At 38.2% G+C, this 125,263-nt stretch overlaps 1 protein-coding gene across 1 annotated transcript; it reads right to left on the bottom strand.

Moving 5' to 3' along the window:
- Positions 1-7,954: 7,954 nt before the first annotated feature.
- Positions 7,955-109,760, bottom strand: usp24.L (ubiquitin specific peptidase 24 L homeolog). Its single transcript, XM_018258288.2, has 67 exons — positions 109,305-109,760; positions 99,740-99,905; positions 95,776-95,843; positions 94,824-94,967; positions 94,395-94,517; positions 91,937-91,972; positions 91,775-91,840; positions 91,337-91,402; positions 89,161-89,235; positions 88,704-88,862; positions 87,070-87,184; positions 83,891-83,994; positions 83,326-83,433; positions 82,314-82,409; positions 79,994-80,155; positions 78,826-78,933; positions 76,868-77,017; positions 75,420-75,551; positions 73,348-73,459; positions 72,141-72,217; positions 71,869-72,009; positions 71,577-71,630; positions 71,322-71,437; positions 69,932-69,998; positions 68,903-69,013; positions 66,454-66,552; positions 66,212-66,382; positions 66,037-66,122; positions 64,935-65,028; positions 59,917-60,075; positions 59,250-59,347; positions 58,975-59,070; positions 57,155-57,383; positions 56,846-57,005; positions 56,227-56,382; positions 51,619-51,689; positions 48,976-49,136; positions 48,488-48,549; positions 46,586-46,777; positions 45,875-45,992; positions 45,645-45,789; positions 43,728-43,847; positions 43,335-43,460; positions 43,143-43,241; positions 41,770-41,852; positions 40,540-40,681; positions 39,168-39,287; positions 38,678-38,895; positions 36,736-36,860; positions 35,633-35,774; positions 34,609-34,756; positions 33,988-34,083; positions 33,262-33,365; positions 32,347-32,460; positions 29,545-29,641; positions 29,348-29,464; positions 28,559-28,651; positions 27,785-27,887; positions 26,364-26,479; positions 25,759-25,872; positions 22,087-22,152; positions 21,821-21,884; positions 20,509-20,587; positions 19,151-19,226; positions 16,423-16,509; positions 15,868-15,978; positions 7,955-8,535 (listed from the first exon to the last, which is right to left on the bottom strand). Exons 1-67 carry the CDS (start codon positions 109,560-109,562, stop codon positions 8,473-8,475), a joined length of 7,734 nt encoding a protein of 2,577 aa, XP_018113777.1. The 5' UTR covers positions 109,563-109,760; the 3' UTR covers positions 7,955-8,472.
- Between the last annotated feature and the right edge of the window lie 15,503 nt (positions 109,761-125,263).

The raw sequence follows: 125,263 nt of genomic DNA, 5'->3' as shown, positions 1-125,263 counted from the left end.
TCAGAACGCTAGTGAGTAAGAGCCCTAAAACCCATGTTCCTGTATGAGGGGGCTGCCATATTTGTGCAGTTTGAGTCCGTTAGCATTAGAAACTTTAACTGACAGGCTGAGATGGGACAGTCAGGTTTAGGAACTTCAAGTAACAATTACTTACAAAAGCAGAACTATCAGTAAAAAATAACTTTTAATGTAGATTAATATTTTGAAATATTTTAGCGTCACTATCGCTTTAATGAGCTGCTGCTTTATAGCCGATTGTGTACAACTGGGCAACATTTCTAGCAGATGTTTTTACTTATTTCTTCTGCACCTTTTTGTTCCAGTTGGTATTCCTTTTCTGCCCCCACCAATTCAAAATGCAGGTTATGCACTGTTGGAAATATTAATGTTAATACACTTAATCTCATTGTGTTTGGGGTATCCTTCAATGGGTTGTTTCCCTACCAAATACATTTTATAATAAAGCCGAGATTTGTTCAGCAGGATCTTGTTGCTAGAGTCCTAATTACCCAAACAAATATTTAACCCACCAGCAAGTGGTTTGAGTGAGACGGGAATAAGAGTAGAAATGGAAAGACTTAAAAAAAAAAAAAAAAAAAAAAAAAAAAAAAAATTGTAGCCTTGGCTGTTGGGGTCAGTGTCCCCTTTTAGAGTTGGAAAGAGTCAGAAGATGGCAAACAACTAATGAATTAAAGTGCATTCATATACTTTTTTTTTTTACACACTCCTACCACTATAAGAAAAAAAAATAAAAAATCTTTAGTATGTAAGTCCATGTTCCTGACTGAAAAGGGGGAATTCCCCCAATCCGTACGTTGTGAATGCATCACTTTTACTTGGACAAATACTAGATATGACTGGAGAACCAATTACTTGTTCAGTGATTCATTTATTCAAAGTTGCAACTTTGAATAAGTGAATCACTGAACAAGCAATTGGTTCTCCAGAGTCATATCTAGTATTTGTGAATGTTTGAAGGTCTGGCGGTGCCTTACTCTAAAGGTGAACCATATACTACTAAAATAATGAAAGGATCACATCATCCAAGAATAACACTTTTACTTGGAAGTGGTCAGAGCACAACTGCACCTCCCTCCTCAATGCTCCCATTCTAACAAGTTGTGTGACTATTTGCTTTAGTAGCCACTGAGTGCTTGCCTAAAGTACTGTCTTGCATTAACAGGGCATTCATTTGAGGAATAAAACCTAATGTTGGTAAGGCCTCACCCTGAGGGTTTAGTGCAGTTTTGGGCTCTGGTCCTTAAATGGGACCTATTAAAATTTTAATATAAGCATCATGCTGAAATAAAAAAAAAATTCTAAATACCAACAATTCTGTACCTTTTCTGACTATCTTATCTTCACCATTTCTCTGTCAGCATCGGTTTCTCTTCATTCTGTCTTCTTGCAGACGTTTGGTGTCAGCCATTGACAGATCCAATATACCTTGGGGGGGGGGGGGTTCCTTTTCTAGATGTATTAGAACATACTCATCTTCATTCCAGTACAAACAAAACAACTGGCACAAATTGTGCATGTAGAGAGACAGGATTTCTGTTGATTCCAATAGTGAGCTCTAATGCATCTTCTAGGCAAAATGAGCCCTCTATAAAATATATTGCATTCAACTGTCATTTAAAATCAGACTCCCAACTCCTGCACAAAGAGAGACAGATGCTGAGAGGGGGGAGTGAAGAGTAACTTTATTTCAGAAACTGTACACCATTTAATTGATATTTAAAATGTCTTATTTTAGTATGAAGCTTATATGAAAGTCTTTTTTTTTTACGATAGTTCACCTTTAAAGGAGAATTCAACCTGTGGGGAAAAAAATCAGTACCCCCTGCCTCCAGGGAAAATGCCTCATACTCCATACTTACCCCTCGGCGCAGATTGTTCAAGAGAAATTCCACACATCCATCATTCCAGTTCCTTGGTAAGATGGCCGAGAGATCGTCCATTTCCGTGTAATTCTGCCCATGCGCAGTTGTCGCAAACCAGCAAACTGCTCCAACTGTGCATGTGCAGAAATAACGATTTCCCAGTCCGCTTACAGAGGACGCGGAAGATGGATGCGTGGAACTTCACTGGAAGAATCTGCGGCGAGGGGTGAGTATGGGGCATTTATCAAAGGGGGCTCTACCTGTGGTGGAGGGGTACGGGTTTTTTCCCCCCACATGTTGCATTCTCCTTTAAAAAGGATATTAATGAGCTGGAGAGAGTGCAGAAATATGCAACTAAAGAGATGGCCAATTTAAACTATGAGGGTAGACTTTCAAGATATGGGGTTATTTTGTATTGAGAAAAAGCACTTGAGTTGAAATAAATCCTACTTCTGCCACAACAGTAATAAAATCAAAATCCTTCTGCAACAATAGAATTAAGACTTTGTACTTCTCAATGTACTAAGCTTTAGTGTGGTGTGATTGGACAGTTTGCAGCAGGTTCAAAGCTAAATCTCCTGCAAATTGTCCAGTTCTGCTGCACAACCAGTGGCATGTCGTCAGCGGATGGATCATGATAATCTGTTCGTAGAGGTGCTCTGGTTCTTCTGTGTTGCAGTATTGAAGATAACTAGTGCATCAGAGTGGATGCAACTGTTATAATGTATTCCACTCTGCAGTTTCTCAATTGTTATAGGAGTATTGAAGATAAGAAATGGGGGATACAAATGTTTTTTGAGAGAGCTCTGTGGCTCCAGCACCTATGACATGGTGGATGCAAAGGGCACAAGGACAGGAAAGTCAACTTATTTTCTTCTGCATGCTCTTCCTTATCAGATGAAATTGGATGGCAGTTGTGTCTAAAAGTCATGTGCATTAACAGAAATATTCACATATTTAAATCCAGAATGGATATTGTGCTGATATGCTACTCTTATATGGATGTCTAACCTATCAATTGTTATTCCCACAGTCATTAATCACTGGTTTTGTTACAGCTTTTTGAGTCTTTCCTTTGGTTTGTTCAGTAATGTTAGCGCTGCAAATTCAGTACTATTGTGAAACGGACTATAAATTTGGGTTATACAAAATCTAGGGGTTGTGGAAGCACTCTTAAGGCTTAATCAAGGTATGTTTAAGTATAATGGAAGTACTGCTTACAATGCACTTCCCTGGGCCCGTCTCATAAGCAATTCAGTATAAATGCAAGTGCATGTATTTACAAAACAGGGGTTTTTAGTTACAAAATTATGAAAATTATTCCTGTGGTTTTTAATAGCACCCCATACCCACCCCCTCATACTAATGGTGGTCCTATGCTTTTAAATATGGGCGTTGGTTTGGGCAATCTTTCTCTCTTAAAAGCCCTTATGGGCGGGGGAGGATTTAGCCTTCAGACTGAAACCAATGTTCAACACACAGTGAATACAGGTAATGCTATTATGCAGAGAACCAAGTCTTTTTATACTATGACCTGAGATAAATAAATTAGGGACCGCCTTATGGGGTTTACCTTGACGTGGTTTGGTGGCTTTTCAACTTTATGATCATAATTTTGTAACTAAAAACCCCTGTTTTGTAAACACATGCACTTGCATTTATACTGAATTGCTTATGAGACAGGGGCCCAGGGAAGTGCATTGTAAGTAGTACTTCCCTTATACTTAAACATACCTTGATTTAGCCTTAAGAGTGCTTCCACAACCCCTAGATTTTGTATATAAATTTGGGTTACCAAATATGTAGGCTTGTGCCTTATTTGGCCATGTGCACACTGCAGCTGCGACCCAACTTTCCACCATGGTTGAGAGACTCCTGATCAAATATCCAGTTGTAGGAGAGTGTCTGGGTCCAAACATAGGCCAACAGCTTGGCCAAGGTTGTAGATTATTGACAGGCAATATATCACTGGCATTACATTTGGCCCAAGTAGTCAAAAGGGCCACACATTTCATATTCGTTTAACATAATACATTTTAATAAAGATTAACATTCATTCAGCAAACAATTATTGAAAGATGCATCCAAAGGTGGAATGTGTACAAATATTTCAGAGCACACCATAAAATATATACAGGCAGCAGACAAATGCTTCCAACAAATGGGCACAAGGGGGTGCTGCAGCCCCTCAGATACCTGTTGAAGGCCCCCCCCAAAGAAAGCATAAAACAAAATGCACACAAAAACTTTATTTTTACAAGACTATACTAATTTATATACACATTTCAAAGGCACATTGTTGCTACCTTTCCCTTTAAATCACAGTTGTTACAAAGAAAGAGAAAAAATATTTTATTGTGCCTCCAGCTTCAAACCTGTTACAACTGCAGACATATCAAATGAGAAAAAGCCTGAGTGCCAGACTTTAAAGTGGCACAATTATTTACTTTGAAGTAAATCTTTACTTCAGTGATCATTTGGGAACTTCATGTTCTCCAGACTAAAATGGCCGGCATCATGGTCCTCCATGAGCCCAACTGGGAAACTGCTGCAAGGAAAGTTGTATGTAACAGTTTCTATGGGCAATGAAAGACCAATAGATAAATAAAACAACAGATCCTCCACTACCAGATTGGCTGCCAATATCATGTAGCATAAGTGAGTCTATAAAAATTTAAAAGAAAAATAAATCAGTGCATCAATTTGTTGATCAAAATACAAGGCTGAACAGAAATACATGAAAATAAAATATATATATTATACACAACGTTTGGCAGAAAATGTAAAATAAACCATATTTTCACAACAATATTGTACATAATCAATTTCTTAATAAAATGTTCCTTAGATTATTAAAACAAATCATATCTGCATATTTTTAGAATGAAAAACAATAAATTTTGAGCAGCTGCAAATCATGGCTCAGTGTTGTCTGTCAATCATTTCATTCCATAATCCTTTAACCCACCCACAGCGGGACACCGAGAATAACAACATCCTAAATATGTCTTATTTGAAATGTTCCATCATTTTGAAAAACAGAATATCTGTACATTATTATCTGTATTGAAGAAACCCACAGTGTGGCTATTTCTCCAATGAGTTTGTCAAGGCTACAGTACTGAGAGGGGCATAGTCTGTCTGTACTGGAACGACCATTCACTCAAAACCAAAGCTAAATAACTAAGATGTATTCTGCAACCTCTCTAATGATTTCCAATCCCTTGAAGAGTCATGCATTAACAGAATGAAAGGCTCAAGTGAACCCTACTGTAGATAAAACGAATGTTCTTTATATAGAACGATGTCTAGCTTACACGTGAGGTCAGTTGGTATATGCTATTATTAGTGGTGCAAACCAATCTTTACCAACTGCCAACTTTCTGGGCTTCACTACGGGAAGCCTCCAATTATGCAGAAACAAGTAAAAAAAAGGTCCATTTATACACAGATTTGTTCAACCAAATGTTTAAACTTCTAGCAATGTTGAAGGGTCAGGCCAGCCAGTGTAATCACATATACAAACAAAGTCTTCCAGGAGAACCTCAAAGATACAAGTATTGTGAATTTCTGCACCATAATGCTTTCACAAAACTGCAACTGTAAAGGTCCAGTTGGTTGACGGAGACCCAAAAACAAGCATTTCAGTGGTAGCATTTCCCACATTACGGTAGAATTACACGGGTGATTTCAGTCCAATCTGCCGCGCTGCGCAAACACGCAGGCGTCAAGTCGGATGTGAAGGAAATAAGGTAAGCAACAGGAACGTCGGATAGTGCACCAGACGCTGCACCTGCATCAGACAGTTGTGTTGCGTTGGATGAGCGATGCGACTTCATCCGACATTTCCATCTCTTACCTTATTTCTGTCACAAAAATGTAGTTTTATCCAAACGATCTCCACCTGTGTAGCTCACCTTCCTACTCAGGCCACACCAGCCAGGCCAAATTTGTACTCATGCAACAGTTGTAGGATAGGAAGGAGCATCACAATCCGCAGACTTGGCTGCAAAATTCCTTTATTATCACATCTTTCTGTCACAATTCTACCCTTATAGCTTCGAACAAACAGGTTTGAACAGTGAACCTTCTCGGCAAAATGGGGTTTTTCGAAGACGGCACAATAAATCCCACCTTTGAAGAGAAGATCTGCAGTTCTGTTTGTTCGAAGCTATAACATGAGCATTAATTCCATATTTTGTGTCGGTAACATTTTTTGAACACAGACGACCAGCAGAATTCTAAAGGAAAAAACAGGATAAAATTTTATTCTAATTTCAGTGGCACAACAAGAACATGGAGTTACTGTCTGCCTCTACTTTGGAGTGGGTTTCATTGTTTAGGGCAGTGACACGCGCTGCTATTTCGGGAGATTAGTCGCCTATCGACTAATTGCTTCTTCTTCAGGCAACTAATCTCCCCGCCGGCTAGAATGTTAATCGATGGCGGGATGGCACTCGGATCACTTCGGCTTTCCGAAGTCGCCCGAAGTTTTCTTGTGAGTCAACTTTGGAAAACGAACAATTCAGAGTGCCATCCTGTCGGCGATTTACAGCTTCGGAAAATGAAGAGTTCCGAGTGCCATCCTGTCAGCGATTTACATTTTAGCAGGCGGGAAGGCAGTTCGGGGAGATTAGTCGCCAGAAGAACAAGTGATTTGTTGCTGGGTGACTAATCTTCCGAATCTGCCCTTACAAATTATCTCTCATGCCCCCATAAGGAACAATGTAACCTATATTTCTAGCAAGCTACAAAAGACATGGTACTAATCATGCTGGTTTATGGTTCCAGCACTACCGCTATTTCCACCATTATTTTTGACAATAAAAACATAGCAGTTACAGTGTCCCGCATTGAATTTTGTCCTTGTGTCAGTGCTAAGAACAATACTTTTATACAGGAGTGGCTTTAATTTTAGACGCCAGTCACATGTAGACATTTTTGCTCTCTCACCAGGAGGTTTTGGCAAGCAACAATGTGGATCACAGATCCCTATAAAAAGAGCAGGTCCAATACAACTCATTTTGTTTACAAGATGCTGGCAAGTAAAGGAAAGTGACTAAGGCTGTACAGTGCAAGAGCAACAAAGAGCTGGTGTTTTTTTTTTTAGTCAAAACTTTTTTTGGGTTAAAAAAAAACTCGAAAAATTTGAGTTTTAATTTTTAAACAAATTTTTCGAGATTTATTATACCTCAAAGCTGGAAATAGCTTGAATCCAAAAATACACCATCTAAAACCTGTAGAAGTCATGTAGAAGTCAATGGCAGACGTCCCTTGAACCATATAAAGATGTTTGTAGCCTTCATGATGTTCAAGGTTTTTTTGGTGGGTTTCGCTGGAAAACGATTTGAGTTTTTATTCACTGAAAACTCGATCAATTGGATTCAAGTTTTTCACGCCGACTACACCTATTAAATTTTTTCTTAAATCAGTTGTGAGTTCATTCGAGGTCTAAAAAAGCTCACAAAGCTCTAAAATTCGAGCTTTGATCAATAAACCCCTTTGTTTTCATAACATTGGACTGTGGTGACGCATGCACATATTTAAACCAACATGTGTAAGAACTGGATCACTTGAGAATTGTTTATGAACTGTAACCCCTTTCCCACAAGGTTTGTTGAAGTTCTCCAGAATGTGTTGAGCCAACTGAACCCTACATTAAGCCTCATCAACTTTAAGATGCCTACTTACAAGGAACAAAGGGAAGGTCTCCAGATGCCTCACAAAAATACTGAGCAGGGTGAGCATTACCTACTACAAATTCTTCACACAAACTACTGATAAAATAAATTGGCATTGTTCAACTCCATAAAAAAGTGCAGTAGAGCAAAAAGAGTACCAAAAAAATGTTTTTAGGCCATGAAATAAACCTTTATGTAAAATAATCATCCTTTTTCAACACATCCACTTGCAATTTAACTGGATGCCTGTTCTTGGACCTGCTGGACAAGTTCATGTCTTAGCCCTCGTTTCTTAATAAAAGAAAAACCCCAACATTCTCAAGCACTATACAAAATCTGGGAAACATTAAATACAAAGGGTTCTTTTTTTTTTTTTTTATAAACATTTTATAATAATTTTTTACAAGGCAATTATGTAAGTCTCTTGAACATATCTTTACATCATTTTGAAGATTCCTAAGTAATATCCAAAGATTAAAAAGTGGCCCTAAGAACCTAAATGCAGTTAAGATCTGCCTTTTCTTTTTCTTTTTGTATAAAATCAAAAGAAATCTTGTTGCAGCATTACAGAAAAAGCATAAATTTTACATTCACTCATTTAATTTTCACATACTTTAAAAAAAACAAAAAACAAAGTTGAACCACTTGCTAGGTTTGCTCTCCAATAAAATCTTGAAAAAATAAACTGTGTGCATGGTTTTACTGTCAAACCATGCCAAAATGACAAAGTGTCCTCTTTGCAGTGAGTTCTAAAAAAATGACCTTGGCTGCAAATGGAATCATTTATTGTGCAAGAAACAGTCTATAAATAGTTGCCTGGGACTCTCATGAAACCAAATTTATACAGAGTTCCCAAAGTGCGATCATTTCACAGCACACGTTTTTAATTCTGCACCCCAAGACTATATTTAAGGATCAACATCATCAAAGTCACTTTTAGTCTCTCCGATTATCATGGGCGAATCCGGACCCTGGGTAAAGAGGAGATGAGTAATATTAATGGACTTCATTAACCAGTATGCAACACTTTAATTAAAAGTATGGGATATATTGTCTGGAAACCCATTATCTGGAATGTTCTGAAATGCAGAAAGGCCATTTCCCCCCCCCCACAGAGTCCTACTTAAACAAAAATGGTTTTATTTAAGGTGAAATTCACAATAAGAATTTTTAGGATGATGTAGACAGTAATATTCTGAGACAATGTGCAATTTTATTATTTTTTTTTTTAATTATTTAGCTTTTGCTCAGAAGCTCTTCAGTCTAGCATTTCGGCAGCTATCTGGTTGTTAGAGTACAATTTACTCTAGGAACCAGAAAGTCATTTGAATAAGAAACTTTAAAAAGAAAAAGGGTAGTGGGTTGTGAAACTTTTATAGAAAAATAAGTAACAATAAGTTTGTTACTTGCAATTATTTATGAACTACTGTTGCCGACAAATCTCCCAAAAATGCATCTCCATTGGAAATAACTGAAATCGCCGGTGATAAAAATCAAAATATCGCCCGGTTTCCTCCAAAGGCAACTTTGGGCAACTTCCCCATATGTTGGTTTTACCGCCAGTGATTTCAGTTATTTCCAATTTAGAGGCATTTTCGGGAGATTTGTCGGCCAGCTGTTCATAAATAATCTCGGCCAACAAATTTCCCCATCGCCCACTGCCCTTACAGAGCAAATAACTGCCGGGTCGGTGATCCCATTTAAAAGCTGGCAGAAGAAGGCAAGAAAATCGAACACTATAAAAGATACAACATCAAGACCAACTAGGAAGTTGCCAAGAAGAAGACATTCCAAAACATAATGAATATGGACTCAAATATGACTATAACTGAAGGTAAGCAAAAAAAGGGGATTTTGTGTTACTCACCGTTAAATCCTTTTCTCTTCAGCAGTCTGTGGGACACAGGGACCATGGGGTTTAGCTTCTACCTTCAGGAGGCAGGACACTAGAACAAAAACTGACTCCGCCCCCTTAAGCTATACCCCCCACTCACCGCAGGGGAGCTCAGTTTTGAATTAACCAAGAAGAAATAGAACTCCATAACTATATACAAACAACCACTTGATGGCGAATAACAGTCTGAGGAATCGCTTCCTGGGCGGGATGCCCTGTGTCCCACAGACTGCTGAAGAGAAAAGGATTTAACGGTGAGTAACACAAAATCCCCTTTTCTCTTGCAGATATCTGTGGGACACAGGGACCATGGGGACATACCAAAGCTGTCCCAACTAATAGGGAGGGAGGAAGCGAGGCCGAAGTCTTTAAACTACCGCGGCCTGTAATACCTTCCTCCCGAAGCGTGCATCCGATGCCGCAAAGACCTCAAATTTATAGAATTTTGTAAATGAATGGATAGAGGACCATGTTGCGGCTCTGCAAACTTGTTCGGCTAAGGCGTGATTCCTGAAGGCCCATGAAGTGCTGACACCTCTCGTTGAATGGGCTCTGATGAGTGTTGGAGGAGTTTTTCCTCTGGCCACGTAGGCGCGTCTAATAGTTTCTCTTATCCATCGGGATATGGACGTTTTAGATGCCGGAAAACCTTTGCGTATTCCTGAATGAATGATGAACAATGAAGATGATTTCCGAAATTCCTTGGTTCTGTCTAAATAAAACTTAATGGCTCTTACAGGATCTAAGGCATGCAAGGCAATCTCCTTAGCTGATTTAGGATGAGGACAGAACGATGGTACTGTGATGTCTTGGTTGATATGAAAATCCGATATGACCTTGGGTACAAATGAAGGAATGGTGCGTAGAACCGCTCGATCCTGATGAAATGTCAAGAAGGGTGGTTGACATGATAGAGCACTCAGTTCGGATACTCTGCGCGCTGACGAAATAGCTAATAAAAAAGCCACTTTCCAGGAAAGCCACGCCATAGGAATGGAAGCCAAGGGTTCAAACGGAGGACCCTGCAATGCCGACAGCACCAAATTCAGGTCCCACGGAGGAAGAGGATCTCTATATGGAGGAACTATATGAGTTGCTCCTTGTAAGAATGTTCGAATATCCGCATTAATTGCCAGCTTCCTTTGAAACAGAACCGAAAGTGCTGATACTTGGGATCTTAATGATGCCGGAGACAGTCCCTTATTCAACCCAACTTGAAGGAATTCTAAAATGCCAGGAATTGAACAGTCCTCAAAAGGTATTCCTTTTTGAACACACCAATCTTTGAAACAACGCCACACTTTGTAATAAGTCTTCGACGAGACTGGTTTCCTTGCTGCTATCATGGTCTTTATTACCTCTGAAGAAAACCCCTTTCGTTTCAGCACTAGGGTCTCAATAGCCATGCCGTCAAATTGAGCATCTTCGAGTTGGGATGTACTATGGGGCCTTGAGATAGTAGATCTGGTAGATTCGGTAGTGGCCATGGATCCTCTCTGGACAGATTTATCAGATCGGAAAACCATGCTCGTCGAGGCCAGTGTGGTGCTATTAGAATCACAGTGTGATTTTCTCTTTGAATTCTTCGAATTAACCTGGGTAGCAGAGGAAGAGGGGGAAATGCGTAGCCTAGTTGGAACTCCCATGGAGCCGTCATGGAATCCACTGCGAGTGCTAGAGGATCCCGGCAACGAGACATGAATTGTTGTACCTTCCTGTTTGCTCTTGACGCCATAAGATCTATGTCCGGAATTCCCCATCTTTCTGTGATCAAGGTGAACACTTCTTGCTTTAGAGACCACTCTCCTGGGTCCAGTGTCTGTCGACTCAGATAATCGGCTTCCCAATTTTCGAGGCCCGGAATGTATATTGCGGATAGAGTTGCATTGTGTTTTTTCCGCCCAAGACAGAATTTGGCTTACTTCCTGGAGTGCTTGTCGACTGCGAGTACCTCCTTGGTGATTCAAGTAAGCCACCGTTGTCGCGTTGTCCGATTGAACTCGGATGGCTATTCCCTTCATTATCTGTTGCCAATAACTGAGAGCCCTTCTCACCGCTCTTAGTTCTAGAATGTTTATTGGCAGTTGAGTTTCTGCTGATGACCAAATCCCCTGAGCTGTGAGTGTGCCGAACACTGCCCCCAGCCCCTTAGACTGGCGTCCGTAGTGAGGATCCGCCATTGGGGATCTGCAAGGTTCCTCCCTTTGGACAGGTTGTTGCAGTTCAGCCACCATGCCAATGACACCTTGGTCTTGGGAAGTAGAACTATTCTCTGAGACAGATTTGTTCTGTTCCACTGTGTTAGAATGTTCCATTGTAATTCCCTGAGATGGAACTGCGCAAAGGGAACCGCTTCTATTGTGGCCACCATGGATCCCAGTACTCTCATGGCAAACCGAGCGGTAGTGTTCGGAGTCTTGGCGAGACGTCGTACCAACGTTAAAATATTCTCTATCTTGTCCTGTGGCAGATAAACTTTCTGATTCTTTGTGTCGAAAATCATACCTAAAAACTTTAGTTTTTGGCTGGGAACTAATTTTGATTTTGTGGTATTGATTATCCAACCCAAGCTTGTCAGTGATTGTATCACTTGGGCCAGATTGTTCTGTGCTTCTTGGTGAGATGGCGCCTTCAGAAGAATGTCGTCCAGATAGGGCGTAATGGATATCCCTTGTACTCTGAGAGATGCCGCCGCTGCTGCCATCACCTTGGTAAAGATCCGTGGAGCCGAGGTTAGGCCGAATGGTAGTGCTACGAATTGAAAATGTAGTCCTAGGTAAGCAAACCTCAAGTATTTCTGATGGACTTGGAAAATCGGGATATGAAGATACGCGTCCCGGATATCTAGTGCGGCCATGAACTCGTTCGGTCTCATACTGGCAATAACTGAACGTAGGGATTCCATCTTGAAATGAGCTGGTCGAATGAATGTATTGAGCTTTTTTAGGTCTAATACTGGTCTGAAGGAGCCATCCTTTTTTGGCACAATGAAGAGGTTTGAGTAGAACCCTCGAAATTTTTCCTTTGGGGGAACAGGTACAATGACTTTTTCCTGTACTAGATTGAGTACTACTGCGAAAAAGGCTTGTCTCTTTTGTGGCTCTGTTGGCACTCTTGACATGAAAAATCGAGATGGAGGGGTGGAAGAAAACTCCAGCTGATACCCTCGGGATACAATTTTTTGAACCCAAGAATCCTGAGTGGTTCTTCGCCAAACCTCTTGAAAGTGAAGCAACCTGGCCCCGACTGTAGGTTGCAGACTGAGATCGATTTGGTAGTCATGCTGAAGATGACTTGTCTGACGGCTTTGACTGGTTTCGTCTGTTCTGCCAGTTGCTCTTGAACTTATTCTGGAATCTGTTTTTGTTTCCTGAGGACTGAGACTGGAAGTCCCTGGAAGTTGAAGTCTTGGTGTAGCGTGGGGAACGAAAAAATCGTCCTTTCCGAAAAGTGGACCGAGGTTTATTTTGGGGAAGGAGCGTGCTCTTGCCCCCTGTGGCTTGACTAATAATTTTATCCAAATCCGACCCAAACAGAAGTTTTCCTTTAAATGGTAGAGTGGTAAGAGATTTCTTTGATGATAGATCTGCTGACCAGAGTTTCAACCATAAGGATCTGCGTGCCGCCACCGATAATGCTGAAGTACGCGCTACTACTTGGGCTGCATCAAGAGATGCCTCACAAATATAATCGGATGCATCCTTAATTTGTGAAGTAATGTCAAGAAGTTCTTGTCTAGGTCTTCCTGAAGCAATATCATCCATCAAGGATGAAATCCAAGTCTGAAGAGCTCGGCTTACCCATGCCGTTGCAAAAATGGGCCTTAAGGATTCTCCTGATGAGGAAAAAATGGCACGCAACAGTCCTTCCAACTTTTTGTCCATAGAGTCCTTGAAGGACGATGCGTCTGGAACCGGCAGAGCTGTATTCTTAGACAGCCGAGAAACCGGAGCATCTATAGATGGAGGAGAACCCCATTTGTCAGTATTTTCTTTTGGAAACGGATAAAGTCTTTGAAAACGACGATTAGCCTGAAATCTCTTCTCCGGTTGTTCCCACTCGGACTGAACAATGTTGTCTAGTTGAGGGTGAGAAGGAAATATTGGTACCGATTTTTTCTGACGTTTAAACATTAACTGAGAAGAATCTGATGAAAGCTCAGATTCCTTGAGATCCAAGCACTTGATTACTGACAAAATTAACTTGTCTATAGATTCTGAGGATCTAGTCGGCTCCTCATTATCCTCTTGGTCATCTGATATTTCACCTTCACTTTGTGAAAAATCATCCTCTGTAGGAGAATTGGCTATAGATTCTTCCTCACTGAGTTCCAGAGATGTTGAAGGAACTGCACGTTTGTGGGCACGGGTCTTAGGTTCCACTGTACCCTGATCTAGTCTGTCTAGAAGTTTATCTAAGCATGCCGCCAATTTAGGAATGCCTGAAGATAACTGGGTTGCCCATGCAGGCGGGGCTACTTCAGCGACTATGTGAGTTTGAGCAGTGGCGGTCGGTACATGCGGAGGAGAATTATCCTCCCTATTGTCTGTCACAGCAGTTTCCTGCAGTTCTTGAGCCCTCAGTGACCCCTCAGCCGAAGAAGGCGGAACGCAGTTACTGCATAAGGTCTCTTTATGACCAGCTGGTAGGCGTTTGCGGCACTTGGAGCATGCTAAATATCTAACTTTAGAAACAGCATGACTGGTCCTAGCAAACGGTCCTTCAGACTTTTTATCCGCCATGGTGGAAATTTTTTTTTTTTTTTTTAAATTTTTATATATTTTTTAAATCTTTTTTAAAAACCACAACACTCTAAGGTAGCTCTGAAGAAGCTTTTACCCTTGTGCCTGCCCCCCTCGGCACCCTCTCCCAGCCCCTGGCCCCTGTGTCTGACCGTGAAAAAGTACTGTCTTGCTGAGTCAACGTAGCACCGGCTAGAAACACTGGGACAGGTCCTGCACACGCACGCTAGGAATGCTGTTCCTAGCCGCCGACAACCTTTTCTCCCTGAGGCGTTGAATTTTGGCTGGCCGCAAGCAGCCACACGCTGCTCGAATCACTTGCGCACTTAAAATGGCGCTGCCGGAAGTGATGCGTCATCGCCAACCGAGAACCGCCTATGCGTTCCGCAGTGGAACGCAGGCTCACTGAAATAACCTCCAGGTGCGCCCTTCCCCACGCGCCTAACAGAACACGCTGGTGCCGCAGTCGGAAGACACAATAGGACCCGGGGTGGGATTGAGGGGGCACAAAAACCACCATTACTCGCCAAAATAGTTGCTCCAGCGTAAAAACGCCAATACTCACAGACCCTGGACATCCATCATCTCACAGGATGCCCGCATTCAGCCTTCTGCTCTGGACAGCTGCGGCTCATGTTACATGACACCATTGAGTGCTGTGTGGCTCGCTCCATAAGAGACTTAGTCGCCCCAGTGCAGATATCCCACGAAGGGGGAAGCCTAAAAGGAGATTCCCTTAAGCAGAGAACTCCAGGACAACCCCTGGTGCCAAACACAAAGTCTGGCCGCAGAATAATCCTGACTGGATTAACATCCTGACTCCTTGAGGACACTAGAAAAACTGAGCTCCCCTGCGGTGAGTGGGGGGTATAGCTTAAGGGGGCGGAGTCAGTTTTTGTTCTAGTGTCCTGCCTCCTGAAGGTAGAAGCTAAACCCCATGGTCCCTGTGTCCCACAGATATCTGCAAGAGAAATAATGTTGATTTGTATATTTAGTATAGGGAAGCCATTTGTCCCATTTGTACAAGTTGCAGGTATATGGTGTCAATGGGGGGGGGGGAGGTTTGTTCATGCAGAATCAGGGAAAAGGATAAAAAGCAGACACATTAAATGCACCGCAACCCGTGTGAATTACATCACATGCCTACTCGATGTGTTGTTTGTTACATAGACAAAACAGATCTGATGTTACTCACTCTACTATTCATAAAGCACCCAGGGACAAATATTGCAAATCACAGTTTAGCCATGACTCATTCCCTTCCTATCTTCTGAAACGTGGATACTGTTATGGATCCACAGCCAGTAAGAGGATAGTTACAAATGACTTCTCCAAACAGAGGTTTTCGGTACACTAAATGAACATTGTGCTACGATCTGTTTCTTAATGTATAATTCTTATTTATATTTAAGATTATTATTTTAAGTAGGAAGATTATGCTACAAATCTATTATGAGCTATGGTTTAGGAAATACTTCTGCCAGGGAGGGTGGTGTTCATAGTTATGAAAATATACAGATAATTACAGTTGGATTGTTGTTTCCAGCTGTTTGAAGTGCTTTTCACAGATAACTAGTTGTTTATAGGGTTCAGCATTATTAAAACATCAGTATAAAACACATTTCCCCAGATTTCTTAAGACACGCCATTCTGTGCTGCATCCTTACCTGCTGCATGCTCCTATCTCCATTTTCATTGGCCGGGCTGCTTTCTGACCCATTGCTGCTTCCTGACTGATCTTTCTCATTCAACAAGGCTGTGGCATATGCCAAGGTATCCTAAAGCAGAAGATATATACAAGACAATGCAAGCAGCTTTAAATGTAAACTCCATGCAAAAGATAAGAAAGAAAAAAGAAAGAAACAGACCGAAGGCTTCTTAAATAGATTTTTAACAGAATTTATTTGGGACAATCGCCAATGCAAAAATATAGATTTAGTGCATCCGTAATAATTAATAACAAGAGAAATGTGCCTGACAACTAGCCCTGAAGCTACAAACGTGAGAAAACAGTGTTCAGATTTGTACTACTGGAGCAAACTGCAAAGCCAGACTGCAGATCTTTCACATCAGTCTTTATGTAAAGAAAGCCATTAGATTACATGCATTATTAGTGCTATAAATCAGCCCACATAAAATGGAATGTGTCCGTTTTGTGAAAGAGCCTTCATTTTAGTAATATATCAGATGATAGAAAGCAAAAATGTATTTGTATATTTTACCTGTGCAGAAACTGTACGCTGGAAGGTTTTAGCAGTGGATGTCTCATTGGAGATGTTACTTTGTGGCGCCCAGCAATGCTCTGACATCTGTATGAAAAATAAAGACAATAAGGAAAATGCAGAGCAATGAAAGCAGCTGGGTTATAAATGCTTTCAACTTGAACAGACATTTGGAAGCAACAGTAACACAGCATCGGTCATCATAGCTCTTACACTAACTTAATGCTAATGTATTCATAAAGTAATAATTCATTTGGCAAGTATTTAATATATGAATAGTCCAAAACAGAGTACCATAAAATACACCACATTTTTCAACTGGAACCAGTTATGCACTCAATGTCAATTACTAGTTATTATTTTATAAAGAAATCTGAGACTATTAAAGTGGATCATGGCTGCCGACCCCAAGCAATTCTCGGGCCCTGGAAACATGTCTCAGAATCTTATATTGAAATGCTCACATCTACATACATGCACATATCAAGCATCTGAACAAATTTCCCAAATGGCCTGTTATTCACAGCACAATCCCAACTCATGCTTCCAAAAATAGAAAAGGGGTATTTAGTGGTTATTATGCTGGACAAGGGGTGTTGCCAAACAATAAAAAGATTTTTCTATATGGAACATATTTAACAAATACCATTTTTTCAGTGTGCTGTTTTGTCCAGAGAGCTATTCATATACATTTATACATATGTGGCCTGGAAGGATGTGGTGTACCTGTGTGTACATGATCATGGTCAAAGGCTGACAGCAGACTAGGATATAAAAAAAAGAACACTGGGATTCATAATACTGATAGTAAGAGGAGACTAATATTTTATGTATGACCAGGTCGAACCTCCTAACTATGGACTTAAGTATGGTTGATATTAGTTTTCTAGGACTGGAGGCGTGCAGGATCTGTTGGAGCAGAGAGAGAGACAACCCTGGTCTAAGAATGGACAACTGAATACTGAATGCATTTCGAGAGCTGAAGATATGTAGGGAAAGGGGGCCGATACATTCTGTACATCTCTTGCATAAGTATTTTATAAATCCTGGAGTTAGGATAATTGTGGTGGCAAAGAAGGAACTATAAAGTCTTGTGATATAGTCTATGGTTGCTATAGGCTGAGGATTGTGGATGAGAGTAGGTCTTTCATTTGTTGGTGTAGAATGTTACTTAGTCTCTAAACAGAATACAGGATCAAGGCCTGAAAACGCATGTTACGGTTATATGGGGTGTTGTGAAGAAGATATAAGAATTGGATTAAATCTATCATTTTGCATATATTAAAGTGACTGCAGAAGGCAATGGGCAATTATGTCCAATGATCTAAATTCTTTGGTCATACCTTAAATGACTGGTTTTAGATTAAAGGGATACTGTCATGGGATTTTTTTTTTCCAAAATGAATCAGTTAATAGTGCTGCTACAGCAGAATTCTGCACTGAAATCCATTTCTCAAAAGAGCAAACAGATTTTTTTATATTCAATTTTGAAATCTGACATGGGGCTAGACATATTGTCAATTTCCCAGCTTCCCCAAGTCATGTGACTTGTGCTCTGATAAACTTCAATCACTCTTTACTGCTGTACTGCAAGTTGGAGTGATATCACCCCCCTCCCTTTCCCCCAGCAGCCAAACAAAAGAACAATGGGAAGGTAACCAGATAGTAGCTCCCTAAACACAAGATAACAGCTGCCTGGTAGATCTATAAACAGCACTCAATAGTAAAAACCCATGTCCCACTGAGACACATCCAGTTACATTGTGAAGGAAAAACAGCAGCCTGCCAGAAAGCATTTCTCTCCTAAAGTGCAGGCACAAGTCACATGACCTGGGGCAGCTGGGAAATTGACAAAATATCTAGCCCCATGTCAGATTTCAAAATTGAATATAAAAAAATCTGTTTGCTCTTTTGAGAAATGGATTTCAGTGCAGAATTCTGCTGGAGTAGCACTATTAACTGATATGTTTTGAAAAAAACATGTTTTCCGATGACAGGATCCCTTTAAGTGTTAAAAGTATTGGTCTAAACCAGAAAAAATATCTGAACGAGTTAGTCCACTGTAATGGGTACTGGGGAGATGGCTTTGGGAGTAGAAATTTGTCAGTGAAGTACAGGGCAGATTTATGCCAGCTGAACAGGGTTTCTAGAAAATAATCTAGAGGGAGAAAGGGAGATCTTCTCTATTGTGGTATTGTATGTCAGACCCCTCATGTGGTGATTTTCTATTATCAGTACAGGCAGAGTATCAACTGTATATCTGGCTGAGTGAGTGTATTGATGTAGGCACGCTGAAGAGTCCTAAACTCTTCCCTAATTATTTTCTTTCCTTTACTAGACAGAAAGGCTTCCCCTCCATTCTGGTCTGACATAGTGCATATATCACTAGCCAATGATTTAGACTATATAATGTTTTTAGAGCCCTTCCCCTGTTGTTAGATTGCAATGGTTACTGTGTATCTGTTCTGATTTGTATGTTTATCTGTACATGTAAATTGCTATGTCATGAGAGACAATGACACTAAATAATAATGTAATCATCTGTCTAGAGTTGTTATCTTTGGTTTCTCGACTTGTTTTGTGAAGACTGCTAGTAAAGTGTGAACACAATATAATGGCACATCAAATGCTGTATGGAAAACATTTTGGCAGATAATTATCTACAGTATTAAAAAGAAAGTATTACCTTTCTATCTCTAAGTATCTATATATATATCCAAAGCATTACCTTTTTCTGTAACCACTGTACAGCCCAGCTCCAATGGTGAGAATTGTCTTTGAAATACTCTTTAGCAGCAGGACACCTTCCCAGAACAAAGACATAAAACATAAGTCACTACACAATAGAGACCTAATCAATATAATTTTGCATACTCTGAAAACAAGTGCTCTATTACTAGCACATTGCAGTGCACTAGCACACTGTAGTGACCAAAATGCCCCTGCCATTTGATATTTATTTGGAACAGAGTGCTCAGTGCAAACAACACCAGTACCTTAAAGAAGACTCGATCCTGAAAAAATATACTGAGGTAAACTTAATCACAGTAATACTTTCATCACATTTGCAATCAACAGGCTTTCAGCTGAAGGCCCTTTCCCACGCACCACATTTAAATGTAAAAAAAGCATTCAAAAAGATCCTGGGGTGCAAAATATGGGTTATGACTTGCAATTGGTAGAACCTATGTTGACTGGAAGCCTACAGGAGGCTCTGTTTGGCAGTACACTTGGTTTTAAGGCAACTAAAGCTTGCCTTCAAGCTAGGAATTAAAAAATTATCACCTGCTTTAAAGCCACTGGGAGCAACACCCAAAGGGTGGTGAGCAACATGTTGTTCCAGAGCCACCAGTCAGGGATCACTGGTCTTGAGTGTCAGAAATCATGCCTGCCTATGCAATTCCTTTGTCTGATATGAGCCAAGAGGTCCAATGCAAGCAACTTTTGCTAGTCAGCCAATCCCCTGCTTGTTTGACATGAGTCCCACCTTTCTGTCCCTGCCCCTGACCCCTGCTCACCACCCCCCCGACACCATAGTTACATAGTTAAATTGGGTTGAAAAAAGACAAAGTCCATCAAGTTCAACCCCTCCAAATGAAAACCCAGCACCAGTTTTCAGCAAGAGCAGAAGGAGTCGATGATCATTCAAAATATATGTTATTTAAACGAATCCACCACCCCCTGTAGCACCTTAGGCATGTGCCTATTCTGCCTACCCATGTCCAAAATATTAGCAGTGTAAAGTTAGTTTTTGACTGCTAATAGCAGGCTTTGAGTTCAACAGGTCTTTTTGAAGGACCAGAGTGTCAGTGATCGTACCTGTCTATGCACTTCCTGTATTCAGGTAAAATTAGTCTAAAACTACAAACATCTCAGAAAGTATGAACATTTTTAAATTGCAAGTGCTCAGAGAAGTGCTCCAAATAAATTCTCTGTTTAAATTCCCTTTCAATATATAGCACATTTCCCATTAAAATGAAGGCACGAGTACTGCTTCAAATGATGTCCATGTGCCATGCCGAATGTGAAATAAAGCACTGGAATTATAATGAGTCATTAAGTAAAACAGTAATTTTGCACACTTACTTTTGAGCCAGGGTAACAAGAAATTTCACGCATTGATAGCATCGGCTACTGTCCACATGGTTGCTGTGATGCATCAGTGCTGTAAAAAGCATACATTATTGTAAGCTTGCCCATTAGGCATAACTTTTTAATTATTTATCAAAGGTAATATTATCAAATCAAATGGAACAACTGGATTACAGGAATATTACCCTTAAGGTTTTTAAAATGCTGCATACAAGGTGAAATGTTTTGATGTTCAATTGCTTTGGCCAGAGGCAGACCAAGAGTTACTGGCCCCCATGGTTTACTTCTTGCCCTTCCTTCCGCTCTCAGTTCAGTCCATGTAAAAAGTGGGTATTTATTTCTTAACATGAAGAATAGTAAGTACCATTCATTGGTTTTCTTTTTGTTTTGGCAAATCTTGGTAAGAGAAAGGCTGACAAAGCTCTGATAAACACTTCCCACAGTGTCCCCTTTGCCATGCCAAAAACCCAAGAATAATGTAAACAGTGTATGGCCACAACTGCATTTAATAAGAAGTAGAGTACCCAAGATGAAGCACAAGGTATTGTACAGAGAAACTATTTGATTAAAATGGAGTCTATGGGAGATGGCTTTCCCGTAATTAAAGGATAACAGTCTCCTGCATACTGGATCCCATACCTTTATTGGGGTTAGATCTGGGTATCCAACCAACTCATGAACAACAAATTTAAATTTTGGCTGCATACTGGACCTAACCTGATACGTTTGATATTCTATGACACAGACACTTTGGTTTAAGTTAACTTTTATTTTTTAATTTACCAAATATGCACATGAGGGCTGCCCCAGCATATATATGCTTTTTATGGTGAATATGACCCTGCACATGTATTGCTCTTTTCTACTGTACATCCCCATTTGATATATATTACTACTGACATCCCTTCGGCAGAGGGAGGCCACTATATGGGGCAGGACTTTGTGAGTGGTCTGGCTTTTGGATTGTGGGTGGAGTTGGGCATAATTGAGGAGTGGCTGGTGGAGTAGGGAAGGAATTTGGCTTAACTGGACTGGCAGCTCAGGGGTGTGGCTTTGCATGTGAAAGGCCCCATGAAACCTTATTGCTACTAATCCCTTTGAGTCAGTGCTCTCAAAACACAAATATATTAAATCTTAATTTATTTTTTTTAAATTACATTTCTAATAACTATTGTTGTAAATGGGATTACTTAAAGGGGGTTGCTAATTCATTGGTGAAAGTATCCATTGAATAATAGCAGATACAGTACAATTCACGTTTATTTTAAAACCCAATGCTACAGTTACGTGAAATACATTTACTTACCCAACAACCCATCAGACTCAAAGGTAAATTGCAATCTCTGTAACTGCAAGGGATCTTCAATAATCTTTGAAAAAGCAAAAAACCATGCGTAAATAGATTGCCATCAAGATATTGTGGACACAATAAATGATACTATAGAAGTACTAGTCCCACTGAGAATACATAAACGAATATAAATGCAGTGTGGCTGTAAATACAACTGTTAAAGCACTGCATATCTTGACAGCGCTATATAAATAAATGATGATGATGATGATGGTACTTACCAGTATCTCATATAGAAGAGTAAAGACGTTTTTTAATTCATGTGGAGGAGCAGTTTCAAGCTGGTTCTGTAATTAAACAAGTGAAATAGCTAAATAATAATAAACGTACTGTAAAATCAGTCCAGGTGAACATTCTTCAGACCTTCAGCATAAGGTGTGTAAACAAATAGACCTCATGGGGTAGGCATGTTCAGGACCACATGACCAGGACAACAAATGAAATAAAGACTTCAGAAACATGCTTACAGTGAGCCTTTTAGTGTTTCAGTCTACTAGGGACTTAAAGGGATACTGTCATGGGAATGTATCAGTTAATAGTGCTGCTCCAGCAGAATTCTGCACAGAAATCCATTTCTCAAAAGAGCAAACAGATTTTTTTATATTCAATTTTGAAATCCGACATGGGGCTAGATATATTGTCAATTTCCCAGCTGCCCCAGATCATGTGACTTGTGCTCTGATAAACTTCAATCACTCTTTACTGCTGTACTGCAAGTTGGAGTGATATCACCCCCTCCCTTCCCCCCCCCAGCAGCCAAACAACAGAACAATGGGAAGGTAACAGCTCCCTAACACAAGATAACAGCTGCCTGGTAGATCTAAGAACAACACTCAATAGTAAAAACCCATGTCCCACTGAGACACATTCAGTTACATTGAAAAAGAAAAACAGCAACCTGCCAGAAAGCATTTCTCTCCTAAAGTGCAGGCACAAGTCACATGACCAGGGGCAGCTGGGAAATTGACAAAATGTCTAGCACCATGTCAGATTTCAAAATTGAATATAAAAACATCTGTTTGCTCTTTTGAGAAATGGATTTCAGTGCAGAATTCTGCTGGAGCAGCGCTTTTAACGGATTCATTTTGAAAAAAATTTTTTTCCCATGACAGTATCCCTTTAATCATAACCTGTGTTCCTGCAAGTGCCTTCTATTATCCAGATTCCCGGTTAACATACTAAAAAAGTCAGACTTTTTAAGTTACTTTATTTATTTTGTGTTATGACCTGTAACATTAATCATCTTTGTCAAAATGTAATCATCTTGTCTAAATTTAATTAAGGTTAAATGTTTAGCCAAAATTCTAAACAACTTCTTATGGTAATTAAAAGCATTGAATTCACACACGGGTCCCCAAGCTTTTCAAATGTAAAAGGAGTTGGGGAGCAACATAAGCATAAAAAAGTTCCCTGCGGTGCCAAATAAGGGTTGTGATTAGCTATAACAGTAGCCTACAGGAGACTCTGTTTAGCAGTGCACCTGGTTTTTATACAACCAAAATTTGCCTCCAAGGCTGGAATTCAAAAATAACCACCTGTTTTGAGGCAACATCCAAGGAGTTGGTGAGCAACATGTTGGTCGCGAGCCACAGGTTGGGGATAATTGCTCTACACTTATAGACAGGAAGTACTGGGTTTAAGTCCCATTTTTTGCATTGGGGAAAATAAATTGTGCAGCAATAAACAGCAAAAATGTATTTCTCATTAACTCATGTCAAGGGAAAACTGAAAATATAAACTAGAGTCTTGAAGTGCTCCCAGTCATTCAAAAAAGTGTCAAAGAAAAATTCTTTGTATGTTTACCAATGTGTCTAACACACCTTGTGTAAAGTGCTGCACTGAATCCTTACTCTCCGATGCAAATGGTAAGAAAGAATTTAGAAAATTATTTTATGCACTAGAACGACTTGTTTCAGAGAATTAGAAATATATTATTAAATAAGAAAACACCTAATACAATTGCTGACCACCGGGACATAATAAATTGGCATCAGCATTTATTAGGTTACACCTGGAAAAGGTGGCAACAAGGATTTTGCCTAGAAAATACTGGGCCTAATTAAAGTTTTATCTACATATGCTGATGAGGTGCTTGTTTACGGACCAGCCTTAACTGCTTGGTTCAAACCAGAAATACATCACTTGGGTACATCCAAGTACCCAAATCATATATGCATCTCTTGTGCTCGTGATTGCACATCAGTCAGTTTAGTTAACCTGCAAACATGCAACGGAAACCAGGTGTTCAAAGGAGTAAAACTGATGTCAACAAAAACAGCTATTGCAATGTTTGTAATTTAAGAGAAGGGAAATTCAGCATATAGTTATTCAGCATATAGGGATTCTGTCACGGGAAGAAAATGTTAAAAATGTTAATAGTGTTGCTCAAGCAGAATTCTGCACTGAAATCAGTTTTTCAAAAGAGCAACCAGGTTAATTTATATTTAATATTGAAATTGGACATGGCGCTAAATATTTTTAGTTTCCCAGCTGCCCCCAGTCATATGACATGTGCTCAGATAAACTTTAGACACTCTTAACTGCTGCAAGTTGGAGTGATATCACCTCCCCTAAAAGCAGCCCATCAGCAGTACAATAAGAATGCAACAAGTTCCCTGACACAAAATAACTGCACCTTCGTAGATATAAGAATAGCACTCAAAAGTAAAAATCCAAGTGCCACTCATTCAGTTTTATTGAGTTGGAGAAACAACTGTAATCTGATAGCAGTTCTACCATGAAGTGCTAGCTCTTTCTGAAAGCACAGGATCAGTCAAAATGCCCGGAGTTGTATTGTTGTAATATTGGGGTGGGGGGGGGGGGGTGGGGGTGTGTGTGTGTGTGTGTGTGTGTGTGTGTAGACAATATTTGCAGTGTAAACAGTGTAATATATATATATATATATATATATATATATATATATATATATATATATATATATATATATATATATATATATATATATATATATATATATATATATATATATATATATATATATAGTGAATAAAGTACCCCCTACCGAGGAGTTTCATGACCATATAAAAACACGAGGCCGAAGGCCGAGTGTTTTTATACAGGTCATGGAACGCCGAGGTAACTTCTAATATCCTCATATTTTACAACTGGGGGTACTTTATTTATTATATATATTTATATATATATTATATATATTTATAATTATAAAAGTTTTATTGAGTTGGAGAAACAACTGTAATCTGATAGCAGTTCTACCATGAAGTGCTAGCTCTTTCTGAAAGCACAGGATCAGTCAAAATGCCCGGAGTTGTATTGTTGTAATATTGGGGGGGGGGGGGGGGGGGGGTGTGTGTGTGTGTGTGTGTGTGTGTGTGTGTGTGTGTAGACAATATTTGCAGTGTAAACAGTGTAATATTATATATATATATATATATATATATATATATATATATATATATAGTGAATAAAGTACCCCTACCGAGGAGTTTCATGACCATATAAAAACACGAGGCCGAAGGCCGAGTGTTTTTATACAGGTCATGGAACGCCGAGGTAACTTCTAATATCCTCATATTTTACAACTGGGGGTACTTTATTTATTATAATACACAAATTTTAGTGAGTCATGTGACAGAAATGACATCAGAACTCACTGTTTATAACTGATGACATCACTACTCACCGTTTATAAGGATATAATTTACAGGATATTCATGTCTTTTGTGTATTATATATATATATATATATATATATATATATATATATATATATATATATATATATATATATATATATATATATATATATATATATATATATATATACCAACAAAAAAGATGAAAGCACTCACAGCATAAAGTTTATGAGACAAGCTCTTTATTGAAGCATAATGGACATATATATTATATTTTTACCTTAATAAAATGAAGCACAGTGAGAGAGAAGCGCTCGTTGCAGAAACAGCAGTAAACCACCATATCAATGAGCACAGTGAGGGAACCAGGAAGCTCTCGCAGGGCAAACATGACCTATGGAACAGGCACAGAATTAAGCAAATGTCTTTAGATTTGTGTGAAAATTATTCTAGAACATGTAAAGACTGCTAACAATAAAAGATAGGAGGATGGAAATGCTATAATCAAGGTTAAAGTTGTAAGTCATATATAAACAAATGACACAACTCGGTAGACATACTTAATGTATGCATAAAATCCTAGCATAAACACTAGGCAATTTTAAAAATTAGGGCTATGGCGGACCAGGAGATTAAATCTGCTCTGTCAATATTTAGCAATCTTTTCATTTTAAAGTAAAAAGATTGATGGCATTATAATTGTTTGGTGTAAAGTAGTTGTGTTAAAAGGAGAATTCATATGTACATTAACCGGTTGTATACTTCAAGTTGTAAAATTTATAATGCTGGCTGACAACAGTAATATAGATTGTACATTTCTTAAGTCCGCTTTGGTATATGCCATGTCACATGTTGCACATGTGTCAAAACGGTTCATGAACTTACCTCAAGCAAATAAGGCTTCCCTTCTGGCATAAACATCAAGGCCTCCACTTCTGCATGGAGTGGCAGAGGAGATCCAAATGTATTTACAGGAGCATGCAGTTTGAAGACACCAGGAGCTTATATAAGGATAAAGAAAACATACAACATTTAATCAAACTTGTCTTCAGGATGAGTGTTTTACTTTTTCCAATCAATTCTAATCATATCCTAACCACTTAGCTAATAATTATTATTATATTTAGGTCAGGAAATGACATCATACTTTTTTGAAAATCAATTTTCCATTTTAAACAGCAGAGATTTGTAGAGCGTAATAATTCACTGGAGTATAAAGGTGTTCACTGCTATACACTGAACTTTCAAACACGGTCACTATGTTTTGAGACTTACACACAAAGCCAGGTGTGTAATATTGTTGCTCGTTTTTCTTATTATATTTTAGAGAAGTAACTAATGGCACATAAACACATCACGTTTTGTTTCATTATAACTTTCCAATTATCTTCCTAAGTGGTAAAAATGTGATGACTGTATAACTTTAAACTGACAACTTATATTACGTATATCTTTATGAACGGTTTTGTTTTTGTGGTTGAAGCAATGTGAACATTATACGTCATTCCATGTCTGGGACCCAAATGGTGCTAAGTAAATTAAATTGTTGCACAACTCTCTAAAATCTGTGCAAAAGTGACTGGATGTTGATCCTTAGCATGCATCTCAGATTCAAAAGCAACATATGCCCCCCCCTCAAGTCACTGATTGGTTACTGCTTGGTCATCAGGGTAACCAGCCAGTGGAAACCAAGATAGCTGAAAAGCAGGAAGTAGTGTTCTGTTCAACATCCAGTCACTCCAGCCTTTATACATTAAATTTGTGCCTAACTGACTATATTAGAAACATTTTTTTATTTTGCACAGCCTATCTATTTACCCAGTTTATATTTTGATACTGAACAATTCCTTTAAAAACTGATGACTGCTTTACATGCACTGATGTGATTGTTGGCAAGATGGCTCGGACTTGAAATAAAGGGAGTAAGATTGTTTTAGGCCCACATAAAAAAAAAAGGTCTGGTCAGGTAGTTTGAAACTACCACAACTATTTCATTCATCTGGCTAAACATATATCACACAATCATACAATGTGAACATGTGAAAAAAACAACAAAAAGAGATGGTAAATGAATACACCAGGCAAAGCATTAGAAGAAAGAAACCAGTAATTTTACTGTAGCCTCTACAAATTGATAAAACTATGCTTTGGTCAGCTAAACATTTTAGATGGAAAATATTAGGGTAACTGGCTGTTTAAAATGTTGTCAGACATAAAGCGTAACAAACATACAAATGGGAACAGGTAGGATTGAATATTGTTCAGCTCAACAATATTATACAATATAGATAAACAAAGCATCTTACCAACTGTTCTATGGGAAGAAACATCTGAATATAGAACAAGTAAAGCGATGGTGCTGTGCAGGTATCCAAATTCTCGAGCTTGGGGAGAGCTCCACCGACGGTTCTAAGAAGAGCCAACATAGTAAAATACTTGTGCCAGGACAAACTCTGCAGACATATAGCTTCTATATTTCCATTTCATATCATAGCGACCAATTTAAAATCAAATTTAAGCAGCAGAAATAAGAGCTAACTCTACTAATAAGTAAGAAAATCATAAAATAATGACAATATAGAATAATACTTCCCTAGTATTCAAATGATAAACAAGCAATGTTTTTTATAACAGAAGTTCATTTCAGAAATAAACTAGACAGGATTGCTTCCCAATAACTACAGTGTAAGCATGATGATGAACCCATGGCAAATGTGGGCTGATAACACACTGGCACATATGTAGAGCATGGTATAATGGTACATGCAAAGTGGCCAATCATCCAGCAATGATTATGTGGTATTGTTCTTATGGTATAGACTCCCAGGCCAGGCTGGCGGGAAGGCAGTTTGGGGTGATTAGTCGCCCAAGAAGAGGCGATTAGTCACCGGGCGACTAAATCTTCCCGAATCTCCACGTGTGTCTCTACCCTTAAAATATAAAGAAGCAATTGTATAAATGGAATTTACTAATAAATAAAGATCTCTGACCAGGAAACAGTATATTTCTGAACAATTAGGACAAGTAAATGTAAAGTTTGTTTTCTTAAGCATAAAGCCTAATATTTCAGCCTTACTTACCTGGTTATTTTGCTTATTTGGACCAAGTAAGAAGTTAATAAAATGCTTCAGAGCAGAGTACTTTAACAGCAGGTCAACTGCACGTGAACCCTGCTAAATAGAAGAATAATAACAAAAATGAGCCAAAGTAACAATTCATTGCAATTAGAATTTTAATGGAATAGCAAAGACAAAAAAGATATGCCTCTTTTAATGTCACAGAGAACTCTGGTTCATGTCACAGTAGCCAAATTATTTTGGTAGTAGGTGATTCATTTGTTTAGAAACCATGTGCACAGAGAGGAATGCCCACCATCCAAGAAAGTGTCTGGTTATAACCAGTTTAAATCTATAAAGCCGCCATTAGATGTCCTCAGTGAGCTTAGACATTTACAATGCAAGATACAGGACCAGAACCTCTGTGAACACTGGATGAAATTACTTTGATCTCCCTCACTGTGACATTTGGCCTTAATGCTGAATAAATACTTAAACCCTCCCACTCAGGTGCAATGAGAAGAGGTACTAAAGTCCCAACTAAATGATATTTGCTATTTTCCCCACAAAAATAGGCTTTTGCATATCACTTTGCTTTTGTTTGCTTTATTCTGAAAGATACCTGTAAACTTTCAGATGGCAGCTGTGTAACATATAATAAATAGCTAGAAGTTTTTTCCATTATAGAGCTGGGCAAAAATACTTTTACGTCTAACAAAATAATATACTTATTGCATTTGTGATGTAGCTGCTATCAGCTGAGCACACTTAAGTGATTGAGGTTTATACATAGGTTAGCCACATAATAGTTACCTTCTGCACAAAGTTGCTGAAGAGATAAAAATACTGAGCACAATTTTTACAGCTTTCTGGAACATCTTTATCCAAAAGGCTAAGAAGCATCTCAAGCAGCAAATGAACACCTTTCACCTAAAAAGACAGGGAAAACTCCAGGTGATAATCTCATCCCTTGGATTACACTGAAAAGTGAACTAGTAAACAATGCTTACCTTATCACTATGAAACAATGCTCCATCTAAAGTTTTTTCTAAGACTGTGGCCACAGCAGCTCTCACTTCTCTTATGCAGCTCTCAAGCAGGAAAATTCTTTGATAATGAATAAAAGCAATATTCAGGGAAAATTATGTATTTTACAAGAGCATAACTATTTAAGCTTAAGAAAAATGCATTTAAGGGTCCTTCTGTACAAGCTGGGCATGATTTGATACACAAAAGGTTTCTTCGTCTAGCACATGTAGGGGCTAATTTATTGTGCTGTGTAAAATGACAACTCCCCCCCTAAAAATATGGTGTAAAAAACTGTGTGAAATAAATGGTGTTTATCAAGGTGTGTTTTATTTAATGCCATGTGAATGCCAGATTTGTTGCTGTTGTGTTACGAAGTTTCAGACCCCTGTAAGTTAGTTCCAGTGGAAGTTGTTCTAAGAAAAAATGCGTAAGAAATAAGACTTTTTTATAAAGCAAAGCCTGGCGACGTTTGGTGAATTTTTTACACATCTTAATAAATCGGTCCTGTAGTGTCCTCATTCTACACCAAGTTTTCCAAGCACGTGTCAGTAAAGTAAAATATATGTTTTACTGTACCAGCTATGTGCCAAACACCAGAGAGACATGGAAAATAAACTGCTGTGGGAGGGAATGAAACAAATGCAAATTGTAGAAATATACAGTACAGCACAAACAAAATGAATTTTTGTGTTACTGTAATACCATTTTCTCTTCATTCATCCAGGAGACCCAGAAAGAGTGGGGTTCAGCTACCACTTCTTCAAGGCAGGATGCTAGAAGCAAATAAACCTCCCCACTATAATCCGTTATATTGCTCAGTTTTTTTATAACAACTAGTAAAACAGAGGATAACATAATGAAAATTGTAATACACCAGAGTAACCGATTACACATAAAACAGACTGCTCCAACGAAGCAGGAAAGAAATACTATGGAGACAGCTTCAAGCGAGTGCTGTGTCCTCCAAGTGATTGAAGGGAAAAGGCTGTAATGATGAGTAACACAAAATTTTCACACATCATCTTAAGGGATAGAAACTTCAGGGAGATACCAAAGCCTCCAAAATCGAAGTGGGAGGGGAAAAGTAATTCTGATGAGAATTGGACAGAGAAGGTAAGCATATGGGGTAGCTAGGGCACACTATAGAATAGAGATGGGGTAGGCAACTCGCGGCTCTGGAGCCTCATGCGGCTCTTCATTCTGATTGCTGCGGCTCGGTCTTTTGGCTTTGCCTGTTACGTCTTCTATACAGCCCTCAAACCTGTTCAGTGGCTTCTTGAGTGTGCGACCGTGGTAAGCTAACGGTTAGCTTACTTGGGTCGCAACCCCTCATGAAGCCGCCAGTAGGCGCGAGGGCTGTATAGACATTCCAGGAGTGACAGGCAAGACCGTGCCGCAGTAAGACTTACCACAGTCTTGGAATAATATGGCCCGCTCGCACACCCTGGCCTTCAAAGGCACCCTCCCAAGCAATCATTTACAAGAATACTCTGGCACTCACGGCAGGTTCAATCAGGGTGATCCCCTTCGTGTTTATTTGCAGAAATGCAACGTTTTGGGGCTATACCCCTTTGTCAAGCATTGCTTGACAAAGGGGTATAGCCTGAAACGTTGTATTTCTACAAATAAACACGCAAGGGGATCACCCTGCTTGAACCTTACCGCAGTCACACACTCAAGACAAGAGAAGGAAGATCAGCATGGAGCTTCAGAAGTAGAAGTCACATTAAACAGATGAGAACACTAGCATTTAATAGGGCTATTTCAAAGTAGGCCTACACATACACACTGCACTTCAGTTTGTTGTATTCTGTTGTTGTTACATTTAACATTTAAAAAAGGTTAAACTTTCAAAAGTTTATAAGCTGCTATGTTTTGCGGCTCCAGACTATTTTTCATTAGTGGAAGATGGGGCAAAATGGCTCTTTTGATAGTAAAGGTTGCTGACCCCTGAAATAGAGGCTAAGTGGAAAATAAAATTAAAAGCAGAATGAAGTGGTTTGCAGGGGAAGCATGTGAATCTTCACTGTGGAGGAAGCTAGGTGGTCAAGCTCGTTAGGGAGTTCCCACATGGGAACAGCTTGATGCAGAGAACTACTCAAGGCAGAAGGCAGGCCTCTAAGCCCACCCCTGGTGTAAGGGCCAGTACCTGGCTGTAGAAATGTATACAAGTTAAAGGTCTACCTAAGGCAGGGGTGTCCAAACGTTTGGCTCGTCGGGCCACATTGGAAAAAGACAAAATTGTCTGGGGCCACACATGAAATACACAAACACGTTTGATTTCTAAAAGTAAAGCAAATACACAGAAAAGAACTACAATGCCAGTTGGATAACCAGATGGAGCTACACACTGGAATATGGGACACCTGGATATTAAATAGACGTATTATTATATTATTATTACTAACTTGGCAATGGGCAGAGTCCCCCCTCCTCCTATTTCCTTGGGAACTAAGCATTTCAAGGTGGGCCGCATTCAAATGCATCCTGGGCCGCATGTGGCCCTCGGGCCGCAGTTTGGACACCCCTGACCTAAGGCCTAATGCATATCTCTGATATTAGAAAAAAACAAAAAACAAAAAAAAACGGAGCTGAATGAGCAATACAAGAGCTGTAGGGCTACAGGGATTAGTCAGTATGTTTATTTATAGTACTCATATTCCTGTAGAAACTATACATTCCTATAGGGACTTATGCAAAAACAGGGAAATAAAACAGTTCTACAGAACATCACATATTGCAGCTTATATTTAAAAAAAATATTATTTTTGCATTAAACTTACTTTACGAGTTCTTTGCCTTCCGAGCAAACAAAATATTCCACAAGCCACTGACATGCTTCACAGCTTTTGGAAACCAAGGCATCAATGGTAGCTATCCATTCCTCAGTATCAACCCTTGAAAAAATGTATTTATTACAAGCAAATACTTTAAGGGCAGTCATAATAATATAGGGAAAATTAATAATGACTGGCATTTTCTATTCATGCCAGTGACAGGTATTTATAATGTCCTTCTTAAGACATTTAGCCTCTTTTGCACAATAGAATCAGGACATTGAGTAGTTGCATGAAAGTCTGCCACATTCATATCTGTAACACCAAATGGGTCTTGTCTACATTATGTAATTAGGTCTCATTTCAGAAAAGTAGCCTAAGTAGTCAGACTGAAATTAATTTATACTGTGACTGGAAATTGGCAGCATACCCAATTTTGGTTAGAACACATTGAGTAGATAATAGGGATGCACCGAATCCACTATTTGGGATTCAGCCGAACCCTTCGTGAAAGATTTTGCCTTAAAGGGGTGGTTCAACCTAATTATAAGCAACTTTTCAAAAGATCTTCATTATTTACTAACCCCATCTAAAAAAACAAATGATCTGTAAAACTACAAATTTATTGTTATTGCTCCTTCTGTTACTCATTTTTCTGTTCAGGTCCTCCCCTGTTCATATTCCAGTCTCTTATTTTAATGAATGCATGGCTGCAAGGATAATTTAGACCATAGTAAAGTGGAGAGCTGCTGAATAAAAATCTAAATAACTAAAAAACCACAAATAATAAAAAAATTAAATCAATTCATCAAAAAATGAATATCACTCTCCACATCATATTAATAGTTAATTTAAATGTGAACAACCCCTTTAGCATCAACACCACCAAGATATTAACAGATGCAGATTTTTAATTCTCACCTGAGTTTTCGTTTTGTTCGCAGGTAGGTGTGGAAAAGGAACTGAATTGCAAGCTGGGTACTAACTTTCGCCATGGGCTGATACAGTGGATGCTTTAGTTTAGTCTGGGAAGAAAAAAAACAAAACTTCAGTATACAAAGTATGTAAGTCTATATGCTGTTGACAAGTCTTCTCTTACAGACTGAACCTTTGATGCCTCAGTATTTTTCAAAAGTGTGGTTATTCATAATTATCAATTTAAAGAGACAAGTATAAACCTAGGTGCAACAAAGACTTTAGCTGGCCATACAAGTATAGGTTGTTTAATGAATGGATTTTTGCTAGCTCAGTCCACTCAAGAGAAGAGCCAAATTGAACTAGTTTGATCATTTCTCATAAGGCATAAAGCATTACCTGGGGGGGGGGGTCATGTTGTCCTGACATACTGTATTAGGCCTAAAATGCCTATAAGTGTGTCTAAGTATATATTAAATAATGTACCTACAGCTAAAGCATGGAGACTATGTTGTCTGCAAACAAAGAAAATTTGCATAGATCACATTTAGAGAACTGACTTCAAAGACATAATAAAATATATTTCATGATAACTCACAGATAACAAGGACACAGGTTTACTTTTCAAATCAAAGCACTGCAAAACTTGAATATATTCTAAAATATGATAAATTAAAAAGTGCAAAGTACAGACTTTTTAAACAACTTATTAAACAGAATACAAAAACTTACAGCATTTACTGATGCCAAAGAAAGAACGAAACTGAAGTAATCACTGTTGTAAACATCTCTGTTCTTCATAAACTTGAGGTTCTCATCTCTGACCGTCTAAAACAAAAACGTTTATATGTAATAATTTCCGTAATTGTTGTAGCTACACCATCATGTGATTTGGGGAAAATTCTCTCTGAGAATTTTCTTATTGCCTCAAATCTACATATTTTTCTTTATACCACAAAACAAATGTAACTAAACTGTACAAATATACATAAGACAGTAGTAGTATCACAGTAGTATATAAAAAAGAGGCTCTGAAAGAGAAATAGACGCCTGCTCCCGAGTGGGGCAGATTGAAAAGGTGCTTCCTGGCAGGAGCAGTAAAGCAAAGTCAGCGAAGAAATTCTTCAATACTGTCCCAGCATCTGGTACCTGCTTTAAAGAATTCTAATTCCTGTGCCCCCCCCCCACACACACACACAATTTCTGGTAAAACTGATGTCATACAGTCATACAGTACACTAATTTATAACCTAACACTGCATACACATTGGTGTAGAAAAAATTCTTGTGGGCTACCAAGATGTAGAGATTCCAGATTATATTTTGATCAATAGCTTTATCTGTGATTTTTACCTGGTATATCCTAAGTGGTATCTTCTCTAAAAACAGGCCCTTTTTCTCCCCTTTCCTCACCAATTTAGTTAAGATGGAAAGACGGTCATTTGGCCTGTGTGGACGAGGTGAGGATTGGGGTGAGATATCTGGAGAGGATGGTGCAGATCTAAAGCAAGAACATAATTTATGTCAGTTCATGAAAATGAAATAAATAGTATCAATCATTAATCTTAGTTTTTCGACAGTCAAAAAGAAGGAAATTGTGGGTTTGTGAAAAGAAACGAATACAGCACTATGAATGACAGTAAAGTCAAGACAACATTCAGGTTGATGAAGGACTATAATATGCATAAATACCACAAAATATGTACTTTTTTAAAAACTGTGCTGCTAAACTAAAGTTGGCCCAGAAAGATCTGGTATTTTTTTTTTCATCAGGTTAAACCCACTCTACTTCCTCTTCTTGATGTCAATCAGATCCACTTTGGATGGATCTGTGATTTGGCACATCTGTGCATGCATACACACAGAGAACTATGTCATTTTCTATGTCTTGAATATTGCCACCAGCTCTGGAAACAGGCATGTTAGACAGGAATCAGTTTTTCAATTAACAATTGCAGAGCTCCTACATAATATAAGATCATTTAAGGGAGAGGAAATGGTTCATTTCCCAGTGATTATAATCACTTACCTTATACCACCACATGTCTGGGGCACCAACTATTGAGAGCTGCCATATTCTCTTGTCCATGGGATTGCTTTTGCCTGTTTGCCTGCCCTAGGCAGTGCCCATGCACAGTAAAGTAAAACCAGTATTTGTATACTAAATTGCAGAATTTTTCTCTACTGAGAATGCACACAGCCTAGAGCACTTGCAAGGGATCCATGGAACAAGTGAGAAGATGGTGGCAGCCCATGATCTGATGTTATGAATTATAAATACTGTATGGATCCACCAAACATCAGAGCAATAGGATAGAAAGATTCACTTTTTAACATGCATCGAGACAACACACAGTACATGGAAGTAAATACACACAGCGAGAGATCTTCTGCTTCTTGTCTCACAACACTGACTCGGCTTTTCTTTGGTAACACAGGAGAGTTCTGGTCAGATACTCTTTGATAGAACAGCATGTAGGCATTCCAATATCGGCGACGAACATCAGGATAAGGATTGGCTACAGTAAATTAAAAAAAGTAGATAAAATAACAAAGGTACTGATTCACCAATATTTAAAAAAAACATATTAGGCTTTTTCAAAACTTTTGCAACATCTCAGAAAACAGGGCATCTTTATTCTGGGATGACATGATTTTATATATATATACTGTTTATCATGAAATTAACACAGACTAGGTGGGACTTAGTTTAGCTGAACACAGAACAACTGGCAGTAAACAAACTACAATAAAGGTACTATGCTGATATTGTTTACTTTTTTTCTTGTAACTGTAATTGGTTGATCTAGAGACTAACTATCTACCCTGCATGAGCATACTTGTATTCCAATTTCATATCCTATGTAATTCTTTTTTTATTAAAAAATAAAAACAAGCTTGAGTAAAAAAAAATAAAACAAAATAGTGATAAACAAGCCTTCTGCAGGGGAACATCTGAAAAGGTGCAAGACAGAAATGTTATGTTAATTTATAGGAATATTTTTTTTACTGGTTCTAGTGGCCCACAGAGTAGAAAAACTATGTTTTCTATGCAGGTGGAGAAAAGTTGAGCTCCCATCATCTCATTCTTACAATGCAGTCACAAGATTTATTGTCAGCTTCTGTGCCAACACATGGAGCTGCTTTTGGCATAAAAAACCAAAAGTAAGCAGTGTTGTCATGCCTTTTAGTGCACTTGAAAGAAGGACTGGATGGTAATGCATCAGATTATGTCCACCTGCATAGAAAAGCGGATCATCAGCCCTGTGTGCAACTAGTCTAGGTACTGATAAAGAGAGTCATATGCCATTTGTAGGTTAAAACATACACAAATAACCCTATGCACAAAAAGACTACTAAAAGACTGCAACTTATAAGAATTATTTCATTTGATATTTCTATAAATGCATATTACATATTTATTAGTGGTATTAAAACTCATTAAAGAAAGAAGTTAGTTTGGGAAAATAAAAAACTTACACTGGTCATAAACCTTGGGTCTGTATTCTCCACCAAAACACTCATATTCTATGGTCTCATCATTAAGATCAAATTCTTCCACAACGGTGTCATTAAACTTGTACCATTTTCCTTTACCTGAACCCCTAAAAAAAAAGATCAGCATCGATAACTATTACAGCAGTATCAAAAATATTACATTACACAAATGATGGTTATACAGGCAGTCCCTGGGTTACATACAAGATAGGGCCTGTAGGTTTGTTCTTAAAGGAAAACTATAGCCCCTAAATGAATATTTAAGCAACAGATAGTTTACATCATATTAAGTGGCATATTAAAGAATCTGACCAAAATGGTCTATATATTTAAGTAAAAATTGGCCTTTTACATCTCTTGCCTTGAACCACCATTTCGTGATGGTCTCTGTGCTGCCTCAGACCAGATCACCTGACCAGAAATACTACAACTCTAACAGGAAGAAGTGTAGAAGCAAAATACAGTATTGTGTCTGTTAATTGGCTCATGTGACCTAACATGTATGGTTTGTTGGTATGTTTGTGTGCACAGTGTATCGTTTGATCCCAGGGTCGGCCCTTATTTTTTAAAATGACAATTTTCTATTTATGATTACCCAATGGCACATACTACTAGAAAAGTATATTATTATGAAAATGGTTTATGTACACGAAGCAGGATTTTACATATGAGCTGTATTATGCAATATCTTTTTATAGAGACCTACATTGTTTGGGGGTATAGTTTTCCTTTAAGTTGAATTTGTATGCAAGTTGAAACATACATTTACTTTTTATTTTTACCTTTCTGTGCTCCGCAGTAGACAACACATGCCAGAGGGGATTTGGGCAGGTGATTTATTAAAGCTTAATGCTAATAAAAGTCAAGCAAACCACAGTATGTTACTGTAACAGCCCCCATCTCTAAGTGTGAGTTGTATATAAGTCGGGTGTATATAACTCAAGGCCTGTCTGTATAATACACAAGTAATGTTTATTTCCTTTTAACTTTCTGTTATTTATTAACGTATAAACAGGAAGTTCTGAATCCATGACACAATATTTACAGAAAAACTGTAGAAAAACCATCCTCCAATTTCGCCTGCATACATAAGGGCAAATTTATATTAAAATGAGATTCAAGTTTTTCTATTCCTTCCTATGGGATTTTTAGAAGTGTATTTATCAAATGGTGAACTCTCACTCATTAATATCAATTGCCGGTCAGATGAATATTGGAAACCCTAAACTTTTAGTGAACCAGCACAAACGTCAGATATTCCTTTCTTCTAGCTGTGTTTGGTCAGCTTTGCACCTTTAAAGGAGAAACAAACAAATAAAAAAAAACCCTACCCTCCCTACCCTATATAGACCCCCCTCCCTCCTACCCCCAAGCCTAGCTACTAGCCTTTCTAGTCTTTACATACCCCTCTGTGCAGATTCTGTCCAGCGGAGTTTACGTGCAACATCTTCAGCCACTTCGGTAATCTTCAGAATGAGACTGGCGCTTCTGCAATTTTCGTGAGCTTTTGGTGCATGTGCAGTTGTCGCGAAACTTGCTCCAACTGCACATGCGCTACTACGCCGGACTCATTCTGAAGAGTACCGAAGAGGAGAAGATGGCTGCCATAAACTCAGCTGGACAGAATCTTCATGGAGGGGTTAGTAAAGAGTTAGGGGCATTTGACCAGGGTAACAGCTAGGCTGGGGGGGAGGAAGGAGGGGGGGTCTATGTAGGGTAGGGTTTTTTAACTTTAGGGTTTAGTTCTCCTTTAAGACTAAGTAGCTGTTGCAGAAATTGTCATATAAAATTGGACACAAAGTCGTCACATCAAGTTATTTCCTGTCTCTGGACAGGAATAGGCATAGGAATATAAGGACGCCTGCTGCACCTCTTTCTTCTACACTTAGCTACAATATCAAATGCTCTTTGTTACTGCACCAACCTTCTGTCTTTAATAAATGAATAATAATGTCCTGCGTGTGCCTGACCACTGTGCACTATGACTCCAACTAGTTCATAGTTTTCTGTTGGAGCCACTTTCTTCCGTGGAGATCCTCCTCCTGGATCAACATGTCTCCCATTTTCACCAACTTCACAGGAAGAATCTTGTCGGGCCATTCCAGCTACAGTGTATGGTTCCATGTTCAGCATCCATGGAAACTAGAATGTGGATAAATTAATTTTTAACACCTTCCACACATGAATTTGTCAGATGAACACAAAATAATTTATTTCTCCATGAAAATCTACAGAAATCTAGGGTTGGGTTTTATATTTTTTACCACAAATAAATATAATGTATGTCAGAACAGAAGGCAACCCTTTCAAATGATACCCAGTGCACATATTTGCAGACACATATACAGACTTATCTAAACACTCTCACATATAAACTACATTTTGTTACATTTTTACAACATTGGGCTGCACACCTTAATCTGCTCATCATACTTAATGGAACGCCCACTTTCCCAATCAAATCCAAATCTCATTAGATGTATGACTAAGACACTTGGCAGAGCCTTGATGCAAGTCCTCTTAACTGTGGTTCTCTGTGGGAAAAAAACAACAAAATGTATTAACAAAAATTATTCATTTATAGGCATCCCATGAGACAAAGGGTAAAATAGTTCAATTGATCAAGGAGCTTGAAATATTTTTACATGGTCTCATATTTGCAAGGCAGCCCTGTAAACCACTTTAATCAATGGTCTCGGCTAGTATGCGGCATGCAATATGCAAAACACTAATCTGAGAAATTAAAGGGGATGTAAAGGCAAAATAAATAAAATCCCATTTTTACTTTATTTAATGAAATAGAAACCTATATCCAATATACTTTAATTAAAAAATGTCTACTGTTTTCATAAGAAACCTGACTGTATGCAGTGAAGTTCTCCCTTCATTTCTTTTCTGACGCAGATAGGAAACTTCAGACGGTCACTAACGGCTCTGCAGGGGAAGGATCATGCTTTCAAATGGCAGGGGGGAGGAACTTCCCAGAACTGGAACAGCTTTGCTTGTTTCACTGTAGAACAGTTGGTGACCATGTAGAGCTGGGTTCCCCAACCTTTTCTACCCGTGAGCCACATTCAATTGTAAACAGAGTTGGGGAGCAACACAAGCATGCAAAAAGTTCCTGGGGTTCATAAGGGCTGCAATTGAAATTTGGTAGCCCCTATCTAGACTGGCAGCCTACAGGAGGCTCTGTTTGGCAGTACACCTTGTTTTTTTGCAACCAAAACTTTCCTCCAAGCCTGGAATTCAAAAATAAGCTCCTGCTTTGAGGCCACTGGGAGCAACATCCAAGGGGTTGGTGAGCAACCCCTTGGATGTAGAGATTCCTATCTCCAGCAATCAGAGCAAGTAAATAAAGGGGGATTTCACCCAAACAATCAGGTTTCTTATAAAAAACTGTCCACATTTTTAAATTGAAATATATTGGGGACAGGTTTCTTTTTTAGTTAATAAAGTAAAAATGGGATTTTATTTGCATTTACATGTTTCCAACTCCAGCTGAAGGGACAAAGATCTTGGAGCCAGATTTAAACATATTACTGGGATTCTATTTGGAGGATTTTTTTGCTGCAGCCAGTGATTCTGGAGAGTTGGATAAAGTTTTTATTAAAAAACACAAAAACTATAAAATCCACATTAGATTACATGACAACACAGGACCCATTGCAGTCTGCACATTCTGTTTACTAAACAGTCTTGCTGTATTGGCTTCAGGCAGATATTGTTTTGTGCTGTTTTGAAAATATATGACGATCCCTAAGCTTAGCCTCCCAACTGAATTCTTACCTTGTCTTTGCATTTCTCACAGTAATATGCATTGCTTCCTTCAAGAATTTCTCCCCTCACAAACTGATCCAATGAGATCTCTAAGCTTTGACAGGATGTGACTCCTAAATTTAAAGCCATAAATGCTTCTTCCCTCTCATATCTGCAAAGCAAAGTTCTCTACATTAGATTAGGAGCATATTGCCAGTGGAACAGATATAAAGACTTAAGAACACAACCAAAATAATTAAATGGGCAAAAAGGTCCAATGGGTCCTACTGAGATTTAAGGCTCATTGAAAAAGTGCAACCAAGAAAGCGCCCTAATATTCAATATTAAACAGTGCAAAACTTTAGAATAATATATTAGCATCTGTGTCCCTTTTGAGGATCACTGTGTCTAAAGTTAAAATCATCATTAAAGGAAAACTATACCCCCAAAATGAACACTTAAGCAACAGATAGTTTATATCATATTAAGTGGTATATTAAAGAATCTTACCAAACTGGTCTATATATTTAAGTAAATCTTGCCCTTTTACATCTCTTGCCTTGAGCCACCATTTTGATATGGTCTGTGTGCTGCCTCAGAGATCAGCTGACCAGAAATACTACAACTCTAAGGGCAAGGCCACACGAGGAGTTTCGGGGAGATATTGTCGCCTGGCGACTAATCGCCTCTTCTTTTGACTATCTCCCCGAACTGCCTCAGCATTTTTCCCCATAGGCTACAATGAAAAGTCGCCTGCGCTAATGCACAGATGGCGATGCGTTTTATTAGCCGTCCGAAGTTGCCTCAGTGAGTTGCCTCGGGGAGATAAGTCACTCAAAAGACAAGGCGATTAGTCGCCAGGCGACAAAATCTCCCCGAATCTCCTCGTGTGAACCTAACTATAACAGGAAGAAGTGTTAAAGCAAAAGACAGAGCTCTGTCTGTTAATTGGCTCATGTGACCTAACAAATATGGTTTGTTGGTATGTTTGTGTGCACAGTGAATCGTATGATCCGTGGGGGTGGCCTTTATTTTTTAAAATGCCAATTTTCTATTTATGATTACCCAATGGCACATACTACTAGAAAAGTTTATTATGAAAATGGTTTATTTACACGAAGCAGGGTTTTACATATGAGCTGTTTTATGCAATATCTTTTTTTAGAAACCTACATTGTTTGATGGGTATAGTTTTCCTTTAAGATCAAATTCTTCCACAACCATGGCATTAAACTTGTAAACTAACACTTAAACACTAACCTGTGGGGACAATCTTTACATATTTTCTGGTCAGAATAGATGCCTTGGAAAGTGTTCTTAAATATTTGCTCTCGACCCATTTTCTGTTGGTAAAATAAAACACATTAATAGGCAGACATAAAAACTTTGGTCTCAGGCTATGCTTAGCCAATCAGCTGACTGGTACTTTACATGAAGAACTGATAAGAGTGCTGCAATTTCAGTATCTCTGTCTTAAAGTACCTGAAAAGTACATGAAAAGGCAAATTCACTTAACAGGGCTGCCTAAATGTTAGAGCAGCCCCTGGCCTTCCGTTTGAATCCAATCGCTACCAAGTTTTTTCCCTGGGCTGATGTGCCTTCACTGTACAGTAGATTCACAAGCCCAAGCCACTGTGAATACAATAATATAGAGGCATGCATAATTTTTTCCTGGGCCAGTTCTTTTGAAATGAACACTGCACTGAACATTAATTGGGGGGTTTCCCAGCTGCCCCAGTTTTCAGTCACTCTTTACTGCTGTACTGCAAGTTGGAGTGATATCAACCATCCCCCTCCAGCAGCCTAACAACAGAACAATGGGAAGGTAACCAGATAGCAGCTCCCTAACACAAGATAACAGCTGCCTCGTAGATCTAAGGGTAAGGGTACCCTGGGCGATTCGGGGAGAGTTAGTCGCCTGGCGACTAATCGCCTGGACTTTGCGGCGACCAATCTCCCAGAACGCCTTCCCTCACTCTCTGCCTTCGGTTGACTTCGGAAAACAAATCGCCACGTGTGATTAGTGCCGGCGATTTTTCATTTTAGCTAGGCGCAGAGTGAGGGAAGGCGTTCAGGGAGATTGCTCGCCACAAAGTCGAGGCGATTAGTCGCCAGGCTACTAAATCTCCCCGAATCGCCCAGTGTGCCCTTACCCTAAGAGCAGCAATCAATAGTTAATCCAGGTCCCATTGTTACACATTCAGTTACATTGAGTAGGAGAAACAACAGCCTGCAAGAAAGCAGTTCCATCCTAAAGTGCTGGCTCTTTCTGAAAGCACATGACCAGGCAAAATGACCTGAGATGGCTGCCTACACACCAATGTTACAACTAAAACAACACTTGCTGGTTCAGTAATGAAATTTTATATTGTAGAGTGAATTATTTGCAGTGTAAACAGTGTAATTTAGAAATAAAAACAACATCATAAAAATCATGACAGAATCCCTTTAAGCAAACTGATTAAATGTTAAATGCACAGGAGAAGACTAGGGAAAAGTGTATGAATTTTTATCTATAAGATTCAATACGGATGAATTTAATCCTGGACTGTGCTTGGGATTCAGGTATACATACTGTGGTGGATATTGTATTAGGCCAAATCCTAAAATTGTGGCAAGCCACTTTGTGTTACCTTAAGATATTCATCCATCTGATCAATAAGGCTGGTGAAAAATTCATAGGCATCTTGCTGCTCTCGTACATACAATTCCTTATTCCACATCTTGAAGATCTAATTATAAAACAAAATCAAACCAGTAAGTTGACCTAACTTCAGACACCAGACATTAAAAACTGCTTTTATCTGATCAAAAAAGTAATTAACCTTCCAGAAGTTCTCTGGTATATAGTACTGTAGTTTACTTTCCATCAAATGACCAAACAATGATTGGACTTGATAAAATACACTCTCATCTGGATTATCGGTGTCACCTTCCATGGAAAGCAAAGCCTGAAATACAGAAAAAAAAAATCATTCAGATGTCTAGTATATATATTTTAAGATCTATACATGTGTCTCTTTTAGCAGCAATATCGGGATGAAATAAACTCACAAAAAACAGCCTTCAGTTAATTTTACTCTATAAAATTTATAGCAAACAGGCATTGTACTAGTGATAAATGTAAGTATTCTCTCAATATCTGAACATATAAATTACTTAATAAAATGTAATGTCACAGATTTTCCTTGGGAAATATTTAAAAAGGATTACCAGACCTCAGGAAGACCAGGTTGCATATACAACTGCTGGAACACTGCATTCATGTAACAGGTTGCACCTCCATTTTTCAGGCCAACAAAACCTGAATTAGATCTGCTGTCAACAGGTGGGAGATACTGCAAAGGAACATCAATGGTTAGCATATAATTCTAATTGCAAATTTTTAAGTATGAAAAGCACTAAAGGACACTATTAACAAATATACTGGAAAAACACCCTAACTGCATTATGCAGTGAAAACAAAGAATTACCATTTTAGGACAAAGATATTTTTAAAATAATGTAAAACATACTCAAACGTATATAACCATATTAAAAGAGTCTTACTTTTGTTTAAGTAAGATATGTAACTAATGATATTTTAAAAAACAAGACTGCAGGGAAAGTTAACATTTATAGAGTAGGCTGATTAACATTTACAAATAGCTGGTTGTTCAGAATATCGCAGGACTACATGGGTCATTAATTTACCCTGTGTCCCTATCTGATGTAGCTAGTTCTATTAAAGAGGACCTGTTACCTTAAGAAATAATTCCAAGTCACCTTAAGAAATAATTCCAAGTCCTATTTTATCATGTTAGTAAAATAACACAAGCAAAATATATATATATATATATATATATATATATATATATATATATATATATATAATTTAAATATTGTTTCCATCAGCCTGAGAATTCATAATTATAGCAAGCAGGCAGCTGCCATTTTGTGGCCACTTATTAATGCAAGCCTTGCATTATCTCAGAATCTTATGTCTGTGCTAGAATGAGGGACCTGATGGCAAACCCCATGCACAGGCTTCATAATAAGATGGTAATTAGATGGTAATGAGGGAGGGGGAATGCAGAGAGTGCAATGACATCTAGGAAGTGCTGAAAGGAAAGTCATTTCCTATCCCGCCTCTATTCCTAAGGCATAGAGAAGGGGCAGGCAGTATATAATTGACAGCCGAGATTTTTAAATGAGTTTACAGGTATGGCTGTGTTAATAAAAAAAAAGAATTTGGATTTCATGTTTAATTTAAAAAGGACTTTAATTATACAGGTTTTTATGTCTGGGTGACAGGTCCCCTTTAAGGAGCCAGCTACTTAAAGGTGTGGTACACCTTTAAGTTAACTTTTAATATGTTATAGAATAGATAATTCTAAATAACCTTTCAATTGGTCTTCATTATATATATATATTTTTTTAATTATTTGCCTTCCTCTTCTGACTCTTTTCAGCTTTTGAATGGGGGATCACTGGCCCCATCTAAAAAACAAATGCTCTGTAAGGCTACAAATGTATTGTTATTGCTACTTTGTATTACTCATCTTTCTATTCAGACCCTTTCCTATTCATATTCCATTCTGCTAAAATCAATGCACGGTTGCTAAGAGTAAACCCTGGCAACCATATTGCTGAAATTGCGAACTGGAGAGCTGCTGACTATAAAGCTAAATAACTCAAAAACCACAAATAATAGAACATGAAAATTAATTGCAAATTGACTCAGAATATCACTCTCTGCATCATACTAAAAGTTAACTCAAAGGTGAACAGCACCTTTAATTCAGCACAAGAAAAGCACTTGACTTTCTGCACCTGCTTGTTGCCAAGTGAATACTTGGATGGCAAAATATGTGCTAGGTATTACATGTGCTAGGTATTACAGAAAGCTATGACAGGCCACACAGCTACGTATTTTGGTGCAGTCTACCACCGATCACGGTGATGTCGAATATCGACCAATTGACAATGTCAGCTCAATGTTCCCCATAGAAATGCAGAATGTGTCACTAAGTACTTACTCTCTATAAAGCATACAGGACAAGGGGATCATTAAAAATAACAGTTAATTCTAAGCTATGAGCATACATTATATTAAAATAATAAAAAGTCTCTTTATAAGTTTTGACAATGCTTACATCAAACTCCTTGGTAAGTGCTGGGTCAGGCTGATGATGCATGGAAAGGAGCTCTTTTGTAATTAGCTGGAGGTTAGCAAGAGAACTCTCAGCCAGCATTACAAGGACCTCATAAGCAGCAAGTCGACTGCTCATTGTACTGCACCTTTAAAGAGAAACTAAATTAGTCAACTGATCAAACTGAGCAGCAGTGTAAATATATAAGTAGTTTAGTATCTTTGGGGTCCTACTTTGGGTGAAAGTCTTGCTGACTTATTGCAGCACTGCCTGCTGGAGAATGGCTATTCAGAATTATTCTTGAAGCTCGAAAGAGGAAATCATCCAAGAGTTGCTTAATAAGTGAAGGACCTGAAGGAATGAAAATGTACAATTTTTTTGATGACTATACTGCAGTAAAGTTGTATGCAGTCACATTTCAGCTCTACAATAATTGTAGACAAATATAGTTTGAGTTGTCTTTTTTTTTTATTTTTCTTAATGTATATAGTAATGCAGTGTTACTAAATGGAGGACATGAAATTACAGAAAATAGGCCAAACCTGAATACCTATTTAAGGTGGGCTTTTGATTGAATGCTTATTTGCTGTTCTTGAGGTACACAGAAGGTGAAAATGAAGGACATTTAAGACGTGATTTGGAGTGAAAACGTATTTGCTTTACTATATTTTCTTAGAATTACAGTAGAATAATGATTTTACATTTGTCAGGGAACTGTTGAAATGGTGTAAATTCTGGGAAACTGTAGAATGTATGGGGAAAAAAAAATTCTTGTATAGGACCACAAATTGCCTGTATAGGACCACATACAGTATAACCAGGGAATTTTTGGGAAAGGAAAATCCAGGGTTCTACTGTATAGCAGAGTGACTGATAATTATCTTGAGCAAATGTTAGATCACAAAACATGAGCTTAAATAGTCTGAAAACCACTGCCTTATTACCAAGCATTTCCTTTTCGGCGCCGCACAGCGAGAGGAGAGTCTTGATAAGCCTAAGGTGCCCTGCTAGCCAAACATTGTCAGCTTCACTTGTTTCACATTCTGCTGTACGATTAGGTTCAAAATTATCCAGCCATGTGATTTCATCCTCCAGCATTGTTGCAGGACTGATATTAAGCTGTTCCATTTCTAAACCTGTTCACCAAGGAAAATAAAACCCCATCAGGACAGTTTACAGCAGTCAAATAATTAAACCTATTCAAATCAGGTACATTTCCATTCTCTGTCAGCGGTGGTGAAGAGTTTAAAAAGTAAACAAAAACAGGACACATATAAAAACATAAATATGCTCATGTCATTTTAATAGGCATTGCGGTAAAAGATATTTCAAAGACTTTATGCAACAGATCTTTGCCTTTTTCAGGGTTACTAAATGAATCAATATAATAATAATAACAACGTGTTTCCAGTTCACCCATCTCATCTTGAAAGACAAAAAGCATACGTTTCTGGTTAGAAAAGGTATTATACAAACAAGATCTATGCACGGGGGGGTATAAGAGTCGAGTGTCTGGCATCCGAATGGTGAAAGCTATAGCCTCTCACACTCCAGTGTATGTGGGATAAAGCATAGGAGCCATGAGATGCAGATACTGTACTGTTAAGTCACAACTTGAGAAGTACAAAGGGATATGGCACACAAACTACACTACCCTACAAAATGTGACTAGGTGACCAAGGCAACAAGACATCACACTTATTATTATGCTAAATTTGTTGTTTTATTCCTGTTCAGACCCACCTCTATTCAACCTTAAAGGGGTTGTTCACCTTCAAACACTTTTCTCACTTCAGTTGGTTTAAGATAGTTCACCAGAAATAAAGGATTTCCCAATCACTTTCTATTTGTGACCATTTTTCTAATACACGTTTGGGATCCGTATCCTGGAAAACCGTTATCCAGAAAGCTCTGAATTAAGGAATGGGTCTCCCATAGACTCCATTTTATACAAATAATCCAAATCTTTAAAAATTATATTTTTTTTCTCTGTAATGATAAAACAGTACCTTGTACTTGATCCAAACTAAGATATAACTAATCCTTATTGGAATCAAAACCAACCTATTGGGTTTATTTAATGTTTACATGATTTTCTAATAGACTTAACGGTAATTGAAATTGCTGGCGGTATGCCCAACTATATGCTAATTCGCCCAAAGTTGCCTTGCAGGCGATAAATCTTTCTGTGTGCCACTGCCATAGGGGCCTATTTATCATGCTGTGTAAAAAGTGGAGTGAAGTATTACCGGTGATGTTGCTTATACCAACCAATCAGCAATTAGATTTCAACATTAGAAAGCAAAAGCAAAGATCTTATTGGTTGCAATGAGCAACATCACCGCTAATGCTTTACTCCATTCTTTACACAGCATGTTAAATAGACACCTTAATTTCTTATCTTTGGTCCTGTTAAGCAGAATCAGTTTCATTAAATGCAGCTGTTACAATTGATACAATAGTTGCTAATATTCCACCTGGATTACTGAGCTGCCAGACAAACGCCAGAGACGGGAAGATTAAACTTTAAAAGGTGGATAGCAATTCAAAAAAAGTCTGTATTTCTGGTGCACAATCTGAAAACAATTGAAAAAATGTTTGGAAGGTGAACAACACCTTTATTTATTACATTTTAACTCATGTCTGTCTGCTAGGATATCTCTATACAGTATATGAGTTTATGTTTGGGGAATCAAAAAATGTTTCACAATAATTACAGAAATATGCATTAAACTATAATAACCAGCATGATGTCTCGGGCAAAACTATGATGTTCTAGAGGGAAGAAAATAAAAAAAACATTTCTACCATTATACAGATTTTTTTTAAAAGAGTGCAGTTCTTACAGGTTAAGTCATCTAGGAGTTGGCATCTCAAATCAAAATATTCTGTACACTGTGCTAACAATCTGGAAAAAAAAGGAAAAATATGTTTTATTTACAACAATATGTCAGAAGCAAAGCAAAAGCACAATAATAAAATCATTTATAAATGAACTATGTTTAACTAAGAGTTTAATATCAGGTTCTAACCCCAATTGTAATACATGTTGACTATAAAAGCATAAAAATGCAGTCACATCTTCAAGCAGGAAAAAAGCAGCCATTCATTCAGTTATTTGCTAAACTCTAACTCTAAAGCCTTAACTCTAGCCAGACTTTTGCCTTGAATATTTTGAACTAATCTACTCAAAGATACTGCCCATTGGGTTCTATGATTACTGGATGGGCACATTTGTAAAATCTTTTGATTAGACTTTAAGCATTTAAAAATGGACAAATACAACAATAATAAACTGGTACAGAGATGTGCTACCCACTATATTTATCATTACCTCTGGTTAATGCCTCTCATTATGCTTGTTGGAGACCAGAGAGGTAGCTGTGCAGATAGGATGACACTAAGCAGAAAAAGGTTTGGCTTTTGTACTTCAGGGTAAGAAGATGTGTCTGTCTGACTAAGAGTATACAGCTGGTCACAGGCAACACGACGAATCTGTAAGTAGGAGAAACAATCATAAAAACATGTTTGGTCCTGTTACCCTTAGACACCTGAACATAGACCAAACTTGCTAGACTGTATAAGATATTCCTTAAGCACAGTTGGGGTCATTTATAAAAACTAGGCAAATCTCTCTAATGCTTTATTTACCAGTAGGTCTTTCCAGCTGACGCAAGATCGCCCATTCCGATTGGAAGAAAGGAGGTTCTGCCTAAATATTTGGAAGGGGTTTTTTTTTACAGTGAAAGCTGTGGATGCAGAATTCTCTCCCTCAATCAGTCGTACAGGCTGATACATTAGATAGCTTTAAGAAGGGGTTGGATAGCTTTTTAGCAAGTGAAGGAATACAGGGTTATGGAAGGCAGCTCATAGTACAAGTTGATCCAGGGACTAGTCCGATTGCCATTTTGGAGTCAGGAAGGAATTTTTTCCCCCTCTGAGACAAATTGGAGAGGCTTCAAATGTTTTTTTGCCTTCCTCTGGATCAACTAGCATTTAGGCAGGTTAAAATAGTTGAAAGGTTGAACTTGATGGAAGTGTGTCTTTTTTCAACATAACTTGCTATATTACTATGTATACAAGTTGTTTTTGGTTTTCCAATTGTTTTTGGTTTTCCAATTGTTTTCAGTTTATTTAGTTTTACTTTGATTTTGGTTTAGAATTACCAAAGGATGTGATTTATAGTTCTGAGCTTTGGCAGTGCTAAAATTCCTAGTATTTTGTGTACTTTTGTACTTGTGTAATATAAATAAGGTGCTGTGGAGCCATGGGGGCAGCCATTCAAGCTGCTGGAAAAAAGGAAAAAAAGACACATAGCACATAACACATAAGTCCTGTCCAATATAATAGTGTGTTAAGTAACCTGTGCCTTTTCTCCTTTTTTTCCAGCTCCAATCGCTGCCCCCATGACTACATAGCAGCTTATTTATATAAACTACAATAGTCTTTCTAAAGCAACACAGTTTTTACCAGTGCAGAGCAACACTGCATTTTATTTTAATTACTTTGATACACTAAGTTTTTGGTGTTCCTGTTCCTTTAAGAACAGGAATCATTAAAGGAAAACTATACCCCCAAAACAATGTAGGTCTCTATAAAAAGATATTGCATAAAACAGCTCATATGTAAAATCCTGCTTCATGTAAATAAACCATTTTCATAATAATATACTTTTCTAGTAGTATGTGCCATTGGGTAATCATAAATAGAAAATTGCCATTTTAAAAAATAAGGGCCGACCCCTGGGATTGTAGGATTCACTGTACTCAGAAACATACCAACAAACCATACATGTTAGGTCACATGAGCCAATTAACAGACAGAGTTCTATCTTTTGCTTCATCACTTCTTCCTGTTACAGTTAAAGTTGTAGTATTTCTGGTCAGGTGATCTCTGAGACAGCACAGAGACCATCACGAAATGGTGGCTCAAGGCAAGAGATGTAAAAGGGCAATATTTACTTAAATTTATATTCCAGTTTGGTAAGATTCTTTAATATGCCACTTAATATGATATGAACTATCTGTTGCTTAAAGGAAAACTATACCCCCCAAACCATGTAGGTCTCTATAAAAAGATATTGCATAAAAGAGCTCATATGTAAAACCCTGCTTCATGTAAATAAACCATTTTCATAATAATATACTTTTCTATTAGTATGTGCCATTGGGTAATCATAAATAGAAAATTGCCATTTTAAAAAATAAGGTCCGCCCCTGGGATCATAGGATTCACTGTACTCTCAAACATACCAACAAACCATACATGTTAGGTCACATGAGCCAATTAACAGACAGAGTTGTGTCTTTTGCTTCCACACTTCTTCCTGTTACAGTTAGAGTTGAAGTATTTCTGGTCAGGTGATCTCTGAGGCAGCACACAGACCATCACGAAATGGTGGCTCAAGGCAACAGATGTAAAAGGGCAATATTTACTTAAATATATATTCCAGTTTGGTAAGATTCTTTAATATGCCACTTAATATGATATGAACTATCTGTTGCTTAAGTGTTCATTTTGGGGGTATAGTTTTCCTTTAAGTGTTCGTTTTGGGAGTATAGTTTTCCTTTAAGAAAACAAAATGTCTATTGGAAAAGTAGAGCAAGAATGCAACACATAGCATTACATGAAGGGGATCTAATTTAAACACACACAAAAAAAAATTGATGCAAACTTACACAGAGTGTTATTTATTTGCACTTTTGCAATTGCAATTTACAAGCATCTTCTAATTTTTAACTGTTTTTAAGCTGTTGGCAGTTAGGAAGTTTAATACTGCAAGGAAAGCTTCAGGTCAACAGCTTTCTATGAAGACCAAAAAAGTATTGATCTATGTACTTCTTGGATTCAGTTAACACTAGGATTGCTGATTCTCAGTTGAGCCAAACCTGGTATTAGAAAATATACAATGAATTCAGATTGCAAACAGCAAATTTACCTCAATACATTTGTGGTTTGAGCCTCCCCAGCTGCTTACCTCAGCACTTGGAGATCCAAGAAGGATATCAATGGTGAAATCAGCAACAGAAGGCAAGTTGTAAAACGATGCTGCAGAAAGAGGTCATGTAAAAATTTGCCAAATATTCAAATATGTCTCTTTTGCAAATAAATTAACTTGTAATGGTAGCATTCCTGAAGATGGTCTATATATGCACTAAAACTAATTGAGAAACAACTGGGCTTGGACTTTACATGCCTCTGGCTATAACTGAAAATAGATTAAATGAGAAGGAATGTTTACAATGAAAAAAAGGTATTGGTAAAACACATTACAAAGTTAAAGTGCAATACAAAATGCATTAATATATGTATTGAAAAGAATATTTGGGATGTACGCAGTATCTAGTAGAAGTAAGTCAAGGACAACTGGACATTTAAAGGGTTACTTACTAAAATCTGAATTTATTTCATATTTTATTTAAAAAAAACAAAAAAAAAAAAACAAACTGCCATGCCCGATTTTAGCTTATTTATTAATAAAAAAAAAACTTGATGTAAGTAGGATTTTCGGGCTAAACCCAGCGCAGATCACGAAAACTTCTAATTTAGATATGTGCTTCTCCCATTGACTTATACAGGACCTCGACAGGTCTGAGATGGCGGGTTTTCAGATTTGGGCTTTTTGCAGCATTGGGGTCTAATAAATTTTGAAACATTTTATTTATTTTTTTTCCTCTAAAAATTCGAGTTTTCTAGTGAAATTTTTTTGAGACTTAAACATTTGGATTTTAATAAATAACCCCCTTATAGATTTTCTTGAAAAATGAATTGTCCAGTTGCCTTTGACTTAATACTACTAGATACTTTATATCATGACCTGGATAAATGAGAATCTTCATAGACATTTGGGATGTACCATCTTCATTGCAAACATTACTGGCAAACTGGCAAACCAGTTAGGACTCAAAATAATATCTCTTTACTGTTGTTGGTTCTCTATAATCATTTTAATACAATAAAAACAGGATGGACTCACCGTTAAATCCATTTCTCTGTAGTTGATAGGGGGACACAGGGAATGACTGGGTTAAGCTCCACCCTCGGGAGGCAGGACACTTGTAATAAATCTTTAAGGGGCGTGCCAGTGGGTCTGGCTTAAAGGACCAGTAACATCAAAAAAAAATTAAAAAAAAATTGTTAGTATACATCAAAAATAAAACCACCAAGGCAAATAAAACTTTAAAATTGCAAAGTCTTTATTAAGAAATAACTTACCAAAACTCCACTTCCGCTCCTCTTCAGAAAAGGCGACATGGCGAGCATCGATCTTGCGGCACTGGATTGCTCCTCCCTGGCTATGGACAGCTTGTGAAGCAAGGGACAGAATGGCATTGAGAGGAGGCGAGTGACGGCGGATCAGGCGTTTGGTGTTTCTTGTGCACCACAGCAGCAGCTTCCACTCATTCCGGGGTGCCATCGTAGCAGCTGCCTGGCTGGGGGCACTTGCGTGTCTTCCTGCCCTGTGGATTGTAAATCCCCCTCCCTCTCTGTTCCCTTTCATACTTTCATTTTCAGCTCACGATGAACTAGCAGCTGCCTGGCGGGGGGCACTTGCATGTCTTCCTGCACTGTGGATTGTAAATTCCCCATCCTCTCTTTTACTTGCCGCCGCAGAGTCGCTGGTAGGAAGGCGCAGCCGGCGCTGTTAGATTTCTACTGCCGCATCCCATTCTTCTGAAAACCGCAAAGTCAAGTAGAAATCAGCCGGCACCAGATATCGCCATTATTCTAAACCTGTTTTTGAAGCAGCGCTGGTGCGCACTGATCCGGGCGGCACAAACCTAACAGTGCCGGCTGATTTCTACTTGACTTTGCAGTTTGCAGAAGAATGGGATGCGGCAGTAGAAATCTAACAGCGCCGGCTGCGCCTTTCTACCAGCGACTCTGCGGCGGCAAGGAATAGAGAGGGAGGGGAATTTACAATCCACAGGGCAGGAAGACACGCAAGTGCCCCCCGCCAGGCAGCTGCTAGTTCATCGTGAGCTGAAAATGAAAGTATGAAAGGGAACAGAGAGGGAGGGGGATTTACAATCCACAGGGCAGGAAGACACGCAAGTGCCCCCAGCCAGGCAGCTGCTACGATGGCACCCCAGAATGAGTGGAAGCTGCTGCTGTGGTGCACAAGAAACACCAAACGCCCGATCCGCCGTCACTCGCCTCCTCTCAATGCCATTCTGTCCCTTGCTTCACAAGCTGTCCATAGCCAGGGAGGAGCAATCCAGTGCCGCAAGATGGATGGTCGCCGTGTCGCCTTTTCTGAAGAGGAGCGGAAGTGGAGTTTTGGTAAGTTATTTCTTAATAAAGACTTTGCAATTTTAAAGTTTTATTTGCCTTGGTGGTTTTTTTTTGATGTATACTAACAAATTTTTTTTTGATGTTACTGGTCCTTTAACCCCACACTGCACCAACCTATTCAGTGTGTACCAAAGAAACTGCTGAACAGATAATAGTATAACTTAACTTGCAGAACATGTAAAACCAGGGAAATATTCCCTCATGGACCAACGTGGTCAACATCTCGCAGTAGGGACAGGAAGCCCTGTGCCCCCCTATCAACTAAAGAGAAATGGATTTAACAGGCGAGTTTCAAAAATCCAGTTTTCTCTGTCGGCTCAGGGGGACACAGGGAACGACTGGGGACTTAACAAAGCAGCCCCAAAAACAGCAGGGTGGGAGCGAGTGATCTGTTTGACATGTAATTGCACTAATGAGTGCAACACCTTACAACCAAATGAGGCCTCTGCTAAGGAAAATGTGTCAAGACTATAAAATTTTTTGAAGGTATGCACAGACGACCAGGTAGCTGCTCTGCAGATCTGATCCAAGGAAGCGAGTTGTGCCACCCCCAGGAAGCTCCAACTGATCTTGTGGAATGTGCTCGTACACCGTCTGGTGTTGATCTTCCCTTAGCATTGTATGCTTAGCAGATCGAAGTCTTCGAGGCTGCCATGCCTCGGCGAGTCCCGGTCGGCAGCACAAATGTTTGGGAAAGCCTAAAGGACTTGGATTTCTCCAGGCAGGTACCAACGAAGAGCTTGGACCACATCCAGATTGTGAAGTTGTCATTCCTTATTGTTCTTAGGTTCCGGACACAAAGATAGCACCACAATTTCCTGGTTCATGTGAAAAGAACACAGGACCTTTGGTAGGACCTTTGGTGTCCTTGTGGAAGACTAAGAATGATGGATCGTATGAGAGCACATTGAACTCCGAAACCCATCTGGCCAATGAAGTTGCCAACAGAAACACTACCTTCCAGGTGAGCCACTTATCGGAAATAGTCCCCAGAGGCTCAAATGGAGAATCCAGTAAAGCCTTTAGTACCAGGTTGAGGTCCCATCCTGGAACCGGCGGGCGAAATGGTGCGGCGACGTGAGCCACTGCCTGTAGAAAAGTATGGATCGAATCATCCAGGGCGAGGCGTAACTGGAAGAGCGCGGACAATGCTGAGACCTGTACCTTCAAGGAGCTCAACTTAAGGCCGAGCTGAAGGCCGAGCTGGAAGAAGGATAAAACTCTGGGAGTGTTGCACTCCAGAAAAGGTGTGCCTCTCGGCACCAGTTTCAGTAGCTGCGCCAGACCCTGTGATAGGACTTAGAAGAAGTGGGTTTGCGCGCCCTCAACATTGTGGCAATGAAGTCTTATGCTATTCCTCATCGTCTCCAAATGGCTGTTTCAACAGCCATCCTGTCAAAGCGAAAAGTCCCAGGTTGTGATGAAGTATGGGACCCTGAAGCAGAAGGTCGCTCCTGGGAGGAAGACGAGCTGGTTGTGTTAACATTTCTTGACGATCCGAGAAGTAGGTCCTCCGGGGCCTGTAGGGAGCTATAACAATCACTGTGATGTGTGATTACCTGATTTACTTCAGAACTCGAGGCAACATGGGGAGAGGAGGTAAGACGTAAGTTAGGTCGAACTGCCAACACAATGGCATCCACCCCCACTGCCATCGGACAGGGGCACTGGTATGATCGCTCCATTTTGTAGATGCAATCCCGGAAGGCCTGAGCCCTGGTAGGACTGGGGGGGCGGACTGTGACGCAAAAGGGGGCTACCCAGGAAGAAGCCAGCACAGGTGTTGATCCAGCGTTGAGCTGCCAGTAATTCTTCCACGTGAGTGGATGTCCATCCTGCTTGGAAGCAGGACACCTGAAAACTGAATAGGTTGGTGCAGTGTGGGGTTAACACAGTGGCACAGACACAGTGGCACACCCCTTAAAGATTTATTACAAGTGTCCTGCCTCCTGAGGGTGGAGCTTAACCCAGTCGTTCTGTGTCCGCCTGAGACGACAGAGAAATTTCCTTGTGCAATAGACAATAGTAATTAAAATGACATAGGCAATTAATCTTAATATACAGACTCTTTTTTTTTTCTAGAAAACAATGAAGTCAAGTTAAACTACAAAATTATATTATATGTACACATAGGCCTTGCAAAGTATTCTGAGCCTATGACAACTCTCTTATTTTACTTAATATAAAATCCTAATGAAAAAAACAGTCAAATCAATGTAAATAAAAAATAGCTTAAAAATAGATAAAAAAAAACAAATATTTCTGACATTAAAAATAAATCAGAGCTTACCCAACTGCTGACTGCGCAGCTGCAGGCATGTAACCAGAAGAGACAATGCTTCACCAGAAATTATAGCATCTTTGGTTGATACAGACTGTTGCCTTACACAGATCCAGGCATGCAGCGATGTGGATTCTCCTTCACTTCCTGAACTACAGTTGCTTCCTGAAATTTTAGGTTTTAAAAATAAGAGCTTTTTACAACCATGCAGTGTGCTTTTGCATTGTTTGGACCACTCTGACAATTGGCCCTTTAAAGCAAACTCAATCTCGACCTCTGCAAGAAACAGGGAACTGAACATGACATTTGTATCTGGTAATGTTGTAAGACAAACAACAACAAAGTATATGTATGTAAACAGCACTTATACACCAAAGACAGACCTAAATGGGATGTGGTAAGATCCGTCTTTAGTATATCGTGGCTGTCTCTAAACGGAGAAAATTGTGATACTTAAGACTTCAGGATGGTCTAGCCCTGTACTAAGTGGCTATGCTCATGAACTTCATAGTTTTCAACTCAGAGATGAAAAAGAATAGAAAAAAGGCGAATGAATGAATGAAATATTTTGATCATGATCTACAAGCTTCAGTCATTGCTGTGATTAAAAGAAAAGAAAAAAAATTACCTGAGCTACTTAATCTGCTGCGCAGCCCAGCAGGAAACAATGTGTTACTTTCTTTTATAGGTTGGTTACTGCCAACAAGATCCAGTCTTCCAGCAGCCGCTGCCCAAGAAAGCCTCATAAAGCATGCCACTGTGCACGTGAAATCATTTACTTCCATTGTCTATTTAAAAAGAAGAAAAAAAACACAGATGCCAATTGAATGCAAACATTTTTGAAGTTACAAATTGAACAAAAATATTGTATCAAGGGGAGTTTTTTTTTTTCCATATAAAATAAATACAACATTTTCACTGCCAAAACATTTCTAACCTGAATAGCAACACGAGCTGCAGGAATAATTTCTTCTACTCTGATGGATGACCGGTCAGAAACAGAAAGCTGGCGATAGGATGATTTCTCAGGTGTCCCACAAAGAGACATTTGACGGCTAGACTGAAGACTTGCATTGCGGAAAGGTCTGGAAGAAAGGCTCTCAATGCCATCTTTATTCAGATCCTCGTCTAAAGTTGTCGGCATAGTTTGGCCAACCAATAAAAATCTGTGCAGTGTTAAAAACAGAAAGCATATCAATAAAGTGCACTTTTTCTAACACTTGGTTGAGCAACAATATGTTAAAGGGATCCTGTCATCGGAAAACATGTTTTTTTCAAAACGCATCTGTTAATAGTGCTACTCCAGCAGAATTCTGCACTGAAATCAATTTCTCAAAAGAGCAAACAGATTTTGTTATATTCAATTTTGAAATCTGACATGGGGCTAGACATTTTGTCAATTTCCCAGTTGCCCCTGGTCATGTGACTTGTGCCTGCACTTTATAAGAGAAATGCTTTCTGGCAGGCTGCTGTTTTTCCTTCTCAATGTAACTGAATGTGTCTCAGTGAGACATGGGTTTTTACTATTGAGTGTTGTTCTTAGATCTACCAGCTGTTATCTTGTATTAGGGAGCTATCTGGTTACCTTCCCACCTTCGCATTGTTCTTTTGTTTGGCTGCTGGGGGGAAAAGGGAGGGGGGTGATATCACTCCAACTTGCAGTACAGCAGTAAAGAGTGATTGAAGTTTATCAGAGCACAAGTCACATGACTTGGGGCAGTTGGGAAATTGACTAGCCCCATGTCAGATTTCAAAATTGAATATAAAAAAATCTGTTTGCTCTTTTGAGAAATGGATTTCAGTGCAGAATTCTGCTGGAGCAGCACTATTTACTGATTCATTTTGAAAAAAAATGTTTTTTCCCATGACAGTATCCCTTTAAATTTATATTCAGAGTTGTAGCTAAAGGTATACTGTGACAAAGCTGAAACGTTTCATTTGCATCTAAACACACAGTGTGAAGTCGAGTACAAGTATGGGATCTGTTATCCAGCTACAAATTACAAAAAGGCTATCTCCTATAGATTTCATTTTATCCAAATAATCTAAATTTTAAAAAATGATTTCCTTTATCTCAGTAATAATAAAACAGTAGCTTGAACCTGATCCCAACTAAGATATAATTAATCCTTACTGGAGGCAAACACCAGCCAATTGGGTTTATTTAATGTTTACATGATTTTCTAGTAGACTTAAGGTATGAAGATCCAAATTACGTAAAGATCCATTATCCAGAGAACCCCAGGTCCCGAGCATTCTGGATAACAGGTCCCATACCTGCAGTAGTAGACTGAGCTACTGCACAGAGCACTCTCAAAGTTTTGGACAATCTTAATGCTAATGCCTAGGCTGTAGTCTGTGCACCAGGAGAGACAATGTAAGAGTAAGAAAAAAAGAGAAAGGCCCAGAGGGGCGATGCCCACCTCCACAAATAAAAACTGGCGGAGTTGGTCTTTGCTTCGGGGAAAAGGTTGCTAGTCTTTTAACCCACCTTCCAGAGGGAAGGTTTAACCTAAATATGATTTATGAATAGTGATGAAACGGGCTGTTCTACAAAACTAAAACCATATTAATATAACATTGTACCAGAAATCAATGCTCCACCTTCATGTGCCATATTAGAATAAGCAGTGTAATAAAGTAAACATGAGTGCAAATACCTTGAGATATAGTTCCTATATGTTTTAAGTTTTACTTTACTCATACAACAACTTTGATTTATTAAAACATCATGCTGGCTTTCTCACAGATACACACCTTGCAAGCTGAAGACAGATGGAGTAGACTCCTTGTCTAGTTTCATAATCCACTTCTGAAGGAATAGAGTCCCTCTGCATGACATTAACCACCAAACTAAAATAAACAGAACAACAATGTGACATTTTCTCCTTTGTCTTCCTTAAGATAAGTCACTTATAACACACACAGAAAGACAGCATATTTAAAGCCATCTATAAATGATAAAATATAATCATTTAAAGGAAGATATGTTAATGAGCACACAACTTAAAGCTGGTGAAAACACATTTTACCTAAGCCCACCAGCTTTTAGAAAGTTTTCACAGAATGACTTGGCACAATTTCTAGCCATTTCATCATCAGCAGTTGGCATCAGTTTGGAACTCAAGACCTGAGCAAGAAAGAGGCATCAGCAATTAGTATGACAGTTTGTGAAAAGATGCATAGGGTTTTATGGTTAGGTAAATGAAACGGACATAACTGTAGAGGAACTTTACAGATCAAAAACAATATACATATTAAAAAAAAAAAAAGAGAGAGAGTTCTGGCAAAAGAACAACAGAAAAAAATGCTGCCTATTTTTTAAAATTGAATATTTTCCCCTAAAAAGCTCTGGTAGGTTTTTTTTTTTAATAAGGTCAGACAGACTACTGCTGCATCATTCCCTGCTTTTGCGATCATGTTTTTAGCAATGATCATGGTCCCTAATAATAATCTTTCACCCAGCTCCACAGAATGGCCTGCCTACCAACAGACTAGAAGGCATTTTAAATGCAGCCTACAGCAATAACAACTGCATTACACACACAATAGCAGCAGGCTGGTGGCACCTCCATGCAGCCACCAAGCCCTGAGTCTTCAGCATGAAGCAGAAGCATCATAAGTAGGTCTCAGCACTGAAAATCGAAATTTAAGTGAAGTACTTAGTGTTTATTATAGTACAGTGGGCTATACATTTACCTCCAAATTATAAAGCACCCTAAAGGTAGACATCCCTGGAGCTGATGACCTGAACAAGCTCTCCAGGATAGAGCTGGCACTTGGCTGGTGGTGTTGCTTTGAAGACAAAGATGGAGATTTTGAAGACTGTGAAGTTTGGGTTTCTGAAAGTAGGGTATTCTGAGTGAAACAAATAAAACCACTGATTATAACAAGCAGCAAAACAGTTTAAAATATGTCTATTTTTATAAAGTCAAACATTTTTATTACTATGCAACTGAAAGAAATAAACGCTTAAGCAAATCGAATGAAGGGACAAATCTATGGAATTTTTGTTCAGAGTGACCATACACAACACTGCTAATCAGGATGCACAAACTTCAGGATTCAGTCAATTCCTAGCAATTTTTGCAGTGCTTGACTGAATCTGTAATGTTCAGCCACAGCCAAGCAGAGCCAACTCTTAGTCATGTCACATTAAAGCTTTGAACAATCCAACTGATATCAAAATAGCATATGCAAATATGGTTTAGTTTAGTTTTGCCAAATGTTTCCTAAAGTGTTACTGACACTAAAAATTATCTTTTCAAAATATTCATCTACATTAAAAGTTACCTATAGGTCATGTTGATCGTTTTTCACTGATTGTTCTGCTTTTGTAAGTAATTGTTACTTGAAGTTCCTTAATCTGTTTTGCCAACCTGACGGTGTCCCTTCTCAACCAGTCAGTAAGAGATTCTAATGCTAACAGAGTCCTGATGCACAAATATGGCAGCCCCTTCATAGAGGAACATGGGGGTAAGAAAGGTAATGTAAAAGCATCTGGCAAATACTTTTATGGGAAAACTAGCAGGACGCTCCACTGTCCTGCTAGCCGGCTTCTTTCTAAAACTGGAAGTTACTGGGGCAGCTGCTGTTCAGCTGGTGACTTTTTATTATTGCTTGTCTTCTTCTCTGTTGAGCTTAGTAGCTGCTCACTGCCCCCCTCCCCTTTTCCAGCCACCTTGTTTCCCACAGGGGCTAATACAGAGCAGAGCAGGCTCGGCTGCAGCACATATCGACTCACCCAAAGATACTGGGGCAGCTGCCGTTCAGCCTCTCTGCTTTTGCCCGCTATGTGATATGTTTGTGGGGAGAGGGAGAGCAGAGATGCTGAACAGCATCTGCCCCAGTAACTTCCGGTGAGTCAATATGTGGTGCTGCAGCCGAGCACACTCTGCTCTGTGTGAGACTGTGTGGGGAACAAGGTGGCTGGGGAAGGAGGGGGAGTAAACAGCTACCAAGCTCAACAGAGAAGGAGCCAAGCAAATAAAAAGTCACCGGCTGAACAGCAGCTGCCCCAGTTACTTCTGGTTTTAGAAAGAAGACGGCTAGCAGGACATTGGAGTGCGCACGAAAGTGCAGGTCACCACTTCGCCTTTTTACAACAAACCGGAAGTGATATTTTGTTGCACTATTTATGTATTAAATATTAAAGAGAGTTAACTTTGTCCAGGATACAAGTATTATTGGAGTGGGGAGGAATGGATATTTTACTTAATTTTTTAGTGTTACTTGTCCTTTAAAAGGAGTTTGTGATACCATTAAATCCTATTCTCTTTATAAGTCTGTGGGATACAGGGACCGTGGGGGTATAGCCTCCACCACTAGGAGGCAGAGGAAGCAACAGACTCCACACTATTCTGCTATACCCCCTGACACCAACAAAGGACTTCTGTTTGATTAACAAAGAAATAAGAGTAAATTCACTCCAACTAAACTATATTGGCCAACCATTAAAGAGGAATTCAGAGAAGGTTGCTTCTGGGAGGGAAGCACTATGTCCCACAGAATAATGAAAAGAAAAGGATTTAACAGTGAGTATCACAAAACCCCTTTTCTCTTGCATATATCTGTGTACACAGTCATTGTGGGGACATGCCAACACTGTCGAATGAATTAGGGAGGGTGAAAGCAAGGTGAAAATATTAAGATACAGCAGCCTGCAGTACCTTCCTGCCAAAGTATTCTGTAAAGACTTCAAATTTGTAGAATCTGGTAAAGGAATGTAATGAAGACCATGTAACAACTCTGCATACCATTTCAGCTAAGGATTTGTTCCAGAAAACCCAGGAAGTGCTGAAGCCCTGATACATAGAGGAGTCTTCCTTCGGACCACATAAGCCTTGGAAACAGCCTCCCTTATCCATGGAGATAGTGGTCTTAGAAGCCAGAAGATGACAGACATCTTTTTAGGGAGATTGCAGACAGGGACAAAAGGAAAGACCAGAGATGCCCTGATTAATGTGGAAGTCAGAGACAACCTTAGGCACAAAGGAAGGAAGTGCTCAGAGCAGTATTCAATCAGGGTGGAAGACCAGAAAAGGCAATTGACAAGAGATGGCAGTCAATTCTGATACTCTGCATGCTGACGCAATGGCAAGTAGGATGACCCTTGTACTACTGTGAGGACCAAGTTAAGGACCCATTGTGAGAGAGGTTCCTTGTAGGGGGAACAATTCAAGCTGCTCCTTGGATGAAGGTCTGAATGTCGGGAAGGACCGCTAGCTTACACTGGAAAAGGATTGACGTGCTAATACGGAGCAAGTCTTCGGAGTAATGCCAGACGTAACAGTAGGTTTTCAAAGAATATGGATTCCTAGCTGCAGTCATGGTGCAGATAACTGTGAACAAAATACATTTCTGTGTGAGCACTAGGGACTCAAGAGCCATGCCATTATTGGGATGAACTACTGACTCAGGCCTTGAATCAAAAGGTTCTGTAGGAGAGGGAGGAATGCAGTCATCGGCTTGGAAAACTTTACACTGCACAGCCAGTGAGGAGCTATGAGAATCACTGTACATCTTTCCCTCTTGATTCGAATGACCCTGGGTTGCATGTGCAAGGGAGGAAACGTAACAGAGCTGGTAGCCCCACAGGGCTGTCAGGGTATCCACTGCAAGAGCAGGATGCCAGCAGTGTGCCATGAACTGAGGAACTTGGAGATTTGTCCTTGATGCCATGAGATAGTTTTCTGGGTTTTGCCCAGCATTTTGCGAAGTAGTGACTATTCTCCCAAGTATACCGCTGACAGCTAGGTGACGCGTTTTGACACCTATGCCAAGATGTGGCTTCTAGAAAGGCTTGATGGCTATGATTGGCAAATTATCCTGTCCAGTTCTGAACAAAAGAAAGGTTTTGCTTAAAGGGAATTAATATAAGAGATTTATTTGGATCACAGATTGTCTAACGGAAATCTGGGGGCTGCTAAAGTTAGTGCAAAAGAGCGGTTGACAACTTTAGGTGCGTCTAGAGAAATCTCAAGAGACATTTTTGAACATGGTGGAATCTCTTTTCCAGGGATTACACAAGGGGACGGAGAGGAAGGCAGTTCCTGAACCATGGGAAGGTGCCTCAGTAATTGCAGTAGTCACAAAGCAAGTGCACAGGGTGTCCTTGTTTAGGTGTTTGTGGTATATGGCACATTCAAGGTATTTCACTTTGTAACCTTTGCCTGGAAAAGGTCTTATTGGAGTTCCCCTTTGTTGTGGTGCCAATATGTAGAAAAGAGTTTGGGTTTTTTTTTTGTGTTAAAAATTAAAAGAGTTGAAGAGAGTGCTGCTCCCTGCACCTGCCTTCAGCACTGAAGTACAAACCAGGTAGAGGTTGCAGGTGATACATTCCTAAAGCAGTATATACAGGAGGATCCTGTGGCATACACTGGATAACGTTGGCTCCAAATGTTGAGAAGGCCTTGTGTGCTGTGTAGCCTAGGATCTAGGGGTCTTTGTAGATAACAAGTTGTCTAATTCTGGGCAGTGTCATTCTTTGTCTACTAAAGCAAATAAAGTTCTGTCTTGCATTAAAAGGGCATTAACTCAAGGGATGAAAACATAATTATGCCTCTTTATAGGTCCCTGGTAAAGGCCTCATCTGGAGTATGTAGTGCAGTTTTGGCCTCCAGTGCTTAAGAGGGATATAAATGAGCTGGAGAGAGTGCAGAGACGTGCAGCTAAATTGGTTAGAGGGATGGAAGACTTAAATTATGAGGGTAGACTTTCAAGGTTGGGGTTGTTTTCTCTGGAAAAAAGGCGCTTGCGAGGGGACATGATTACACTTTACAAGTACATTAGAGGACATTATAGACTAATAGCAGGGGACCTTTTTACCCATAAAGTGAATCACCGTACCAGAGGCCACCCCTTTAGACTAGAAGAAAAGAACTTTCATTTGAAGCAACCTAGGGGGTTCTTCACAGTCAGGACAGTGAGGTTGTGGAATGCACTGCCAGGTGATGTTGTGATGGCTGATTCAGTTAATGCCTTTAAGAATGGCTTGGATGTTTTTTTGGACAGACATAATATCAAAGGCTATTGTGATACTAAGCTCTATAGTTAGTATAGGTATGGGGATATAGAATTTAATATAAAAAAAAGTAGAGAGGGGTGTGTGTATGGATGCTGGGTTTTCATTTGGAGGGGTTGAACTTGATGGACTTTGTCTTTTTTCAACCCAATCTAATTATGTAACTAACTAACTATGTAACTATTGTTCCTAGGAAGACTTACTAGCCGCAGTACAACAGTCCTGCAGAAGGGGAAGCCTAAAAAGGAGACTCTCCAGAGCGAACTCCATGACAACCCCTGGTGTCAAAAACTGTGAAGTCTGGCTGCAGCATAATCCAATAGACATCCTGTCCCTTAAAAAACAAATTCCTCCAGTGTTCTGGGTGTATAGCAGGATAGGGAGGAGTCAGTTTGTTCTTTAGCTAGTGGCCTGCCTCCTAGTGGTGGATGCTGAACCCCCCCCCCCCCACGGTCTCTGTATCCTACATATATCTGGAAAAGAATAATTCTGTATCTTTCCAAATCCAAAATTAATGGATTTGGTGTAAACAAATTACCTTTACTAGGTGTAAGTAACACATACATGTTGCAGATTGCTGGAATACTAAAAAAACCACAAGACAGTTGTGCATGTGTGGGAATACATATATGCAACTTTCTTTCAGGTACAGACTACATTCTACAATTTAGCAACTGATATAGAGTGAACCAACCTTTCTGCCAAGGGAGTCTAGCTGGTCAAGAGCTTCCTGAACAGCAGGGTCTGTTGGAATCAGTAAAAGAAGCTTTCTGACTCTCACAGTTATCCTAAAAAAAAAAAAATGTACTTTCTGAAATTATGAATCATAAAATGGAACCAACAGCAAAGCCTCGGTATATATGTATGAATATAGTGAATACAGGACCTCTGGTGGCCAAAAGAGGTAATTGCCAAATAAAATATATATATATATATATATATATATATATATATATATATATATATATATATATATATATATATATATATATATATATAAATTCATGCATCATTAAAAGTTAAAATCAATTGACATTTATTTAAGTTCCTACATGAATAAGTTTTAAATGTATTTAAATAAATGTCAATTGATCTTAACTTTTAATGGTGCATGAGTATACATATTTTATGTGAAATTATGTCTAACATAGATGAAAGTTCAATACAAATTACAATTTAAATTTGTTTCAGTAAATCTCAGATCCTAGGGGAAGAAAGAAAGATCTCCATAAGTCACATTTTAACTGTCTGCAGAGACCACAGTGAAGTAAAAAGGGTTGTTCACCTTCCAACACTTTTTCAGTTCAGTTGTTTTTAAGTAGTTCACCAGGGATAAAGCGTTTTCCAATTACTTTCTATTTTTGACCATTTTTCCAATACTGAAGTTTAAAATTGTATTGTATTTATAATTTGTAATTTATATAGCACAGACAAAATTATGCAGCACTTTACAAAAAACTTACATCATTCACTTTAACCCCTGTCCCATTGGAGCTTACAATGTAAGGACCATATCACATTTACACAGTCCTTCTATTTTAACAGGTGTATAATGCAATGGAAAATATTTGTATTTTTAATTCATGAAGTTAAATACCTTTTTATTTTACTCTACTATCAAGGTCACTTCCACTAGAACATTTAGTTAATAATGAATTGCTATGTCTAAAACCGGTATAGCTGTACCACAAAGGAGGGAGGAACAGGGAACAGATAAAATCATTCCTGTCCCTGCCAAAGGGATTTTTCATTTGCACTGCTAAAAATAATTATGATTAATCTGATACACCTCTTACCTTGGTTCCTCTATGTTGGCAAGCTGGTAGAGCATATCAAATACATTGCAAACAAGTGCCATCACTACTCCTGGTAGGGATTTTTCCTGAGTAAAAAAGAAAACATGTAATATAGAATGCCAAACTAATGCACTCAAAAAACAACAGAAGTCTACTGTCTTTTAGGATTACATACCTGGTCCATAGCATAAGATGAGCTAAAGACGCCACTACTAGTGCCTGAACTGCAAGAAGCATCTGTAGAACTTCCAGAGGGAGTTCCACCTCCTAATGTCTTCACAGTGAGTGCTTGTTCATCGGAAAAACCCAACTGATGTAGTAGCTTCTGGTCTTTATTTACAGTTAACTGAAAAAAATGTCATTGTGATATTTTGTTGCACAAGTAGGACATTGTAAACAAAATGATTGTCTACTTACCAAGCTCTCATTTGCAAATATCTGTACATTTTCAAAAGGGCAGTTGAGATGTCTTGCAATCTTCCACCGTACACTCCCTATGGTTTCATTGCTGTGAGCCTATGACAACATTTTTTTTCAAGTATTAAGCTTAAACATTTTTGCACAGACTCTAGCATCAGAAAAGTCCTAAAAACTGATTCAGTCACTCTGTTATCAAGTTTTGGCACAAACATTCTGAGAGGTATGATGACGTACTGATAGGAAATGTCATTTAGTGTTATTTTATGTTATTTCACGGAACAAGTTTTACATTTTACCCTCTGCACCTTATTAAAGGATAAGAAACCTTTACAATAAGTTAATGTAAAATTAATGCAAGTACTATTTTAAGCTCTTTTGCAATGTACATTCATGGTTTGTTTATTTATTTTTAATTCCAAGATATTAAAGGATACGTGTACTGTTTAACATGAATGAAAATAAGGAAATGAGTGCGGCTCACCAAAAGTCCTTATAGGTTTGATTCCACGGGTTATCCTGTGTTCGATATCCCAAATCAATGTATCAAAAATGTGAATTGTTGTGGAACAAATCCAGGGCAGCAAACTCGACTGCAATATTCTTTATTTGGAAGCAGAGTTACACATGGGAGGTGCTAAAACAGTACCAAAACCAACTAGAGGTGGGAATCATAATACTTTGTTACTACAGAGAGAGGCTAGATGGATAAAGCGTTTAGACAGTACCTACCCAAAAGGATTAAATGAACAATATAATTTAGCACCTACCCAAAAGGATTAAATGAACAATATAATTTAGCATGTTTCCTCTAAAGGATATTTGGAAATAATATTCTGTTTTTTGTCTTCAGGATTTATAACTAGTCAGCTAGTTGCAAGGTCATGGATCTCCTGCTGAATCTTGTATGGGTCCATTCTATCAGGAGAATAATTTTAGCTTTTGTTACTATGCTGTTTGTAACAGCTTTGTAATATATTTGCCCGAATAGATACAAGGTTTTGTAGCTAAAAATTTGTGAGTTTAAAATAGTGTCAGAACAATATTGCAAAACAAATATAAACGTCAAATTGACACAACATAGTTACAAAATGCAAGTGATTGGATAGGCCTAATGGCAATTTCCTTATTTTCCCTTACAGGTTAGTCCGGTCCAAGCAGTTACCTGGATTTTAAATATATATTTTTATGGAATTTATTGGGATAATAACATGTACCCACTATAATAATTGTAATTTTAATGCGATATAACACATATCACTATAAGAATTGGAATTTTTTATGTAATGATTATTGAGAAGGCTATGTTAGTATTGGTTATATGATGCATTTTATTAATGTATTTAAGATAAATGTATTTATTCACGTTGCGCTTTAGCATATATGCACTCTACTGGATTGGTTAATTACACATGATGCACTGGATGAGTCACATGAGGTTTTAAATGTTTGGTTTTTTTTTTAATGTTCCTTTACTCTTGACAAAGGGCATAGCCCGAAACATGTTGTGTAACTCTGCTTCCCAATAAAGAATATTGCAGCCGAAAAAAAAAAAAAGTGTAACTCTGCTTCCCAATAAAGAATATTGCAGTCAAGTTTGCTGCACAACAATTCACATTTTTGATAACATTAATAAATTAAGACTAGCACTTTCATTTGTTTTACATTCACTTATTTTAAAGGTATACTCATCCTTTAACTGCCTTTTAATCACAGGGATATTGCCAACCCATGATTTAAGAAAACAAGGCTCCGTTTCTATCCAATGCATTCTGTTAAGCACATTAGCACAGAACTGAAATCCAACTCAGGTCATTTACTTGAACAGACCATCTGGGTGCAGACAAATGTTTATTTACATAATTTGAGTGTTATATACATTTAATGTAACATTTTTCATTTAGTTTTTTCCATGTATAAATAAAAATATGAAATAAACAGTAAGACATACATCACAGCCAACTTAGAATAAAACATAGGAGCAGTAAAGCATGTAAATTCTAGGTTATGCACGGAGAGAGAGAGAGAGAGAGAGAGAGAGAGAGAGAGAGAGAGAGGGAGAGAGAGAGGGAGAGAGAGAGTTTGATATCTATGTGCTGACTGATGCATTTTAATATTTATGATAAATGTTATACTTAATTTCTTGGCCAGTCTCTTTTCATGAAACCCAATTACTTTATTCTCTCCCCACTCACCCCAAAATATATTTTTTTACTATATTACAGCATTACAGTGCACTTTTGTGTCAAAGTACACAGTACCACTATCAGTCCAGTATCTGAACATGTACAGTACTATTTGCCATTATGAAATGATAATGAATTGTCCGTACGTTTGCTCATCCTCATGTAAATCTGAACATCCTACCAGTTTACCCAATGTGTGACCAACTATAGAGTGTAGGTGCAGGCAATGTTTATAGATATTTATAACAGGCATAGTATCTTACCTCTAAGGAGAAAGTATCTTTGGTAGACTCATAAGTAAGATTCAGCGTTAAAAGATGTCCATGAAAAGAGGCACCGTGAGGTAGTATCGTTCGAGGCACCGAGTAAAGATCCTTTACATAAAACAAGAGAGCTTTAAGTTGCCTAATCTTAAAGAAAAACACATGTCAAGTCACATGACTGGGGGGCACTAGGGAAACTGACAATATCCAGCCCCATGTCATATTACAAAATTAAATATTAAAAAATCTGTTTGCTCTTTTGAAAAAAGGATTTCAGTGCAAAAGTCTGCAGGAGCACCACTATTAACTGATACATTTTGAAAATACATTTCCCATGACAGTATCCCTTTAAGGCATCAACACTTTTTGGCCCAAAAATGCACCTAGCCTAGCAGTATCTGCTGCTCACAAATGGGAAATAGAGAGTTGAGGCCAAACTCTATACTTTGGTCATGCTGTGCTGGGGGCACATTAAACACTACTCTAGCCTATTGAAAGATCACACTGGCTTCAGTCCAGCATGACTGACACAATTAAATAGGACCCTTAAGCAGTGTTGGAGCATAAGCTGAGGTAGCTTTTTTCCTTCCAGCAATATGGACAGGTTCCTTAGAAAGTGTATGGCTTTAATTAACAGATGTTCTAGTCCTACTGAAAAAAGATTCAAAGCATAACTATAAAGTAATAGATGTGGTGATACATGTTTAGAAAACTATCATGAAAACAATATTTACAAATGTTGTAAAAGGTAATTGTCATTGATTTCCAAATATAATCACTGAATTACAATTCTGAACCATATTAAAAGGAGAAGGAAAGGCAGAATCACTGGATGGTGCCAAGATGTTAGGTACCATACAATGATTTATAGGAGCCTGGATTAGAAGGTAAGAAACTAGAAACAATGGGACAACAAATTGGCAACAACACCATTTTTTTTTAAAAATTTCCCCACAATCTGTAGGGAAAAACATTTTTAGATATACAGTAGTTTCTATTTAAAGGTGATGTTAAGAAATAAAAGTTTACCTCTATTGTTATCACATAGCGTTCTGCAAGCAACAGAAGTCTTTCAATTATCACTAATTTTGTAGACCTAGAGAAAAAGCAAAAGCGAATATATTGAAAACAAGGTTTATAAAGTATATAGGGAATAATGTTACCCCTATTGTAAATATAAGCATATTCGATTTTGCTAAATAGTTGAAAAATCATTTGAGATAGCTTTGGCTTCTGGTTAAAAAACAAAACATCATTGACATTATTTTACTGAAAGTAACAAAACATTATTGACATTATTTTACTGAAAGTAACAAAACATTATTGACATTATTTTACTGAAAGTAACAGAAACCCTACTAGGAAGCAAACAGCACTTATGCCAAATGGAAAAAGCTACAGAACATCCAATTAACACAACAATGAATTCACTTTTCAGCTTAATGGCTTTTGAGGGAGAAACTGCTCTCTTAAATATTTATTTTAATGGAGAAAGAAAAGTAACATTGCAAGAATAACTAATAATTGTATTTTATATTTAACTATTAAAATACACAGCTCTTTAATAACATTAGCAAGCAATGTTTGTTATGCATGTTCAGCTACTCCATATTTTCCTCACAAGTGCTACTTTTCCAGTAATATTCTTTACTACTTTATCAATAACTTTATTGACTTTTACAGATCATACTAATTCAGTATCAAGCTCGCATTTCTGTAGGTTACTAAAGGTTCAAGGTATTTTAGATAAGGTACTTGGATGTTTAGGGATCAAAATGTGACACACTAGGGTTCTTTTATTAACACTGGACAACTTTGCACATGGGCAGTAACTCATAGCAACACATCGGTGACTAGCTTTTTTCCAGACAGCTGCAGGTTGAACAATAAAAGCAAACAGGTGCAAATTTGCCCAGTGTTTATAAATGAGCCCCAGTGAGTATACCATATAGTGGATTCAAATCTGGTACCTTTGGGCATAGGGGCACTGCAACCATATAAGATAGTGACCTTATGTCCGCACCCCCAAAAGCACCTAGAAACCACCATAGGTATTAACTCTGCTATGTGGGGACAATGTACCACTAAACAAGACTGTATAATTAGTTTCTGCTAGGAAACATTTCTAGATCTCTTAACATAACATATATGTAAAGCAAAAAATATTTATGGTACATAAGGCACTGAAATAGCCGGATATAAAGACCTAAGAAATCTCTACTATGTCAGGCCTCAACTATTGCTAGTATTTCTTTACTAATGGCTTTAAAACATGGAGTAATGCGCTTCTGTTTAAGAATGGAAAACCCAGTGTTATTTTAAGCAGCATGTACCACAAAAAGGCTAATTACGTTATTTATGAGCTACATGCTTAAAAAAGATTTAATGGAAAACAGACAACCAACAAGAATGTCTTTACCTGTAAGGGGACTGGACTGACGTTGCTACAGAAGGCATGGCAGTTGCGGTTAGCATCTTTGTTGCTCTTGTGACTGCGTGTGTCAGTGTAGGTCCACCAAGAGCAGAACTGGCTGCCTGCAAAACGACAGACTGAATGAGCTTCAAGTTGACCTTCACAGAACACATCTTTATACTGGAGAAGTCTATGAATTTAATTTTAAGTATGCAAATTGTTTATTATTTCAAATAGCCAATACAGTGATATTTTACACACCTCTAACCTTGTGTAGCAATCAGCAATGAACTTCTTGTGCAATGGAACTGAATCCTGCATAAGCAAAGAAAATATATAGTAGAACATAAAAGTAGTTCATTTAAAATAAGACATGAAAATAATATTTAAATAACGAAAATAAAATCAAAGGCTAAAATGCCTAAAAATAAAGTTTTTTTTTTTTTTTTTAAAGCAACTTGCTGTTTGACATAGCAAGAAGCTATGTAGTTTACCTTTATCAACAAAATTCGAAACATTCAAAATACCCAATTAGAATACAGAGGTCACTTACTTTCTTCAGTCTAGGATTGAGATTAATGTAACTATAATTTATTATCAGTTGAATAGCTTCATTTGCTATTTCTTCATCTGGAGATTCAACAGCAATCTTCCAAATAAAATCCATACCAATTAATTCCAGTTTTTCCACAAGCTATAAAGAAAATAAATATATACAACAATTTAACACTACACTATATCAAGTCTTAAAAGAAGAAAAGAAACATTTAAAAAAAATTAAATGTAACACATCAGCAAATATCATCTTAAAAGCACCTCACTTACCAACTGTGTACCTTGTCGTTTTAAGCGATGGTCACAAAGATTAACATTTTCAAAAAAGGTCTTAAACAAATTGAATCCTGAAAATAAATAAGAGAGAGCAAGAGACTCAAATGAGTTAAGCTAACAGAAGTCTCCTCCCCTCGAGAGTGCTACCTCTGTATGTATATAAAGGCTGTTTGGAAACAAAGTAAAAAGCAGAACCTCTTTAGAGGCGCATCCCCGTAACATGTAGATTTACACTATACTATGCAATGAGAGAAATTGCCCATTATAAAGAACTAATGGTTTTATTTATAAAGGTGTGTTTTTTTTTTTAAAGTTGTGTAAATTAAGAATAACTCCATATTTATAAAACTCCATGGTGTACCCTATAGACGTCGGTTCAAGATAACACCCCAGTTTACGATTTTTTTTTTTACGGCTACACATTCAGATTAAAATACACAGCTCTATAAATAAACAGGATTTTACATGGTTTATTGAGGTATTACTATGGCAATGCTTGATTTATTTCAATGGCATTTTTGTTTTACATAAATTTATTAATATACCATACAGCAATGTTTAAGGCACACACAAACACACCTTTTAATTTATGTAACATTGATTATGGCCAATTTTTATAAAAGATATATAAAAAGTGGCCCACAAATATAACTTCCAGGCACTTATTTTCACACATTGTTCAACATGCTGTTCACCATGTAAAATATAAAGCTATTGAATAGCTTCTCCTAGCAACAAATTATGCATGAAACTTACATAACTTTCACCAATTTTTTCAGGGTTTTTGTGCTGCAAAATTAACAATGAAAGTACATAAATACGCCCACATTGTCTTAGTAATATGCAGAACATCCATCCAAGCATTTAAAATTCATAGGATCCACATTTTAGAGATCGTAACTTTTGCTGTTTTGTGTCCTGTGTAGCTTTTTCCATTTTAAATACTAACATATTTTAAAATATCATCATATTGACACAAATGGGGCAATCATGTTGCCACCTCCAGGAAGTCTTAGCGTAGAGAAGTCAATTGTAACTTCTGTTAAATCTATCAGCTATGCCTTAATGCATTACTAATAAAAGAAACATATCTTGAGAGGCTCAGAGTTGGTCAACAAACCTTCATTTGAACACCCCTGTTTCTTGGTATACCCCATGAGCCCAAAACATCGTCTTTTCAAAATAAAGCGACTATTCCTACCATTCATTGTTATTTCATATGATTCCAGTTTCAAAATTTTCTCTTTAAAAAGTTGTTGCTGGACATCACTCTCCAGGTCATGTTGTCCCTTTGTAAACCATTCAAAACACATCTGCAAAAAAAAACAAACAAAAAAAAAAACATACATCTGATTATGTGGGTCCAGTTATCCACTTCATGAGTAGTAGTAGTAGGAGGCAATCCAAGCTAAAATTACAATCTTTCCAGGAAAGATTGTTTGTTTCAATACACATGTGTAGAGCTGAATTGTCAGATGTACAGGTAGAAAGGAAGATTTTAGTACTTACCATTAAATCCTTTTCTCTCATCCTACATTGGGGGACACAGGCACCATGGGGATGAAGCTTGGAGAGCAGACACTAAGATGTTAAAAGTGACTCCTCCTCCTGCTCTGGGCTTCATCCCCTGTCTCCACCTACTTTGTTCAGTTTCTTCCCGAAGGAGTAAGCTCTCCCAGATCACCCAAAACAGAGGAGTCTCCCCATCCCTTAACCAAAAACCATACGAAAACTGTAACTTACTTGGACACCCAAGAAAGGCCCAACCACTCGTAACTATGTATACCTTGACAGGAAGGGAAGGCCTGTGTCCCCCAATGTAGGATGAGAGAAAAGTATTTAATGGTAAGTACTGAAGCTCTGGCTTCTCCATTAGGATCTGTCCCTCTTCATCGGAGAAGGTGGTCAGGTTCGCTATAGCTCCCAGAGGAGAGATGGGTGGCTGTATAATAGTTGCTGGGCAATTGCCTTGAGTCTGTCCTGGGTTTGACAGGCACTCTAAGACTCTGTCAAGAGTCTAAGGAATGCGGGCTAGGTTCCAGAAGCCAGCCATTGAGAGAGAGAGGGCATGCACCAGTTCAGAGCCCCTTTGGGAAGTTGGGGCCATGCGACCATCAGATGTCTGTGTGGTTGTTTGTGTAGAGCGGGAACAACAGCCTTAGGAAAGGTTGGAGCTTGCCTTCAGTCCTCCATAGAGTGGTAAGGCAGACGGGCAACTTTTGAAGATATTAACCTATCTGGCTGAGGAGGCACTGGAGTACTTAGCTCTCTAGCCCCAGTGTGGATGACCCCAACTGTAGTAAAGATCATCTGCCCCAGCCACAGAGTGTCATGTCTTCCTTCTGAGGACACTAAAAAGAAACTGAACATAGTAGGATGGGGCAGGGGATGAAGCCTAGAGCAGAAGGAGGAGTCATTTTTAGCATATTAGTGTCTGCTCTCCAAGCTGCAGGATCTTCATCCCCATGGTGCCTGTGTCCCCCAATCTAGGTGAGAGAAATAATAGAATTCTATCTGTATCTAATGATTCAGCTCTAACAGTGGCTGATGTTAAGTGGCTTTCAAAGGCGCCCGATCAACGAACCGACTGACATCCAAGTCTTCTGCCAATATTGGTCGTCTAGTCTCCTGCCATACACGCAGTGAATTTGTTTTGTACAATAAAAATATCTGTCGGCCACCTTAAGTCATGGAGAATGCAGTATAACCAGGTTAGAGGGATCTTCACTAAAGGTAAGTATGTACTAGCAGTTTTGACTTTCCAAAATATACATGACACACAGGATAATTCTAATTGCTCTTTACATTAAATCTTCTGTCACATTTGTATCTGCGTGTGAAACATGGGGCAGGCACGAAGAAGGGAACCAAGAGCTTTAATGGCACACAGGGTGTTTTGACTGCCACTGCTATCAAACAAAAATAACAGCTGTGGTCATAAAATTTGCACAGTAAGCGCTTTATGAAGGGTAATAATAACAGCTGTCAAATTACAATTTATTTCTGTTACAGAAGTCACAGTATTCCCAAGCTGCCTGCATACCTGAAACTGAAGCCACTTGGAAAATGAGTAAAAGATGCAACATTAAACTGTTACAACAGAGAGTTGTAAAAAAAAAAAAAAAAAAAAAGAAAAGTGGCAAAAAAAACAAAAATAAACAAAAACAACATGATCAGAAAGTAAAGCACAGATGAAAATAGGTTGCTTTGAACACTGGAAAAGCTAATATTTGGCAGCCAATAAATAATAAAATGCTTCTGCATATTCCTTACTTCACGGTCAAGCTCACAGACATCATGTCCAGTAACAAGACATTCCCAGATCTCTTTTGCACGACTCCAACCAAGATAAAGTGTGGCTTCTTGCAGGAAAAATGCCAGGAATTTCAGGTGTGCCTCCAAATACTAAACAAAGTAAGAACATTGAGTTAATTTTTTCTGGTAACATTCAAACCGTTTTGGATTGATAGCTAATTCTTAGAGGACAACAGAACACTCACTGAAAAAAGCATTTCTACCAGGAACAAAGCTTTAGTCAATGTTGTGAACATAGTTATAACTAAACGGATATAAAAATCTGAACTATTTTATAATTTAATAATGACATACCCGACATACATCATAATTAGCAAATATGCAGTACATCAGTATAACTAGTATCATTCACAGAAGTGGAAAAAATATATATTAGCCTGCTCATTTAATACATGCTTGGCGTTATTATTGGAAGAAAATGAAAACAAATGGGAAACTTAAAAATATGATGAAAATCTTTAAAAATGTAATGGTGTATTTTTTTAAAACAAACCTATGTTTTAGAGAGAGTAGAGACAAAAAGCACATGGTCTTCTCATGGGTTTCGCCATAACAGTGGGTTGGATCAATTCTCACTAATACAGAATTAAGCATCATCGCTAATACCCTTTACACAACATAATCAGGTTCCAGAGCTTTGGTTTTAGAAAACATAAGTTAGGTGGATGCTAGGTTGTGCTGACTATGGCCACTAAATTATCACAAAACCATAGATTTTTGAAACTAAGGGAAGCAGTAAGGTTCAAAGCCTTTGCAGAGTCATGATGCTTCCTTTATACTGCAAATTGCCAGTTTTTGGTACACATTAGTAGTGGTTTAAGCAAAAAGCTTATGTAAATCCATATTAGGCTATTCAGTTCCCTTGGTAAAGAAGTGATGTTTAGTAAAACAAATTTGCAAAACTATTTTGCTCCTAAACATTACTTATCTACATATATGTATTCAGTTTTTGTTGTGTGAAGGACAGGATGACAAGCTATCTAGCTTGTATATGTCAAAGGATAAACAAATATGATCTATGTTTGTTAGAAAAAATGCAATGCAGAGCAAATTCACAATTGCTTGGAAATTGGGGCTGCCAAATGTGTGTACGTGAAATACGCAAAACAATGTGGTTCTTAGAGGAAAAATAAAGGTTTGGGGATGTTGCAGTAAACAGTCAGCTTCGGTGGACAAACTGTCTAAGAATAAAGCTGATGTTAAAATGGGTTACAGTATTTAAGGGGTACATGGAAGGTGGCAATAAGATTTTAATTAACATCCAGAATACCAATTTGCAATATTAAAATAACAGTATTGTAAATGAAAAATGGAGTAATGTTATCAGATGTAGACACATGCACAGACATTTTAGCATACATATATTAAAATTTTGTTTTATGTCGGTTTATTTCAGTATCAGATACCTCCCGGTAAGTGTATCTGCCGTCAACCAAAGTGGATCCAGAAAGCCCTCCAGGACCCACAGCATTCACTGCCAATCGATGGCAGGCCACTAAGCTTGCTGTCACCAGTTTGACAATCTCAAAATTCTTCTTAAGATCTTGGATGATGCTCTACACAGAAAAAAATCAAAAGATTATGTTTTTTTTTAGCTCTGTATGTTCATCAGTTTAACAGAAGGCTACAATGATTTCAGCATCATAATATACACATTAGGAAATAATTACATGATGCTGCATGAACCCACTGCATATATGCTTATTTTTACAATCTCTATTTAAACTACAATCTGAAGAAAAACTAGGCCCTGTGTGTAAAAAAGGTAGCGGTATGATTTGACCTTTAACACAAATGGTAAAATTGTTTTCTTTGGAGGATGCCCTGAACAACTGAATCTGGCAATAAGGTGAAGGAGGAGATCTGACTGCTCTCAATTCCTCATCTGCTCAGGCGATCCACTTGCCAAGATGGGATATTAGTACAAAAGAATTGCAGTTGGAAAAATCAGAGGCTTGTCAGCTTTAGCTCACCTCTCATTCACCCTAAAGATCTATGCATTAACAGATGGCTAGGCAGTATATTCAAAATCAATCAGTTCACCCACTTGACAAGTATGGACAATTACTATACTATATAGAATATTTTATAATATAGAATATTTTATAACTATGTAAACAAAGTAAAAGAAAGCTTTGCTCACTAATTAGTGAACCCCAGAAATCCTTACCAAAAAAAAATACCTATGCCATAATAATTTTTGCACTATTTCTTTTGCCCCCTACTTCTACAAGCAACACAACCTAACAGCACTGGTGGAGGAAATCTTCTCCTATACAGAAATTTATTGGACCCTCAACCAGTGAGAAAAGGCAGTACACCTGCACCCCTCACATTACAGACTAGTTCTCTTAATTAAGTTCATCTTAATATATCGATAAATCAATAAATCTTGAAAATTGAATTCGAATTTTTTGAAAAACTCAAATCGAATTTGGATAACTCCCTAGTTGAATTTGCCAGTTTTGACCATAAAAAAACCTCAACAAATCTAATTTCAAATTCGACCCTTGATAAATCTGCCCATAATGTTCACATATACATATCTACTGAAGGTACCTCCATGAATAAAGCCAACAATGGTACCAACAACACTTTCACCATTTTCTCAGTCTTTTTAATAAAGGTAGGAAGCCCAAATCTTATATTCCACCAGTGCTCTAAACAGAGCTAAATGTAAGGCTCAGACTTTACCAACATATAAAAAAAATATAAAATGGCAATTTTACTTACATTACTTTTACATACCTTGCAGACAAAGTTTGAGTGCACCACCCACACATGCAGTGATTTGCAGTTCAACAATAGTAGTGTGCCGGGTAATTAGATTCACAATTTGCAACAAAATTTCAAAAGAATAAAGAAAAACTCATGCTAGCACCTCCCCACTCAGCGCTTTCTTGATACTTATTGAGAAAGCAGAATTTAACACTATAAAAAAATTAATGATCTGCATTAAATACAGCTATTCAGCCCCATAGACCAGACACCAAAAATAAATCAGATAAGTTAAAAGCCCTGTTCCAAGACACAAATCATGTGCGGACCAATTATTGTAGAGTGCTTTGGTGATCAACTGGGAGTCAGGTGGACTCAGGCTCACCTCTATTCCCGCCTCACTAAGGGAAACATATCAGGACCCCAGTACAATACTATTTCCCCTGGTGTCCTTCAAGCCCTCAAATGTATTGCTAGATCTATATTCTGCATTTGCTCATACTTGAATCGCATCCACCACTGTTAAGTACCATCGGGTTAGTACTCAGGCAGTCAGAGAGAGCCAATAGAAAACCACAATTTCCATGCTAGGTTGTTTTTGTTTTTTTAAAGAAAATATGATTAAAAAAATTAAAATAAAGCTTACCTTGTCTTGCTTTTGATAAGTTTGCTTATTAAAAGATCGAGTGATTTCATGTAGCTGCCGTAAGGCTGGAACTACCCACACAATTTGTGGATTATTATGTTGGGATGACTGAAAATATTAAAAAAAAAAATGCACAGACAAGAATAGACATTATTGATTTAGGTGAACCTTCATGAATAATGCCAACAATGGTAACACAACACTTTCAATTACATTTTATTCACCATTTCCTCAATCTTATATTCCACCTGTACTCTAAACAGATCCAAATTGGCTCAATTTTTCGGGGTGTTGCTGGAGACTATAACAGCAGAACCAAAATAAAAGGGTACATGCACATTTCCCATTAAGAGGTCCCCGACAAAAAACTAAAGAGTTGAGGTTCCTCCTTTTCCCTGAATTAAGCCATCTCTATGTTAACACAAAGCATACAGTCCAATTTTTTAGCCCAATACTTTTTCTGCTCAGGTTTTTTGGTAATTTTACTCCATGGGAATTTATATAATGCACTTTAATTTTACCATATAGCTATTTTCATGATTGATTTGTATTTATCTATAGAAGTTCATGTAGTATTTATGCAAAACTTCTAAATAAGCCCAATAGAATTAGCTCATGTAAAAAAAAACTGTGTATATTTTCCCTTTAATACGTATATTACCAAGCTTTGTTTACAAGATTCAAAAGGTCTATATGGCATAGTCTAAGACTGTTGCCTTTAAAGTTGCCTAAATCTAATATTGTCCACGTAGAACAAAATCAATAGATCTTTCTGTCTCATAAAGACTACAAAGCTACCATGACCTTGGTGAACACAAGCTGTAGATGGCTTGAAGGAAGGGCAGTGCCTATAACAAGATAGGACGTTAAATTGCAAAAATTGCTAATAGTCAGCATGGTCAAATAAGTGTCCTTCTGTTGAAGAGAAGGGTCGCTATAGGGTTGGATAGTCAACAACAGTACTTATACAGATCTAATTAATAATTCAATTTGTGCAAGAAATACTTTGTCTTTCACACCAGAGGCTACTTGGCATACAAATAATTACCAGACCTATAAAGTTAAAATTTATATTTTTCTCATAGGTCACTCGACGAATCCACAATGTCTTATTGGTGAACTGAGAGTTATAAAAAATCTATAACAAATTCAGACCAGATATACTAACCTTTTTGATGTCCTCGATGCATTTTATAATGTAACTTTTCTTTATGGTCTCTTTCACTGCATAAGCATCACAAAGAATTGCTAAGTGCTCGTCTAAGGCTTGTTGAATTAAACTGGATTGCAATGTTGGCAGATGAGCCAATTCCCAGAGCACTTCCAAAACCTGAAAAAACATGGATGAAAGGGGCCTTTTTTTAGTTTGCACATATCGGATGATGCAATTATAAGCATATTTCTACACGATTGAAACAGATTCTGTCCAGAATCAATTTTAGCAAACTGCTTACCAAGACAGTTTGCAATTGCCATTTTATGTTTTAAATGCAATAATATTACTACAGCATATGGCCAGAGCAATAAGAACAATATAGAATAGAAGAATTAACATCAGTCTAGCCCAATGCTGCCACCAAGTTTCTGGGATGGAACACAATTATTAACCACATTAAGGGTCATGCTGTATTAGACAATGGTGATACAGTGAAACCTCGATTTCAAGTCCCCGGATTTAAAATCTCCTCACATTTTAAATTTTTTGTTTGTGGTCCTACCAATTTATAATGCATTTCAATGGGTGAATTTCCCCGATTTTAAGTAATGTTTGCCTGGATTTTAGATCCTGATGTACCCAAAAATTTTCCTCTATGAATGATATTTTTTGTGAAATAAAGAGGTTTTAAATACTAACCAGATATATATTTTGCCATGGATCTGCCTGTAAATGGTAAATTACAATTAGTCTGCCCCTTATACAGCCCTGCACCAATCACTTATTGCTTTAGGTTGTGTATGTGATTGACAGAGAGGACTTGCACATGCTTCCCCCCCATAGTGTAACATTAATGCTGCAATGCTTAACCCATGTTATTAACACAGTAAATATTGTATCTCAAAGTAAAACAGACTCCTGTGCTTATATCCTTTCAGTACATGACGAAAAAGTTAAACACATTTCCCTGATTTTACATTTTCCCTGATTTTACATTGTTTTCTCTTGGTCCCCTGAAAAACATGAAAATGGGGGTTCTACTGTATACATAGAAGTCTAGGGACCTCTTGGGCAGGTCTGAGGAAGTCAGAACAGAATGAAAAAAAACATTTGCTACTCCCCTTCACCTTTTAAAACCAATCCCTCCATTTCTGTCGTTCCCTGTTTTCTTTACTGCTCCTTTCTCATCTGCCCAATTGAAAAAGAATACTTTATAATTATAATATTTTTCTCACTCTACCCTACACTCCAATATGCACCATTTTGCTCTGCTCCTTCTGATTGTTAATGCTCTGCTATTTTCTCTCCCAATTCTTCTTCTGCTACACTCTGCAGCCTTTTCTTTTTGGCTCTTGTTTATAGTATGTTCCTACACCTACCAATTTTCTTTACCTCTCTGGCCTCCCCTTGTTTTGCTTCCCTTGTTTTTGCTTCCTTCCACCATATTCTTGGATACGTATATTGGTTCCAATTCTGCCTTGTGCGTGCCTTGAATCTCTGCCTTAGTCAAAATAAGGCTGGTTAATCAAAGAGAAAATGCAGAGCCAGGCACTCACAGGTCAACTGCAATTATTTTATTTGCACAACATGTTTCGGGCAAAGCCCTTTTTCAAGTGTCAAGTCGACACTTGAAAAAGGGCTTTGCCCGAAACATGTCGTACAAATAAAATAATTGCAGTTGACCTGCGAGTGCCTGGCTCTACGTTTTCTCCTTCCACCATATGTTCTTTAAAATCTACTTCCCCCCCACCAACTTTCTTGTCCTTGTTCTATCCCTATCCTTTCCGCTACTCCTTCTCTCTCCTTCATATACGGATTCCATATTCTACCACCTAATCTACGCAGCAATCATAGCTGCAGTATGGCCAAGTAATTCTGCTGCTTTTCATTTGTAATGAAAGCAAGCCCATGCAAGTAGACCTTAATTTAAACTCCCACCACTTGTTCAATTGCTGAACTGGTAGTTTGTTGGTTGAGACTATGCAACTGATAAAAACATCAGACAGCAGAGACAAAGCCTATGGCAAGGCAACTCCTGCAGTAACTGGGCATGGGGTCATGAATCCTTTAATAGGATCAGCTGCAGGGCACCGCAAGTGCCCCTGGAAGTGGGGTGCCAGTTTAACAGCCCTTGTTCACAAAATTTTAGAATGGACAGACATTACTACAACTACTTTACACATGTAGTTGTTTTTACTAAGTCATAAGCAGCCAAAACATGCTTAACATTTTGGTTTTGAGTTGGGTTGCTTTGTAAGCCTTAAGAATATGGCTTCTCTGCCACTTAGAAAAGCTACAATTCCCACACCAGAGTACTGGGGTGCTAATTCACCTTTGCCGTGGTGGTTTCATTGCGGGCTTCACGACCGATGCGACCAATGAGACTTAATAGTTTTTGTCGAACTCTATCACTCTCGGTTTCCCAGCACTGCAGAAGAGTAGGAGAAAAGGTATAACAAGCAATTAACATCATATATATATATATATATCTGTTAACCTCATGTCAGTATCACTATTAAAGAACAGATGTGTGATTATTAAAAAAAAAAAACGATAGGTCTGACATTACAGCATAGCATAACTTCACAGAGAACTAACTGAGCGCTGGTTGCACCAGTCGTTAATATATAAACAGTACTCCATCATGCTGCCACCAGCCTTGAATTCAGATAGAACTGGCATTTACTTGTCTACTAGTTATGGGTTAACTACACCTGAAGGAACATTTGCATCAAATACATTTCTTTATTACCACATAGAGTTTCCTTCTCTTTTAATGAATAACTGAGGAAGGTGCAGGAAGGTTTTCTGGTTTTTAATGTGTTATCCACAAAATGTAAATGCTATGCCCCTTTGTCAGTTACTAAAAAGATTATAGATAATTAAGTAAATTAAAAGGAGCTAGCATGCATTCTGTTTAGCCTCTTTTTTTTCGTATGTGAAGAGTGCAGCTCCCCCCTTCCAACTGAGAACATGGTTATTTAATTGTTAGGAGGCAATGGTGTCCTGAGGCATCTATTGGTATATGCTTTTTAATGCAGCACCACTAACATGTGAGTTTTTTTTTTTTTTTTTTATCAGGCATCAACAACATTCATCTCTCCAGCTGCCGGTGAAATCTACTGGTTGATCAAGCAAAACTGCATGTGCACTTTGAGAGTAATAAAGCTACAACCTTAACTATAATAAGCAATGAAGCAATTCTTAGCTCTGATCATTACCATGGCTTATTTTTGTAATTACATAAACATAACAGCAATTTATATATGTTATAGTATACTGGGATACAGGACATTTAACAAAGCTGACATCTACTTGTGAAAAGACTTTTCTGAATGACCTACCTTTTGAATGAGCACAAAAAGATGATTGAGTTGATCAGAGTTAAACTTTACAGCAGCAGCAGCAATAATGGTATGGATATTTTCTATCACAGTAGAAGACTGACCAGACTAGTAAAAAAGAAATATAAAACAGTCAATGATTTTCTGCATAACATAAATTTATTTAAGAAAAACAACTATGGGAAAATGCAGTGGATTTTAAAATTATAGGAAATGATTAAACTTATGTAATGTATTCTAAAGAATATTTCTGAACCACAAAAAAAGTTCTCAGCAGTTACTTGATTTACACATGGCAAGAATTTTTCCCAAGCATTAATGTGAAGGATCCCTAGCACTTTTATCTTTACTGAGAGTAGAGTATCTGGCACATAGAGCACATATCAAATGAATAGAAAGTTGCTAATAAAAACAAGTACCCTGCTGAGCAGTTGGATACTATGGAAGGTTGGACAGTGTATGCAAGTTATGTAAAACAATAAAGCTGGAAAGCAATGCCTCCTTTCCAAAATATTTTATTTATTTAAGAATATTTTATTTAAGTCAAAAAAGTACATGCACACACCTGTATCTTCCATATTTTAGAAAGTTCATCCAAAGATAATTTACTGCCAAGCAGTTCAATAATTCCCTTTATCCGGTCACAGTACTGTGCTTGGTCTATGTTTCCTGAAAAAGAAATGAAGCAACATTTAAGAGATTTTAGTAATGATAAAAAAATGTAAATAAAAAAAGTAGACAATGTATCTAGTACGCATAGTTTTTGTAAACAAAAGGGCAAGGGGCTCAACTGGGGGTCACTGCAGGGCAGAGAGGAACAAATTGAGGTGGTAATGTAGGCAAATGGACAAATGAAAGGAGAAATGCGAGAAACTCCCTGAAGTAAAGTCCTAATGTGGGATTCCTGAGCAATCTGTCAATGGATAATTAAAGCAGGGCTGAAATCTGGGTCTTGAGAGAGGCCACACAAAGGTTGTTATTGAGTCTCTTTTGGAGAAAAGGCTGTGCTTTAAGGATGCGGAGGAAACTCTTGGGCTTAGAACCAAGAGATATATGCATGCTGCATTCTGTAACAGATCTCAGAAAATGAAGGTTTTCGGACTTCGATCATAGTAGAAATATCTCCATCATCAAACTCCTTTTATTTGGGGGCAAGGGCCTCAAGATCCAGGCCGTCAAATAGAATTTCACATTAAGAGGCTGGGTGGTACACTGGACCCTGGCTTAATAGGTTAGCCAATCTGGCAGAGGGACAGGATCAGTCTCTAAGAGGTTGATGAAATTGGCAAACCGGGCTATTATGGGTCAATGTGAAGCAATAAGCAGTTCCCGGACACTCTTGGGGAAGCTTGGGATTGGCACTGGAGGCCATAAGGTTGGCTCATAAGGTCAGCCTGATTCAGAGAGTTACTGCTGAGAAAGTTGGCTGTCCAATTGGCAACTCCTGGTATGTGAAACAGAAATATCACTGTGCTGCTCTGACCAGGCCACTTGCATGGTACCTTTGTTGTGGGTGCTTGCTGGTGACTATGCAGAAAATTCACTAGCACAAGTGGATACTGGCCTGAAAGTAGGGACCTGGAGAGAGAGAGGGAGGAGCCTGTGGAGAAAGTCTGGACTTCTGGAACTGTGAAGAAAGAGCAGTCCACAATGAAGAAGCCAGAGGTTTAGACATGTGATATAAATTCCTGATGAGGAGTAGGGAGATGCTGGTGGGATAAAAAAAAAGACAGCACCTGAAGTCAGTTTCTATCTGCCAAAAAGAGGGTATGAGGTGAATTATTCCAGGTGCCAGTGGATGAGTGTCAGAGAAGAGGAGGCCCAGTAGAAGCTCCTGCCCTCCTGTAGTACCTTAGGGCTAAAACAGAATTCCTGCCCCAGACAGATATAAACATGAAACAACATAAATAAAGTAAAATCAAATAAAAAACTTCCGTTAGAGAGCAGTGTTCATTTCCAATAATGACAAAGGAAGGTGGGGAAGGTGTGAGCCCCTTAACCCCCCTTAACTTTAACCCTTCATTGCCAGATATCCTATGAAACCAGAATCATAAATGAGCTTCTAGTGAATACTTGAATACTGTGACTTGACAATCACGGGTATTGACAGAGGCAGCAATGAAAATGAACTATTTTTAATAAGATTTTTGTCCATGTGAAATGACCATGTCTAGGCACAATGAGAATTTGGAGGCATCAAAAAAGCATACTTACTGTATCCAAGGTAACAAAAAAAATTGAAACTCTTGAAGAATGTACATATAATAAGAAAACCATTGGGTTGTGCTTATAAACATTGACAATGGCTTGCATTGATTCAGCAGGACATACTGCAGAGCAGCTAGATGTAACAGTGGAGTTGGTCCGTTATTTATTGGTGTTTGAACAAGTCAGATACTGTTCTAGTACTCTAGTAAAACAAATAGGCATGTTATCGGACTCCTCATTAAATTGACCCTGGTCTGTGTGATGACTGTGATAGGGAATGTAGGGAGTAACTAGTTGTCTAGTTATCTAATTTGCCCTAGCTGTCTGCCTCCCAGACCACAAACGGAAGCTATAACCAAAGATGTGTGAAAACCACAAATATAAGGGTTGATGATCTTTTGCATTTGTTTTTAATAATACAGAGGGGAATGGCCACTTTTGTTAAGAAAAGAACAGAGAAAAAGAGAGAGGATCAGAGAAGAGGAAAAGAAAAGGCAAACTGGGGGGGGGATTGCCAAGTTGGGAACATTACATAAACATTCCTACTGCATCAGGCATACATTCCTTTCTGATTTCTGGGGCACTGTTAAAGTGATGCATTTGGCTCCCAAATGGCTTAAAATGTATCAGGGCATCCACGGGCCTGGTATACAAGGTTCTGCTTGGGTAATGAGTCATTAATATGTTATTGTTAACGCAGGCAACCCCATGGATTTCCAATGTAGCAATATTGCATTTTTTGTATAGTAGAACAAGTGCAAGTAACACAGTTTACAAGGGGTCTTAGTACATAGTGTTTCTGTATTATTGGGCATTTGCAAAAGACATGGAGGAAAGTACCCACAACATTGAGGGATTTGGGAAACTGGTCCGAGACCCCGGGGTAAATCCTAGCTAATCTTTGCAGGGTGAGGTACACTCTATTAAGGAATTTGATCTGTATCTGTTCCTACTAGAGATGGGTGAGTTGAGTACTAATTAGGGCATCTTTCCACATTTCTTACTCTATGTCTGGGATATCTTCACACCAGTATTGTTTGACTTTATTCAGTTGGGTGGTGTTTGACTGCATCAATATAATATACAAGTAGGTTAGCACTTTTGCTAAATATGGTCAGCAGAGACACAGCTCCAAGGTATTTTCAGTAACCACTGAATTGAGACTGGAAGGCGTGCTTTAGCTGCAGGTATCTAAACAACATATTCATTGAGAGCTGCAATTCAGTTTGGATGCATGGAATTGTTTACATTTCCCATCAGCTTTAATATCTCCCAACGTTTTTACTACTGCAGCCGCCCATCTAGCAATAACAGGCACTGATTTGAAGTGCGGGAGGTACTTATTGCCCCATATGGGGGTCCATTTTGACCAGATCACCTATTTTTTCTGGGCGATTTTGAGTGCCACCTGGATAATCTTATTTTAAACAACAAAATGGCTGGCTAAAAACATTTCTGAGATAACAACATCTTTGAAAAACATCCGTGACATTTTGTTTAGTAGCACAAATATAACAAATAAATATATCTACAAACCTTCTAATGCTATTGAAAGGACAGAATTTTCTACAAGCCAATCCAGTAGTCGGTCAGTATCTATAGCATTCTTTACAGATTTTGAAAGAGTGCTGTCTTCGATCAGTTTCGTTACCTTGAAGAAAAAAAATGAAAATCAGATATTTTGCTTCAATCAGACAAATTATTAGAACTGCAACTATAAAATAGTTTTACAAAGTGTTCTTTTCTGTAACTTCAAGCCAATATTGATCACAGTATTCAGAGTAATTTAATTAATTAGCACCTGTTTCATGGATACTGCAGAAGCTCTTGTTGATTTATCTTATGCAATTTCTATTTCATTTTTCAAAAACAAGTAATGCTCCTCATAGCAAAGGAGCAGTATACAGTGACCTATACAGGGAGTCATCAAGTTACATACACCCGACGTACATACAACTGATACTTACAAACAGAGGCTATTACAGTAATGTACTGTGTGGCTTGCTTGACTTTTAATAGCATTTATCTTTAATAAACCACCTGCCCAATCCACTCTGGCATGTGTTGTCTACTGCAGAGCACAGAAAGGTACAAATACATATGCAAAGAAAAGTAAAATAAATACTATGTTGAAAAAAAAAATCTGTCTTGTAACATTTATAATAAGTAAATGTATATGTTTCAACTTACATTTAAATTCAACTTAATATCAAATCTAGAGACCCTATCTCGTACATAACCCGGGGACTACCTGAATATGTTACGAAGATAACTTTTTTGAAAAAATAAATTACAATGTTAACATTAAGTGAGTCAAACAGAAGTGTACAGATAGGAAGTCAGACTTAAAATGTCTGTAACAAGCTATTTTCAAATTACATATTTTAGAATCTATGCGATAAGTGTTTTGTGAAAGTGTGACACTGCATTTTTTTCTTGCTTCTAAGCACACTAGGGGGCAGATTTATCAAGGGTCGAAGTAAATTCGATGGAATTTTCAAAGTAAAATTTTTTTTGGATACTTCGACTTTGACTTCGATACACAGTGTATTTAACCTGGCCTTATTTTAACGCAACAAATTACTATTGTTTACAACTACACGTTTTGTTTTTATTAATATTTTATAATGCTTCATAAATCTGCATCAGAATGACAATTTTCCAACAAATTTAAGTAATTAAAAAAAAAATCGCCATCTACATTTTAACAAATCTATCTCATTGTATATCAAAAGTGGGTTCATCATTGACTCACAGGAAAAATAGAAAGTAGGGGTGCCAATTTGTTATGTAATGAATTAAACTGCACTGCTTAACTGGGCTAAATCCCAGTTTTCCTAGGTATCCTCTGTGTCTTCACTAGGATTGCACATAAGGATATATAAAATGATGTTCCTTTACTACACTGCGCATGCATCTAGTGGGTCTCAAGAGAACCCTGGGAATTGGACATAAGATTGTGGTGCCACACTTAGAGAGAAGGGGTTTTCGGTTTACTTCTGAAGAGGAGTGCTGGCCCAGGGGAATAGTGAGAGATTTAAATTACTGGGCATGATGCCTTGCATATTGGCCTGTATGAAAAAATTTGGTAAAAAATGTAGGTAAATAAGCTTTAGTGAAGGAATACACTCACACATTATCAAGACACCTGAATTAAAATTTTGACTTACTTCTTTTAGCGAATTCATTTTTGCACTGAAATGTGGAGACTTCAGCATGCGGAGCAAAATATCCAGTCGCAGGTCATCAACTACTGTGACTAGGTCAGGCTGGAAGCGCATGCATAGTAATTTGATGGCAGAAAGAAGTTCTGGGATACTAACCAACCTCTGAGACAACAGAAACTTGCAATTATCATTACATACTTGTTGAACATACAATGTTGAGCATACAAATATACAGTATTTGGTATTTATCAATCTATCTATGTTCACACACATATACATATTCAACCTACCTAAATAGGTAGGACAAAATTCATAAAAGCCAATTTGTATTCAAAGATATTAATTTAACAGTGAGACACAAGCAGCTAAACTCTGCATATATTTGCTGTAACAAACAGGCCACAAAAACAAAATGTCATTGTGGGTTACATGCAGACTGAAGATGTTCATAACAAAATACCTTGTCCTTGAGGTCCTTCTCTTCCACGCTCTGTACATACTTAATCATTTTGTGTATTACACGATCCAGCATAGGCTGAAATAAAAAAAATATGGCATTAAGCTCTCAACAAAAATATATAAAACACTTATCGACAAATGCTTATAGTGTCCATTTTAATAGATGCAATGTAAGTGTCCTTAAAGTGGACCTGTCACCCAGACACAAAAAATCTGTATAATAAAAGTCCTTTTCAAATTAAACATGAAATCCAATTTCTATTTTTTATTAAAGCATTCATAGCTGCTGTAAGCTCATTTAAAAATCTCAGATGTCAATCAAATATTGTCTGCCCCTCCTCTATGCCATGGGCATATAGGCGGGGCAGACACTTTCACTTTCCATTCAGCACTTCCTAGATGTCACTGCTCTCCACACATTCCCCCGTTCTCTTTACCATTTAATTGTGTAGCCAGGGCATGGGAATGGACATCGGGTCCCCCATTCTGGTGCACAATCAAGATTCTGAGATGATGCAAGGCTTTCCTTAAAAACAGTGTCCACAAAATGGCTGCTGCCTGCTTGCTAACATTTTGAATTCCCAGACTGAAGGAAACATGATTCAAATAATTTATACAGTGTAATTAAAGTTCATTTTGCTTCACTAATGTGATAAAATAGGATTTTGAATAATTTTTTTGGGAGACGGGTCCCCTTTAAGGTGTGACTACTCACCCAAGAAGCCCCCTGACAATTGCAGTATATTCCCTAGTAAAGTGTCCCCCCGCCCCCGGGTGGTATTAAAATCTAGCATAAACCTAGAAGATGTATTAGAGCTCACTCTATTAAAATCACCAGACATCATGTCTCTCTACATGCAGGATTTATGCAAAAGGAAGTTATTTTGTTAGATTTTGTTTGTACTGGAATCAGTTATTTGAGTGAGCTCTATTACATCTGTTAGGAAAGGAAGCCCCTCCTTATAAGATATATTGGATCGAACTGTCAATGAATATCTAACACCCAACTCCTGCATGAAAACAGAATGAAGAGACAGAAGCTGAGAGAGGGATAGTGAAAATAAACTAAATAATTTCAGAATACTTAATTGATTATATTTATAAAGTTTCTTATTTCAATATGATGAAGCTTATATTGAATTTTCATTTTCGCGATAGTTCCCCTTTAAATATTATTCAAAATAAAATTATTTTCAAATATTGTAAGTACATAAGGCAACGTCCAATGATACTGATGATGTCACTAGGTGCAAAAACCTTCTAACCATGTTGGACATTCAAAAGAATAGAAACTAAGAATTCTATATTTCTGGAGGACATAAGCCAAAATATTTAGGTATTTACATACCTAAAAGACAGTGATTTTTGTATGGCAAAGAATGATTATAAAAATGTTTATATTTTGGGTTGATGTTCCAACTTTTACGTATGACAGTGACAGTGTGCCTTTAATTATCTATTCTTGTACAAAAGTTCTTCACAGCTGCCTGACAGTTGCTAAGGATCAATTAACCCTAGCAACAATGGTTTAACAGAGAAACCTGTATATAAATAGAATTGGGCCTGAATAGAAATATATAAAAAGTTATAAAATGGTAACACTATAATTGTAGGCAGCCATGTTGGGTCAGTAAACCCCAAGGTTGAAAGAGAAACACAAATATATATATATATAAAAAAAAAGACCAACTGAAAAGTTAGGTAAATGATACGTTAGGTAAGAATGGGGCTTTCTCTACCATATTAAAACTGTAATCAAAGGTGAACAACCCCTTTAAATAAAAAATGGAATCTTTAAGCAATAGTAAATTAAAAAGCACCAATTAAGCAAGAGCAGGGATAAACACCTTTACAAAACGGTTACATTATTTTAAAAACACGTTTAAAAACAGATAAGCAAACCACAAGTGTCACGTGGTTAATGTGCATTACCTTATTTATTTATTAAGGTAAGGACACACTGGGAGATTCGGGGAGATTAGTTGCCCCGATGACAAATCGCCTCTTCTTCGGGGGCGACAATATCCCTGAACTGCATTCCCCTACCTTCCCGCTATAATTATGAAATCGCCAGCGTTATGGCCCTTACCATTAAGCTCTTAACTTTAGAATTAAAAAAAAATGATCTACAAAAGTCAATGATAATGTAAGTTGTAATATATAATGCAAGCAAATACCTGTACAGTAGAGGAATTGAGGTATTCTGCACATACACCCAATGGTTGAACCAGTGCTGATACAGCCTATGAATAAAGTTATAAAGAGTTTGGTTATCATTCATAATATCATACAAATTGATAAATACCAAGCTTAAATGAGTTGTAAAATGTTACACTTCAGATGTTAACCATTTCAGGATTTAAGCAACACTGAGCCATGCTTCAACTATTACATTTCAACTAAGGATGGCCCAAATCCATAATCCGTATTGGGCCATTCAGTTGAATGCATGTTAACAATAAAATACAATTTTAGTCAACTGGAACACTAAGAAATAGCTACAATTACAATGAAAAGTGTTTCAGTACCACGTTGCTCATATTTGAACCCGATTATTCCAAAACATCAAAAACATCAACATAAAAATATTCAGATTATAGATTGCATGGTCTTACCCCAAGTTCAATATCTTCAGAATTTAGTTTAGCCTGAATTGCAGAAAATCCACCTAACTCTCCAAACTGCAAAATAAGATGTAAAGTTCAAAGTCATTATAACAGCTACATGACATTTAGAAAGCTAGACAGTAAGTAGAATGGCTGAAAATGAAAACATACCCTGTTTACTAAATCAACAAGCCAACCATGAGGTTCCTGAGAAAGAGAAAGAAATGTCATCAAAGAGATGCTCTACAATCTGTTATTATACAGTTAACTGAAAGCAGCAGAGTATTTTCTGCAATAGTGATGCAATGCACAATAACACAAAGTAAAAAATACTGCATTTAAATGTAAAATAAAATGAAATGCTTAGCAAGTGTCAAACATTAATTATAAATAACTAATGTCAGCTTTACAGCTTGCATTATAACAGCAACTTAAATGAAAATATACCCCTTAATGAATACTTGAGTAAATTAAGTGGCATATTAAAGAATCTTATCAAACTGGTATATATATTTACGTAATTATTGCCCTTTTACATTTCTTGCCGTGAACCACCATTTCATGATGGTATCTGTGCTGCCTCAGAGATCACCTGACCAGAAATACTACAACTCTAACTGTAACAGGAAGAAGTGAGGAAGCAAAAGACACAACTCTGTCTGTTAATTGGCTCATGTGACCTAACATGTATAGTTTGTTTGGTATGTTTGTGTGCACCATGAATCCTAAGATCCCAGGGGGTGGCCCTTATTTTTTAAAATGGCAGTTTTCTATTTATGATTACCCAATAGCACATACTACTAAAAAGTATATTATTATGATGGTTTATTTACATGAAGCAGGCTTTTACATATAAACTATTTAACGCAATATATCTTTTTATGGAGACCTAAATTGTTCAGGGGGTATAGTTTTCATTTGAGGAAGTTTTTGTCCTTTCAGTACTCCTGTTTCTGACTCAATGTAAACAAAATTAACAGAAGTAAGCTCTCTTCCAGCCAAAGTAAGTGGTTAGAACCGCCAGTGCAAAAAGGCACTAAAAGAAAAAACATTTACAACAATAATCTTTATTGAACACTTCCGAGAAAATTGCACTTTCATTACAAAAAATATTATTCTGGGGTTTACATCTACTTTAATGGCGAAATTGGCAGTGACAAGTATTTGCCATTGCATTATGCACCTTTAAAAATGCAAAGAATGTGCTGCTTCAATAATAAGAATTCCACAAAAATCATGGTTATACCAACCAGTTTTATTACTTCCTGCTTTCTCGTGTTGTTTGGGAGAGCTGCCAATACTACTTTACACTTCAGAATGCAAGCCAGCCCTCATCTTGTGAATAGGCAAATACAAGACAAACTGGAATTGAGCAATGAGCAACTGTCCTTATGAGCAATGACCCTTTCAACATTGACAAAGGAACTTGCGTCAGTGCAAACACACACACCTAACTTGTACTTAATTAACTGCATGGTCAGAAATTATGGAATTCCTACCAAGGCTGAGACAATAAAAAAAGATGATTAACCAATATGAGTGCACAATTACAGAGAATTTTGGAAAAGAAGGCTGAATTGTGGGTAAAAAATAAAGCAGGCAGCATACTAACAGCAATTGCTTTTTAAAGGGTCAGTAACAGCTTCAAATGAAAATACAAACATGTAAGCTCTTTTGGAGGAAAGAAAAATATACAAACATGTAGTAGTACACACAGAACCTAGAATCCCTGCAAATAAATGGCACTACCAAGACTTCACTACATATATACAACTGATTGGATAATATGAATTATTAAACTTGGAGCAAACTAGGTTACTCGTAAAAAAATGCAGCAAATGTATCAAAAGTGCTTAAAGTGATAGACACTTAAAAATAAATGTACATTAAGGGGTTTGTTTATCAAACGTCGAATTTTAGAGCTTTGTGAGCTTTAGACTTTGACTCACAATGCAAATGGTTTCTGATTAAAGAAAAAACTTGAATGTAAAAAACTCAAATCACTGAATTCAAGTTGAGAAACCTGAAAACTCAAACTGATCAAGTTTTCCACTGAAAAAAACCTCAAATCGCTCGGCTGATCGTGTTGAGAAAGCCACCAAAAAAACTCATGAAGGCTATTAACATCTTCAAATGGTTCAAGTGACCTCTGGAATTGACTCCTACATGACCTTGACAAGTTTTAGATGGTGTATTTTCACATTTAAGCTATTTCCAGCTTCGGGCTATAATAAATCTTGAGATTAGAGATAAAAAAAAAAAAAAAAAAAGTTATTTTTTGACTGAAAGATACCCTAGAATTTTTCGTGGAAAAAAAACTACTCAACCTTTAATAAACATGCCCCTTAATGTCACCTATAGTTCATGTTTATTGTTTTTTGCTGATAGGGCTGCTTTTGTAAGTAATTTTTACTTGAAGTTCCTAAACTTGTTTTGCCAACCTGTTTCTTCACAACCAGTCACGAGTTTCTAATGCTACTACTGCTGCACAAATATGGCAGCCCTCTCCTAAACGAACATGGGCGATCAGATGTAAAAGCATCAGGCAAATACTTTTATGGCAAAATTATAAATAGCAGGAATAGGCAATGTCTAAAAGTCACTTCAACCCTTCTTGCTACAACCATACCTTTTGCATACTGCTTGGTGGTGATACAGCATATGTATTTCCATCTCCGAATATATCAGCCCAGTTTTTCTGACACATTTTCATTCTATTCTTGAAATGGTATTCGTTGTCAGGGTTAAAAGCCTGGTTAAAAAAAAAATATGTTAACAGTTGCACTTGACAGAACCTATTTACTGGCAACAACGCAAAAAGCAGCAGGAACTTGAAAATGCTATTTGAAAAAGGTGATCATCCATATTATTTTTTTTTTTAAATAGAGTAAATTTACTTGCCGCTTGAATTTCTCTCACTGACATGATGTTGAGTTTAGTCTTTACACTGCTTTTTACACTTTTTTTTCTGGTATAAGTCATTTTATACAGCATGATAAGTAGGCCCCATATGGTCCTTGACTGTAAATGATTCAATGCTTATACGTGGTTACATTACCATGGTAAGAACACCCAGAAGACCAGTAGGAATTGTCTCTTGCTTTATTCTTTCAGCAACCAAGTCAACCAGTAACATCAGCATGTTGTAGATTCCCTCATGAATCTCTGTGCCCCATTTATGTACAGCACTTGATGTTAACAACTAAAGGAGGGAAAATATATCTTTATTATAAAATAAAATCCTGTGTGACTAGAACCAAACACTAGAATTCAGGCTTTTAACAATATTAAGTGTACTTAACCTCTTGACCTGTATTATTTTTGTTTCTCTACTATTGTCACCATAAAATAAAGGATTTCACACTTTTTATAGTTTCCTACATTCGGAGAATTTTCCAGCTGTAACAGTTTTATCCTTAATTTTGAGTTTACATGCCACATTTCTACTGAAAATGTATATGAAGAAGATAATTTTAAGTGTTCCACAATATTTTTTATACTGTTTGAAATTCCTGCTACTACAGAAGCTCACATAAACACATCTAATACAGAGCAAATGCTGTGCTACAAACAAGTATTTGTATTGCATATGGGTTTGGCGAAACATCTCTGTTGCTTCCAAAGGCAACCAAAAGCACAGACATGTGCCTAAATTAGTGCATATCAATATCAATGTGACATGATGAAACTGTTGCATGTCAGTTTTGCACTCCTGTGGGAATACTACCTTATTACACAATGTTCAAGCTCAAAGCTCTATTCGTGCTTCTAAATATTAAATAAAACGCTCTTCCCCCCGACACTCATTTCTGATTCCATTTCCCTTCAATCTTTTTTTCCCTTTTATGCATGCCCTTGAATATTTTCTCTGTAGTGATGAAGTGTGATAATGTTTCTATTATTATACAGTAACATTGCACCATGAATTTGACTTTGTTTGAAAAAGGCACACCTTTGTGTATATGTTGTTACTTTTATAAACCTTAATAAAAAAAATGTAAATCAATTACCTTTTTAAAAGCTTCTGGCATACATCTATCCATAAATCTTTTGCAGTTTTCATCAGAATCTGAAATACCTACAATGTTTTAAAAAATATAAAACAAATATTAGTGACTAATCTAATTTATCATGTATTACAAGTGAACGATGAATGAAGGAAAAAAATCTGCTATCAACATCAAAGTATTGGCCTGTCTGTTTCAACTTGCCTTTTAAATTATTATTCAGTCAATTCTTAATACTTCCATAAGACAAATAAAAAAAAAAAATGCAAACTTAAGGTTTAATATATTCATGCTTGCAGTTAGGAGATTTGCATCTTTTACAAATGAGATTGCATTTTATTTATGAAAGCTTCCCTGTTCTTTGATTTGTTAGAAATCTTAAAGTCCATTATTTGAGATTTATAACAGAACAAACCTTTTAGTTTAATTTTTTAAACCAACAAGAAGAAAAAACCCTGCTTCATGTAAATAAACCATTTTCATAATAATATACATTTTAGTAGTATGTGCCATTGGGTAATCTTCTACTGAAAATTGCCATTTTAAGAAATAAGGGCAGCCCCTGGGATCCTATGATTCACAGTGCACACAAAAAAAAAACCATACATGTTAGATCACTTGAGCCAAATAATGAATAAAGCTCTGTCTTTTGCTTCCACACTTCTTCCTGTTACAGTTAGAGCTGCGTTATTTTCAGTCAAGGCTGCCCAGAGCCCAACACAGATAAGCAATAGAGCGTGTAGAGCAGGGGTCTCCAACCTTTTTTACTCGTGAGCCACATTTAAATGTAAAAAGGCTTGGAGAGCAACACAAGCATGAAAAAGTCCATGAGGTGCCAAAAAAGGGCTGTGATTGGCTGATTGGTAGCCTCTATATGGACTGGTAGCCTACAGGAGACTCTGTTTGGCAGTACATCTGGTTTTTAAACAACCAAAACTTGCCTCCAAGCCTGGAATTCAGAAATAAGCCCCTGCTTTGAGGCCAATGGGAACAACATCCAAGGGGTTGGTGAGCAACATGTTGCTCGCGAGCTACTGTTTGGGGACCACTGGTGTAGAGGGTAACTGCTTTTGTTTTAAACAGATACTAACATACTCCTGTAAAAACACATGACTGAATACATTAACTATTCACTGATTCAGAAATTGCATACCTACATATTATTTCATATGATATTCCTCCAGTACATCTGTCATCAGTTACTAAAAGTAGTTCTAAACTGTGTTCAGTATGAATATCTTATTTTGTCTATAAAGAACTCTCCAAGCTTGTGTTCGTTTGCCACTTTCCTTTTCCTTACCTTTCCAATTTGTGCCAGTCATGCTGATGCTATAATACACTGGCCACTAAGTTTTGACAACCAAAAGATATATTTATGAATCGTCTAAAATAAATCTGAAGAAATTAAGGTTGAATTAAATCTTTTTTTTTAAATTGTGTTCAACATCTCATGCCTAAAAATACATAAGGGCAAATTCACTAAAGTCCAGAAATTCGCTAGCACAGCCTTCGCTAATTCACTAAAATCCGAAGTTGCGCTCAGGAGGCGAAAGGTACCGAAGTTGTGCTAGCGTTAATTCGTCAGGGTAAGTGAAGTTGTGCTATCGAAGGCTAATTTGCATACGGGGCCAAATTTAAATTTGAATGGACGTATATGCAGCAGCGCATACAGAACACTACACAAGCCCAGGGAAAGTTAATAAAAGTTTATATAGGTGCTCTACACATGTGCCCAAAGTATATTTAAGGTGCCATATGTTAACAAATGTAGGGGGGAAGGTGGGCACCCTAAAAAAAAATTTCATTCGTTTTCAGCCTACCACCCAAAAACATTTTCAAAATTTTATTTACTAACTCCTATCTACTCTATTGAACTTCGCCTACTCTGACCTGGCAAAGTAAACTCTGGCAAAGGAGGTAACTTTCAGAAAAAAAACAATCTTATTAAATTTTCATAGTTTCTCCCCCTTCGCCAGAGTGCAACTTCAGGGTGACTGTTAGTAAATTTGCAAAGTGGCAAAATTATGTCAAGCTGGCAATTTAGTAAATTTACCTCATACAGTTAGCATGAATGGATCAATTAACATATTCTTTCTTCATATTTTATGAGCAACTGCACTGTTTACATACGTTACACTAAAATGCATTAAACCATATGAATTTGGACTATCTCTAAGGGCAATGGCACACAGTAAGATTGGTCACCCAAGGTAAAACTTGACAAATCTACTAAAAATGACTGTAAAACAAATTACTCACACAGTGTGGGTTAATTATGGGAAAACGCGAACTGAGGAAATTTACTTTGAAAAAAGGGGTGGTTCTTCTTCAAGTTAACTTTTAGTATGTTATAGAATGGCCAATTCTAAGCAACTTTTCAATTGGTCTTCATTATTTCTATTTTTTTTTTTTTTTTAATTATTTGCCTTCTTCTTTTGACTCTTTCCAGCTTTCAAACGAGGGGGTCACTTACTCCATTTAAAAAACAAATGCTCTGCAAGGCTACAAATGCTATTTGTTATTGCTACTTTTTATTACTCATATTTCTATTCAGCAGCTTATTCAAATCAATGCATGGTTTCTAGGGTAATTTAGACCCTGGCAATTGGATTGTTGAAATCGCAAACTGGAGAGCTGCTGAGTAAAAAGCTAAATAACTAAAAAAAAACACAAATAATAAAAATTAAAACCAATTGCAAATTGTCTCAGTATATCACTCTCGGCATCTTACTAAAACTTAACCCAAATGTGAACAACCCCTTTAAGACAGATCTCGGCAAGTATATGCTTTACGTGTGGCAATCCTAATGTTACTCAATTGAAAGTCATTTTTGATAGATGTGTAGCCCACGACAGCACATATTAAACCACAGGTGAGAAATCTTACTGTGTCCCCGTTATCCTATAATAGTTGCCAAGGTATTTACATATGAGACATCTATTTGACAGCTGTGCTGAATAATACCCAACCACTTCATAGAATGTGCAGTGGATTCAGATCGTATTATTGCTTCCACTGCACATACATCTTGACAGCAACTAGGGCCAGAAGTAGGATGTGAGAAGTAGGATGAACTCTGCAGTTCTATACAGGGAGCCAAAAACCTTTACTTGCACAGGGAATATGTGCACCAGCTATGGAAAGCAGAGGTACCTTCACAATGTAACAAGGTGTTTGAGAAATTTCAGCATACTCTGTGAAATTAAGTATGTCTGTGTAAAAAATAAAAAAAATTAATTGATATAAATTTCTGGAGTTCAGATAGCATGTATGCACGTTGTGTGCCAATTGCATATAGTAACTCAGACCAGACAATGGTTTATTCTTTTTTTGTTTTATGAACATAAAAAGAGCAATATTCTCTAGAGTAAATTTCACTGTTTCACAATTCTTATATTTCCTATGCATAGCATCAATATATGGTACAAATAGATTCACCAGATAAATATAAATTAGCATAGGATCCAAAGCCTTGCAACTGAATGAGTATGATTAGGGGAATATTACACATTCATTAATGTCCTGAGGATCGAAAGCCAATTTATACTTTTTGTTGGATCTACTTGTCACATGAATATGGATGTCATGATGAGGGGATGACAGAAGTCAGAGGGGTGTTTTGTTTTGTTTTTTTATAAAGAATATTAGGTTGACTACATACTGGACTATCAAAACTGACTTCTCACACTAACCTGCCTCACACCTCCTGTGTGAGGAGCATGCTATGACAAGAGCTGCTATTCACTGCCTACATTGTACACACAGGATATCTTTAAATGATTTCAATAAGGGGTTGGTTTCCTTAGCACATAAGTCTTATATCTGGGGTTTTATGATACATCCACCTCTAGGCTTTGTCATAGAAAGAGAGCAGGCTGTAGCTTAGCTATAAAATCTGGATGACTGACAGCATCATTCTTATGTATGTCATATAGGTACATGTCAATAGAGACAAGAGAGTCTTACCAAGTTTTGCCAAGTAAGTGGAAGCTATCAAACATTTTCCAAGTGATTCTTCTCTTTTGTATGGTATGGACCAATGATCAGTGAGAACACGACTTTCAAGTTCATAAAGATTAGTGGTGGGAAATTCAATATTTTCTCCTGAGCAATTTCCATTTTCGTCATTTTTCTGCAATGATAATGAACAATGGTTTTAACACTATTAAACAATTCAGAAGAAAAATAGGTAATGTATTACACATACTTGAAAGAAAAAAATAATATGTTAATTGTATTTTAATAGAATTTAAAACTATTCTTATATACAGGAACAAACACACTGCACATTTATAAGCAGTAAATGTGTAAACTTGTTTTACATATCTGGTATGTACTTACAACAGATATCAACAACCCTTATGCCTTGCCTCTCTCAGACTACTACACCACAGGTGAAGTAATAGCAAAAATGTGTTCCTCAGTGAAGCAATCTATAGCGGCTTGTGTTACTTCAAAATAAAAAAATGAAGCAAGAAGGGATGTTTAGTATCAGAGTGAGGTTAACTGGTTGAGCCGAGTAAATTAAGGTTTTCTTGTTAATAGACCCAATTCTAATAATAGAACTATTGATGGCTGGATGACGGAAAGAAAATGCAAAAGGGATTAGAAAATGTGAAAGTAAACAAAGGTCCAAGACTGGATCCCAGGGTTTTAAACAAGCTTAGCTCTGTGACTGTCAAACGTCTTTACTTTTTTTCTCAGGAACCATTGGGGTCTGGCTAGGCTCCAAAAGATTGGCAAATTGTTAACAATGTGCCATTATTCAAAATGTTATCCCGTTCTCAGCCTCTAACTATAAGCCATACATCAGTGCTTGGAAAGCTCTTCTAGGGGTAACAAGGTACAGAATACCTGAATATGCTTGCAAGACACTGGGGTAATGGGGTAGCAGTGAATGTGGTCTACTTAGATTGTGCTAAAGCATTTGATAAAGTACCCAAGGTAAGCAACTAAAATAAGAAAAATGGGCATATTTGTAATTGAACTAAAGATAGATTACAAAGTGCAGTAGTAAATGGAACATTTTCTAATTGGACCAGTTTTGTTAGAGGAGTACCACAGGGGTCTGTTCTTGGTTGTTGCTTGCTTTTTAACTTATTTATTAATGACCTTGAGGTGAGCATTGTAAATAATATCTCTATTCTTGTGGATTATACTAAACTGTGTAAAACTATAACTTTCATGAAGGATATTGCAGAGAGATTTGACGAAACAAACAGAAAATATGCAAAAGAGGTTCAATGTTTATAAATTCAAGATCATGCATGTTGATATAAAAAACATCCTTAGATTATAAACTCTATGGGGCAGGGACCTCCTTCCTACTCTCTCACGTATCCCATGGCACTTAAGCTCTGTCTGCTTTGTGTATATTTAGTGTATTTGTTATGTTATTTATCCTCCCTGTGTGTACTTTTATACATTATACTGTGCTGCAGGCCTGTGCTTTACATATACATATACATATACATATATATATACATATACATATATATATATACATATACATATACATATACATATACATATACATATACATATATATATATATATATATATATATAAAATAAAACATAAATGCACTGTCTTGCATAAAAAGGGAATTCATTTTTAATCTAAGCAGAGAAGTTTTGGGCCCAGTGTCCTTAAAAGGGATATTAATGAGCAAGAGGGTGTATAGAGATATTCAACTACATTGGAAAAAGAAATGGAGCAATACAACTATGAGTAAAGACTGTCAAAGTTGGGGGTGTTTTTTCTTAAGAAAAGGAGCTTGCAAGGAGACAGGATCACTATTTACATGTACACTGAAATATATTAAAGATCATTTTTCCCATAGTAAAGTTCAAAGTACAAGAGGCTACCCCTTTAAACTTGAACTGAACTTTTATTTGAAGCAGTGCAGGTGGTTCTTAAAGGGAAAAAAGTACTTAATACTACTTGATAGACTTTTTCCAATCGAAATTGAATAGGTACATGATGAAAAATACTTATAATGCACAGAGCTTATGTGCCATTAGAACCATATCGATATGTATTAATTTAGTTTAAAGGGACAAAGACTGTAGCTTAGGGAAGGAAGGAGTTTGTTTATACAGTCCATGTTATCTCTATTTAAACAAATAAATGGTCCAGTGTACAGTGAGAGTTGGGGAGTTCATGCAAACCAAAAAACATTTTCATTAGTGATTTATAATAGCATAAAAATTAGTTAGATATTGATTTTTTTTATTAAAAAAAGTCAGAATTCATTTTCAACATACGTCCTATTGATCAAGTCCTATTGATTTGTTGACCAAAGGGTATATAAGTGCATATACTGCCTCTTTAATAAACACTTTACATTTGCTTTTTCAGACTCCATTTAAACCTCATTGGAAGTCTAAAACCCTCTGAGGTGCCAAGATAACCACAATAAACACATGGGGAAAATCCAGTTCCTCAGTTAAATGTGATAGCGTTCATCTCAGTGAAACAATATGACATCCTTACTCCCGCAAGTGTTTTTTATTTTTCAACATTTTACAATGTGAGCAGCATTTGCTACAGTCAGACTAAACTGATATCTACCACCTGCCACTCTCGCTATTTTCTTTGCCCCCCTGTGTTCCAGTTAAAAGCATTCAACACAGGGGAGTGCAGGTACAGACGCAGCCGATTCTTCTTTAGTGGGCGTCCTCACGATGACGCATGTAAGCAACGAATGCAGATGGAACACAGCACGTTGCACTTTGCTTTTAAAAAAGTGTGATGAAACACAAATCGAGTAAAACACAATTCTGATTGCTCATGAGTAGAATCGGGCAGGATATAATGGAATCAATCAGCTAATAAATTTAAACCCTCCCACAAAATGTGGGAAAATTTAAAACTTTTAACAAAAAGGGGACACACAAGAGTTTTTAAAGGAATTATGTCGCAGGAAAACACGTTTTTTTAAAAAATGCATCAGTTAATAGCAGTCCTCCAGCAGGATCCTGCATTGGAATTCATTTTCCAGAAGAGCAAACAGATCTTTTTATATTTAATTTTAAATTTGATGTGGAACTAGACATGTTCTTAGAATCCCTTCAAGGAAAATGGGCCAAAATCTATGGTGTAAAATGCAGGAAACTGCAACTTAAAATACAGAAAATACAACTTTTGAAATGCATTCATATTTCAAATACTACTTTTTATATAAGAAAAAGGAGGCGTGAGAGAGTGCAGAAGGATAAGATGAGTAGCTGCCTAGGTTAAAGATTCTGGCTGCAACTGAAAAGTGTACATGACAAGCACATAAAGCAGTGTCTTGATTATGTGTTGTGTGTGAGTCAAGATTCTATTCTGAAATGGTCTCCGGAAAGCAACAGGAAAACGATAGCATTGGCTTTGAGTGAGTAATTTGGAGTAATTGGAGAGGGCATAACAGCAAAAAGAGTGGCAATGCATGGATAGCATGATACTAGTGCATATAACATGACAACAGGGACTTTAAATGTGCTAATGTTCTATTAGGGAGGTGTAGGAAGCATAATATAGGAAATAACATTTTGTTTGCTTTCCCTATATTGCGGACATTATTTTCCCACCCCGTACACACAACCACATTAAGGGGGTTATTTATTAAAATAAAGGTTGAGTTTTATTTTACCCCCCCAAAAAATCAAGTTTTAAAGGGTATTTTTAGTCAAAACTTGAATTTTTGGGTTAAAAAAAGAAACTTTTTTATGCCCCGAAGCTTGAATTTGAAAATATTCCAGCTAAAACCTGTCGAGGTCATGTAAAAATCAATGCAGCTGTCTCTTGAACCATTTGAAGAAGTTTGCAGAATTCATGTTTGGGTTTTTTCAGTGGGTTTCTCACGAAAACTCAATTAATTACAGTGATTTGAGGTTTATTTCGCCGAAACCTTGATTAATTCAAGTTTTCGGGATTTCACTCCAAATTCACTTATTCGAGTTTTTTCCATTTGTGTTTTTTTCTTAACTTTCGAGTTATGAGTTCATTTGAGGAATAAAAAAACATCACAAACCTCTAAAACACGACCTTTGATAAATAATTGCCTAGAAGTTGCAATTTTACAGCTGGTGAAAAGCCATGTTTTCCAGATCCCAAGTACCATAACAACAGTACAGCATTAATGTAAATATTAACAGATAAAACAGACTTAAGTGTCAACAGAGAGAGCGCTCTACAGGGTCATAGCAAAAATGTGTGACACTCAAATGAATAACACAACAGCACCTCTTTAAGACTTGCTCCCAATCCCTTTCCGAAGTATTTATCATACTTGTCCCAGAGCCTGGGTGAGCATACAGAAGTGGGACTTGAGAACAGCCTGCACTTGGGTGGGAGGCGGACTTGCAAGGGACCTGGACAGTGTGATTTCCTGACCTGACTCAAGGTATTTTTGGGACTACACATGGGCCAAGAGGCTGCTAACCTGGTCAGAAAGAGAGATTAGCAGTTTATGAGACTAAGAGGGTTATTTATTAAAGATCAAGTTGTGTTTTCCCGAAAAAAGAGTTTCCACTAAAAACTAGATTTTTTTTGGGATAAAAAAAAAAAAAAAGAATTTTATTAGGCCCCGAAGCTGCTAAAAGCCTGAATCCAAAAATACTCCAGCTAAAAGCTGTCAAGGACATGTAGAAGTCAATGACAGAGGTCCCTTTATTTCATGGGTGTTGAAAGCCATTTGGAGGGGTAGAACTTGATGAACCCGATTTAACTATGTAACTATGATCAGAACAAAAGAAAGGTGGTCAAGAATACTTAGGTCGAGGTCACACGTGGGGTTTTTACATTGCAATTTTAAAAACTCGCAGTCGAGCATTAATACGCCAATGAAGCCACATGATATGCCTTTTTTCAGATTGTAGTTTTCTTTTCCCAACATGCATTTCTGTTTTTTCTCGTTCCCCACAATTCCACTTGGAAGACTTTTTGTAAAATCACAGTAGACAGCACCAGTCTTGAAGATTGTTTAAAAAAGCCTTTATTATAACTTCATGGCTTTATAATTTGAACAATCGCAACAACGTTTCAAGCCGCATGGCCCTTTATCAACACTTGATAAAGGGCCATGCGGCTTGAAACGTTGTTGCGATTGTTCAGATGATAAAGCCATGAAGTTACAATAAAGGCTTTTTTAAACAATCTTCAAAGACTGGTGCTGTCTACTGTGATTTTGGGATATTGAAGCTGGTGGAAGTGGACACCATTTGACGTGCACCTGGTCGCTACATTTAAAAATCAAAGTGGTGAGTGCTGGCTGACTATTTGTATATAGACTTTTAGTAAACTTTTGTTAAAAGAAGCCAAGTGGAAAAGTAATGTACATGCAAAATGTAGCAGTCCTGATCAGGAATTCGCAATGTAATTACATCACCAGCATATAATGCTGCAAATAGGTTTGTATGCAATTCATCTATGCTGCTTATTTCAGCGAATTGTATTTAAAACCTGTGGATTCCATAGAGTTCAATAATATGGAGCTTCTTTGGCGTATCGGTGTTTAAATACTGTCATTGTGTGTCGGATATTGGCTCATAAGCACCCCATAGGAATTGCGTATTCCATTATTTTCAATAGGCCTTCATTCTGTGTGTATGCTCAGCTGCACATTTTTAAAAATGTAACGTTACAATGACACGTGGGATCCCGCCTTTAAAAAAGGAACAGATAGCTCATTATATGATACAATCCTGAGTGAGAATAGGTGTAGCCTCAGGGGAGAGAAAACTAAATATTTTGTTGAGTAGGGAAATCTGATGAGCACTGTATATTTCTGATTATAGGAGTAGGTCAAAAAAATGTGTGTGTAAGCCTATTCCCATTCACATATGTAACCTTATTTATGACTGTAATGGCAAGCTACATTCAATTTTCCATGTTTCTTTTTGGTGCAAATAAAGACATTTCTTAGAAAAAAAGATGGTTATACTTTGTTTGGCCCCTCATGCACTACCTATACAATGGGGTCACCATGTGTATGGTCACTTTAATCTGCAGGTTTTTATACAATAACAAGTAGTTCAATGACACAATTGACATTGTTTGTACTTTAGTACAAACATTTTATTGTAGTGTAGCGCTGAGGAAGTATGAATGGTTGTAAGAAATGCATCAGGCCGCTCAACAATGTCATATGGAAATATATAATGTTTAGCCTTATTGCTCCATTAAGTAACCAGTAAGTGAGGGTTATTCTTATTTTTGTCATTAAAGGAATACACAAGATGTTGTGTATATAGTTATATGAGCTGTATTTTGAAGATCATGGTTCAATTGGGAGTTTGTAACACTTGTCTATATATAACTACGGACCACCAGATTATTTTGTAATTTTGTAATATCATGATTATGTGACCATCTAGTAAGCACATAGTACATATTCAAGTTGGACATAATGGTACTTTCGAAAAGTTGAAGTTACCTCTGTATGTGGTTTTGCCCTTCTGTACAGAATATTGGCTGGTATACATCAAACAATTTTGAAAGGGAACAATATAATGCTACTGCTGAATCACACAGACATCCATTTTTAAATGGACAAATTAAATCTATGTTAAGCATGACTCAAATGAATTGGCTTGTATTAGAAAAATCTTCTGCTTTGTCCACTTAAAATAAAATCCATAAACTTCCCTTTTTCTGTTATAAAGCACAAACTAATGGTTTCTTTTTTCTTAACACACACACTACCGCCTGGTTAAAGCAAGAAAATGTGTTTTGTAAAAAGAAGCCCTTCCCTTCTACCAATTGCTGCCTGTGTCTAGAGTTTACAGAAAAGAAGCAGTTTATTAGAAAGGGGTTTAACTTGAAAGAGTAATTTGATCATCTGTTTTCATCTTCATCTCCCACTTATGCTCTAAAAAGTCTTAGGGCAGTGCTGTAATAAGTGTAATGAATTTTAAACATAAATACAAGTAAGGCATCACCTTGAGTAGGCAGTGCAGTTTTGGGCTCCAGTTCTTAAAGGTACATAAAAAATTAAAGTGATTAACTGAATGACAATATAATGTACTGTTTCCCTGCCTTGGTAAAACGGGTGTATTTGCTTAGTTTATATAAACAAGCTGCTATGTAGTCATGGAGGCAGACATTCAAAACTGAAAAAAAGGGAAAAGGCACAGGATACACAGCAGTTAACAGATAAGCTCTGTAGTATACAACGGGATTCTTCAGAACCTATCTATCTGCTATGTACCATGTGCTTTTAACGCTGCCCCCATGGATACATAGCAGCTTGCTTATATAAACTATAGTTTTACCAGGGCAACAGTACATTAAACTGTCATTTCATTAAAACACTTTCTTTTTTTGGTTACTGTTCCTTTACAGGGATTCGGTCATGATTTTATGGTGGTTTTTTTTTATTTCTAAATTACACTGTTTACACTGCAAATAATTCACTCTACCATATAAAATTTTATCCCTGAACCAACAAGTGTTTTTTTTTAGTTGTAATATTGGTGTGCAGGCAGCCATCTCAGGTCATTTTGCCTGGTCATGTGCTTTCAGAAAGAGCCAGTGCTGCACTATGAAACTGCTTTCTGACAGGCTGTTGTATCTTGTGTTATCTGGTTAGCTTCCCATTGTTCTGTTGTTAGGCTGTTGGTGGAGGGGGGAGGTATATCACACCAACTTGCAGCACAGCAATAAAGAATGACTGAAATTTATCAGAACACATGACTGGGGGCTCCTGGGAAACTGACAATATGTCTAGCCCCATGTCAGATTTCAAAATTAAATATAAAAAAAAAATCTGTTTGCTCTTTTGAATAATGGATTTCAGTGCCAAAAATCTGCTGGAGCAGCACTATTAACTGAAATGTTTTGAAAAAAACATGTTTTCCCATGACAGTATGCCTTTAAGAAGATTATTGATGAGCTGAGATAAATTCAGAGACCCCAACTATAATGGTAAAATGGATGGAGGATTTAAATTACGAAGATCAAATATCAAGATTGCAATTATTTTCTCTGGAAAAAAAGAGGGGGGTATGGTTACAATCAATGCATCAGAAGCCATCCCTTTAGATTAAAGGAACAGTCATTTGAAGCAGTGTAGGTGGTTCTTCACCGTGAGGGCAGTGAAGTGGAATGCCATGCTGGATGAGGTTGTTACAGCAGATACTATTAATGCCTTTAAGAGTGGCTTGGATTATTTCTTGATCAAGCATAATATCATAGGCTATTGTGATCTTAAGATATAGATTTAGTTAGTATAGATATTGGTGCATTTATAGTTATGCATGTGAGTCTATAGATAGGAAAGCATGTGTAAATATGACACTGGGGTTGATTTTGAGGGGTTGAACTTAATGGACTGGTGTCACATTCTTTTCTGTCTTGTCTATTTGGTGTTTCACATTTACCAGAAAGGACTGCAAACCTAATGCATGCACATTCAGGTTAAAAACATCAGTGATACAAATTGTTATAACACTGCTATTAACTATTGTACTCAGATCTGTGGTAGGGTTTTATGTGCTCTTAGAAACCATTCTGCATATGTGTAAAGTAGAAAAGTTTACTTTGTGGCAGGCATGTGATACCTGGAGCCCCCAGCTTCTGTTGCACATTAACGTCATAATATTTGGCAGTCAAATGATGCTGCTAGGGGGTAGTTCATTAACAATTTAAAAAATGAATTGTCTTATTCTCCTTTATAAACCAGGCCACTATGTACATCCTGCAGAACTGATTAGTAATCAGTTCAGGTGCATGGAAACTAAAGCTGTCCTTGTGATGCAAGAGTTGTTTAGTTATTAACCATACAGGATTTCGTTTTTAAAGGTAAATAAAAATACTGTCCCTAGTTTTATAAAATAAAGAAATATCAAGTATGCTGCACAGTAGTGAACAAATCGGCAAAAAAGAAAAGAATTAAGCTCTTGAATTGTACACATTATTGCACAAGTGTCCGTAGCGGTGTGCTAGTGTCACACACAAGTGTCAGTGGCTGCATGTGAGTGAAACACACAAGAAAAAGGGAAATGTGCAGTGTTACCAGGCCAGGACTGGCAATCTGTGGGTTCTGGCAAATGCCAGAGGAGCTGCTGTAAGTTCCCATAGACAGTCACTATTTATTGAGCTGGTTGGGGGCTGCTTGGAAGGCCAGGCCAGGGCCTATTTTGATTCCCAGTCCAGACCTGAGTGTTACTGTCCTATGAGCATGAACCATGTCAAACTGATGGACAGATACTAACACTTTTATGATCATGAATACATTTGGATTAGTGGAATTGACCTTTGCAATGGACTGCGGTGTGATTAGATATATACATCATTTCTACAGATATGGTAACAGAAACCATTTTGTTGTTAGTTTCTCAAAAGAATGATACAGTAACCATATTGCAATAAAGAATGTTCACCTCTGGCCACAACCTTTGCTGAACACAGGAGCTTTGCACAATTCTTGCTGAATCAGCGAGCCGTAACACAACATTACCATGGAAGTTTGACAGATACGGCCAAAAGAGTGTGCGTATGCTAAAAATAAAGGATCATTTCCAAACCCCGTTCCCTCTTTCCTCACCTCTGGCTCCACAACCTCATGGTAGGCTGGGGGAGGATCAAAGCCTCCACTGCCGCGACTGCCACTGTCACTTGTGCCTCTACTTCCACTGTCCATAGGCTCATAGCCATAGTCCAGCCCGGGCCTCTCGTTGGTCAGCAGAGCCACCGCCTCGTTTATGTCATTTTTAGCCAAGCGCAGGGCCTTACGGATAGCGCCAGGATCAGAAAACCCCATGCATAATAGCGTGGTCATGTGCTGCTCCTCTTCCGTCTCCATGTTTGCGCTCCAGGGCGCTCTCCTTTGCAGGTACTGAAATTTAGATTCTGCACCTCACCAGATCACCTCTGTGCGCCGCCATGTTTCTTCCAACACTTCCACACCCCAATCAGCTGCACCACAGGCACCCAGCCCGGAGTCCGACATAGAGAAGGCGGGCGCAACGCAATCACGTGACATAACATGTGATGTCTTCGGATATGGTGGCCATATTGTGGAGGTCATGTGCTCGCTTCAGCGTCTTCGTAATAGCTGTATGAATTCTGTTTAAAAAAATGGGCGTGCTCTTCAGGTGTAACCATGGCACAAGCATGTCATTAAAATACTTGTATCAGAAATTGGTTCATCCGGTGCTTGGTAGTATATTCATGCCCCATGGGAGGCTATCCCCAAATCTGGGTAAAAGTCCAGGAACACGTCACGTATTGAGACTTTTTCTAACAGTCAGGGGTGGTTCACCTTTGAATTAAACTTTAGTGTGTTATAGAATGATTCATTCCAAGTAACATTTCAATTGGCCTTCATTTTTTTTCGTTTTCATAGGTTTTCAATTATTTGCTTTTTTCTGACTCTTTACAGCTTTCTAACCACCGACCCATCTAAAAAACACATGCTCTGTAGGGCTACAGATTGTTATATTTACTTTGTATTAATCAACTTTCAGAACTAGGGGTAAGCAGAAGAGGCACCTGCCTAGGGCGCAACTAAAGGGGGGGGGGGCGCTGGGAAGGTACCTGACTTTTGCCTACTCCTAGTCCATGTTCGCTGCTCTCCCCTCAAACGCTTTACCCTGTCTCCCCTGTCGCTTTCCTCGCACCTCAGTCGCTTTCCCCTGCCTCCATCCCCTCCAGGGCTCTTCGAACTCCCTCCCCTCCGGCGCTTTGCGCACAATGTGTTCAGGAGCGTGCACGTCCGTGTGGAGGGGAGCACAGTGGCCGGCCGGGTCACCTAGGATGCCCGGTTGGCTTGGTCCGGCACTGAGTCTCTTATTAAAATAAGTTTGTGGTTGTTAGGGTAATCCAGACCCTAGCAAATAGATTGTTGAAATTGCAAACTGCAGAGCTGCTGAATAAAAAGCTAAATAATTAAAAAACCATAAATAATAAAAAAAACTAAACTAAACTCTCTACATCATACTAAAAGTTAATTTAAAAGTGAATAACTCCTATAACAGGGACCCTAAGAAATTGCAGGTGCTTTTTACTTGATAGTTATACCCCATGCAAGGTTAGGGGTAAAAGTGTATTTGTGGGGCTTAAAGATATATATATGATAGATATAGATAAGGAAAGCGGACCTTCACAAAATTTTGCTCCTGGAGGAGTCCCAATGGTCCTGTTGATAATGAGCTCCTAGTAAGTGTCATAATCCACAACCACCCTACCAAATGATAGATGTAAAAGCAGTAGAGGGTGGCTGGATTTGGGGCCACAGTTACTAATGGTATGTTCCTTGCTATAGTTACTGAACTGCAAATTGCATATTGCGAACCAAACAGCAAATTAACATACAAGGATAAAAATATGTATAATGTAATAATCTGGGCACCATAAGCAGTGTGTTACAAAGTGGTACATAGATCTAAGATATTTTCTATGGGGAAAAAAGATCTTCCCTTGCAATTACCGTTTCTCCTGTGGAAACAACCCCAACCTCAACAGTCAAAAATCTGCAAATCCTTCTCCATTAAAGGGGACCTGTCACCCAGACATATAAAAAGCTGTATAATAAAATACATTTATTGTTAACACACCCATAACTGCTATAAACTTGTTTAAAAGTCTCTGCTGTCAATCATATATCACAACGGAGCCTCCTCTATGCCTTAAGCATCGAGGCGGGGCAGGCAATTACTTTCACTTTCCATTCTGAACTTGCTAGATTTCCCTGCTCTTCCCACATCCCCCCCTCCCTCCTCACCATTCAATTGTTTAACCAGTGCATGGGCGTGGGCATCAGGTGCCCCATGCTGGTGCATGAATACGATTTTGGCATGCGGCAAAGCTTGCCTTAAAAGGGTTGTTCACCTTCAAACAACTAGATGTTTTCCGATAGATCACCAGAAATGACGACTTTTTCCATTTACTTTCTATTTTGTATGTGTGGCCGTTTTTCTAATATTAAAGTGTAAAGTGTAAATTTTCACCTTCTGGGAGGGGGGTCGCCGATCCTGTAAACTGTTCTAAATTGCTACATTTAGTTGCTACATTTCTTATCTTTGTTCCTGCTGAGCAGAATCTCAGGGTTTCATTACAGGCAGCTGTTAGAATTGATACAATCGTTACGAATACTCCAGAAATGCTGCTGAGAAATGTATCAACTAAATGTTGCAAAATTTTAGCAGTTTAGAGTCTGCACCTGAATGAGCTGCCAGACTCAAACACCAGAGAAAAATGGGAGTGTGTGATGCCACAAGGAAAAATATTCAATATAAGTGGTACCACTCTAAATACAAAAAAATATTATAGTTAAGTAAATAGCAGGGAGATTCACTCACAGTTCACCTCAGTCCCAAGTGTGAGGATTTCCAATAATCAAGAACAAATTTTGTTTAAAAAAGTAGAAAATTTATTAGGACATAAAACCTAACGCGTTTCGTGCCTAATAGGGCACTTACTCATAGGCTGAAACGCGTTAGGTTTTATGTCCTAATAAATTTTCTACTTTTTTAAACAAAATTTGTTCTTGATTATTGGAGATCCTCACACTCTTCCTTTTGGATCTAGTGTCTTAAAACACCAGAGACACAAACTTTCAACTTTAAACTTTGTTGATTTTGGAAAAACAGTAAAGAATAAATAATGGAAAGTAATTGAAAAAAGTCTTTATTTATGGGGTATAATCTAAAGACCACTGAACTGAAAAAATTTTTTGAAAGGTGAACAAACCCTGCTGTCTGCTTGCTTTGATTATGAGTGCCAAGACTTAAAGAAAGAACAAGATTTAATTAATGTATATAGTGTAAGTAAGTTTATTTTGCTTGACTAACACCAAAAATTAAGATTTGGAAATATTTCTTAAGCTCCCCATAGACGCAACGATTCTTCTTGCCGAACGACCAATTTTAGGGAAGCCTGACCAATCCTTCGAAATTATCGTGCGGTTAGTGGGATTCGAACGATCGTACATCTTACGATTTTTCGGCCAACATCTGTCGGGAAATTCATCGGCCAGGTCAAAAAATCTTATCGGTCCCAGTGCAATCTATCTATGTTTGCAGGGCCAAGCAGGCAGCTCCCCTTTGTTTTCCTGGCAAATTGGTCTTTTTAGTTGATGGTAAATTCGTACAATCGTACGATCGTTCTGAGAAGATGGTGGTCTCACGATCAGGATCTGATCTTTTAAAAATCTCAACATCTACGGCCAGCTTTAGGGTGACCAGTCCTCTTTAAGGAAGCCCTCAACACCACTCTGCTACCCAGTGGCGTAACTATAGAGGATGTAAGGTACCTGTAACCGCAGCCGGGGTGCAGACACGGGGGTGCTTAGGTTCCTGAGGATTCCCGGCGTCTGTCGCGCGCGCGTCTGTCGCGCGGGCGCGCATCCGTTTATTCGGACGCGCGCGCGTCGCGGTGGACGCGGGCGCATTGACGCTGCGTCATTATGTTTTTGGCGCCAAACTTGTCCCTATAAAAAGACGTCAGCAAGAGCAAACAGTGCTTGGTGATTTCCTTGCTTGTGCTTGTTACTGTGTTCTCAGATTATTCTTTGGATTTGTCTTTCTTGTTACCGACCTCGGCCTGACCTGGACTTCGATTACCTTCTGCCTGCCTTCGACCTCGGCCTGTTCCTGACTACGAGTATTTCTGCCTGCCTACTGACCTATTGCCTGATTCCGTCTACGAATATCTTCTGCCTGCCTCTGACCTCTGCCTGTCCCTGACTACGTTTACCTCTGCCCGCCTACCGACTCTCTGCCTGTTCTCCGACCACGCTTTTGGCTTGCATCTATTCCTTCGGGTCAAGTTCAGCAAGCTGTACACTAACAGCAGTTCTAACTGCTCTTCCTATTGAATCTCCAAAAGAGCCTGACAGAATCACCAAGCCAAAAATGGAGCATTCGGAAGAGTTGCCTACCCTGGTCGACTTGTCTCAACAAATCGTTTCACTCACCCAGGTAGTGAGAGAACTGCGGGGAGATTATTTGCATGTGCAGGAACAGTTGCAAGATTTACAGATTTCTGCGATTCCTCCAGTCGCTCCCACATCTGGACAATCTGGTGCTGCCGCCGGAGGAGCAACTTCTTCTTCTCATGAACCTAAGGTAGCTATGCCTGACAAATTTTCTGGGGACCGAAGGACTTTTAGAACCTTTATTAATAGTTGCCGTCTTCTGTTTACATTGAAACCTCAGTCTCATGCTACCGATCAGATCCGGGTGGGAGTGATGATTTCTTTGCTCCAAGGGCAACCTCAGGCGTGGGCTCACCGTTTATTGGAGCAAAATAGTCCTCTCTTGGCTACGACGGATTCCTTCATTCAGGCCCTGTCTAAAATCTATGAAGACCCTCATCAAGTAGATACAGCTGAGGCAGCTCTACGAAACCTTCGACAGCTCCGTCGTCCAGTAGAAGAGTATGTGGCTGAGTTTCGTTGCTGGGCTCCAGATACCCTCTGGAATGACAGAGCCCTTCGACATCAATTTCGTATGGGACTGTCCGACACCCTAAGGGATGAATTGGCAAGGGTTGGTCTACCTTCCTCCCTGGAGGAAGTGATTTCTCTCGCTATTCAAATTGACCAGAGACTCAGGGAGAGGCGCCAAGAAAGAGGTGTCACCTCATCTACTCCGGACTGGGTGCTCCCTACTGCTCCCCCTCCAGTTTTCCCAATTTCTCCTTCCTCTGACCCAGAACCCATGCAACTTGGTGTGGTCCGTAAGACACTTTCGGTGGAGGAGAGACTTCGACGTAGACGTCTAAATCTATGTTTGTACTGTGGCCTGGCTGGACACCTGCTTAAGAATTGTCCCACAAGACCTGATGGTAAAATTTCTTCATCTCAAACTTACAAGTTGCCCTGCTTCCCATCGCTTCAATCTTATATTCTACTTCATCTCTCGTTTCAGTGGAACCAAAGAAAGTTTGAAGTGGATGCCGTGGTGGACTCGGGAGCCTGTGGATGCTTTATTAACCAGGCTTTTGCAGATCTTCATTTGATTCCGCTCATTCCCAAGACCCAGCCCATTCCTGTCAAGATGGCGGATGGAAATTTTGTTGCTTCGGGACCAGTATCCCTGGAGACCCCACATATTCCGACCTTTTCTGTTCAGGGGCATTTTGAGTTATTAAAATTTGATGTGATGGAAAATCTTCTCTTCCCTGTCATTCTTGGAATTCCTTGGTTAAGAAGTCACAATCCCTGTATTGATTGGCAGTCTGGGACACTTGTTTTTAATTCTAATTACTGCCGTAAGAATTGTCTTCCTTCCTCACAAGTTTTAGGCCTCACCACTGTGGATGATGAGACTCTTCAATTGATCCCTCATGTGTATCACGATTTTTTGGATGTCTTCAGTAAGAAAGCAGCGGACTCCCTTCCTCCGCACAGAAGTTATGATTGTCCTATCGATTTACTTCCCGGTGCAGCCATCCCTTTCGGAAGAATTTATCCTTTATCCGAACCTGAACTGGCTACTTTAAAGGATTACATTGATGAAAACCTTGCTAAGGGTTTTATCCAACATTCTACTTCTCCCGCTGGAGCAGGCATCTTCTTTGTCGAAAAGAAAGACCATTCTTTAAGACCTTGCATCGACTTCCGAGAACTCAATAAAATAACTATCAAGAATCGTTATCCGTTACCCCTCATTCCTGATCTTTTTCAAAGACTTTGTCGTGCTAAAATCTTTTCAAAATTTGATCTCAGAGGAGCCTATAATTTGGTTTGTATTCGTGAGGGAGATGAGTGGAAGACTGCTTTCTGTTCTCGTTATGGTCATTTCGAATATACTGTTATGCCTTTTGGTCTTTGCAACGCTCCTGCAACTTTTCAGCACTTTGTCAACGACATCTTTCATGATCTGTTGGACCAATTCGTCATTGTTTATCTTGATGATATTCTAATTTTCTCTAATTCCTTGGAAGAACACCGTCTTCATATAAGAGAGGTGTTACTTCGCCTCAGACAACATCAACTTTATGCCAAGGCCTCCAAATGCGAGTTTGAGAGATCCAGCATTGAATTTTTGGGTTTTTTAGTTTCCGATCAAGGTTTCAAGATGGATTCCAAGAAAGTAGAGGCAGTTGTTAACTGGCCCCCGCCTGTGGATCGTAAGGGTATTCAGCGTTTTGTAGGGTTTGCTAACTTTTAGAGAAGGTTCATCAAAGGTTTTTCTTCTATTATCAAACCTCTCACCGACCTTACAAGCAGTAAAATTAAATTTTTCTGGTCTCCGGCTGCTCAACAAGCTTTTGAATGTCTAAAGAAGTTGTTTGTCTCTGCCCCCATTCTCGTACATGCTGATGTATCCAAACCCTTTATTCTTGAAGTTGATGCCTCGGAGGTGGCCATTGGAGCAATTCTTTCCCAACGCACAGGACTTAAGGACATTTTACATCCAGTAGCCTTCTTTTCTAAGAAATTATCCCCTACTGAAAGAAATTATGACGTGGGAGATCGGGAACTGTTAGCTATTAAAGGAGCCTTAGAAGAATGGCGACATCTTTTAGAGGGAGCTGTGCATCCAATGATCATTTTTACTGACCACAAAAATTTGGAATATTTACGCACAGCAAAAAGATTAAATCCTCGACAAGCAAGATGGGCACTTTTCTTCTCTCGTTTTCAGTTCCATATCACATACAAGCCTGGTTCTAAGAATATGAAGGCGGATGCTCTTTCCAGAATTTTTCCTGTAGAAAAAGATGATGTGGTACCTGACATGATTCTTCAGCCTGGACATTTCTTACTTCTTCAATCTTCTTTTATCGAGAATTTAAGAAATTTTCCTCAGTCACTAACGGATTATCCTGGGGTTAATGACTTGTCTCTTCAAGATAACCTTCTTTTTCGAAACAACAAGTTGGTGGTTCCTCCCAGTCTTCGTCTAGAGGCTCTTAAACTTATTCATGATCATCCCTTAGCTGGACATTCGGGGATTCGAAGATCTTTGGATTTGGCTAGAAGATTCTTTTGGTGGCCTTCGTTAGTAAAAGAATGTATCTCTTTTGTACGTTCAAGCGAATCCTGTGCAAGGTCTAAACCATCCTGTAACAAACCGGTAGGGTTACTTCGCCCCTTACCTTTACCTGAGAGACCATGGAGTTCTATCTCGATGGATTTTATTGTGGAACTTCCCCCTTCTGACAAATATAACACTATCTTTGTGGTGGTAGATCGTCTTACAAAAATGGCTCACTTTATTCCGCTTCCTCGGTTACCTTCTGCAGCAGTTACTGCAGAGGTATTTATTAAGGAAATTGTGAGACTACATGGCTTACCCAATGAAATTATCTCCGATCGAGGGTCACAATTTACCTCTAAGTTCTGGACTGCTTTATGTAAGGCTTTAGGTATTTCATTGTCCCGGTCTTCTGCCTATCATCCACAGACTAATGGCCAAACCGGGAGAACCAATCTTGAACAATATATTCGTACTTTTTCTTCTTATCTCCAGGACAATTGGTTTTCACTTCTTCCCTGTGCTGAGTTCTGTTATAACAACTCTATACATTCTTCCACAGGTCAAACACCATTCTTCTCTAATGTGGGATTCCATCCTATTATGTTTCCAGATATCTTGCCTGAAATAACCCTTCCTTCGCTCCAGGATCGTTTGAAGTTTTTGAAGCAAAACTCTGAGACTCTGAAGATACACATCAGCAAGGCTCAACAAAACTTTAAGATCTTTGCAGATCGAAGACGAGGGGAGGATCCGGAATTCAAGGTGGGTGATAAAGTTTGGCTGTCTACATTGAATCTATGCCTTTCTAACCCCTCCAAGAAGCTGGCTCCGAAGTTTCTGGGACCCTTTTCTGTTAAAAGAGTTGTTAACCCTGTCTCTTTTGAACTTGATTTACCAAAGTCCTTGAAAGCTTATCCTGTTTTCCACTCTGCTCTGCTCAAGAGGGTTGTTCCAAATACTTTTCATGGTCGTATCCTTCCTCCTCCTCCTGTGGTTTCTTGTCAAGGCGATGCGGAATTTGAGGTGGAGAAGATTCTAGATTCAAGGCTTCGAGGCAGGAGATTACAGTATCTTGTCAAGTGGAAAGGATTTCCTAACGAAGAGAATTCTTGGGAACCAGTGGAAAACGTTCATGCTCCGAGGTTGGTTTCAGCTTTCCATAGGAGTCACCCTGAGAAACCTGCTGAAGACGTCCTGAGGCCGCCCCTCAGGGGGGGGGCAATGTAAGGTACCTGTAACCGCAGCCAGGGCGCAGACACGGGGGTGCTTAGGTTCCTGAGGATTCCCGGCGTCTGTTGCGCGCGCGTCTGTCGCGCTGGCGCGCGTCCGTTTATTCGGACGCGCGCGCGTCGCGGTGGACGCGGGCGTATTGACGCTGCGTCATTACATTTTTGGCGCCAAACTTGTCCCTATAAAAAGACGTCAGCAAGAGCAAACAGTGCTTGGTGATTTCCTTGCTTGTGCTTGTTACTGTGTTCTCAGATTATTCTTTGGATTTGTCTTTCTTGTTACCGACCTCGGCCTGACCTGGACTTCGATTACCTTCTGCCTGCCTTCGACCTCGGCCTGTTCCTGACTACGAGTATTTCTGCCTGCCTACTGACCTATTGCCTGATTCCGTCTACGAATATCTTCTGCCTGCCTCCGACCTCTGCCTGTCCCTAACTACGTTTACCTCTGCCCGCCTACCGACTCTCTGCCTGTTCTCCGACCACGCTTTTGGCTTGCATCTATTCCTTCGGGTCAAGTTCAGCAAGCTGTACACTAACAGCAGTTCTAACTGCTCTTCCTATTGAATCTCTAAAAGAGCCTGACAGAGGAAGACTTCTGTGGGGGGGGGGGCTGTCTTGTTACACCCCTGCTGCTACCATTTTGTGTATAACTAATAAACAACATCCTGCATGGAACTTGTTGTTTTGCACAGTTTAGTATCATCAGCAAAAATATACAGTACTTACAATGCAAACTTCAAGGTCATTAATTAACAAATTAATTAACAAGTACAAATATTATGTTATAGGCCAATTTTCCTTTTTAATAGATAACCTTCTGTGTGGTACTGTGTCAAACACTAGCAAAGTTTATAAATACAATCCTGTTTCAATCACTGTAAAATATAAATAAAAATAGAATGCAATGATTTGCAAATCATTTGAACTCTATATTAAATAAAAAATAGTACAAAGACACATTCTCACTCACTCTGTCTATCCTGAACACAGATGATTCATTTTACTCTTCACTGCATTGCCCATTGTGTTCAACTTGCCAGATAACCCTAACTGGCCTCTTTAACATGTTTGGATCAAGCTATTTTGGCACAGTGACTAAATGTAGTGTTTTATAAGTTTCTTAAAGGGGTGGTTCACCTTTAAGGTAACTTTTAGTATGTTATAGAATGGCCGATTCTAAGAAACTTTTCAATTGGGTTTCATCATTTATTTTTTAAAGTTTTATAGTTATTTGCACTTTTTTCTTCTGACTCTTTGCAGCTTTCAAATGGGTGTCGCTGACCCCTTCTAAAAAATAAATATTCTGTAAGGCTACAAATGTACTGTTATTTTTTTCACTTTTTATTACTCATCTTTCTATTCAGGCCTCTCCTGTTCATATTCCAGTCTCTTATTCAAATCAATGCATGGTTGCTAGGGTAATTTGCACCCCAGCAACCAGATTCCTTAAAATGCAAATTGAAGAGCTGCTGGATAAAAAGCTAAATAACTCAAAAACCTTAAATAATAAAAAATGAAAACTAATTGCAAATTGTTTCAGAATCTCACTCTTTACATTGTACTAAAAGTTATCTCAAAAGTGAACCACCCCTTTAAGGTTGGGGTCAGATAAACCCCAGAGTGTAAGCTTCAAAATAGATTTGGTTTAGAATACTTTTTCTGCTTATAATCTCAGGATAACATGTCATGTAGGGCACTGGATAATAGTCCCTTTCTGATCTTTCCCATAAACTAACAGTTATATAGATTGGAAGAATGTTAAAAAGCGCAGCATAGAGTTGTCAAGGTCATAACAAAATACCTGAAACCCTTGACAAAATTGGTGTGACATGTCCCAGCCCATAAGAGATTCACTGTTTCTGCATCTACTCCCCCCCCCAACCACAGCCCTAATGTGAGTGTCAAACACTAGATTCAACATCTGAGCAGAATACAGTATGTGTTACAACAGAGCTGACCAAATTCTGTGGTACTAAGGGCCGGAATTTTTCTGGCCTATATGGTGAAGGGCCAATAATGGAAGCCAGTGTTAACCTCTGGTTTTTAAACCACACCCATATTACAACAAGATCAATTCCACGTTAATGGTGGTAGCACACCAAAAAAAACCAAATGGTTGCTGCTCACTGCAGGAATATAATCTCTCATGTGAAAAAAGTTAAGACATACCCTTAAATCCATGGGGCAGATTCGCTAAAGGGCGAAGTGACTAACGCCAGCGTGACGTCATTTCGGCACTTCGCCAATTTACTAACGGTAAATTCGCTGGCGTAAATTCACCAAGGAGATAGATTCTGTCACAACTTCGCACTCTAACGCTAGGCGAATATACGGTCTGGTGAAAGAACGTTACTACGCAAATTCACTAGGTGGGACATTCACTAAGAATCGTAGTTATGCTGGCGTCCGCTTCGCTGCACTTCGCCGCACTTCGCCAGGCGTATTTTTTTATATAATTTTATTAAGGTTCCCTGGCCTTTTTTAGTGTAATGTATTTGCTGCAGCATATACGGCCATTGTACTTTAACTGCACACCGTATGTTAATTAGCCAACGCTAGCGTAACTTCGAACTGCCAGCATTCGGTATCCTGTGTGCAACTTCAGATCTTAGTGAATTAGCGTTGTCCAGGCGAATTTACACCTGGCGAAGTGTTGCGATGTGCACAAAGCCATCGCTGGCGAATTTTCGCCTGTTAGTGAATTTGTCCCCATATGTCTCATCCTCCCCTGTGAATAACACAGCACTTCCCCCAGCACATGGCTAAACACCTTAGGGGTCCCTAACAACAATTTTCAAATGCTAACAAACCCCTACCAGGCTTATGTTCCACAGGCAGAGCAGGGCACACACAGGCAGCATAGTAGAGTATGTCACACACAAGGAACAAAGGGCAGACAAAGTATGGCACACACAGACAGCATAGAACAGGCAGAGTATGGCACATACAGAGAGCATAGGGCAGGCAGAATATGTCACACAAAGAGAGCATAGAACAGGCAGAGTATGGCACACATAGGGAGCATAGGGTCGGCAGAGTATGACACACCCAGGGAGCATAGGGCAAGCAGAGGATGACACACACAGGCAACATAGGGCAAGCAGAATGCAGCAGAGGGTGGAAACCTTTCAGGACCACTCTAAGATGAACAGTTTATACTGTGCTACATATAGGGACACAATGGTGGTTCCCCTTCAGCATTTTGTATGAGGTGTGATCAGGTGAACTCTCTGGGCAGTTTCAGTCTGGGTCTGAACAGTACAGGGGTTTAGAGTATGAACAATAGAGGCCCTGACATTTCAAGTACACAGAGGGCCAAACAGCCCCTACCAGCCTGCTAAATAGTGACTATGGCATTTTACAGCAGCCCCTCTGCCATTCACCAGAACCCACAGACTACCAGTCCGGGCCTGAATAGAATTGTTACATGTGTGAACAATGCAGGGGTTTGTAGTCTGAATTTGAGGTATAAACAATGCAGGGGTGAGCCAGTTAGTGATACCTTTTAAAGCTTTCACAAGGTAAGCAGACACAACAGGCAGACTTTCATGTGTGTGTGTGTGTGTGTGGTGGGAGGGGACAGCACTGTGCAAATTCCTGCAATCAGCAGTGTTGCCAGCTTGGTGCAAATTTCATTGATAGGCTGCATATTAAGATGTTTAGTTAAAGTCACCCGTTGCTTTTTGTAAAGTGTGAACCGACAGCTTTTTAACAGCAAAACAAATGGCACAGTTTATATCTTAGTTGGCAATGTGCCAGTATCACTTTTATTAAGTTAGTAACTAAGCAGTTAAGCATAATTGAACACTCCAAATTTTACTAAGCAAAGTCTCCAAACAGTAACATAACTAACTGCTTTCAGGCCCAGGTGCAGGACGTGCACCCGGGCCCCCCTCCGCCCCTGTAGATGCGATAGAAACACGGTTTCCTTACTGCTGTGCGATCTCTGGAGGTCTGAGGGGGGGGGGGTCGGGTACATGTATGCAAAAATTTGGGACTTAACCCACAACTATGAGCCCATAGGTAACATAAATTAAAAGGTAATATTTATTCACAACTATGCCCTTATGCATATTAAAAACCAATTGAAATATGGTGTACTACACGTGGGATAAGGGATCCTTCTCAAATGGATACTTAATCTCACAATCCGATATATATGAGTCAAATGTGGGAAAAGTTTGTGCACGACTATATATGCAGGTTAAACACCATATCCATGATATTCATACACAATAAGAAGTAAACCTGAACATAATATACGAAATGTCATGGAACTCTAAGGCCTTGTAGTAAACAAGAGGTAAAGTAATGGCGTAATCACAGTGAGTTATTTGATGTAACTGATACTCCATTGATGGAATGTAATTGTACAACTTTGGCCTGGTCGGGCTGGTAACCCAAATGTGTATTATAAGGGTCTAATGAGACCTATCCCAACCTTCCAGAAATAAATCCCAGTAAAGTGACTCTAGTTGGTGCTCTGGGGGTAATAACTGGTTGTTTCTAGTAGTCTCTATTTTCTATGTGAACATTTTTCTAATATGCAAGTGTAAAGTTTCATTCTCTAACTGCTCTACATTGATACATTTAGTTGATACATTTCTTATCTTTATCTCAGAATCCCTGAATTTCATTACAGGCAGCTGTTAGAATTGATACAATAGTTGCTAATACTCCAGAGATGCTGTTGAAAAATATATGTATGTTGACAACATTGTAACATGGGGGTTTCCGCTGAAGTCCCAATTTACAGGTTGGAAGGCCACCATCTAGAGAGCTCACATGATCAGTGGGCTTATAACTGGTGCCATATATAATATATAATTAGGAGGATATATAGTAGCAGAGCTCACCCTTCCAGCGTTTCCGAAGTGCGTCTCTACTTCAGCGACATCCAGCGAAAACTCAGCAACTGCACACACTCCCATGTCAATTCAAAAAAAGGATTCATTCAGCAATAGGGCGCTCAGTTGGTTAAAACTCAGAGACGTGTAACATCAAACTGTGGCTTTATTGTGGCAAACAATGTGACAAGGCAATGACCGTGCAAATCAGCCTACTCGTTTTGTGCCCATAACTACCGGCACTTCTTCAGACCTAAACTAGTACCACGTGGACACCCCCTTAAATAGAATGCTAAACACATTCAAATCACAATCAGTGTCCTCTTAAAGGGATAATACCTCTATACCAGTGATCAATGCATATATATAAAAAATCCCTTCAACAATATATCCCTTTAAAATCCCTTTAAAAATATGTGAATCATACAATCTATAATAATAATACTTGGTCCCAACATGTATATCATGCCTAACTATACATATAGATGTGCATGTGTATAAATATGCAACTGCATATAAACATGCACATGCATATAAACCTATGACTAAGGGATATACTCCCGAAACGCGTGAAGATATGTCAGTAAATTTCAGTGCAATTAATACTATGGGGCAAATTCACTAACCTCGCTTACAGCACAACACTTCGCCAGGTGTAGATTCGCCAGGACAATGCTAATTCACTAAAATCCGAAGTTGCGTCCAGGGCGCTGAACACTGGCGAAGTTGCCCTAGCGTTATTGCACCAAGCGAAGCAAAGTTACGCTAGCGTTGCCTAATTTGCATACGGCGGGAAGTTAAAGTACAATGGACATATATGTTGCAGCAAATACATTACACTACACAAGCCTGGGAAACCTTCATAAAATAAAATAAAGTTGTTATATTGCCCTACACATGAGCCCAGTGTATAGTTTATGTGCCATATGTTAGGAAATGTAGGGGGGAAGCCGGTTACCCCAAAAAAATTTACACTCTTTTTCAGCCTATCACCCTGAAAAATGGAAAAGGAAAAAAAATTAACAGCATTTGTCACTTCGCCCTTTAGTAAATTTGCCCCTAACATCCCATAAAACTCCATATATTTAATCCACATAGGATGGGTAATGATGTTCCAAATTATGCAAAACCTCACTTTTCATCCTATTCATCCTATTAAACATACACCACCATCTATGTGAAAGTTACATCAACACAGTACAAATAGAACAAGTTGAAATATAAACAAACATCAAAGCATATCCATTATCAATAACTACTCTATCACAATAGAATCTTATCCAAATATATACACAAATGTCAATTCCCTCTGTGAACACTCTAGTATCAATTCCATTCCTAAATACCCTAGTTCACTACATATTTGTATATTATATAATATATAATGGAAAGGTCCCAGCTAATCACTCGTATCTCTCCTTGATCTAAATGTACATATCTACATCCATCCACAACAAATGTCTGCAACAATGATAAAAATTAAAATATAGGACCTTAAACACACTGTACCAACCTTATTTTCAATTCTGTATATCATAGCACTCATTTATCTCTATATATTCCCACTAGCCTATAAATGTTTTCACTTCACATTCATTATTCGAAACCAAGTGGTTTGACTGTATCGAGAGTGAACATCCACTTTATTTCCTTTCTAGATAAAAGTCTGTCAACATCTCCTTTTCTTTTCCCCAGTTTTACAGTCTTTATTCCCTGAAACAAGACAAAAGAATCATTAGCCTCATGTTTCTCAATTACATGTTCTGCTATAGCTGAGTAAATATCTGATCTACTGATGCAAGTGATGTGCTCCAAAACTCTATCTTTTGATCTACGAGTTGTTTTTCCCACGTATTGCATTCCACCTCTACAAGTCGCTAAATACACCACATTGTTAGTTCGACAATTCACATATGTGTTGCATTTATATTTTCTGCCTGTGACCATTCAATCTCTTCTGATACATTTACATCTACAACATTTACATATGTTTGCTCCACACTTATGCGTGCCTGTGTACCTAAGCCACTCGCTCTGACTTATTCCTCTTCTGTCCTTGAGCATACTGGGGGATACTCTATCCCTTATGTTAGTCGCCCTCCTATATACAAATTGGTGCTTCTTGAGATGGAGACTAGATAGTATGGGATCATGTTGTAATATTCTCCAATGTTTCTGTTTCTATTTTCTTAGCTTCCATACTAAAATTTGTCACAAATGTCACTCTATCATCTTCTTGTACATTCTTACCCTTATCGCTTTCCATAATCCTATCCTTTGGGTAGTCTCTACATTGTTTCCTGTGTGTCTCTGTCACTCAATACAGCTCTATCATATGCTTTTTTTTTATGTTCATAGTGTGATAACCTCTACATGAAAGTCGATCCCAAAGATCCATTGCCTTCTCCTGGAAGTCATCTTAAGTGGAACAATTCCACCAAAGGCGTAAAAACTGTCCAATCAGGATGCCCTTCAGGAGAGGCACAGGATGTCCAC

The sequence above is a fragment of the Xenopus laevis genome, chromosome 4L, assembly GCF_017654675.1.
Source record: "Xenopus laevis strain J_2021 chromosome 4L, Xenopus_laevis_v10.1, whole genome shotgun sequence".
Lineage (NCBI taxonomy): Eukaryota > Metazoa > Chordata > Amphibia > Anura > Pipidae > Xenopus > Xenopus laevis.
This window is presented reverse-complemented; position numbering and strand designations above follow the sequence as displayed.

Coding starts and splice junctions, on each gene's coding strand:
- usp24.L (XM_018258288.2), bottom strand. CDS start 109,562: ATGGAGACGGAAGAGGAGCAGCACATGACCACGCTATTATGCATGGGG. Junction 71,631..71,868: donor TCAATCCTAGACTGAAGAAA/GTAAGTGACCTC, acceptor TTGCTTATGCAG/GATTCAGTTCCATTGCACAA. Junction 43,848..45,644: donor CACTTACCAAGGAGTTTGAT/GTAAGCATTGTC, acceptor GTTCCTTTGCAG/TATCTCCCACCTGTTGACAG.